Raw genomic sequence first — 133309 nt, forward strand, 5'->3', positions numbered from 1 at the left:
GGCCGAACGAGCTCAAATACAGCACGTTTGACCGGGAGCTCCTCGGTCTACACCTGGCCGTCCGCCATTTCCGCCACCTCCTGGAGGGCCGACCTTTCACGGCGTCCGTCGACCACAAGCCGTTGGTTTACGCCATGGCCAAGGTCACGGAGCCGTGGTCGGCCCGCCAACAGCGCCACCTCTCCGCCGTGTCGGAGTTTACCACGGACATCCGGCACGTCGCTGGCAAAAACAACGCTGTGGCCGACTGTCTTTCCCGGGCCAGCGCGAACGCGGTCCACCTGGGCGTGGACTTTGCGCTTATGGCGGCGGACCAAACCACCGACACCACGGTGCAAGCCCTCCGGGCGGTGGACACGGGCCTCCGCCTGGCCGACATCCCCTTCGCGGACACTGTCCTGCTCTGCGACGTCTCCCAAGGCCAGCCTCGCCCCATCGTGCCCGTCACCTGGCAACGCCGCATCTTCGCCTCCCTCCACGGCCTTTCCCACCACCCGGGCCGGAAAGCTTCCCAGAAGCTGGTGTCGGCGCGATTCGTCTGGCACGGCCTTCGTCGGGACGTCCGCGATTGGACCAGCACCTGCACGGCCTGCCAACGGGCCAAGGTCCACCGACACACCCAGGCCCCGCTGGCACCTTTCACCGTGCCCGAACGACGTTTCGACCACGTCAACGTGGATCTGGTGGGCCCCCTCCCCCCATCACGGGGGTTCACACACCTGCTCACCATGGTGGACAGGACCACCAGGTGGCCAGAGGCCGTTCCCCTCGTCTCCACCACCACCGCCGACGTGGCGCAGGCTTTCATCGCCACCTGGGTCGCCCGCTTCGGCGCACCGGCGGACATCTCGTCAGACCGCGGACCACAGTTCACCTCCGAGCTGTGGGGCGCGGTCGCCCGCAACCTGGGGGTCAAGCCCCACCATACTACGGCCTACCACCACCAAGCAAACGGGTTGTGCGAGCGATTCCACCGCTCTATGAAGGCCGCGCTCATGGCCGGCCTTCAAGACGGCAGTTGGGCCAACCGGCTGCCGTGGGTCCTTTTGGGCCTCCGCACGGCCCCCAAGGAGGACCTCCAGGCATCCACCGCCGAGCTTGTCTATGGCCAGGCGCTACGCGTCCCGGGCGAATTCGTGCCCGACGCTACCAATCCCTGGTCCGCAGCTCACCAGCGCTCGGACCTCCAGGAGGCCGCCCGACGGTTTGCCCCCGTGCCAACATCCCACCACGGTGACCCCCAGTCCTACGTCCCCCCAGCACTTCGCACAGCGGAGTATGTTTTTGTGCATCACGACGCACATCGGGGGCCACTCCGGCCGCCGTACAACGGGCCCTTCCGGGTGCTGCGACGGGACGACAAGTCGTTCGTCATCGACATCGGCGGCAGGTCGGACCGGATTGCGGTGGACCGCCTCAAGCCGGCGCACGTGGACGTCGACCACCCACCACGAGTGGCCCTTCCGCCGCGGCGAGGCCGCCCCCCGTCCACGGTGCCCCCCACTCGACCGCCCACCACCACACCGGACCCCCTCCCACGACCCGCCAGGGGTCGCTTCGGCCGGGTCATCAGGACCCCCCTCAAATTGACCCTGCCGGTGCAAGTCGATTCTGGGGGGACGTGTGTAGCGGCTACCGCTGGGTTTTCACAATCGCCTTGCACCTATCAAGGACGCGGAGCGATCACCATGCCGGGCTCGTCCAGGACGCCCGGGCAGGCCCGCGCTCAACTTGCCAGGCCTCGGTCGGGACGCCCGGGCATGCCCGGGCATGCTCGCTCTCAACTTGCCAGGCCGCAGCCAGGACGCTGGGCCACGCCCCCTCTCGCCTTTCCTGGGCAAACGCTCTGGGATAATATGTATATATATTGCTGCCCGATAAACGGGCTTTTCAGAGTGCCTGAGTGTTTGGTTTGATTAAAGCAACTCGGATGAATTCCAGCTTTTTGTCGCGTCCATTCTTCCGATCGACGTGGGAGCCCCAGCTCCTTCAATATATATATATATATATATATATATATATATATATATATATATAATATATATATATATAAAATCGGGAGGTTAAATCAGACGCGGACGTAGCTTCAGGAAGTCGATCTTTAATTTGACAAGCTTTCGACCAACAAAGGTCTTCTTCTTCGTCGCCCCCAAGTTCAACGGAAGACAAAGTTGAACTTGGCGACGACTAAGAAGAAGACCTTTGTTGGTCGAAAGCTTGTCAAATTAAAGATCGACGTCCTGAAGCTCCGTCCACGTCTGATTTAACCTCCCGATTATTTATTTAATGCAAATGAGACGCCCTGCTAGTACTGTGGAGTTTCTACTATTTCTCACAGTTTTATTTATATATATATATATATATATATATATATATATATATATATATATATATATATATATATAATAATAATTCATTTATTTTGTATAGCGCTTTTCATGAAGCCCAAAGGCGCTTAATGGGTGGAAAGGGGTGGGGTGGAAAGGAAGGGGAAGGGGGGAAAGGGAGGGGCATGGGGGAAAGGGAGGGGGAGGGGGAGGGGAGGGGGAGAGGAGGGGAAACGGGAGTGGGGAAGGGGAGAGGGTAGGGTGGAGGGAGAAGGGAGTGGGAAGGGTAGGGGGAGGGGTAGGGGGGAAAGGGAGGGGGAGCGGGAGAAGGGAAGGGGAGGGGGAGGGGGAGGGGTGAGGAAGGGGAGGTCTGATATATATATATATATATATATATGTCGGATTGAGACTTAGAACTTGGGACTCAGAAGACTCAGAGGAAAGGAGCAACGGATATATTTATTAGAACTCGAGTACACAAGCTTGAGGACAGCAAAAGTTGTATTGAAACTCACAAGAAATGACCAACAGTACAACAAGATGCTCTGAAATGAATCAATTAAACCTTGCTTTATATAAGGAATATCAGGGGTGGGGTTAGCTCACAAGATACAGAGACAGAATGGGCTCATTGGTCCCAGAATGGGCTCATTGGTCCTCCCACCATAGTCCCATCCTGTTGTTCAGTTAGTTAGAGGAAGCTCATCAAGGCCACTCATAGGTTAACTCAGATAAGAAGATGGTCAGCCATATGTGGCAACATGTTTACAACTTTCTGTAAAGAAACTTTGTTTGAGAAAGAACAAAGGGAGGGGATACTCATAAAACTGTCAACTTACAGGATATTGGCAAAGTCTAGAGGGAGGCAAAGAGATAACAGCTATAGCCAAGGTTAAGGAGAGGAGAACTGAGAGATTGTGCCCACGCAGGCCAAGAGCATACAGGAAAGAACTCCTTATTAGGATATTACACATCCTCAATGCACAAGAAAGGATTTAAAGTATTATAAAGAGTCCAGCAATAAGGCAAAACAGAACATATAATTGGTTATACTTGGTAATTGGTAAAGCAGCATAATAACAAAGGGGGAGGGGCATAATAGCTCCCTACATACCGCCCTTTTGGATCTAAGATACAAAGTTATCTACGAGCCAATCAAAGGCCTTTATTTCAAAAAGCAGAAACAAAGTAATCAAAAATCATTCAACATATCACGCGAAGGCAGCCCCGTAAGCATGTCCCGTACCAAAGCACCACACACACTCAGTAGGATGATTCGCGTCTGTATGTGAGTATGCCCTGTAAGGCCGTAGAAGCAGGGTGAACAAATGGCATAAAGGAAAAACCTCCAAAAGAGGTGAGACAGACAGTGTAAAAGATTCACTAAACATACCGCACGGATGCCGCCCAGTGAGCATGTCCCGTACCCCGTACCGCACATCGCACTCAGCAGGAAGATCCGTGGGCGTCTGGGTGTAAGTGGGTGTTAGTGGATGTATGATGTAAGTCAGGTGTAGATGGGTGTATGAGGTGAGACCGTAGAGACATGAAGATCGAATAGCGTGTCAGATCCCCAACGAAGACCTCTGGTTCCACCGGGGTCCACACCCAGGAAGATCTCCGACCCACCCTTCGTCCACAGAGGTGCAGCCGGACTCCTCCCCAACTGGAGCTCGCCCAGGCTCCCCCAGGTGAAATCCTTGGAGATCGTCAGCGCTCAATCGATATTCATGTCCATGAGGTCTCTTACATGCTGGTGATCTGGGGAAGACACAACATCGTCAGTATCAGGTGGCTCAAACCTATGGCCATGAAATAAAGCATAACGGTCCAAAGGTGGGAGAGAAACTTCCTTTGGGTCAAAGTCGAGATCGTCCGAGGCGATGCTGCTTGCATCGCTGTTATCCACGGGCGTATCTCCAAAACAATCAGATTCGGAACTCAGAGTATCTCCACGATCGAGTTCCTCTCCATCCGGGCTTGGGTTAGCAGCTGGGTCCAAATCCCGGATTGAGTCAGTGGCGTTTGACTTACTGTGGGCTTGTGAGACATAAAGGTGAGCTCGTGAAACATGGAGAGGCAAAGCCTGCATTGAAATATAAACATCAGTCGGGGACCCTCGCAAGTGGCCCACATCATCATTGGTAACATCATCAGTAACATTATTCTTAGGTGGCGTAGGCCTGCGGCGTGGACGGCCACCAATATTCACGGCCTGGCACATCGAGAAGAAACGAGAGGAGTCCTTCAGGAACTCGTCGATTTCTTCATGCGACGTGTTGGGGCCCAGTTTAAACGGCCTCCTGGCAGCCTGAAATGCTTCGAGGTCCGCATAAGTGTACTCGACATCATTATCGGTAACATCAACAATGGAAGAACAATCTTCGGAAGCGGAGATCTCATTGTCGCGGCCCAGTGTCTCGTTCGGGTCATCGTTCCAGGATCCGCGGTCTGCAATTACGTCGACGGCCCGTGTGTCATCTGGACCCGCGGTCAGTTTTTCGAGCATCACCATGGCCTTTTCTGTTGTCGTCTTCAATGTCCATCCTGTGGAAAACTTTCTCACACACGCAAGGACTAAAGCCTTGACTATTACACAACTGACCACGATTCCAAGGACTATTGCCAAGGCGGTCAGTACCCACTTTACAATAGTGCCTGTCCACCCTTTGAACCAGTCGGTAAGCCACTGGTGGGAGGCTTCCCGATCCATTCGATCCCTTGTCAATGTATGAGCGCTTTCCCTTAACCTTATAATAGCAGCACTGACGCCCTGTGAGGGGTCAGGAATAAAAGTGCAACATCTACCCTCAATTATCCCACATACCCCCCCTCGTTCTGCCAATAGCATATCTAAAGCAACCCTATTTTGCATAACCATTGTACGCAGGTGGACGACTGTGTCCAACATTTCATCGTGTGCTGTAGCGGTGGCGTTGGCCACAGTTTCTAAGATTAACGCAATTTTGTCAATGCGGTAACTGCTCATGACCGTCCCAGCCCATGGGAAAAAGAAACTAACGGCCTTTTCCCAACCAGCGCCATGTAAGGTGGTGGTGCCGTCGTCGTTCCAATAGGTGCTTCGCGGTGTCCTTATGAGTGCAGGGGTATTATACAAGTGTGGTCGCATTTCCATTTCTGGGAAAACTGATCCTAAATAGCAACTTCCTCCCCAATTATCAGGTAAATACGGGTAAGCTTTGTTCCCGCATACAAACATGGTTCCATGTGGAGCCACTAAATGAGTGGTCATGCAAGTGCGAAGGTCTGCGATAGTGTTCGTTCCGTTTACCCCTTCCCATGCCAACTGGAGGTGTGTGAGATTATGTAAGGGCGAACTTGTAACATTAACTAACAGCATGTGTTTCCCTTCCCTAGGGTCCGCGAGGAGGGTATCTCTACACACAGATTTGCCTACCGTTATTTGGCCCTTTCCTTCTAAGCAGAGGGCCCCCATAGCCGGCTTAACCCAAACCGGCGCCGGACGTTCCTCAAAATGTCGGGACTGGATGGGGGGCGAGTACTGGAAAACTCGTTTACACGCGGTTCCGTCAGAACCTTGGCTTGTCAGGGTTGTACTAAGGCATTTGGTGTCTAGTGGCTTTGAGCACAAATCATTGAGTGATAGGGGTAACGCTACCATTGGTATTCCTGCTGTGCTGGTGCGGGGAAGGTGCATGCACATCCAACACCGTGTCCTATTCTGTAATGTGGCCATATGCCGTGCGACCTTCCAGTATGTGTTCTCCTCTGGTTTTCTTCTTACTTCCTGGGCAGGCGGGGTTTTAATGACGCAAGCGGCGCAACTAGGTCGTAAGTAGGGTGCAGTTCCATTTGGGATTGTCGTGCGAGGGGGCCATATTCCACATTCAAGTATCATTGTTGTATCCGGACCAATGGGGGTATAATGCAACATGAGGGTAGTATTCTCAATGCCCTTGCCCCATCCATATCCTGGGGCATATCGGCTGCTTATGTTCCCATATGTTCCATTTTCCACTTTCCTAACCTTAGTCAGGACTAGGCGTGTACTTGTCATGCGTGCCTGTGGTGTGTTATTGTGTACCACTATAGCTTCCACCCATCTTACAGATAACCACTTAAAGCTTGTTTCCAGGTTACAGCAATTCACCGCTATTTTGTCTCCCCAGCGAGCCGTTATATACTTGACGGGGTAGGGGGGAAATGCTGAATAGTTGTCGGGTCCTGGGTACTTGGGGAGGTCCTTTCTCGATAGTTCGAAGTTCAAGAGCCTATCTCCGGCAGGGGGTTTGAGGCAGCTACCCAGAGTTCCCATCATCATGACCGTCATCGCCGCCCTTAGGAGACTGTGGTGTCCTAGACGATGCATTGTCTTCAGCAGTGTGAGGTGCGGTGTCTTGTGTGACTTGTGGTGCGGGAATGGACAACTTACAATGGGTGGCGTGGATCCACGAAGGTTTACCCTCGCAGAAGACTGCCGTTGGTGTGACCAGTAGCACCTGGAATGGTCCCTTCCACCGTGGCTCCAAAGCAGCCTTGCGGGTGAAGTGCTTTACGAGCACCCAGTCGCCGGCCTGGAAGTCGTGGATGGCGTGGCCTATTGGTTCAGGCAGCGCCTCTCGTACTCGAGCATGAATGCTGCGTGCCACATTGGACAAGCCTATGCAAAATCTCAAAAGCATGTCATCCATTACTGGCAAAGCAAGGGTGGACATGTCTGTTGGTGCTGAAACGGGCAAGCTCATAGGTCGTCCCATTAATATTTCGTGGGGGGAAAGGCCCGTAGTGCGACCCGGGGTGGAACGAATGCTCATCAATGCAAGCGGAAGAGCCTCTGGCCACCTCAAGCCCGTGTCTGCGCAAAGTTTCGCTAGTTTATTCTTTAGAGTCTTGTTCGTTCGTTCCACAAGTCCCGATGACTGTGGGTGGTAAACGCAATGGAAGGATTGTTTAACGCCCAACGCCTTCAGGATGCCCTTAACCACCTGCGCCGTGAAATGGCCCCCTTGATCTGACGAAATTATCTGGGGAATGCCAAATCTGCACATAAAATCCCGCACGAGGCGCTTCACTACTGTCGGAGCATCGGACTTGATGCATGGGTATGCTTCGACCCATTTGGTGAACGTATCTATGATCACCAACACATAACGAAACGACATACTTGGTTCCAATTCTGTAAAATCGAACTCGATAGTTGCGAACGGCCCATTAGGCGGGGGCCGTCCCCCATCATGTGCATGTCTCGGCGGCGCCCCTCTATTGTGTTGCTGGCAGACCACGCACGATCGGCACACTTCGGATACAATCCGTGGCAGTCCTGGCGCTGCCCAAGTGTAGTCTATCTGTCCCATCACCCCCCTCTGGCACACATGACCATTCTGATGAGCCATGCGTGCCAGCCAAGGCAGTAAAGCCTGGGGTGCTATAGGTTTTTCATCAAGGGTCCACATTTCCCCTGGCCCAGGGCGTATCGCTCCTCGTTTGAGCCAGACCTTGTGTTCGGCCGTCGGTGCAGCATTTTGCAAATTTATGATATCGTCCTTAGTTGGTGTGGCGGGTGGTCCCGCAGTCGGTATGTCAGCAATCTGTGCGGCTGTCTTCTGTGCTCGTGTCACCATCGGCATGTTGCGTTCTATCTGTTGGTTGGCGGCCTTTCCTGCCGCCTCGTCCGCCCTTGCATTGCCCCGGGCAACGTCAGTGTCCGCCCTTTGGTGGCCACGACACTTAATTACCGCGATAGCGCGGGGAAGTAAAATGCTTCGGAGGAGCTCTTCTACCAACGCGCCGTTCTTTATCACTGAACCGGCAGATGTGAGAAAACCTCTCATCTTCCAGATGGCTCCTTTATCGTGGACTACGCCGTGAGCGTAGGCCGAATCTGTGTAAATGTTGGCGGCAAGGCCTTCCGCCAAGCTGCACGCTCGGGTCAAGGCGCACAGCTCCGCCTGCTGTGCGGAAAATGTAGGAGGAAGACGCCCGCTTTCTACTGTTTCGCTATCCGAGCACACGGCGTACCCGGACAACAGGGACCCGTCCCATGCGCGCCTAGCTGATCCATCGACATAATATGTACAGTCGGGATATTCTAAGGGATTGTCCTTTAAATCCGATCGCACCGTGGAGACTAGCTGCACAACGTCGGCGCACACATGGGGTTCGCCCTCCTCAGGAGTGGGCAACAGGGAGGCTGGGTTGAGTGTCGTGCAACGTTCGATCGTGATGTTGGCTGCAGTGATCAGTGCGGATTCGTATTGCATTAATCTAGTGTTAGACAAATGCTGTGTGCTTCGCTGCAACAACAGTGAAGTGACGCAATGCGGTACCCGTAGCTTTACTGGGTGTCCCATAACGATGTCCGCTGTCCTTTCTACTGCATACCTGGCCGCTGCCACGGCTTGCAGGCACACCGGAAACCCTCGTTCGACCGGGTCTAACCTTTTACTGAAGTAGGCCACCGGCCGCTCCTTATCCCTGTGAGTCTGTGTCAAAACTGACTGGGCGAAACCCCCCACGGCGTGAGTGTAAAGGGTAAATGGTTTCGCATAATCCGGGAGTCCTAATGACGGGGCCGTGACCAACGCCTGTTTTAGCCCGTCAAAACATCGCCTCAATTCTGGTGTCCATACCAATTCGTCCGAAGCGGTTGATCTGGTCGCCTCGTATAGTGGCTTAGCCAGCAGCGCAAAATCAAGTATACAAGTGCGGCAATATCCCGTCATACCTAGGAAGCGCAGCAGTTGCCGTTGCGAACGAGGGCGAGGCAGCTCCATAATAGCGGTCACTCGTCCAGCATCCAACTCTCGTTTTCCGTGCGAAATGGCGTGTCCCAAGTAAGTTACAACCTGCCGCACAAACTGAAGTTTTGGTCTGCCTACTTTGTGGCCTTTGGCCGCCAAGGCCTTTAATAGGGCCAAGGAATCCATTTCGCACGCCTCCTTTGAAGGGGAGCAAATCAACAAATCGTCAACGTATTGCAGCAACACTGACCCTCCCTTCAATTCCACATCCGCCAGGTCGCGGTGCAGCGCCCGGGAAAACAGAGTGGGGCTATCTGAAAACCCCTGAGGTAGTACTGTCCAAGTATACTGGCGCCCCCTATGGGTGAAAGCGAACAAGTATTGTGACTCAGGCGCGATGGGCACAGAGAAAAACGCAGAACAAAGGTCGATGACCGTGAAGTATGTTGCGTCCGGCGGAATTGACATCATGAGGGTTTCTCCGTTTGGAACTAGTGGGTGTATGCCCTGTATCACCTTGTTCACCTCCCTTAAATCCTGTACAAACCTCCATTTGTCCTTTAACGGCTTTTTCACTGGCAAAATTGGGGTATTACATGGGCTGTTAGTTTCCACAATAATTTTCTGTTCCACTAGGGATTGAATTACTGGTGCTATGCCTACGTCGGCCTCAGGTCGTAGCTTATACTGTTTTACATTTGGCAAGCGCATCCCCGGCTGCACTGCTATCACTAGAGGTTCGGCGTCTCGCATCCGTCCAACCTCACCGTCGCTTTTGGGCCATAAATTGTCTGGCACCTCCGCTAGGAGGTAATCTGACTCACCCGGATCCGTCAGCACTGTCCTCATGGCATAGGTGCCCTTAGGAGGCAACTCTGTTGCTTCGAACACTCCATCCCTCCGTTGTGTCTTGAAGTCAATTGAGAACCCTTCGCCATTTTGGAGCCGTTTCAAAGTCCAGCGGCCTTTCTTACTCCGATAACCTTGTAAGGGAACTTCTCGTAACCTCCCTACCATCCAACCTACACTTTCCGGCGGCCACCCCTTGGCAGTGGTGAGGGTAACATGGGCTGTTACTCCTTCGGGGTATTGGGTCAACGCACGCTGACTCGAGGTTAGGACTGCCTCGATTCCTATTCCCTCACGGCCGATCCACATCCGTGATAAATGTATAGGCGTGCGCTCGCCCAGCTTTTCCTTAACCTTCTCTCGATAATTCTCGTCGTCGCCCGTTGCATCATAGTACGCAGTGCAATGGGGTGGATTGTCCTTTAAGGTTTTTATCGAAATTTGGTGCAGTTGTAGCCAATCTCGCAGAACTGAATTGTCCAAGCACACATTATCTATGATATGCGTCCACGTAGCCAGAGCCCCTTCATCCATGCGCCACCAATACACGGTGGGGCCGGGCCGAGACAATGCCGTCATTACCAAGTCGCGCTTAGATTCCGCGACGTCTACGAAAACTCCCTCCTCTGTACATGAAATTTGACAGCCCAAGCGGCACAATAAATCCCGTCCCAACAAATTGGTCGGGGCGGTAGTGGTCATCAAGAAAGCATGTTTAGCCTCCAGCGGGCCGCATGTTACTCGCACTTCCTCCGAAATAGGAAGCGCTTGGGGTAAACCCGAAACACCCAGTATTTGAACGTTCCTGGCCGTAGGGCACAAAGAGGGCAATTGCCCCTTGTTAATTGTGCTGCGAGTCGCACCCGTATCTACGAGAAATTCTAATTGTCTTCCCTCCACGTCCAACATCATGGTTGGTTCCTCTGCCGGTGTCATGGTCAAGAGAGGACACTCCTTGGGCGACCCGCCAGCGTCCCGTCAATAGGCCCCTCTATTGTATTGGGGCGAAAACCCCTAACGAGCAGCACTTGGGCAATTACTTCTCCAGTGTCCCAGTTGCTTGCAATAAAAGCACGGTTCCTGTGGAACCGGTGGTGCGGAGGGCATAGGTCGTCCCCCTACAGCTCCCCTTCCGCCCAGCCGGCGTTCTGGCGCTCCCCACTGTGACTGGTTTACTGGTTGCCATTGCGGCGGACCGCGAGGCGGGGCCCAGTTCCCCCTGGGTCCATTCTGCATCCCACTATTGGGGGGTGGTCCAGGGGTTTGGAGAAGGGGTCTTGGTGGGTACCAATTTTGGGGAGGGGGCCCTTGCGCAGTCCAGGTTTGAGGGTTTTGAGGAGGAGGGGGAAGAGGAGGTGGTATTGTCCATTGTTGTTTTACCTCGTTCATATTAATTAGTCCAAAGTCTTCCTCAGTACAACCGTCGCAGTTTTCATTTTCGTTGTGGATCCACTCTCCGTTGGGGAATTGGCCCTTATAGAAAAGAGGATAACAACTCCTCCTATGTTCCTCTAAACCTCGAACAGGTCCCCACTTCTGGCACTGTTCGCGTATGTAGTCCTGACTCTGATCCCCCTTCTTATTTTGATTAAACTGAGCCCGTTTCTCCTGAACATACATTTGCAATATCTCCTCCTTAATATCCTTCTTCTCCTCTAGGGAGGAGCCCGGGCATTGTTCCAGTTTGTCGCATAATTCGTTAGTTGTCATTCCCTTCCAGCCGAAGAGGACGGACTGCACCTGTTTCTTTAATATCGGCCGAAGCCCCTCGATTAGATATTGATTTACCAATGGTTGAGGTAGCCCTACCAGCTGCATCGGACCCAGTCCTCCCCAGCGCGCGATGGCCTTTTCCAACCTTTCTCGGTACTCTCCAATTGGTTCTCCTGGTTTTTGTTTTATGGCCCCGATTTTTCCCCAATCCGGACCCCCTGCTGGCAACAGCGCATGTTCGATGGCACCCAGCAGCCGGACCTTCAGTGCCTCCCATTGCACTAGTGTTATCTGGGGGTTTGCACCCGCCGCCCTTGGGTCGTCGTGCGGCCAGTGTGCTCTTTGTCTAGCCCTTTCCCATACTTTGGGTGGGAGCACGGATACTCCCATATGAGTTATGTCTCGATAGTCGCACTCGCCAGCTAAAAACCAATTCGTCATGGTTGGCACTACCTGCCGTGGATCCTCAATAAGCAAATGTTGAATCCTTTCCCGCATTACCGTTAAGGAGGATTCTTTCCATGGTACCCTTTCTCGAACCCCATGACCTGCTGCGTCAACTCCGATAACTTGTAGGGGGCACAATGTTTTCCTTCCCTCTATTTCCTGACATTCCAATGGGGTAGTTTGTGGGGTCTCTTTCCCATTACAGCCTACCAGTGAGGGGTATAACCCATCCGGTCCTATCGGTGGCGGGAACCCTGCGATGTCAGTCCCGTCATCTATTCCGTTAGCCCCAAGTTGTGCAAACGGTCTTCCCTGGCTCGGGTGGTTCTGGGGTATCTGGGGCGCGATGGTAGCGGGGTTATAGGGAGGTGGTGGCGGGGGCGCAGAAAGGATAGGTGGTGCCTGAAACCCCGGGACAGGGTTTAGGTCTGGGGCTGGGGAGGGTAGATTGGTCGCTACCTCCCCTACCGCGGGGGCTGGGTTTTCAACGAGCGACATCAGTCGCGCGTTGGCCTGCTTTTCTATTTCCTTAAGCGCTTCATCCTGCTCTTTATTCGCCTGTTTCCTCAGGCCCTTGAGTTTTGTTACCTCACCAGCCAAGCTGGCCTGTTTTGACTTTGCGTGTCGCTTCATCGCTTCTTCCTTCCACCAGCCAAAGACTTTCCAATAGTCCGGCGGGAAGTGTTTCGTGGTCTGTTCAAACTTGTCTAATGTCTCATACAACACGTCCAATTTTTCCAGCGCAAAAGACCCTCCTTCGGGCCACGGTTCTCCTAAATCCTTCGTCAGCGCAACCCATGACTTCCCTGGTCTCACAGCATCATAGCCATGCCTCCGAAACATAAAAAATGCTGGGGTATGTCTAAGCGGTTCACCTGCCTTTACTGTCTTATTACCCATACTGTTACCCATCCTAAGAAACCTTAGTTTACCGACGTAGCCTTGTACTCGTGAGGATCTCCCGCCTCGCGGCACGGCTGTCTACCTAACTCGCGGCCTTGTACTCGTGAGGATCGTCCGCCTCGCGGTACGGCTGCGCTACCTAACTCTCCTGAGAGGCTCGTCCGCCTACACAGCCGTCTAACTTAACCTTACTGTACTCTCCTGGCATCCTACGCCCATGTAATACCTCTAGTCTTACTTATAATTTCAAAAAACCTTAGGCGCCCAACGTGAGGCACTTTCCCTTACGTAACGTTACCCTGACGAGTCCATAAACAATCAGCTGCTCCAGGACCCAAGCGGTCCGTAATTAAATTTAGGTTCGTGGAACAGGTATGAGCAGGGAACGGAACAAACGGCAACCGAGCAAGAGAGAGTGGGTTACAATTTGGACTGACCCCCAGGCTAAAAAGGAAAAACAAAAGAAAACCACAGCTCACCTGACCCGGATCAATTGCCAGCTGGTCTCTCACCACTCACTTGCCTGGGACCGCGTCCCGGACTGCACAGACTGATCCCACCGCTGCCACCAGTTGTCGGATTGAGACTTAGAACTTGGGACTCAGAAGACTCAGAGGAAAGGAGCAACGGATATATTTATTAGAACTCGAGTACACAAGCTTGAGGACAGCAAAAGTTGTATTGAAACTCACAAGAAATGACCAACAGTACAACAAGATGCTCTGAAATGAATCAATTAAACCTTGCTTTATATAAGGAATATCAGGGGTGGGGTTAGCTCACAAGATACAGAGACAGAATGGGCTCATTGGTCCCAGAATGGGCTCATTGGTCCTCCCACCATAGTCCCATCCTGTTGTTCAGTTAGTTAGAGGAAGCTCATCAAGGCCACTCATAGGTTAACTCAGATAAGAAGATGGTCAGCCATATGTGGCAACATGTTTACAACTTTCTGTAAAGAAACTTTGTTTGAGAAAGAACAAAGGGAGGGGATACTCATAAAACTGTCAACTTACAGGATATTGGCAAAGTCTAGAGGGAGGCAAAGAGATAACAGCTATAGCCAAGGTTAAGGAGAGGAGAACTGAGAGATTGTGCCCACGCAGGCCAAGAGCATACAGGAAAGAACTCCTTATTAGGATATTACACATCCTCAATGCACAAGAAAGGATTTAAAGTATTATAAAGAGTCCAGCAATAAGGCAAAACAGAACATATAATTGGTTATACTTGGTAATTGGTAAAGCAGCATAATAACAAAGGGGGAGGGGCATAATAGCTCCCTACATATATATATATATATATATATATATATATATATATATATATATATATATATATATATATATATATATATACATATATATACAGTGGAACCTTGACTTACGAGTTTAATTCGTTCTGTGACCGAGCTCGTAACTCAAATTGCTCGTTTCTCAAATCAAATTTCCCCATTAAAATGCATTGAAATGCTATTAATCCGTTCCAGCCCGCCAAAAACCACACCAATTTTTTAAAAAATATACAGTATATATAAAAATATCTCGCGCTTTATATTTCACCTGTATGCAGCATACAAGTTGGCAGGATGGCCTGGACTGGAGGTACGCACACTTGACTCTAAAGTCTAAACTGTCCAGCCTGGGTTTGAATCCCGACCCAGCTATAACCTGTCATGGGTGAATCACAGGCAGGGTGATTCATCAATGTGTGTACCGCTAAACTGGGCGCCCCGTTTGCGTCCCATTAGTTGTTGGATGTTAAGGATCTCACCGTGTTTTCCACAAAGAGAAGGCGAGCTATCGCCGGCACTCTGAACAAGTTGTGGCCTGGCATGGCATGAACATGAAAACATGAACATGAACATGAAATGTTCGACATGAACATGAAATTTTCCAAAATAACCAAAATGCGAAAACAAAAATGCAGCGCTATACGACAGAGATACTGTACGTGCACGGCAAGATAACCACGTGACCGGAACCCACCTGGCGGCGTAAACTCAAAATAACCAACATGCGAAAACAAAAATGCAGCGCTATACGACAGAAATACTGTACGTGCACGGCAAGATAACCACGTGACCGGAACCCACCTGGCGGCGTAAACTCAAAATAACCAACATGCGAAAACAAAAATGCAGCGCTATACGACAGAGATACTGTACGTGCACGGCAAGATAACCACGTGACCGGAACCCACCTGGCGGCGTAAACTCAAAATAACCAACATGCGAAAACAGAAATGCAGCGCTATACGACAGAGATACTGTACGTGCACGGCAAGATAACCACGTGACCGGAACCCACCTGGCGGCGTCAACTCAAAATAACCAACATGCGAAAACAAAAACGCAGCGCTATACGACAGAGATACTGTACGTGCACGGCAAGATAACCACGTGACCGGGTGGCGAAAGCTCGTAACTCAGATCTCGGCTCGCATCTCAAAGCAATAAACCGCCCGAGCGACGGCTCGTATCTCGAAAAACTCGTAAGTTGGGGCACTCGTAAGTCAAGGTTCCACTGTATATATATATATATATATATATATATATATATATATATATATATATATATATATATATATATATATATATATATATATATATATATATATATATATATATATATATATATACGTATATATATATATATTATATATATACGTATATATATATATATATATATATATATATATATATTATATAATATATAATATATAATATATAATATATTAATATATGATATATATATACAGTATATATATATATATATATATATATATATATATATATATATATATATATATATATATATATATTGTTACTGACGTGGCTTAGATGTTATTTACCGAGCGGTTTGGTATGACCACGTCTGCACAAGTTACCCGATTATACCCGAACGTTGACTAATCGCGCTACGCTAGATCAATGAAGGAAAAGACACACGGCTGGGATTAAAATGACGCGACACCAGGGATACGGTTCTCAAGACCGCCGGAGGAGGTTATATTGTTACGGAAGGTTAGATTACAACTACAAGAGGGACAGCATAGTAAGATAAGCACTTAGACACACTCTTATATTATTCCCAACAGACGACAGATAAACGGGACAAAAGGCTGACTCACACGGGGTTTGATGGCTAGGAAAGGCAGGATCGATGGCTCCAGGTGCACCTGGGCTCAAAGGTCAGAATCGACTCGGTCCGGTCCAGAGATGCGGGGAGGTATTCAGCGCTCGTACGTGGCAACTTCTCTCTCCAGGCTGGGGGCGCATCTGACCTCACATCCGGTGAGTCGCTTCGTATCTCCGGCGGGGAGTGACACGCCCTCGGCTCGTTAGCTCCGCCCCAGATGGAATCGGCACGTCGCCTCTCATTGGGTGCGTGCGGGGGGGGGTTACCGGCTCCGCCCTTGACGGGGGACTGACAAGGAGCCCCTTCGTGGTAACCCCGTGGAGCGCATGGTCCGGCGCGCATTGTCAATGGCGGCTAACCGAGCCGGTGTGATGACGCACACTCCCCCCGCGCAGCGTCGTTGTTGTTGTAATTGTTGTTGTAGTTGTAGTTGTTGTTTGGGGAAGAAGATGGAAGGAGGTATGGGAAAGGTCCTAAACTCACTACTGGTGCCATATAATCACATTCTGGTGCAACGAAGAGTCAGAATTAATGGAAAGGAGTCCTTAACTGACATAGACTAAGAATAACTAGCAAGATGTCCGAAAGTTGTCTACGTGAGATGCGGTGGACCTGGGCACGACATTTAATGGGGGAAAAAGGGGAAGGTCGGCTCTACTGATTGTTGTTTACAGACAATGGGACTAGGGAATGGGGGATTGGGGATAGTTGGGGAGTATTGGGGAAATAGGGGAATATTTACAAGCGGATATGGAGGCCAAATTCCATATTCGCAACATTGCACCCTTCTCTACCCTCGGGGCGTCCCGACCCGATAAATTTTTACCTACTTTAGTGTGGCACGCAATGTAGTTCCCTCTACTATTAACTCTACCCTGAGTGCGACAGTTTTACAGATATTCACAAATGAGTAAATATGTCCCCCTGCGACGTTGCACCCTTCTCCTCACAGAAACACACCCACAGGATAACCGAATCCGGAAAGAATCCTCAAACTAAACATACAGCCGGTAGGGAGCATTATTTACACAAGACTACGCTGATATTTACACTACGATCCAGGACCTGTTTTTGGAGGAACACATGCAGATGTTATGCATAGAGAGAGCACGCATGCTAGCATCGATACACCAACCCACGAGTGCTCTGTGGCCTACGGCCTTTAATAATGTGCAGAGCACCCCTTCCAAGCATCAAGCACCACCCCATCACACAGTGAGCACCATCCGGTGCACCAATAAAGTGTCTATAAATCATTGTGTGGTGTCGCAGCCGGCCGATGTTCTGCCGCTGGTCTTGCCTTCGTGTGGTGCACTTGGCCTTCTTGCCTCTTTCAAAAAATAAAGAAAGGCGCCAACCGCGTCCATTTCTATATTGTGGCCTTCAGTGGTGTCAACTAAAAGTGGTTCACCTGCATGGCATAGGTGCCACGTTGACCCATAGGTCCATCCACGGGTGGTGCTTGGCCGCAAAAGAGCTGCGGTCCATGGTGGGTGGCCACAAACATTGCGGTCCATATGGTGTATCGATCCAGGCAGCAAACAGCGACAGTGCAGGCCCACAACTGCGAAGCCAGCACCTCTCTCTCCTCTCTCTCTACCCCAAAGCCAGATCCTCGGAGGTGGGAGACAAAAGAAGCAGACAAGTGAGTAAGGTGGTAAGGGCGCAAAAGTGCACGCAATGTAAGGTAATGCACACTGGGGGCACATGGGAACCAGGTGAGGCAGGTACGTTCCTACCGTACGCCCCCCCCCCCCACCAGGTAACCTACATGGCCCCTCCCTTACCCCTTACTGTATCCACAAAACACAACACGTTCCTACCGTACGCCCCCCCCCCCACCAGGTAACCTACATGGCCCCTCCCTTACCCCTTACTGTATCCACAAAACACAACACTACCCATAAGCATCTACTTTACACATCAACAAACATCCCTACTGTCTTCCCCGTTCCTCCCATAAACCAAATTCGTCTTCTCTCCCTCCTAACCAATCAAATTTGCCATTTTCAACTCTCATCAAAATTTGCCATCTCCAACTGAACATCAAAATTTGCCATTACCAATTCATCATCAGTCCCTCCTAGGGAGGGAGAGATGGAATCACCCCAATGTCTCATCCACGTCGTGATGCGTCTCACAAATCCACAGCAATCTCATTTCCTGCACAAAACAAAGAAAACACAGGTGTGGAGTCATCATCATCACCACAGGTAAGTGGCTGCGTATGGTGCGACAGGTTCATCAATCCTAACTATTTCCTAAATGACTTTAACAACTTTACACTACCCGGGGTCTTTCTCCGGCCAAACCATTGGCCCTCTTACACTATGGGTTCTAAAAACCAATTCCCATTGGCCAAACTGTGGTGCTTTTCAATTTGGGGTCTCACTCCCCCGATTCATCTCCCGGTGCCCTCGCACAATTTCTGGGCTGCGACGTGAAGCTCTCCTAGCCGGTCTACCCACCTGCACACCTCCACCACTGCAGTTGCCTCCGAGCTTACCTGCTCCTTACCCTAACCTAACTACCTGGGGAAGGCCCTCTGGCGCTCTCCCCACTCGGTGCCCTCTCTGGCACTGGGCTACCCGGGTCCGTCCTCCGGATCCTCGGGCCCCATCCACAACTAACGGCTCCCAGAGCCCACCTGCGGCCTCACCTGGCCGACATCCTCACAGTGGTGGAGTGCCCAACCAACTACACACACTAACAGGCTACACGCCCAGCCATTTCCACAACACTAATGCACCCATCCACAATACCATTCTGTCACCCGCACCACAGATGCCAATATCCAACCACAATTTACCTGTACCCTCTACCTAACACTTACACTACCCGCCCCGGGTACTCGTGAAAGGGGTCCACTCTTCCCCCATCCACACCTTCGCACCATGCACACCACTCCGTACCACTTACTCCAACTCTCTCCACACACCTGTACCTGCACACCTGTGCTCTCACACCTGGTGCCACCTGCACCCTTCTCTCCCCAAGCGCATTCGCGCTGATCCACAACACTCATTACTCACACACTGCTCCACACACCTGTCCAGTTGCACACCTGTGCAATCACACCTGTCCAGTTGCACACCTGTGCAATCACACCTGTTCAATTCTCACACACACGGCATCATCTCAGCTAACTACTCCCCTCTGAAACTTGCGCTTCCCAGTCGTCCCTTTAAACTATTGCGCTCCTACGTCATTATCATCCATACTAATCTACCTGCGTCCCCACTACAGGTATCAGTCACTAACTAAACTTAACGTTACCTAATGTCAATCTCTTCTAGATCCCTACAATATAACCTAACCCACCCGGGCTAGTTTTCACTGCCATACACCCCATAATCTAGTGCTCCTTTGCCCCCACATGGGAAGGATGGTGGATTTGCCATCCCACCACATCGGGGGTCTCTCACTACCAATTTCGCTCGTCCAAATCCAACAATTCAAAAATTTTCCATTTACTGCCAATTCTATTCACTTTTCTAAATTTCGTTTTAAATCACTATCACTATCACCATCACCCGTCTACTTATTACATCCTCTCGGTGCGCCAATTTCCTTCGAAAGCTCGGCTTCGTACAGCCGAGCCATGAACGCGGGTTCTTTTGTGCCAGCGGCTGGATACGTCCCGCATTCGTGGCAGGGATGGGGGCTTACCCGGGCCGAGATCCCACGCACCACCTCGGCGTGGAGCCATCCAATGTCCCGATCTCGACCTGCCGGCACGTCTCAATAGAAAGTGGTCGCCATGACGACCCTTCCTATTGGGCTGCCAGCTCCGCCTAGTGGAGCACGGACGCGGCCGTTCAAAGCGAGGCCCAGCACGCACCGAGGGCCCGATTCGGCTAAAAGTCGACCTAACCTCTAACCCGTTTAATGTCGATGCTTCACCTGCATGCTTACACCCCGAAGCCCGTTCCTTGCTCACACATCCAGCCGTGCTCATGCTCCTCGTACCTTTCCTTACACACCCAGGTACCCTCATTCCACTCACAGCCTTGGTCACACACCTGACCACCGAACACTTTGGCACACATTCGTTGGTCGCACACCTCACCAAAACACCTCTTCGCGCCCCCTCCTCAGTCACCTCCTCTGTGACAATCACAGGTGTGCTCTCATTCGCACACCCAACCACGTGCCTCACCACCAACTCCAGCGTGCATTCCCACTCACGCTCTACCATTCCAGGTGTGCATCCTTCCATCCCAGGTGTACATCCTCGCTCACCTGTCACAACCAACTCACTCTCCTTGTCACTCTCAATACTCTCACCTCCATTCTTGACAGCGCACTCACCCTTACTCTTGACAGCGCACTCTTTCCTCGTGCACCTGTCCGTCACACACCTTTCTCGCGCACACTCTCCCGTTACACCCTCTGTAACACTCACCACAGGTGGACACTCTTCCTTACTTCTGACAGCGCACTCTTTCCTCATGCACCTGTCCGTCACACACCTTTCTCGCGCACACCTTTCTCGCGCACACTCTCCCGTCACACCCTCTGTAACACTTACCACACCGCGCTTCCATGTGCTCCCTCGCACACACGCTACGACCGACTCACTCTCGCCAGCACCCTCACTCCTTGGCACGCACTTTTTCCTCACACACCCCAGAGTCGGACTTTCTCGCACACCTCCTCTTTCGCACACCAGACCTGTCGCACACTTCACCAACGGCCTCTCACGAACACCCGGGTCTATCTCGACCCCCAAGCTTCTTAAATCCCCTGGCGCATCATACGCACGACCATATTGGTCACCACTTACACCGGGTCCTCTTCCTCTTCGCTTCTCCTCCATCACCTGCGAATCCCTCATCCGGTTAATGAGCACATCATCACGATCCAAACACAGACTTTGGACCAATTCTTTTATCTCCTCTTTTATCTCTTTCTTATCCCCTCTCCGTCGCTTCTTAATTTCGCTCATCCCTTCTTCCACTTCTTCTAATTTGTGCTTCACCTCTTTTATTCCCCGGTACGTCTCCTCAAGCTCATCCTCTAAGGCTACCTTGACCGTTTCCAGGTGCGTCCTCACCTGCCGGTCCTTCGTCTCCATTACCTCTATCACCTCGTCCAGCCTCGTTGTCAGTCCCTCACGTACCATCTGACATTCCCTCTTCGTCGCTACCAAGTCATTTTTTAAGTCATTTTGTGTCGCTTTTAACCCTCCTATTACCGCTGTGTTCTTCTTTACCTGGTCCGTTAGTTCTTTTTGTCCCTCCGTCAGCTGTTCTACTTCCTGCGTCAGGTCCTCTATGCCCCCTTGTAACTTTACAGTCCCCTTTCTCACCTCCTTCTCCATGTGCTCCTTACAGTGCCTCACCTCCTCCGACCTCCTCACTCACTCCTCCTCTGATCTCCTCTCCCATCACTTGCATCTCCTGCCCAGATGCCACCCTCATCTGCTCCATTTCCTCCCTGTGAGCATCCAGTTTAGTTTCTACCCCCATTCTGACCCCCTCTATCTGCTGCCCCATTTGGTTAACTTCCCTTTCCGCTTGGTCCCTCATGTCCCTCAATTTGCCTTCCATGGTGTTTTCTAACCCCTCTAACCCTTTTTTCATCCCTTCCATTTGATTCTCTTGAGCGGCCATTCTGTTTTCTACCCCCGTTAACCCCTCCTGTATTTCCCCTAACCTATTGTCTAATCCCTCTATTCTACTCCCTAACCCTCCGATCTGGGCCCCCATGTCCTCCCTCAATTTCTCGCTATTGGACCCCATCTTTTGTTCTAACCGTTCGCTATTCTGGGCCATAAGGGCCTTCATTTGTATGAAAAACAAGTTCCAATCCACCGGGGGCGCTGCCACGGTCGCGGGCGCGGTGACCAGCGAGGCGCCATTTTGTGCGTTTGCTACCCTCGCTGCTTCGCTCTCCTCGCGTCCCTCAATTTGGTCCTGGACCGACCCTGCCTCACTCTCCCCTACCGGACCCCAGCTGTCTTGATCCGCCATAGTGCGACTTTCAAAATTCGGGTTTTTATTTTCGTATAACAAAATCAAATTTCGCCGTTATAATTTCGCGCGGGAAACGCGCTCCGAATCGATTCTAATTGTTACAAATTTGGGCCTAATAAATTTAGTCCCGGGTCCGAATCCCACTCCTGACACCAATTGTTACTGACGTGGCTTAGATGTTATTTACCGAGCGGTTTGGTATGACCACGTCTGCACAAGTTACCCGATTATACCCGAACGTTGACTAATCGCGCCACGCTAGATCAATGAAGGAAAAGACACACGGCTGGGATTAAAATGACGCGACACCAGGGATACGGTTCTCAAGACCTCCGGAGGAGGTTATATTGTTACGGAAGGTTAGATTACAACTACAAGAGGGACAGCATAGTAAGATAAGCACTTAGACACACTCTTATATTATTCCCAACAGACGACAGATAAACGGGACAAAAGGCTGACTCACACGGGGTTTGATGGCTAGGAAAGGCAGGATCGATGGCTCCAGGTGCACCTGGGCTCAAAGGTCAGAATCGACTCGGTCCGGTCCAGAGATGCGGGGAGGTATTCAGCGCTCGTACGTGGCAACTTCTCTCTCCAGGCTGGGGGCGCATCTGACCTCACATCCGGTGAGTCGCTTCGTATCTCCGGCGGGGAGTGACACGCCCTCGGCTCGTTAGCTCCGCCCCAGATGGAATCGGCACGTCGCCTCTCATTGGGTGCGTGCGGGGGGGGTTACCGGCTCCGCCCTTGACGGGGGACTGACAAGGAGCCCCTTCGTGGTAACCCCGTGGAGCGCATGGTCCGGCGCGCATTGTCAATGGCGGCTAACCGAGCCGGTGTGATGACGCACACTCCCCCCGCGCAGCGTCGTTGTTGTTGTAATTGTTGTTGTAGTTGTAGTTGTTGTTTGGGGAAGAAGATGGAAGGAGGTATGGGAAAGGTCCTAAACTCACTACTGGTGCCATATAATCACATTCTGGTGCAACGAAGAGTCAGAATTAATGGAAAGGAGTCCTTAACTGACATAGACTAAGAATAACTAGCAAGATGTCCGAAAGTTGTCTACGTGAGATGCGGTGGACCTGGGCACGACATTTAATGGGGGAATAAGGGGAAGGTCGGCTCTACTGATTGTTGTTTACAGACAATGGGACTAGGGAATGGGGGATTGGGGATAGTTGGGGAGTATTGGGGAAATAGGGGAATATTTACAAGCGGATATGGAGGCCAAATTCCATATTCGCAACATTGCACCCTTCTCTACCCTCGGGGCGTCCCGACCCGATAAATTTTTACCTACTTTAGTGTGGCACGCAATGTAGTTCCCTCTACTATTAACTCTACCCTGAGTGCGACAGTTTTACAGATATTCACAAATGAGTAAATATGTCCCCCTGCGACGTTGCACCCTTCTCCTCACAGAAACACACCCACAGGATAACCGAATCCGGAAAGAATCCTCAAACTAAACATACAGCCGGTAGGGAGCATTATTTACACAAGACTACGCTGATATTTACACTACGATCCAGGACCTGTTTTTGGAGGAACACATGCAGATGTTATGCATAGAGAGAGCACGCATGCTAGCATCGATACACCAACCCACGAGTGCTCTGTGGCCTACGGCCTTTAATAATGTGCAGAGCACCCCTTCCAAGCATCAAGCACCACCCCATCACACAGTGAGCACCATCCGGTGCACCAATAAAGTGTCTATAAATCATTGTGTGGTGTCGCAGCCGGCCGATGTTCTGCCGCTGGTCTTGCCTTCGTGTGGTGCACTTGGCCTTCTTGCCTCTTTCAAAAAATAAAGAAAGGCGCCAACCGCGTCCATTTCTATATTGTGGCCTTCAGTGGTGTCAACTAAAAGTGGTTCACCTGCATGGCATAGGTGCCACGTTGACCCATAGGTCCATCCACGGGTGGTGCTTGGCCGCAAAAGAGCTGCGGTCCATGGTGGGTGGCCACAAACATTGCGGTCCATATGGTGTATCGATCCAGGCAGCAAACAGCGACAGTGCAGGCCCACAACTGCGAAGCCAGCACCTCTCTCTCCTCTCTCTCTACCCCAAAGCCAGATCCTCGGAGGTGGGAGACAAAAGAAGCAGACAAGTGAGTAAGGTGGTAAGGGCGCAAAAGTGCACGCAATGTAAGGTAATGCACACTGGGGGCACATGGGAACCAGGTGAGACAGGTACGTTCCTACCGTACGCCCCCCCCCCACCAGGTAACCTACATGGCCCCTCCCTTACCCCTTACTGTATCCACAAAACACAACACGTTCCTACCGTACGCCCCCCCCCCACCAGGTAACCTACATGGCCCCTCCCTTACCCCTTACTGTATCCACAAAACACAACACTACCCATAAGCATCTACTTTACACATCAACAAACATCCCTACTGTCTTCCCCGTTCCTCCCATAAACCAAATTCGTCTTCTCTCCCTCCTAACCAATCAAATTTGCCATTTTCAACTCTCATCAAAATTTGCCATCTCCAACTGAACATCAAAATTTGCCATTACCAATTCATCATCAGTCCCTCCTAGGGAGGGAGAGATGGAATCACCGCAATGTCTCATCCACGTCGTGATGCGTCTCACAAATCCACAGCAATCTCATTTCCTGCACAAAACAAAGAAAACACAGGTGTGGAGTCATCATCATCACCACAGGTAAGTGGCTGCGTATGGTGCGACAGGTTCATCAATCCTAACTATTTCCTAAATGACTTTAACAACTTTACACTACCCGGGGTCTTTCTCCGGCCAAACCATTGGCCCTCTTACACTATGGGTTCTAAAAACCAATTCCCATTGGCCAAACTGTGGTGCTTTTCAATTTGGGGTCTCACTCCCCCGATTCATCTCCCGGTGCCCTCACACAATTTCTGGGCTGCGACGTGAAGCTCTCCTAGCCGGTCTACCCACCTGCACACCTCCACCACTGCAGTTGCCTCCGAGCTTACCTGCTCCTTACCCTAACCTAACTACCTGGGGAAGGCCCTCTGGCGCTCTCCCCACTCGGTGCCCTCTCTGGCACTGGACTACCCGGGTCCGTCCTCCGGATCCTCGGGCCCCATCCACAACTAACGGCTCCCAGAGCCCACCTGCGGCCTCACCTGGCCGACATCCTCACAGTGGTGGAGTGCCCAACCAACTACACACACTAACAGGCTACACGCCCAGCCATTTCCACAACACTAATGCACCCATCCACAATACCATTCTGTCACCCGCACCACAGATGCCAATATCCAACCACAATTTACCTGTACCCTCTACCTAACACTTACACTACCCGCCCCGGGTACTCGTGAAAGGGGTCCACTCTTCCCCCATCCACACCTTCGCACCATGCACACCACTCCGTACCACTTACTCCAACTCTCTCCACACACCTGTACCTGCACACCTGTGCTCTCACACCTGGTGCCACCTGCACCCTTCTCTCCCCAAGCGCATTCGCGCTGATCCACAACACTCATTACTCACACACTGCTCCACACACCTGTCCAGTTGCACACCTGTGCAATCACACCTGTCCAGTTGCACACCTGTGCAATCACACCTGTTCAATTCTCACACACACGGCATCATCTCAGCTAACTACTCCCCTCTGAAACTTGCGCTTCCCAGTCGTCCCTTTAAACTATTGCGCTCCTACGTCATTATCATCCATACTAATCTACCTGCGTCCCCACTACAGGTATCAGTCACTAACTAAACTTAACGTTACCTAATGTCAATCTCTTCTAGATCCCTACAATATAACCTAACCCACCCGGGCTAGTTTTCACTGCCATACACCCCATAATCTAGTGCTCCTTTGCCCCCACATGGGAAGGATGGTGGATTTGCCATCCCACCACATCGGGGGTCTCTCACTACCAATTTCGCTCGTCCAAATCCAACAATTCAAAAATTTTCCATTTACTGCCAATTCTATTCACTTTTCTAAATTTCGTTTTAAATCACTATCACTATCACCATCACCCGTCTACTTATTACATCCTCTCGGTGCGCCAATTTCCTTCGAAAGCTCGGCTTCGTACAGCCGAGCCATGAACGCGGGTTCTTTTGTGCCAGCGGCTGGATACGTCCCGCATTCGTGGCAGGGATGGGGGCTTACCCGGGCCGAGATCCCACGCACCACCTCGGCGTGGAGCCATCCAATGTCCCGATCTCGACCTGCCGGCACGTCTCAATAGAAAGTGGTCGCCATGACGACCCTTCCTATTGGGCTGCCAGCTCCGCCTAGTGGAGCACGGACGCGGCCGTTCAAAGCGAGGCCCAGCACGCACCGAGGGCCCGATTCGGCTAAAAGTCGACCTAACCTCTAACCCGTTTAATGTCGATGCTTCACCTGCATGCTTACACCCCGAAGCCCGTTCCTTGCTCACACATCCAGCCGTGCTCATGCTCCTCGTACCTTTCCTTACACACCCAGGTACCCTCATTCCACTCACAGCCTTGGTCACACACCTGACCACCGAACACTTTGGCACACATTCGTTGGTCGCACACCTCACCAAAACACCTCTTCGCGCCCCCTCCTCAGTCACCTCCTCTGTGACAATCACAGGTGTGCTCTCATTCGCACACCCAACCACGTGCCTCACCACCAACTCCAGCGTGCATTCCCACTCACGCTCTACCATTCCAGGTGTGCATCCTTCCATCCCAGGTGTACATCCTCGCTCACCTGTCACAACCAACTCACTCTCCTTGTCACTCTCAATACTCTCACCTCCATTCTTGACAGCGCACTCACCCTTACTCTTGACAGCGCACTCTTTCCTCGTGCACCTGTCCGTCACACACCTTTCTCGCGCACACTCTCCCGTTACACCCTCTGTAACACTCACCACAGGTGGACACTCTTCCTTACTTCTGACAGCGCACTCTTTCCTCATGCACCTGTCCGTCACACACCTTTCTCGCGCACACCTTTCTCGCGCACACTCTCCCGTCACACCCTCTGTAACACTTACCACACCGCGCTTCCATGTGCTCCCTCGCACACACGCTACGACCGACTCACTCTCGCCAGCACCCTCACTCCTTGGCACGCACTTTTTCCTCACACACCCCAGAGTCGGACTTTCCCGCACACCTCCTCTTTCGCACACCAGACCTGTCGCACACTTCACCAACGGCCTCTCACGAACACCCGGGTCTATCTCGACCCCCAAGCTTCTTAAATCCCCTGGCGCATCATACGCACGACCATATTGGTCACCACTTACACCGGGTCCTCTTCCTCTTCGCTTCTCCTCCATCACCTGCGAATCCCTCATCCGGTTAATGAGCACATCATCACGATCCAAACACAGACTTTGGACCAATTCTTTTATCTCCTCTTTTATCTCTTTCTTATCCCCTCTCCGTCGCTTCTTAATTTCGCTCATCCCTTCTTCCACTTCTTCTAATTTGTGCTTCACCTCTTTTATTCCCCGGTACGTCTCCTCAAGCTCATCCTCTAAGGCTACCTTGACCGTTTCCAGGTGCGTCCTCACCTGCCGGTCCTTCGTCTCCATTACCTCTATCACCTCGTCCAGCCTCGTTGTCAGTCCCTCACGTACCATCTGACATTCCCTCTTCGTCGCTACCAAGTCATTTTTTAAGTCATTTTGTGTCGCTTTTAACCCTCCTATTACCGCTGTGTTCTTCTTTACCTGGTCCGTTAGTTCTTTTTGTCCCTCCGTCAGCTGTTCTACTTCCTGCGTCAGGTCCTCTATGCCCCCTTGTAACTTTACAGTCCCCTTTCTCACCTCCTTCTCCATGTGCTCCTTACAGTGCCTCACCTCCTCGCGCACTCCTCCGACCTCCTCACTCACTCCTCCTCTGATCTCCTCTCCCATCACTTGCATCTCCTGCCCAGATGCCACCCTCATCTGCTCCATTTCCTCCCTGTGAGCATCCAGTTTAGTTTCTACCCCCATTCTGACCCCCTCTATCTGCTGCCCCATTTGGTTAACTTCCCTTTCCGCTTGGTCCCTCATGTCCCTCAATTTGCCTTCCATGGTGTTTTCTAACCCCTCTAACCCTTTTTTCATCCCTTCCATTTGATTCTCTTGAGCGGCCATTCTGTTTTCTACCCCCGTTAACCCCTCCTGTATTTCCCCTAACCTATTGTCTAATCCCTCTATTCTACTCCCTAACCCTCCGATCTGGGCCCCCATGTCCTCCCTCAATTTCTCGCTATTGGACCCCATCTTTTGTTCTAACCGTTCGCTATTCTGGGCCATAAGGGCCTTCATTTGTATGAAAAACAAGTTCCAATCCACCGGGGGCGCTGCCACGGTCGCGGGCGCGGTGACCAGCGAGGCGCCATTTTGTGCGTTTGCTACCCTCGCTGCTTCGCTCTCCTCGCGTCCCTCAATTTGGTCCTGGACCGACCCTGCCTCACTCTCCCCTACCGGACCCCAGCTGTCTTGATCCGCCATAGTGCGACTTTCAAAATTCGGGTTTTTATTTTCGTATAACAAAATCAAATTTCGCCGTTATAATTTCGCGTGGGAAACGCGCTCCGAATCGATTCTAATTGTTACAAATTTGGGCCTAATAAATTTAGTCCCGGGTCCGAATCCCACTCCTGACACCAATTGTTACTGACGTGGCTTAGATGTTATTTACCGAGCGGTTTGGTATGACCACGTCTGCACAAGTTACCCGATTATACCCGAACGTTGACTAATCGCGCTACGCTAGATCAATGAAGGAAAAGACACACGGCTGGGATTAAAATGACGCGACACCAGGGATACGGTTCTCAAGACCTCCGGAGGAGGTTATATTGTTACGGAAGGTTAGATTACAACTACAAGAGGGACAGCATAGTAAGATAAGCACTTAGACACACTCTTATATTATTCCCAACAGACGACAGATAAACGGGACAAAAGGCTGACTCACACGGGGTTTGATGGCTAGGAAAGGCAGGATCGATGGCTCCAGGTGCACCTGGGCTCAAAGGTCAGAATCGACTCGGTCCGGTCCAGAGATGCGGGGAGGTATTCAGCGCTCGTACGTGGCAACTTCTCTCTCCAGGCTGGGGGCGCATCTGACCTCACATCCGGTGAGTCGCTTCGTATCTCCGGCGGGGAGTGACACGCCCTCGGCTCGTTAGCTCCGCCCCAGATGGAATCGGCACGTCGCCTCTCATTGGGTGCGTGCGGGGGGGGGGGGGTTACCGGCTCCGCCCTTGACGGGGGACTGACAAGGAGCCCCTTCGTGGTAACCCCGTGGAGCGCATGGTCCGGCGCGCATTGTCAATGGCGGCTAACCGAGCCGGTGTGATGACGCACACTCCCCCCGCGCAGCGTCGTTGTTGTTGTAATTGTTGTTGTAGTTGTAGTTGTTGTTTGGGGAAGAAGATGGAAGGAGGTATGGGAAAGGTCCTAAACTCACTACTGGTGCCATATAATCACATTCTGGTGCAACGAAGAGTCAGAATTAATGGAAAGGAGTCCTTAACTGACATAGACTAAGAATAACTAGCAAGATGTCCGAAAGTTGTCTACGTGAGATGCGGTGGACCTGGGCACGACATTTAATGGGGGAAAAAGGGGAAGGTCGGCTCTACTGATTGTTGTTTACAGACAATGGGACTAGGGAATGGGGGATTGGGGATAGTTGGGGAGTATTGGGGAAATAGGGGAATATTTACAAGCGGATATGGAGGCCAAATTCCATATTCGCAACAATATATATATATATATATATATATATATATATATATATATATATATATATATATATATATATATATATATCGTTGTTAGCCCTATCAATAGTAAAAAAACAAAATCACTTTAAAAATTATTTTTACGACGTAGCCCATCGGGCAGAGCCGTCTAGAACAGTGTTTGTCCGTCTGTATGTATGTATGTATGTATGTATGTCCCCTCAAACGTGTACCAATCAGAGCTGAGAATCTGGTCACATGACAGGGTGATGTGATTACGTCTGATGTCATTACAGCGGTGCTGCAGCTGACTCTCCACACTCCGCCATTTTGATTTATAGGCCGATGCCGTTCATGCCGAACATATCATCGAACCTGTCATATATCACAATCGCCATGCTCTACCTTTACGTTTTTCAATCAGTGTGAAACACAAACATACCGATTGTTAAAATGACCATCAAATATCGAAAGCATCGGCCTTACTGGCTCTTCAAACAATACGTACGTACCGTATAGGCCTTAGCCCAATCTAAGGCCTTAGTCGCTTAGGCGTTTTGACTCACCGTCTGTTTCGGACAAATTAAAGCCAGGTTTCTTAATCCAGTGGTATCGTTTCATTAGTATCGTTTTCATAATAATAATAATAATACTAGTACCCGACTGCAAAGCCACAATGAGCCGGCGAAGCCAAAGCCTGTTGCCACTATTTTACCCATCACTGTGGCATCAGTAGGTTAGGTAGTTGGTAGTAGGTAGGTGTAGTAGGTACCATACCTAGTTCAAAATGACACCATTTGCATTCTGGATGAGATTAAAATCGATAAAATTTCCTTCTTGATTAATTCGGTGAATTCGGTCTCAACTTCGGATATTTCCGGCCGTGAAAAACTATCCCCTACGGTGAGTAGGAAAATAAGGGAAAAACTATCCCTTATTTCTAAAAAGTAATTCTTCGTCAATTTTAGAATATTTGACGCCGTTTTCACCCTCCGAAACGTGTAATAAGCTTTTTTGAAATAATTTTTGAAATGCTCGAATCTCATTGGTTCCGGTGTTTGGTGACGATTTTCGTTGAAGATAACGAGGTTGGTTTTAAAGTATTTTAATTACACATTAGAGGTGCATCATATTGTGAATCAAACAAAGACGGGTGAAACAAACTCCTATTGAACGTTTTCTCAATTTTTTTATGCATACTTCCGCATCCGCAAGATGGCGGCCTCCATTGAGTGATTTGGTTTTTGAAATATTTTTTCAAATGCTCGAATCTCATTGGTTCCGGTGTTTGGTGACGATTTTCATTGGAGATAACCAGGCCCGGGGAACGAGGTTGGTCTTAAAGTATTTTAATTACAAATTAGAGGTGCATAAGATTGTGAAGCAAACAAAGACGGGTGAAACAAACTCCTATTGAACGTTTTTCAATTTGTTATGCATACTTCCGCATCCGCAAGATGGCGGCCTCCATTGAGCGATTTGGTGCGTCACAGCTTCGGAATTCTTAAGCCAAGGGATCCAGCATAATCTGGTTTTCCACATAATACGTACGCGTTTATTCACAACACCGGCTTCGCCGGCTATTTAATATCCTAAATATAACCATAACACTTTAATTCCAATGTCGTGAATGGAAAATTGTTGGATTGAAGCGGTGTAACCGCGGAAGTCAGGAATTCACCTCGGTTTTTTTTTTAATAATAAAATTTTCGGAATAATAACGTAACGTTATTATTATAGTAAATACAATCGTAACACTAATGCCTTTGTTGTGACTGCACACGTACTGGAGGTTCAATATACATCTCATCTTATATATATTAATAAAGTAGCGGAAGTTTTGTGTGCGGCCGTCTATCATGATACGTCATTACGGTTTGAACGCAATCCTCTTTGGGGTATATAGATTACAGTCGATCTATGGCACAGTGTTCTATAAATAAAGAAGAATGCGCACCTATCACGTGACCCTGTGCCGTTTGGAAGAGTGAGCCGCCATTACCGAAGAGGGCAAATCAGCGCTGTTTACGTCAGCCGGCCGCGACATTCAAAACACCGCAAAGGTTCATTTTTGTTGATGTTTTACCGCATGTGATGTACTGAAGCTGCAAGAATATTGCTGCCAAAACGCCACATTCCTGTGCCGTTTGGCGTTGTTACAACAGAAGAAAAGTGGGGATAAATATTTCTTACCACAACACAAGTATTTCGAATATTTTTTAGTGAAAATTGATTTCGTTTCGAGACTTTTCAGCACATAGTCGGTAGCGCAATGTAAGTCAAATGCACATCATGATGCATAAGCTTAGGCCTACTTCAGTCACGTCAGTCCGACACTCGGCAGGTAGTGATGACAAATAAACCTTTCACAATGTTTTTGTCAAAGTTATTTCCTCGAAAAGTGACAGACTTTACTCTGAGCAAGCTTAGAATGATAAATTTATAGTGAGCAAGAACATGAAGAACGGCAATGATTATGAATATGATTGAATGCATGAATGAATGAATGCAGGAATGAATGATGAATGAATGCGAGAATGAATGCAGGAATGAATGCAGGAATGAATGCTGGAATGAATGCTGGAATGAATGAATGCAGGAATGAATGAATGCAGGAATGAATGAATGAATGCGAGAATGAATGCTGGAATGAATGCTGGAATGAATACAGGAATGAATGCTGGAATGAATGCAGGAATGAATGCTGGAATGAATGCTGGAATGAATGCAGGAATGAATGAATGCAGGGAATGAATGCTGGAATGAATGCTGGAATGAATGCTGGAATGAATGCAAGAATGAATGCAAGAATGAATGAATGCATGTCATGACACAACTGAATTCATGTTCGTTTAGCTAGGACTTTAACTAAACTTACTTTTATGTCCCCAACTTCAGTCCATGCATGCAAGAAATCTAATTGATCTATCATAGCACGCCTGGAGGTAGATTGGTAGAGATTACAAAATATTATAGGCCTAGCCCGAGACCAAATATAAGGCTATTATTACATGATTAACCCCTTACACTCTCACACTTGTGCCAAATGTACCACGGAAGCAAGGCCGACAGTGGAAGGAGAGCGAGGGGATCGTGTAGGCATAATTGTGAGGTTTGGGTGAAGTTTTTCAACAGCATGAAAATCTAGTCGGAAAAAATAAACTGGGATAGGGCCTAGGCCCTATGGCTATGCCTAGCCTCTAGCTAGGCCTGATGATACTAGTACTAGTAAGTAGTGATAGAACTACTACCATGACATATATGTTTTTAGGGCCAAGATTGATACGTAGGCCTTGGAACCGAGACTACACTACCGACAGCTTATTAAGCAAAATGTCTAAACTTTGATGCCTTCAATTGTGACTGGACTACTAAGACTATCGGCCTGGGCCTACTAGGCATGAAGGTGGACCCATGAGGGCATCCTCCTATCTGTTGAAGTCGGTTCAGTTCGAAGTCCTGAATACCGTGCAGGGTTCTGTCTTCTCAGATCTGAATGAACACTGCCTTGACCAATACTTGATGGAAGAAGATGATCATGTCACTCGGCTTATAAAGAAAATCAGCTCCTTATTCATTAGGACTATTCTTCATCATCATGGCAGAACGTTTTGTTAATGAAAGGAAGCCACCAAGGAGACACCAACTGACAAAAACTATTTTGTTTTTAGGACAATAAATGATATCACTGTTGTGATGCTCTCCTGGGTGCGGTACATCTTGAAGTGCCTGAAGATTGTGTGTATCGGCAGAATGTGGCTGCGGATTTTACTAGATGCCTATTGCCCATGACGGATGTATTGCTACAATAAATGGAACTGAGGAACATTTGGAAATATGCATGAACTTGAATCATGTGCATTGAATAGGCCGACACTCATGACACTGAATCCCTCAGGCTACACCAAAGTTACAGCATGACGGCAATCTCACGATGGACTTTTCACACTAACTCAAGTTCAGAATTGAGGGATCATTATGCTGTACTTTGTTGGATGTTGGATTTGAACCAACCCTTGAACTTATTTTGTTTCCATTTTAGAATGATCGTTATAGTGTTACCCCGGATTGTTGCATGGAACAGACTGTATTAGCTTACGAAGTTGAAGCTTAATTCACTGCATTATAACTGTGCATATCGCTGAAGGGAAAGGTGTATGCGGCATGTGTGAGAAGTGTCATGATTTATGGGAGCGAGACATGGGTCATGAATGTAGAGCAGCAACGAAGGCTGGAAAGGGTGGAAATGCGAATGGTTCGGTGGATGTGCGGCGTATCGTTAACAGAGAGGAAGACAAATGATGAATTGCGAAAGATGATGGGAATAGAGCCTGTGATTGATGCTGTGAAGAGGAACAGCTTGAGATGGTTTTGGTCATGTGTTGAGGAAGGATGAAAGTGACTGGTTGAGAAGAGTGATGGAAATGAATGTAGAAGGAAGTAGAGGACGGGGAAGACCGAGAAAGACTTGGCTAAAGATGGTGGAAGAAGAAATGCGGGCAAGGGGGTTAACAAGGAGAGATGTAGAAAATAGGGCAAGATGGAGAAGATTGTCATGGGGACCGCAAGGCTAACCCCCGCTCTAGCAGGGAAAATGGCCTTTAAAATGCATGTTGTGTGTGTTGTATATCGCCGATACAAATGACTTCTGTTCAAAGCTGTACATCGGCATTCAGCCCTAAATTGTCAATTTAAGGTAAGAAAATACACTCTTTTATCAAATGCATTTGTAGGAAATACTTTTTTCTCATTTATTTCCATAACTTGGCTAAGATAAAGCTACGTACGGTTTCGTTCACGAGTGACAGTTTTACGTATTGTTTACATTCAAACACGTACGCCAATGCATGTACATCCGGGTTATCTGAGCAATTTTTACCCTCTTTGGTAATGGCGGACGTGCCCTCATTTGCGCACACGATCGTAACGTTAGCGGTATCGGAACTGCGCACTCTTTTTTTTTTTTTTTTGTATACAAGATCGAGGCTCGTGAAAGAGCTAACATTCATCACACAAAAAGTCAAACCGACACACAAAACACAAAATAAGGGGAGCGGTAGACAAGATGGGGAGAGAGGGGGAAGGACGGACACAAGCACAACATTTGAGAGCAAGGACATCGAGAGAACTGTGGGAGGGAGAGAGCTTGGGGGGACGTGGGAGAGGTATAAAACATATGCACACGGCATGGACTTCCAGGAAAGAAGTTGGAATTTCAAAAGAGTGTATCTGGGGTGAAAATTAGCGGGGGGAGAAAAGATCAAGGTTTTGGATGGGGGAAGATAAGAGATGGTGGCGAACAGCTGTTCTAAAGACCTGGAGGGAGGAGTGGGATCGAAGGGAGTGGGGGAGTTTGTTCCAGAGGCGGGAGAAAAGGCTAATGAAAAAGTGAAGGTGAGCAGAGAGCCTAGATTTTGGCAGTTTAAAGATAACAGGGTTGCTGGCAGATCTTGTGCGACCTGTAGGAATATTTGGGGGACAGAGCACAGAGAGAGCTGGGGGAGCAAGGCCGGAGAGGACTCGGTAGAAGACAGAAAGACCACCAACCTGCCTGCGGTGGGTGACTGAAAGGCCCTCGGAGTTACCTTCATCGCAGGAGATTCCAATGATTCTGAAAGCTTTGGTTTCAACAGCGTGAAGCCGGGCTAGGTGTGAGGAGGCTAAGTGAGGCAGGAGCACCGGCCCAGAGGGGGGAACAGTATTCCATTGAGCTGCGGATGAAAGCCTTGTATGTGGTGAGGAGCTCAGGTGTGCCAAGGAAAGACTTCGCACGACGGAGGATGCCGAGTCGGCGACTGGCTTTGGAGGCCGGCTTGGAAATGTGGTTTTCCTAGGAAATATCATGGCAGATAGTGAGACACAAAAGCTTGAGCGACAGAACTTCTTGGAGAGGATTGTTGAGAAAGTGGATGGGAGGGTTTTCCAGTCGGTTTTTTCGGAGAGACATAGTAAGAGTGTGAGATTTGTCAGGATTGAAAGACATGTTCCACTTGTTTGCCCAGTCTGTGATTTTGTCCAGGTCTGCAGAGAGTGAGGAGGCTGCAGACTGCCGATCTGAGGGATGAAGAATGGAGCGACAGAGAGTAGAGTCATCAGCAAAGAGATACAGAGGATTTTCAAGAGAGTCAGAGAGATCATTGATGAAGACCAGAAAAATTGATGAAGACCATGTCCGACATGTCTGAGAAATTTAAAGTTGTAGTCATAGATGGCATGGCCCTCGTTAACTCCATCTCCAAGACAGACAAAATGAAAACATGCAGTGATTTTGCCATGTCATTTCTTGAAAAGCTTATCAGGATTGCAGCTAACTACGACGAAGTAAGACTGGTATTTGACAGATACGTCGAAAGTTCTCTGAAAGAGCAAATGAGAAAAAAGAGAACAAAGGGAAACTCGACCTACTATCACATCCAAGATAGTACACTGATCCAGAATATTTCCTTGAAGGACTTCCTTTCAAGTGTCAAAACCAAGGCAGAACTTGTAGAGTATTTAGCTGCAAAGACTCTGGATCACAGCAACAGCTCTGCCAACAAATTGAAGAAGTTCATGGTAACCTTCGGCACTGAGACAAAAGGCAATGTAAGTGTGCCTGATGAATTGGTAAAACACGGTCATGAAGAAGCGGATACGTTACTCTTGCTCCATGCCCTAACAGTTAACGGTGATGTAGAACTTGTAATAGACTCTCCAGATACCGATGTCTTCTTGCTGATGATCCACATGTATCCACAGCTACCTGCTGAGACATATTTCCTTACCAGAAAACGGAAAAGGAAAACTGAATAGGAAAATTGCAGTCAAACCTATCTTTGAAAAGTTAGGAGTTAACCGCGCCTCAGCTATTCTCGGGTTTCATTCTTTCACAGGATCAGATATGTGTGGCAGGTTCGCCGGCAGGACAAAGGACTGGTGTATGAAGGTGTTCATGTCCTGCGATGATATGATACTGGATTCACTTGCTTCACTTGGCAAATCTGCTGCGACACCCTCTCCAAACGCAATTGACCAACTGGAAAGGTTCGTTTGCTTGTTGTACAGATCCAAAACACACACCAAAGTAAATGCACTACGTAAATTGTGAAATTAACAAAGTAAATTCTTGTACTCAAATCGACAGGCCGAGGGAGAGAGTCTGCCTCCAACCTCTGGATCATTGACACCACACATTCTGCGAGCACATTATATTGCAATGATATGGATGCAGGCATGCGAAAGTCAACCGTCCCTTCCTTCTCCCACTGACTACGGATGGAAGTCAGAGGAAAATAGATTTCTTCCGGTGATGTGTTTGAACCCTCCAGCACCAGAGGCCGTGACTAAGCTGGTAAAATGTGGCTGCAAATCAGCATGCAAAGGAAACTCCTGTAGTTGCCGCAGCAATAAACTCCCATGCACAGAGGTCTGTAGCTGTTTGAACTACGGCTGTAGCAACAATGAACAATCAGCTCAGAACATTGTGGGAGATGAACACGAGGACTTGTAAGGTAAAACGGATGATTGTGAGACAGGAATATTTAAATATGGTCAAACAGGAAATTACATTACGCTATCATTGTTATAGCAATGTGGACCTTTGTGTAAAACAGTGGTAGCCATATTGGATTTTCTCACTATTTCTCACTATGGCTGGCATCCACCGATTTCAACGAATCAGTAACATGTTTCCCCAACGGCCTAGCATTACTTATATTATGTGGGCATTACCACCAAAATGGACCTATTTCATCATTCACAATTTGTGTTATCAAGAACATTAAGTTTTTGTACTGTGGTTATTTAAGAAGTGGCGGCCATCTTGGATTTTGATTTTGATTTTGAACTCCTTGGTATTGAAATTATGGGTATTATCATTAATTTGGACCTCATACTGTGTTCAGAATACCAGTTTTAATGGAATTTATATATTTTGGCGGCCATCTTGGATTTGACACCCTTAATCCGTTTTAAAAAATTAACAACCTATTTTTTCGAACATGTGACACCCCAAAGACAAGGAATCAAGTGGAATTTTGCTTTTAACAAAAAAAAAACACGAAATGACATACCAGCCTACACTATCCAGCCAGAACAGGCATGGGAGATGAGAGAAATCCATTCAGGGCCACACGTTGACTACGACCAGAGAGGAAGTCTGCAAGCCATGCGAGGACATTTCCATGGATACCATAGGAGGAGAGTTTGGTGAACAGAGCTGGGTGGCAGACTGTATCGAAGGCACGTGATATGTCAAGGGAGACAGCTCTGATTTCCTGTTTGGCATTGAGGACCTCCATCCATTGTTGAGACAGCAGAAGCAACATGTCCAGAGTAGAATGACCTGGTCTGAATCCAAATTGATGATCGGAGATCAAGCCATTGGAGAAGAGGAAGGATTTGATATCCGAAGCAATGATGGATTCCATGACTTTGCTGATAATTGGGAGCAGGCTGATTGGTTTGTAGTTGCAAGGATCTGTTTTTGCACCTTTTTGTGTAAAGCGGTAATGTTTGCTGATTTCCAAGCTGATGGCAGATGACCTTGAGCAAAAGAGAGGGTGAAAAGCACAGAGAGAGGGTGAGATGGAGTGGCAGAGCAGGATTTTAGGACCCGTGGGCTGATGCCGTCTGGTCCAGTTGCAGAATCAGAGTCGAGCTTTGACAGAAACTTCTCCACCTTGTCAGGAGAGAAGGACACAGAGTCCTGGACCAGCTGGGTTCGACTGGGAAAGGTGGTTACAGAGAGAGATGGGTTCGGGACATAAGATTTTGAGGCAAACACAGAGTTGAGGCATTCGGCTTTGTCACGTGCGGTGTCAACTGTGTAGCCATTTGAGGTAAGGCAGGGGATGGCAGGGGAACCAACACCAGAAACGGATTTGACCAGATGCCACCAGGATTTGGGGGAAGGAGACAGGTTTGAGAGTTCATTCTTGAGTGTGGAGAGATAGTGCTTCCTGGCACTCCTGAGGGTAGACAGACAGTTGTTCCGAGCTTGGTGGAAGGAACTGAGATTGCCTTCAGCTGGATTTGCCTTCCAAGAGGCAAAGGCAAGTTGTTTCAGGGCAACTGCCTCACCACAAGATTCAGTGTACCATGGACGGGAGGAAGGGTAAGACAACTGAAGACGAGATGGGATAAATCTGTGCATGAGAGAGAGCAGTTTGCTTTGGAAGAATTCCCAGGAAGAATTAATGTCAGAGGCAGTAGAGATGGGAGACCAGTCCAGATGATTGATGGCTGCTTGCAGACCGTGCCAGTCAGCCTGAGTGAAATGCCATACTCGTCGGCGCTGAGGAGGCTCTCTGAGAATGGCCAGAGAGATGTCCACTTTAACAAGCACATGATCAGATGAACCGATTATTATAGGTCTTTTTTTTTGTATACAAGATCGAGGCTCGTGAAAGAGCTAACATTAATCACACAGAAAGACAAACCGACACATTGTTTATTTATAGAACTCTGTCATCTATGGTCGGGTCTCAAGAACATTGGGTGTGTGTTCATTTACCAAGTTTCTTGTGGAGAGATCGCCAAGTGGTAAGCATTCGAGCAAGCACTCCATTCACAACCGTTGAACGGTAAGCGCTCAGATAACCCGGTAAGCGCTAGCTAGCTGCTTAGTAAATGAGCACACCTCCAACCTTGTGGGGCATTTTGATTACAGTATATCTTCGCTCAGTTCTGTAAGTAAATCTTACCTCATGGATGTCTGGATTCCTCCAAATTTCTTTCTTTAGTGTTATAAACAGCATTAGCGACTGTTTAAAAAGCTAATCATGTGTTTGTGGTTTATAATATTTTACAAGTCCGGCTACGCCGCTGTTAGACTTTTGGTCTTGTTTTAAATTCTTGTATCAGGATGGAGATCCGGATCTGCACCAAAATCGAATCAATTCGTCTTTGACATACACCCAACAAGTTTCACCCGAATCTGTCCACAACCTTTTGAGATATCGTGCTATTATCGCTTTTGGCTCCATCTCTCAATGGTGAAGAAATATTTAGATAAATTAGAAAAAATTCTCATATCCGGATCGGGATCCAGATCTTCACCAAAATTGAATCAGTTTGTCCCTGACACACACCCAACCTGTCCACCAGGTTTAGTCCAAATCGATGCATAACATTTTGAGATATCGTGGTCACAGAAAGACAGACAGACAAACAAAGACAGATAGGTGAAAACATAACCTCCGTCCACCTCTGGATGTACAGGTAACAATGTTTTTTGTTATAATAATATATTTATTCATATTTTAATTATTACTGTTTATTTTTTAAACTCTTCTTTTATCTAGATTTGTCCAAAAGATTACTCGTTTTAGGTTATTGTATTAATTGGGTATATTACAATGCTAACGAAGGGGGTTTGTTTTATTATTACGTATGCAAATAAGTTGGAATTTCAATACATCCTCCTCCCTCCGGCCTCCCAACCAATCCGAAGCCGTCCTCTCTCTAAATACACTAAGTTAACACCACACTGCAAAGAAATTGTCTGTATTTACTAAAGTTTCAGCCAAACAGAGCATTTGTTTGCAATAAGAACGCAGTATGACTGGGAGGCTGAGAAATACATACAATGAACAAAACACAAGTTTTATTTCATAAATATTAACAATCGCACAGGTATAGTATGGAAATGTTAGCACTACCCAAAAATAATTAAACATTTAAATACAAACAGTGTTTAATGTGCGCACCTGCCCGACTAAGCATCCCACCGCCATCCTCTCTATGTACATAAATGTACAGCCCCTACTCATTTTGGCCGAGTGATTTTTAATCCCCTGGGAATATCCATTTTCATATGTCATATGGTGCAAGTTTCTATTTTTGTCCTGCATCCCCTCTGGAATAGCGAGGTAATTCCAATGGAGGAGTTTGATCGAGGGTGGAAGGCTTGGTTGGAGGGATGTCTGTTGTTATGTAAGAGCCCAAGTTGTTTTCATTGCCCAGGTGCCCCTAGGTGTGTCTCCTCCCATAGCAATGCCTGAAGATACTATTTATCCCAGAAACAGCAGTCATCACTTACGTTAATAGCTTGGCCTATGGGCAATGAAGGTAGGCCTATCAGATACTCCGAGAACGTGACAACTTTGCCACCTCAGTGGAATATTCCATTGCCATTCTGCCTCAGCTGGAGAGGCTTGTTTTCTTCATGAAACAAAAGGGAACTTTAAAAACACGGACTGTTTTGCTGAAGTTACAGAATTATACTGTGAAATTGCTTCAACATATCCGCCGATGTGCAAGGACGTTACCACGGCCTGGTGAACGCAGATAAGAGAGGTAGTCAAAAAGTTCAGAAGAAGTGATAATACCATGAAAAAAAGGAATTCACTTAATGTTTTATCGCCCTGTAGAGTCACCATGAAACCTCAAAGCAAATTCCATTTGCCTTTTATTAAATCATCACTTTGCATGAAATAAAATTATTCTGCTCGGCATTCAAAACATGGTGATGCAAAACTTTTTTTTTGTATACATGGTCGAGGCACCTGGAAGACCTAGAGCAGAATGGAAGGGAACAAAATGGAAAGGGGGAAACACCAACAGCAGAGTGGAGGTGAGAGTGAGATCAAGGTGAGAAGGACCCATGGGGTGAACGAGCTTCACACAAGCTGAATGAAACGTGGCAAGAAGAGAAAGAGGAAGACGAGGATGAAGCAGAAAAGGCACAAATCAAGGGACAACTAACAAATGAAAGGAGGTCTTGGGATCACAACAACCTTGAAAAGAGAGTGCTTTGGAATGGGGTCATTTGGGGTCGAAGAGATCATGAGTATGGATGAGGGATGACCTGAGGTAGTGGTGAACAGCTAACTTGAAGCCGTGGATTGAATAATGCAACTGAATAGACTGGGGAAGTTGATTCTACAGGTGAGAGAAAAGAGGAACAAACGAGTGCAGGTGAACAGTGAACACTTTTCAATGATCCATCTGACGCCAAGGAGATGAGGCCTGAGATGTCCGAAGGAATAACCTCCTTGAGTGGGGTCACAGGTATAGTTCAGATATACATTGGATTTTGTGCACCATTGAAGTGTGTATGAAATCATGATCACGTGTTGTTGTTGTTGTTTCAGTGTAAATGACTGACAGGTCCCACATGCGTGACAAGTGCGATCAAAGGTTCTCGGAATGAGATGCTCACAATGCAGTCCAAGAAACTCCAAACGACCGAAACTCACCATTATACTCTCCTTTTGCCCCAATTATATCTTCCCAGTGAGAGTGGTTCACCTGTCTATGGAGCCAGTGATGATCAAGGGCAACCATTACGTGGCAGCTCATTGACCTATATGTAGCCGAGATGTTACCACTTGGGAAGCAAAAGTCAGGGAAATGTTTAAATACTGGAGCCATGATGGCGACCTCGGACAGCTCACCCAAGAAACCTTCAGAAGTTACTGCTGAAGGTACGGGTCAGGTTATAGAGGTGTAGATTCAAGATTCAACACTTTATTACCACATCAACTTGACAGTTGTTAGGAATTTGAAGTAGTGTGATCTTAAAGACAAAAAAACCCATACATTAATGGGACATGGAAAACCTCCAAACATTCAGTGGGCATAGTATACATTATAAGGTGCGTATAAGAGCATTTAAAATGGCCTGTAGCTAAAGTGCCAAGTGCATTATAAGCTCATGAGTAGTTAATAGTTATAGGAGTGGTACTGTGCATTCAGAATGTGGATGGCAGTAGCATAGGTACCGTTCCTGAACCTAAAGGTTCTGACCTTGAGGGCTCCGAGTATTTTCCCTGAGGGTCGGAGTTCGAACAGGGGGTTGGTTGGATGAGAAGCATCCTTAAGGATATTCAGGCCAACCCTCTGCATTCAGGACTCATGGATATAGGAGAGAGAGGGCAGGTCAGTTCCAATGATTTTGGAGGCTATACGTATGACTTTGTCCAGCTCCTTTTTTTTCCTGGGCTCTGATACTGCTGAACCAAACAGTTATTGAGAAGGTAAGTGTGGATTCCATGACAGCGCGACAAAACTGGAGCATGCCCTCCCTTGACACCCTGAACTTCCTGAGTTGCCTCAGAAAGAATAGTCTCTGGTAGGCGCTTTTTATGATAGAGATGGTGTTATCCTCCCACTTCAGAGAGGAGGAAATGGTGCTGCCGAGAAACTTAAAGTTGCACACCTGCTCCACCACCTGGCCATTGATGACCAGAGGCGAAAGCTCCATCCCGTCCCTCCTGAAGTCTACAACCATCTCTTTGGTTTTTCTGATGGACAGCTGTAGATTGTTGTTGTGACACCAGTTGACCATGAGGGGAGATTTTGGCACGGAAGGCTGATTCATCACCAGAGGAGATGAGGCCCACAGCTGTCCTGTCATCTGCGAACTTGAACATTCTGACAGAGTCCTGATGGGAGATGCAGTAATTTGTATACATAGAGTACAGGAGAGGAGACAGCACACATCCTTGAGGTGCTCCTTTGCTAATATTTAGGGGTTTAGAGTATCTGTTATTGATTTTAACCACCTGATTTCTATTCTGTTAGAAGTCAAGGACCCAAAAGGCCAGAGATTGATTAACATCTAGGTTGAGGAGGCAGTCGAACAATCCAGAAGGCAGAATACAGTTGAAAGCAGAGCTATAATTAACAAACAGAACACGTGCTTAGGTAGCAGGAGCCTCAAGGTGCTGTTGGATGTTATGTAGGCAAGGGGAGACAGCATCATCAACAGACCTACCAGCTCTGTATGCGAACTGGTAGGGGTCCAATACAACATTAGGCAGGTGGTTACATATCAGCCGCTCAAATATCTTCATAATGGCAGAGGTCAGTGCAACAGGCCTATACTCATTAAAACAGCACACATTGGATTTCTTAGGTACCGGGATTAGCACTGCAGATTTGAAACATACAGGAACCCTACAGAGCCTCAGAGACCAGTTGAAAATGTCAGTTAAGACAGGTGCCAGCTCGTTAGCACACTCTTTCAAGGGTGGCTGAGGAGCCTGTCTGTTGCTTCAGGAGACCACTGTCTAACAGTCTTAACCGTCGGCTTGACAGACTTCAGTTTCTGGCGGTACTTAGGTAGCAGTAGAATTACTTTATGGTTTGACTGACCTAAGGGGGCCCAAGCCACAAAATGAAAAGCATCAGGAATGGCACAGTAACATTGGTCGAGGACTTTATCCTTGACCTTGTTCAATGAGTGGCTGCTCCATGACTTCAGGTTACTCCCGAGTCATTTATGTCAGAGAATTGCCTTATTTCATATCGTAGAATGATTGCCATATGCTAAATAGACCGGGGGCAGCAAGGTTTGCAGTGGTAATTGAGGAAGGGATTCAGGCATTTTCAGCCTATAGGAGGGAGGAGAAGCTATATTGAGGAAGGAAATGATGATGTAATCGTGATTGGTAAAGCCAGGCAAGAAACTATGATTTCAACAAGGGAAAAGTTTAACATATTCTATAGTCTATACCAATGCCAGTAGTTTAAATAATAAGATGGAAGAGCTTGAGTCCAAAGTAGATAACGAGGAATAGGATATAATTGCAGTATGTGAGACATGGTTTAATAAAGAGAGTAATTGGAGGACAGGATTAGAAGGCTACAAGGTGTGTCGGTGTGATAGGAAGGAGAAAATAGGAGGAGATGAAGCAATCTGGGTAAAGGACAGCATTACATCGAGAAAAAGAGGTGACATTAATGTGGGAATGTGGAGGATTCTGTATGGATAGAGATCAGAGATTGTAAAAACAGTAGGACACTGGTATGATGTTTTTATAGGACTCCTAGTGTGAAGGAAGAGGAGGAAGGAGGAGTACATGAAGAATTCAGAATGGCATGTAGCAAGAGAAGAGTATTGATTATTGGGGATTTTAACTTGCCAGATATAGATTGAGTCCAGGAACAGGGAAAGGGCAGAGTAGATGAGGAATTCCTAGATATAGTCCAGGACTGATGTTTAACTCAGTTTGTAGATAGGCCCCACGAGGGGGAGTGCAGTGTTATACCTCCTTTTCAATAATGATCCCAATATGGTGGAGGAGGTAGAGGTAGTGGAGCATTTAGGATCAAGTGACCATAACATAGTATGTGCAAGGACTCTGTTAAGAGTTATAGTTCAGGATAGTAGATTAAGGCAATTGGATTCAGGAAAGCAAACCTTGAGGGTATGATGAGAGAGTTGGGTGATGTAGATTGGGATTGGCTAACAAGAGGCCAATCAGTATCAGAGAAATGGGAAACCTTCAATGAGCAATTGTGTAGAGTGCCGAGTAAGTACATACCAATGAGATATAAAACAAGTACAGATACATTCAAAGTACACCGCTACCATGCCAAATAAATAAATAACATCCTCCAGCGTGGCATTGCCGGGGCGCTATCGGCGCCCGGCGATAGCGCCATGCAGCACATAGAGATGGTATTGGGAGGGAGAGGCGTACAATAATAAATTGATTAATTGCATAACTAGAATGGCACGCAGTAGAGAGCATACCTCCGCCAGGTGAACAGTTTACGTTTTGTATCTCAAAGTAGACCAGAAAATCACAATACAGAATCGCATTTAACCAAAATCATCCGTCCAAAACTTTTTCAGATATCCTGCTATATATCGTTTTTGTCCCTATCTCCCAATGGTGAAGAATCACTTTAAAAAATTCTACTAGCTGGATCCGGATCCGGATCTTCACCAAAATCTAATAATTTCGTCCATATCAAATACATTACATCTCTGCCAAATTTCGTCCGAATCCGTCCACAACTTTTTGAGATATCTTGTTCACAAACAAACAGACAGACAGGGGTGAAAACATAACCTCCATCCAACTTTGGTGGCGGAGGTAATTAAAATCAACAAATAGTAATTGTGAAATAATGAATTTCTTATTCAATTGGCTAGTAGCATACCTCAACCACCAGAGTTTCATCGGAAGCTGTAACTTTTTGAAAATTAATTCGAGAAGTCATTAATCGAAAAAAAGAAAGAATTGATTAATCAATAAATAATAAATCGATTAATAGATTAATCAATCAATCACAAATATTCTTCATAGCCACATCACTTGGTCACTGTCAAGTCCGAATGTCAGCTTCCTCGCTCAAAAGGTGAGGAAGCCAATGCCCTGAAAAGCCAATGCCCTGAATTCACAAGAAGCCAATGCCCTGAATTAAACAAGAAGCCATTGCCCTGAATTAAACAAGAAGCCAATGCCCTGAATTAACAAGAAGCCAATGCCCTGAATTAACAAGAAGTCTATGCCCTGAATTAACAAGAAGCCATTGCCCCGAATTAACAAGAAGTCTATGCCCTGAATTAACAAGAAGCATATGCCCCGAATTAACAAGAAGCATATGCCCCGAATTAACAAGAAGTCTATGCCCTGAATTTACAAGAAGCATATGCCCTGAATTAAACAAGAAGCCATTCCCCTTAATTAACGAGCTCGTTATGACGAGCCTCGATGTTGTATACAAAAAAAAACACAAAAAAAAAACAAAAAAAAAAACAAGAAGCCAGCACCAACAGATACAGATGACATGTTACTGAAGAAACATTTACCTTTAAAAATGCTGCACCCGTCATGTTCTACATTCTCAGAAATATGAGTTTCCTGCAGTAAGATTCCATCAACTTCCTTTCATCGGAATAAACGATTAACTTGAATCTGGCGGATCTGATTAGCAGCACCACAATTTATATTGGGTGTTCCAAGAGTGAATATTTTCACTGATTGGTTATCAATTTTGCCTGATACTGAGAATACTCAGACTTTGCTTTTGTTATGACTTTCTTTAGTCGATGAAACTGTGATTTTGTGAAAGTAAATTCATCCGACTAACGTTGAAGCCTGAATAAAGGGAACCAAATCGGGAATGTGATCGAAAAATTACAACAATCTGTTGTCTTTACATTTCGTTAAGAAATGAGAGAACAAGATGGTGAGGAACTTGGGGCTGATCAGGCATTGACTGTGACAACACAGACACATGCAGCTCCACCTCCTCTGCTGATTTTGGTAAATCAGACATTGCCCCAGTAAATCAGACATTGCCCCAATAAATCAGATATTGCCCCAATAAATCAGACATTGCCTCAATAAATCAGACATTGCCCCAATAAATCATTTTTAATCATTGAAACAGTGTTATTTCCACTCTGTTATCACTTTATGCACTTGTGTTAGTGTTGCAAAACCACTTGTCACACTTGTGCTCGTGTTGAAAACCACTTTCCACACTTGTACTAGTGTTGGAAACCATTATTCGCATTTGTGTTAGTGTTGTAAAAACCAATTTCGGCACTCGTACTGGCGTTGAAAAGCACTTATCGCACCTGTGTTAGTGTTGCAAAACCACTTTTCACACTTGTGTCGGTGTTGCAAAACCACTTTTCGCACTTGCGCGGGTGTTGAAAACGACATTTTGCGCTCCTTTTAGTGTTCAAACCACTTTTTGCACTTGTGTTAGTGTTGCAAAACCATTTGTCTCACTTGTGTTAGTGTTGCAAAACGACTTTTCGCATTTGTGCTGGTGTTGAAAACCACTCTCCGCACTTGAGCTAGTGTTGCAAAACCACTTTCCACACTTGTGCTGGCATTGAAAACCACTTTCCACACTTGCGATCGTGTTGAAAACCACGGTCTACACTTGTGCCTGTGTTGCAAAACCACTTTCCGCAATTGTGCGAGTGTTGAAAACAACGTTTCCCACTTTGGTTTGTGTTGAAAACCACTTTTTGCAATTGTGTTAGTGTTGAAAACCACTTTTCGAACTTGTGTTAGTGTTGCAAAACCACTTTTCGCACTGGCGCTGGTGTTGAAAACCACTTTCCTCACTCGCGCTGGTGTTGTAAACCATTATTCGCATTTGTTAGTGTTGCAAAAACCAATTTCGGCACTCGTACTGGTGTTGAAAACCACTTTTCGCAATTGGGTTAGTGTTGCAAAACCATTTTACGCACTCGTGCAAGTGTTGAAAACCACTTATCGCACCTGTGTTCATGTTGCAAAACCACGTTCGCACTTGTGTTGTTGATGCAAAACCACTTTTCGCACTTGTGCGAGTGTTGAAAACAACTTTTCGCACTTTGGTTTGTGTTGAAAACCACTTTTTGCAATTGTGTTAATGTTGAAAACCACTTTTCGAACTTGTGTTAGTGTTGCAAATCCACTTTTCGCACTTGCACTGGTGTTGGAAACTACAATTTGCATTTGTCTTCGTGTTGCAAGACCAATTTCCACACTTGTGCTGGCATTGAAAACCACTTTCCACACTCATGCTGATGTTGGAAACTACAATTTGCATTTGTCTTCGTGTTGCAAGACCAATTTCCACACTTGTGCTGGCATTGAAAACCACTTTCCACACTTGTGCTGATGTTGAAAACCACTTTTCGCATTTGGGTTGGTGTTGCAAAACCACTTGTCGCACTTGTGCTCATGTTGAAAACCACTTTGCACACTTGTGTTGGTGTTGCAAACTACTTTCCGCACTCGTGCTCATGTTGAAATCCACTTTTCGCAATTGGGTTAGTGTTGCAAAACCACTTTGCACACTCGTGCTGATGTTGAAAACCACTTTTCACACTTGTGTAGGTGATGCAAAACCACTTTTCGTACTTGCGCTAGTGTTGAAAACCACTTCTCACACTTGCGCTTGAGTTGAAAACCACAATTCGCAATTGGGTTAGTGTTGCAAAACCACTTTATGCACTTGTGTTAGTGTTGCAAAACCACTTTTCGCAATTGGATTGGTGTTGCAAAACCACTTGTCGCACTTGTGCTCATGTTGAAAACCACTTTCCACACTTGTGTTGGTGTTGCAAACCACTTCCCGCACTCGCGCTGGTGCTGTAAACCATTATTCGCATTTGTGTTAGTGTTGCAAAAACCAATTTCGGCACTCGTACTGGTGTTGAAAACCACTTTTCGCAATTGGGTTGGTGTTGCAAAACCATTTTACGCACTCGTGCGAGTGTTGAAAACCACTTATCGCACCTGTGTTGGTGTTGCAAAACCACGTTCGCACTTGTGTTGGTGATGCAAAACCACTTTTCGCACTTGCGTTTTTGTTGCAAATCCACTTATTGCACTTGCGCTAGTGTTGAAAACAACAATTCGCATTTGTCTTCGTGTTGCAAAACCACTTTTCGCACTTCTGCTGGTGTTGAAAACCACCCTTTGCGCTCCTGTTAGTGTTCAAAACCACTTTTTGCACTTGTGTTAGTGTTGCAAAACCATTTGTCTCAGTTGTGTTAGTGTTGCAAAACCACTTTTCGCATTTGTGCTGGCATTGAAAACCACATTCCACACTTGCGATCATGTTGAAAACCACGTTCTGCACTTGTGCCTGTGTTGCAAAACCACTTTCCGCAATTGTGCGAGTGTTGAAAATAACTTTTCGCACTTTGGTTTGTGTTGAAAACAACTTTCCACACCTGTGTTATTGTTGCAAAAACCACTTTCCGTGCTCATGATCGTGTTGAAAACCACTTTTCGCACTTGTGGTTTTTGTTGTGGTTAGTGTTGTGGTTAGTGTTGCAAATCCACTTTTCGCACTTGTGTTATTGTTGCAAAAACCACTTTCCGCACTCATACTGGCATTGACAACCAGTTATCCCACCTGTGTTAGTGTTGCAAAACCACTTTCGCACTTGTGTTGGTGTTGCAAAACCACTTTTCGCACTTGTGTTTGTGTTGCAAATCCACTTTTTGCACTTGCGCTAGTGCTGAAAACCACAATTCGCATTTGTCTTCGTGTTGCAAAACCACTTTTCGCACTTCCGCTGGTGTTGAAAACCACCCTTTGCACCCCTGTGTTATTGTTGCAAAAACCACTTTCTGTGCTCGTGATCGTGTTGAAAACCACTTTTCGCACTTGTGTTAGTGTTGCAAATCCACTTTTCGCACTTGTGTTATTGTTGCAAAAACCACTTTCCGCACTCATACTGGCATTGAAAACCAGTTATCCCACCTGTGTTAGTGTTGCAAAACCACTTTCGCACTTGTGTTGGTGTTGCAAAACCACTTTTCGCACTTGTGTTTGTGTTGCAAATCCACTTTTCGCACTTGCGTTAGTGTTGAAAACCACTTCGCACACTTGCGCTTGTGTTTGAAACCACAATTCGCAATTGAGTTAGTGTTGCAAAACCACTTTACGCTCCTATGTTAGTGTTGCAAAACCACTTTTCGCACTTGTGTTAGTGATGCAAAACCATTTTCCGCACTCGTGCTAGTGTTGAAAACCACTTTTCGCAATTGGGTTGGTGTTGCAAAACCACTTATTGCACTTGCGCTAGTGTTGAAAACCACAATTCGCATTTGTCTTAGTGTTGCAAAACAACTCTTCGCACTTGTGGAGGTGTTGCAAAACCACTTTTCGCACTTCCGCTGGTGTTGAAAACCACTTTTTGCACTTGTGTTAGTGTTGCAAAACCATTTGTCTCACTTGTGTTAGTGTTGCAAAACCACTTTTCGCATTTGTGCTGGCATTGAAAACCACTTTCTACACTTGCGATCGTGTTGAAAACCACGTTCTACACTTGTGCCTGTGTTGCAAAACCACTTTCCGCAATTGTGCGAGTGTTGAAAACAACTTTTCGCACTTTGGTTTGTGTTGAAAACAACTTTCCACACTTGTGTTATTGTTGCAAAAACCACTTTCCGCACTCATGCTGGCATTGAAAACCAGTTATCGCACCTGTGTTAGTGTTGCAAAACCACTTTCGCACTTGTGTTGGTGTTGCAAAACCACTTTTCGCACTTGTGTTGGTGTTGCAAAACCACCTTTTGCACTTGCGCTATTGTTGAAAACCACTTCGCACACTTGCGCTTGTGTTTGAAACCACAATTCGCAATTGGGTTAGTGTTGCAAAACCACTTTACGCACTTGTGTTAGTGTTGCAAAACCACTTTTCGCACTTGTGTTAGTGATGCAAAACCATTTTCCGCACTCGTGCTAGTGTTGAAAACCACTTTTCGCAATTGGGTTGGTGTTGCAAAACCACTTGTCGCACTTGTGCTCATGTTGCAAACCACTTTCCGCACTCGTGCTGGTGTTGTAAACTATTATTCGCATTTGTGTTAGTGTTGCAAAAACCAATTTCGCCACTCGTACTGGTGTTGAAAATCACTTATAGCACCTGTGTTAGTGTTGCAAAACCACTTTCGCACTTGTGTTGGTGTTGCACAAATGCGAATAATGGTTTACAACACTAGCACGAGGGCGGAGAGTGGTTTTCAACACGAACACAAGTGTGGAAAGTGGTTTTAAACACGAGCACAAGTGCATTAAGTGGTTTTGCAACACCAACCCAATTGCGACAAGTCGTTTTCAACACCAGCATGCGTGCGGAGAAGTGGTTTTCAACACCAGCACAAGTGTGGAAATTGGTTTTGCAACAATAACACAAGTGCAAAAAGTGGTTTTCAACACCAGCACAAGTGCGGAAAATGGTTTTGCAACACTAACACAAGTGCCAAAGTGGTTTTGCAACACTAACCCAATTGCGACAAGTCGTTTTCAACACTAGCACACGTGCGGAAAGTAGTTTTCAACGCCAGCATATGTGTGGAAATTGGTTTTGCTACAATAACACAAGTGCAAAAAGTGCTTTTCAATGCCAGCACAAGTGCGAAAAGTGGTTCTGCAACACCAGCTCAAGTGCAGAAAGTGGTTTTCAATGCCAGCACAAGTGCAGAAGGTAGTTCTGCAACACCAGCACAAGTGCGAAAAGTGGTTTTGCAACAATAACACAAGTGCGATAAGTGGTTTTCAACGCCAGTACGAGTGCAGAAAGTGGTTTTTGCAACAATAACACGAGAGTGAAAAGTGGTTTTGCAACACTAACACAAGTGCGATAAGTGGTTTTCAACACGAGCACGGAAAGTGGTTTTTGCAACAATAACACGAGTGTGAAAAGTGGTTTTGCAACACTAACACAAGTGCGATAAGTGGTTTTCAACACGAGCATGGAAAGTGGTTCTGCAACACCAGCTCAAGTGCAGAAAGTGGTTTTCAACACGAGCACAAGTGCGACAAGTGGTTTTTCAACACTAGCGCAAGTGTGAAAAGTGGTTTTGCAACACTACCTCATGTGCGAAAAGTGGTTTTCAACACTACCACAAGTGCGAAAAGTGGTTCTAAACACTACCACAAGTGCGAAAAGTGGTGTTCAACACAAACCAAAGTGCGAAAAGTTGTTTTCAACAATAGCACAATTGTGGAAAGTGGTTTTGCAACACTAGCTCAAGTGCAGAGAGTGGTTTTCAACACCAGCACAAATGCGAAAAGTGATTTTGCAACACTAACACAAGTGAGACAAATGGTATTGCAACACTAACACAAGTGCAAAAAGTGATTTTGAACACCAACAGGAGCACGAAAAGTGTTTTTCAACACCAGCAGAAGTGCAAAAAGTTGTTTTCAACGCCAGCACAAGTGCGGAAAGTGGTTTTGCAATGCTAGCACATGTGTGAAAAGTGGGTTTTAATGCCAGCACAAGTGTGGAAATTGGTTTTGCAACACCAACACAAGTGCAAAAAGTGGTTTTCAATGCCAGCACAAGTGTGAAAAGTGGTTCTGCAACATTAGCTCAAGTGCAGAAAGTGGTTTTCAATGCCAACACAAGTGCGAAAAGTGGTTCTGCAACACCAGCTCAAGTGTGGAAAGTGGTTTTCAACACCAGTACAAGTGTGGAAAATAGTTTTGCAACACTAACACAAGGGCAGAAAGTGGTTTTCAACACCAACACTTGTGTGTAAAGTGGTTTTCAATGCCAGCACGAGTGCGAAAAGTGGTTTTGCAATGCTAAACCAAATGTGAAAAGTGGTTTTCAACACTAGAACGAGTGCATAAAGTGGTTTTCAATGCCAGCACAAGTGTGGAAATTGGTTTTGCAACACTAAGACAAATGCGAATTGTGGTTTTCAACACTAGCGCAAGTGCGAAAAGTGGTTTTGCCACACTAACACAAGTGCGAAAGTGGTTTTCAACACTAACACAATTGCAAAAGGTTGTTTTCAACACAAACCAAAGTGCGAAATGTTGTTTTCAACACTAGCACAATTGCGAAAAGTGGTTTTCAACATTAGCACGCGTGCGGAAAGTGGTTTTTAATGCCAGCACAAGTGTGGAGATTGGTTTTGCAACACTAAGACAAATGTGATTTGTGGTTTTCAACACCAGCGCAAGTGCGAAAAATGCTTTTGCAACACTAACACAAGTGCGAAAAGTGGTTTTGAACACAAATACAATTGCAAAAATTGGTTTTCAACACAAACCAAAGTGCGAAAAGTTGTTTTCAACACTAGCACAATTGTGGAAAGTGGTTTTGCAACACAGGCAGAAAGGTAGAACGTGGTTTTCAACACGATTGCGAGTGCGGAAAATGGTTTTGCAACACTAACACAAGTGTGGAAAGTGGTTTTCAACACGACCACGAGTGCTGAAAGTGGTTTTCAACGTCAGCATAAGTGTGGAAATTGGTTTTTGCAACACTAACACAAATGCGAATAATGGTTTTCAACATGAGCACGAGTGCGGAAAGTGGTTTGCAACACTAACACAAGTGTGGAAAGTGGTTTTCAACAGGAGCACAAGTGCAATGTGGTTTTGCAACACTAACCCAATTGCGAATTGTGGTTTTCAACACTAGCGCAAGTGAGAAAAGTGGTTTTCAATACTAGCGCAAGTGCAAAAAGTGGTTTTGCAACACCTACACAAGTGTGAAAAGTGGTTTTGCAACACTAAGACAAATGCAAATTGTGGTTTTCAACACTAGCGCAAGTGCAAAAAGTGGATTTGCAACACAAACACAAGTGCAAAAAGTGGTTTTGCAACACCAACATAAGTGCGAAAGTGGTTTTGCCACACTAACACAGGTGGGATAACTGGTTTTCAATGCTAGTATGAGTGCGAAAAGTGGTTTTTGCAACAATAACACAAGTGCGAAAAGTGGTTTTGCAACACGAGCATTAGTGCGAAAAGTGGTTTTGCAACACTAACACAAGTGTGATAAGTGGTTTTGTTTCGCCAACACTTCTATTTATGATAAGTGTTGTTCAACACTGATAAATGATATATATCAACACTAATAAATGTATCACTAACACTTATCACTTGATAAGTGTTTCACACTTTTAAATCACTAACATTTAATTATGATAAAGTGTTATTTCGATTGAATCGAGTCATTAACATCGGGAGCTCGTCGTTTACTCGTCGTCGCCGATTTGGACTCCATAATCATATCATCACATTGCTGAGGTGGAGTAATAACATTAGTGGTTGAACTGCTGGTTTCCTCCTCATTGGGAACGTTCAGTGGTGGAGTAACAGTAACTTCCTCCTGACACACCTGCTTTGCCACACCTGACACCACACCACACAGGCATTGGGACAGAAACTTTTCAAATGTCTAAACGCTCCACGCTGAAAACACGTTAAGGTGACGGACGATGCATTGAGCTGGTAATTACTGTCCTCAAAACGGATTTTAAACCAGATGTTGAGGCCCACATTGTCCCCATCATCTGGTCGGACCGCATAAACCTGTCTTTGAAAACTCATCACATGCTTAACGCATTCATTTGGACACCCGAGGCAAATCATGAAAATCCTGGATAACATTTAGCCATAACGTGATAACACGGCCATAATCTTATCATTTCATATGAACGGCGGAACATTTGAGATTACAATTCTCGTCGCGGGAGTTTGCATGGGAACGACATCCTAAAGTGACCACTTTCTGTGGTTATTCCGGCACTTACAACATCATGGACGAGTTCGTCGTTGGAAAGGAATGCACCCACTTTCTGGTTCATATGAGATGCAGCGCGAATATTTCCATCACCAATGATATTCCCGACGGCGAGGATAATGTCCTCGGCAGGATCTCTTCCAGAAGGCATGCACAGAAACAAATGCTTCCTGGACAAACCCTCAAACGCCGCACGAGAGCATGCGTTTGCCATGTCAGCGACATTATCACCGAACCAGACAAGAATGTGTCAAACATAAATAAATCAAACTAAAATAACAAAGGTGCAATATCAGAAAAAAACAACCTTACAAAGCATCATCATAGTGGGTAGGCCACACCCAATAGGCCAACTCTCACTCTTTCTCTCTCGAGTCTTGAAGACAAAATAGTAAAGACAAAACAAAACCAAAACATCAAAAAACACGGTAGGATGGAAAAGGAAAGATGGAGGGCGAGAGGAGAAACCACACTGACAACTCACCACAGCACAGGAAGATTGCACACACCATGCGCAAAACACAAACGATCACAAGGGGAGCAGAGAGAGGGAGAGAGAGAGGAGAGAAGGAAGAAGTGGGAAAGATGAGGGGTGGGAAAGAGTGGAGAGAATAGTGGGGTTGAGGGAACAGAGGAGGAGAGAGAAATATGGGATAGGAGGAGGATACAGAAGGTGTAGAGAAAGAGGGGATATGAGGACACAGAAGGTGTAGAAAAAGAGGGGATAGGAGGAGGATGCAGAAGGTGTAGAGAAAGAGGGGATAGGAGGAGGATACAGAAGGTGTAGAGAAAGAGGGGATAGGAGGAGGATACAGAAGGTGTGGGGAAAGAGGGGATAGGAGGAGGATACAGAAGGTGTGGAGAAAGAGGGGATAGGAGGAGGCTGCAGAAGGTGTGGAGAAAGAGGGGATAGGAGGAGGATACAGAAGGTGTAGAGAGAGAGGGGATAGGAGGAGGATACAGAAGGTGTGGAGAAAGAGGGGATAGGAGGAGGATACAGAAGGTGTAGAAAAAGATGGGATAGGAGGAGGATACAGAAGGTGTAGAGAAAGAGGGGATAGGAGGAGGATACAGAAGGTGTGGAGAAAGAGGGGATAGGAGGAGGATACAGAAGGTGTAGAGAAAGCGATAGGAGGAGGATACAGAAGGTGTAGAGAAAGAGGGGAAGGAGGAGGATGCACAAGGTGTAGAGAAAGAGGGGATCGGAGGAGGATGCAGAAGGTGTAGAGAAAGAGGGGATAGGAGGAGGATACAGAAGGTGTAGAGAAAGAGGGGATAGGGGGAGGATACAGAAGGTGTAGAGAAAGAGGGGATAGGAGGAGGATACAGAAGGTGTAGAGAAAGAGGGGATAGGAGGAGCATGCAGAAGGTGTAGAGAAAGAGGGGATAGGAGGAGGATACAGAAGGTGTAGAGAAAGAGATAGGAGGAGGATACAGAAGGTGTAGAGAAAGAGGGGAAGGAGGAGGATACAGAAGGTGTGGAGAAAGAGGGGATAGGAGGAGGATACAGAAGGTATAGAGAAAGAGGGGATAGGAGGAGGATACAGAAGGTGTAGAGAAAGAGGGGATAGGAGGAGGATACAGAAGGTGTAGAGAAAGAGGAGATAGGAGGAGGATGCAGAAGGTGTAGAGAAATAGGGGATAGGAGGAGGATACAGAAGGTGTAGAGAAAGAGGGGATAGGAGGAGGATACAGAAGGTGTAGAGAAATAGGGGATAGGAGGAGGATACAGAAGGTGTCGAGAAATAGGGGATAGGAGGAGGATACAGAAGGTGCAGAGAAAGAGGGGATAGGAGGAGGATACAGAAGGTGTCGAGAAATAGGGGATAGGAGGAGGATACAGAAGGTGTCGAGAAATAGGGGATAGGAGGAGGATACAGAAGGTGTAGAGAAAGAGGGGATAGGAGAAGGATACAGAAGGTGTAGAGAAATAGGGGATAGGACGAGGATACAGAAGGTGTCGAGAAAGAGGGGATAGGAGGATACAGAAGGTGAAGAGAAAGAGGGGATAGGAGGAGGATACAGAAGGTGTAGAGAAAGAGGGGATAGGAGGAGGATACAGAAGGTGTGGAGAAAGAGGGGATAGGAGGAGGATACAGAAGGTGTGGAGAAAGAGGGGATAGGAGGAGGCTGCAGAAGGTGTGGAGAAAGAGGGGATAGGAGGAGGATATAGAAGGTGTAGAGAAAGGGGGGATAGGAGGAGGATACAGAAGGTGTAGAGAGAGAGGGGATAGGAGGAGGATACAGAAGGTGTGGAGAAAGAGGGGATAGGAGGAGGATACAGAAGGTGTAGAAAAAGATGGGATAGGAGGAGGATACAGAAGGTGTAGAGAAAGAGGGGATAGGCGGAGGATACAGAAGGTGTGGAGAAAGAGGGGATAGGAGGAGGATACAGAAGGTGTAGAGAAAGAGATAGGAGGAGGATACAGAAGGTGTAGAGAAAGAGGGGAAGGAGGAGGATGCAGAAGGTGTAGAGAAAGAGGGGATAGGAGGAGGATACAGAAGGTGTAGAGAAAGAGGGGATAGGAGGAGGATGCAGAAGGTGTAGAGAAAGAGGGGATAGGAGGAGGATACAGAAGGTGTAGAGAAAGAGATAGGAGGAGGATACAGAAGGTGTCGAGAAATAGGGGATAGGAGGAGGATACAGAATGTGTCGAGAAATAGGGGATAGGAGGAGGATACAGAAGGTGCAGAGAAAGAGGGGATAGGAGGATACAGAAGGTGTCGAGAAATAGGGGATAGGAGGAGGATACAGAAGGTGTCGAGAAATAGGGGATAGGAGGAGGATACAGAAGGTGTCGAGAAATAGGGGATAGGAGGAGGATACAGAAGGTGTCGAGAAAGAGGGGATAGGAGGAGGATACAGAAGGTGTCGAGAAATAGGGGATAGGAGGAGGATACAGAAGGTGTAGAGAAATAGGGGATAGGAGGAGGATACAGAAGGTGTCGAGAAGGAGGGGATAGGAGGAGGATACAGAAGGTGTCGAGAAATAGGGGATAGGAGGAGGATACAGAAGGTGTCGAGAAATAGGGGATAGGAGGAGGATACAGAAGGTGTCGAGAAAGAGGGGATAGGAGGAGGATACAGAAGGTGTCGAGAAATAGGGGATAGGAGGAGGATACAGAAGGTGTCGAGAAAGAGGGGATGGAGGAGGATACAGAAGGTGTTGAGAAATAGGGGATAGGAGGAGGATCCAGAAGGTGTCGAGAAAGAGGGGATAGGAGGAGGATACAGAAGGTGGAGAGAAAGAGGGGATAGGAGGAGGATACAGAAGGTGTCGAGAAAGAGGGGATTCGGAGGAGGATACAGAAGGTGGAGAGAAAGAGGGGATTCGGAGGAGGATACAGAAGGTGGAGAGAAAGAGGGGATAGGAGGAGGATACAGAAGGTGGAGAGAAAGAGGGGATAGGAGGAGGATACAGAAGGTGGAGAGAAAGAGGGGTGTTAATTCAACGGTCTGACAGGGGTTCAAACCCAGGACCCTAACATCTCAAGCAAGCCATCTTAACCGTTAAGCGAACCCCAAGCTTATCAGATTCAGTAAAGTCCTTGCAGATACTTTCATCGAGAAGATTGGCAAATGTAGTTTAACATACAGAGATGCGAGATGCTGGGGATGAGTAAGAATAATGAAAATAGAGATCACATAATACAAGGGATAACCTTGGAGCATTCCACACAGGAGGATCTGGGGGTGGTAATAGATACTGGGGGAGGGTATAAGCAGCCAGCACACTGCCAGGTAAATCTGTATTATAAAAGGAGCCGTGTCTGTCTGTCTGTCTGCTGTGTTATAACTTGAGAACGGATTAACTGATTTCAATAAATACAACTACGGTGGATTCGGGTAACTCCCAGGAATGTTTGTGCCCCCCCCCCCCTCAATTTTTTTCAATTAATTTTTTTATGGTTACATGGACACGCGTATCAAAAGTGCAAATGCTAACACTATCCCTGCACGGAGAGCAGGCTCTCCCAGGAATCCTTTTTTTTTGTATCTTCCCCCATCGATTAGCCATCGCAGCAAAGATTGGTATTTCCATCAGCGAAGCGACTTATATCGTAGTAAAGGTAAAACAGACAAGGTTGTCGGTTGTATTTGTAGAGGGATAAGTTATAAATCCACCCACAACCCTTCCTCTTCCTCCTCCACCTCATGCCCCCAGCATGGTGTGGATGTAGAACAGTCTTGATGGGCCAAACGGCCTTCTCGTGCCCCCAGGGTTCCTAATTGTGCATCTGATCTCCGCTACGTACCAGATGGTCTCTTTACCGTAGACGTATCTATTGTGCTGTTGGAGTAAAAGGAAATGATGATTGTCGCGCAGACTCCGCTCCAGGAATTAGTTTGGAAACCTCACTGGAGGCGGAGTTTCTCCTGTTCACCTTTTTCTCGAAACGATCCCCAACTACTTCATTGCGAAGCATTCCTTGCGTGAGTCTTTAAAGAGGTGAGTGTGTGCGTCGAGTTAACCCTAAACTCTTCTAGGATTTGTTTGTATCGAACCGGCAATGAATTCGTTTATGTGACGTTGAAATCGGTCACGACTTTCTAACCCACTGATTTCACAAAGTTCACATACAACACTTTAAAATATGGCTCAACGTTCAAATCGGTCCACTGTGACGTCCGCTTGAGCAGGTGACTGACATTCGATTGACCAAATGACTGACGTTTGCGATTTTCACTTGAACAAGTGACTGTGAGGACATTCGCTTGAACAAGTGACGATCTGTGACGTTCACTTCATCAAATGAATGTGACGTTCGCGCGAAAAAGTGACGGTGTCTGTGACGTTCGCTTGAACAAGTGACTGAGCCTGTGATGATGTGGTACTGGTAGTGGTAGTAGTCATAGTAGTAGTAGTAATAGTAGTGGTAGTACTAGTAGTAGTAGTAGTAATAGTAGTAGTAGTAATAGTAGTAATAGTAGTAGTAGTAATAGTAGTAGTAATTGTAGTAGTAGTAGTCGTCGTAATAGCAGTGGTAGTAGTAATAATAGTAGTTGTAGTCGTAATAGTAGTAGTATAGTAGTAGTGGTAGCAGGAATAGTAGTAGTAGTAGTAATTGTAGTAGTATTAGTCATAATAGCAGTGGTAGTAGTAATAATAGTAGTTGTAGTCGTAATAGTAGTAGTAGGGTAGTAGTAAAAGTAGTCGTAGTAGCAGTGGTAGTAGTAATAATAGTAGTTGTGGTTGTAATAGTAGGAGTAGTAGTAGTCCTAGTGGTGATACTAGTATTAGTAGTAGTAGTAGTGAGAGTAGTAGTAGTAATAATAGTAGTAGTAGTAGTCGTAATAGTAGTAGTAATAGTAGTAGTCGTAATAGTAGCGGTAATAGTAATAGTAGTGGTAGTAGTAGTAGTAGTAGTAGTGGTAGTAGTAGTAGTAGTAGTGGTAGTAGTAGTAGTCGTAATAGTAGTGGTAGTAGTAGTAGTAGTAGTAATAGTAGCGGTAGTAGTAATAATAGTGGTAGTAGTAGTGGTAGTAGTAGTCGTAAGAGTAGTAGTAGTAGTAGTAGTGGTGGTAGTAGTAGTAGTCGTAATAGTAGCGGTAATAGTAATAGTAGTGGTAGTAGTAGTAGTAATAGTAGTGGTAGTAGTAGTAGTAGTAGTAGTAGTAGTAGTCGTAATAGTAGCGGTAGTAGTAATAATAGTGGTAGTAGTAATAGTCGTCGTAATAGTAGCGGTAGTAGTCATAGTTGTCGTAGTAATAGTAGTTCATTGCCACCTACGCCACTTCACCAATGGCCTGTGGATGTTTTATCGGAGGAATGAAAAACCGATACCTCCGATCCCACAAATTATACAAACGGCGAATGAGAACTTGAAGTGACACTTTGGCAAAAGGTCAAGCAGAACCTTCGCTTTGCAAGGAGGAAATTATTTCATATTTGTGTAAAATACCGATTTGGAGAAGCGAGAGACACGAGGTTTCTTGTGAAGCTCCTGCCGAGGTAACCATGTCTGATTTAATACCTGAGCCCTCCGAGATGTACAAGTTGAGGTCGAGGATGATTCATTTATTGTTGTAAAACTTTGACTAACCGCCTCGTGTTCCCTTTTCTTTGTTGTTGAACAGAATTGATGGGTTAACATGTGGGCAACACTGATTTATAGAGGGGTATGTATGGGTTAGCATGTGGGCAACACTGATTTATAGAGGGGCATGCATGGGTTAACATGTGGGCAACACTGATTGAAAGAGGGGTATGTATGGGTTAGCATGTGGGCAACAGTGATTTATAGAGGGATATGCATGGGTTAGCATGTGGGCAACAGTGATTCATCGAGGGATATGTATGGGTTAGCATGTGGGCAACAGTGATTTATCGAGGGATATGTATGGGTTAGCATGTGGGCAACAGTGATTTATAGAGGGATATGCATGGGTTAGCATGTGGGCTACACTGATTCATCGAGGGATATGTTTGGGTTAGCACGTCGGTAACATCGATTTATAGAAGGGTATGTATGGGTTAGTACGTGGGCAACACTGATTTATAGAGGGGTATGTATGGGTTAGCATGTGGGCAACACTGATTTATAGAGGGGCATGCATGGGTTAACATGTGGGCAACACTGATTGAAAGAGGGGTATGTATGGGTTAGCATGTGGGCAACAGTGATTTATAGAGGGGTATGTATGGGTTAGCATGTGGGCAACAGTGATTTATAGAGGGATATGCATGGGTTAGCATGTGGGCTACACTGATTCATCGAGGGATATGTATGGGTTAGCATGTGGGCAACAGTGATTTATCGAGGGATATGTATGGGTTAGCATGTGGGCAACAGTGATTTATAGAGGGATATGCATGGGTTAGCATGTGGGCTACACTGATTCATCGAGGGATATGTTTGGGTTAGCACGTCGGTAACATCGATTTATAGAAGGGTATGTATGGGTTAGTACGTGGGCAACACTGATTTATAGAGGGGTATGTATGGGTTAGTATGTGGGCAACACTGATTTATAGAGGGGTATGTATGGGTTAGTATGTGGGTAACACTGATTTATAGAGGGGTATGTATTATCGGCTTGGTCTTCTGATAAATTTTCTGAAAAAAAATTATTGGTCGCTTTGGCCCCTTTCTGGTTGTGGGCGTGGTGTCGAGGCGCCATGGCGCCAAAGTAAACCAGCCAGTGTTGATGAATAGTCTTCAGCTTGTTTTAAATACTGTACCCCTGGTCTCATGTAATTGGCAATGTAAAACCATTTACATTCCTAAATTTGAAAAATGATAACAAATAATGACGTGATTTACCAAACATGTTGAAAAATTATTTACATTCGTAATTTATAGGAAAGGTTATTCCACAAAGTAATTCAAAGAATATGCACAAAACAGACAATTATTATTATTAATTTTGATAATTAATTTTGATAATTGATAATTAATATTCATGACCCTGGGAGTACTGGAGGCATATGTTGTGTCAGGGTGGAACTGTGCTTTTATTGTTCCTCTATTGTTCTGACTGGTAATATTGCGAACTACCGTAGTTGATTGAGCTTCGTCTTGCACTCCAAATCGACTTATCTATAAATGAAGCCAAGAAAAAAGGGAAATTATCCAATTCGATTTGTACTCCACATCAAACAATAGGCCAAAAATACGTACGTCTGCAGTGCCTTCACAAGGTATTCACACCCCTTGACATTTTTCACATTTTGTTGTGTTGCAGCCTGAATTAAAAATGGCTTATATTGAGATGTTTTTGTGAAACAACTGTTATTTTTCAACCTCATCTCCATTGCGTCCAACGCATTTTTCCCAGCGCTTTACTAAGGCCTGGATTCCTCCAGAAAAAAATATATTTTGGCTGCTTGTGTAGTCATTCGTGCACCGCCGCTTGGACCTCTTCCTCAAATCGAAAGTGGTTCCACCAAACGCCTTTTTAAGTGGCCCAAAGATGTGGTAATCCGAAGGGTGAGGTCTGGCGAGTAGGGTGGATGAGGAACACTCAAAATGCAGGTCCTAGATTGTTGCAGCTGCAGCGTGGGCAGTATGGGGCCAGGTATTATCATGCTGCAGCAAAACACAGGTAATGAGTAGGCCACTACGTTTTGATCTGATTGCTAGTTTAAGTTGTTATACTTATTGTAAGTAGAGTTATTATAAGTTATTGTTATAAGTAGTAGTGTGGCCAGACAGAAGCCAAACAGTTCAATCTTGGTTTCATCAGACCACAGAATCTTGTTTCTCACAGTCCGAGAGCCCTTTGGGTGTTTTTTTGCAAACTCCAAGCGGGCTTTCATGTGTCTTTCATTGAGGAGAGGCTTCCGTCTGGCCACTCTGTCATAAAGCCCAGATCGTTGGAGAGTTGCAGTGATGGTTGTCCTTCTGGAAGTTTCTCCCATCTCCACACAGGATCCCTGGAGCTCAGCCAGAGTGACCATCGGGTTCTTGGTCACCTCTGTTACCAAGGCCCTTCTCCCCCGATTGATCAGTTTGGCCGGGCGGCCAGCTCTAGGAAGAGTCCTTGTTGTTCCAAACTTCTTCCATTTAAGTATTATGGAGGCCACTGTGCTCTTGGGAACCTTCAATGCAGCAGACAATTTTTTTGTAGGCTTCCCCAGGTCTGTGCCTCGACACAATCCTGTCTCTGAGCTCTGCAGGCAGTTCCTTCGACCTCATGGCTTGGTTTTTGCTCTGATATGCATTGTCAGCTCTGAGACCTTATATAGACAGGTGTGTGCCTTTCCAAATCATGTCCAATCAATTGAATTTACCACAGGTGGGCTCCAATCAAGGTGTAGAAACATCTCAAAGATGATCAAGATAAATGGGAGGCACCTGAGCGAAATTTCAAGTGTCATAGCAAAAGGGTCTGAATACCTATGTAAATGTGATATTTCAGTTTTTTTTATTTTTAATAAATTTGCAAAACTTTCTAAAATCCTGATTTCTGTTTGTCATTATGGGGTATTGAGTGTAGATTGATGAGGGAAAAAATGAATTTAAACTATTTCAACATAAGGCTGCAACATAACAAAATGTGAAAAAAGAGAAGGGGTCTGAATACTTTCTGAATGCACTGTATATATGATGTGCTGAACCACTTCATCCAGTATAATGCGACGGGTTTCCCTTAGCACGTGCTCAACTCCTGCAACCATTTCTGGTGTGTTGGTTGTGTGAGGCCGGCCCAAGCGAGCAGCGTCTGCCACACTGGATACTCCACTTTTAAACTTCCTGTCCTAGTCATACACCTGCTGCAGCGATAAACCTGCATCACCATATTGCATCTTCATTCTGTGATGGATTTCACTGGGATTCACGCCCTCACTTCCCAAGAGACGGATGACAGAATGTTGCTGCTCCCTTGTGCAAGCTTCTAAGGGAGCCGCCATCTTGGAACTGCTCTACTTACGTCATACTCAATATTGCCAAATCTAAAACAGGCAAAACATGGCTCTTAACCATAGCTATAACATATGTCGTCTACAACTACACACATTACATTCTCGAATTTATATCGCCATTTTAAGGTTACTTATGGCCCTCATATATGCATGTATATATATATATATATATAGATATATGCATACCTATTTACTATATTACTATATAATGTTCTCTTTCTCACTCTTTCTCTCGAGAATAACTATCTACAAACTTTTAAAAATTAACTAAACTGTTGTTTAGATTGCACTAAACACTCTAATAGAATGTTTTATTACGTCATTGGGATTACAGGCTAACTGAAGCATGTATGATGTTCTTGTGTGCCAATTTGGATTGCAATCCCAGGAATGTTTTAGTGTGTTTATTGTCGTTTGTGAGAACTTTCCTGACATTTCAATACAATGGGATGTTTTTACATATAAAAGTCCTTGCTATGATAAATTTAGTCAAGTATCATTCCTGCTAACTGAACCAGAAAAGGGGAATTATGTTGCCCAACCCTCTTCAATGTTGCCAAAAAAATATCCTGGGGTTTCAGGCACATGAATGAATGATCGTTTTAAGGCCATTTTCCCCGCTAGAGCGGAGGTTAGCCTTGCGGGCCCCATGACAATCATGGTTCCCTGTTTGAGGCAATGTTTTTATGGCCGGATGCCCTTCCTGACGCCAACCCTTGGTCACGCTCTTACGATGCGCAGGGATAGTGTACCTATTCTAAATCGGGGTACACACCGTGATCCCGGTGTGATCATTCATCCCAGCACACCGAGTGTCACCGAGTAAAAGGCACATCGAGTAAAAAATGCGAATCAATCTTTTCTTTTTTTTAAATTCCCCTTCTTTCTGTGTGTGACCTGGCAGAGGTCAACCCAAAGCGAAAAAGAGGCATGGAAGACAAAAATCACCCTGGGTTAATTTTTTTTTGCATACATAGTCGAGGCTCAGGTGAAGGCCTCCATCCTCCATTGAGGGCCTCCATCCATCAGAACAGCTAATACAGTGAACGGATCAGGACGTAGGAGACAAAAACAGGATGCAAAAAAACATGCATGCATCGGGAAACTAAATGGATACAGAAGGAAACTCCCAGGATGGAAAACTGCAAAATTGGAAGGGAAAGGGATTTGGGTGGGGCTAATAACGGTAGAAGATTATAGTTTTGGATTGGGAATGATCTGAGATGGTGGTGAACAGCTGATTTGAAGACCTGGAGGGAAGAGTGAAATTGAAGAGGATGTGAAATTTCATTCCATTGGCTGCAAATAAAAGAGGAAAAACTGAGGGGCACACAGTGATCCTAGATTTATGTAGTTTCATCAGAAGGGGGTTGATGGTGGATCATGTGAGCTCTGCAGAAACCCGGGGGAGGGATTTTCTTGAGAGTCAGAGAGATCATTGATGAAGATCAGTAATAGGACTGGGCCCAGAACAATGCCTTGGGGTACTCCAGCCTTGACAGGGAGAGGAGATAAAAAGATTCTGTTGAGAGCCACATGTTGGCTATGAGAGTGGAGGGAGTCAGTAAGTCGTGTGTAGAGTTTCCCATTGATGCCATAGGCAGAAAGTTTGGAAAGTAAGGCAGGATGCCAGACTGTATCAAAAGCTTGAGATATGTCTGACATTGAGGGCCTCCATCCATTGCTGGGAAAGCAGAAGCATCATGTCTAAGATAGAGTGACTTGGTCTGAATCCAAATTGCTGATCTGAGGTGCGGTTGTTGGAGAAAAGGAAGGATTTTCATATAAACTTTGATGATGGATTCCATGACCTTGCTGATGATTGGAAGTAAGCTGATATTTCTGTAGTTAATGGGATAAGTTTTTGCCCCTTTTTATGTTGTGCAGTGATGTTGGTGGATTTTCAAGCAGACGGAAGATGACCAAGCACAAATGATATGGTGAAAAGTGCAAAGAGAAGATGTGCAAGAGCAGCAGAACAGGTTTTTAGGACACGTAAGCTGATGTCGTCTGGCCGAAAGAACCTTCTGTATCTTCTCATGTGCAAAGGACACACCGTCCAGGAGCAGTAGATTATGACAGAGAATGATGGGTATCGAGAGTGAGGTGTTTGGGAAACGAGATTTGGAAGCAATCACAGAATTGAGGCATTCAGCCTTCTCACGAGTGAAGTCGGCTGTGGGCCATTTAAAGTGAGGGAAGGGATGGAGGGGAAGCATAATCATGAGATAGAATTTAACTAGAAAGGCACTCGGTAGAACACATACCTCCGCCAGGCTGAAGAGTTTGCGATTTCTATCCCACTGATAGGCCAGATCTGGATTCGCACCTGAGCCAAAATCTAATCGTTTGTTATTGTCACCTACCTAACTCCTTCAGCAAGTTTTGTCATAATCCGTCCACAACTTTTTGAAATATAATGCTTCATATCGTTTTTGTTATATCACTCAATGGTGAAGAATAGCCTGGTGTTGGCTTAGCGGTTAGGGTGCCGGCTTGGGGTCCTAGGATCCTGGGTTCGAATCCCGGTCGATCGCTAAATTAACGCCAGGGGGGTTGACTCAGCCTGTCATCCTTCCGAGATCGGCAAATTGAGTACCAGCTTGCTGGGACGAATGATCCCGGTGTGTACCCCGGTTTAGAATAGGTACGCCGTATCCCTGCGCATCGTAAGAGGCGACCAAGGCTTGGCGTCAGGAAGGGCATCCGGCCATAAAAACATTGTCTCAAACAGGGAACCATGATTGTTATGGGGCCCGCAAGGCTAACCCCCGCTCTAGCGGGGAAAATGGCCTTAAAACGATCATTCATTCATTCATATAGTATTGAGGAAATAGAAATAGGATGTTTGGGAATATACCCAGGACTAAAGATAAAGCAGGGCACAATTACCTATCCGATGAAGGCCTTGAAAAACGCTGGTTAGGCCTTCCCAAATTCTCACAAATTAACAATATGAAATGAATAGCATGAAACAACGACGATTTGACAAGACGTTGAGGGATGTTGACAAACGACTTTGAAGGACAAAATAGAGGGGGAGTTGGACAAATGAGGAATGTGGGGAAGAATATATATATATTGTATACTCGATCGAGGCTCGTGTAAGAGCTAACATCAATCACCCCAAAAAAAAAAACTGACAAAATATACAATAAAAGGAGCGGGAGGCAAGATTGGAGGAGAGAGAGGGAAGTACACAAGTACAACTGCAGAGAACAGGGACAACGGAAGATCTGTGGGAGGGAGAGGGCTTGGGGGGAGGAGGCATTGGAAGGCCGGGGGGTGGGGGGAGGAGAGGTATAAAACACATGGACACTGCTTTTTTTTGTTGACGGTATGATGGACGCATTGAATAAACAATATCATATTAGATGCTCCCATCACATGTATGACCGTGCCTTGGAAGAGGTCATCTCATTCGACTCATAATGAAGAGCTTTCGAGAAAAAAATATCATGAGCCCCAAACCCATTTTTGGAAAGTTCTCAACAAGGGTACGTGAAGAGTTTGAGAAAAAATAATATCATGAGCCTCAAACTCATTTTGGGCAAGTTCTCAACAAGGGTATGTGAAGAGTTTGAGGAAAAAAATATCATGAGCCTCACTCATTTTGGGCAAGTTCTCAACAAGGGTACGTGAAGAGTTTGAGGAAAAAAAATATCATGAGCCTCAAACTCATTTTGGGCAAGTTCTCAACAAGGGTATGTGAAGAGTTTGAGGAAAAAAAATATCATGAGCCTCAAACTCATTTTGGGCAAGTTCTCAACAAGGGTACGTGAAGAGTTTGAGGAAAAAAATATATCATGAGCCTCAAACTCATTTTGGGCAAGTTCTCAACAAGGGTACGTGAAGAGTTTGAGGAAAAAAATATATCATGAGCCTCAAACTCATTTTGGGCAAGTTCTCAACAAGGGTACGTGAAGAGTTTGAGGAAAAAAAATATCATGAGCCTCAAACTCATTTTGGGCAAGTTCTCAACAAGGGTACGTGAAGAGTTTGAGGAAAAAAAATATCATGAGCCTCAAACTCATTTTGGGCAAGTTCTCAACAAGGGTACGTGAAGAGTTTGAGGAAAAAAAATATCATGAGCCTCAAACTCATTTTGGGCAAGTTCTCAACAAGGGTACGTGAAGAGTTTGAGGAAAAAAATATCATGAGCCTCACTCATTTTGGGCAAGTTCTCAACAAGGGTATGTGAAGAGTTTGAGGAAAAAAATATCATGAGCCTCACTCATTTTGGGCAAGTTCTCAACAAGGGTACGTGAAGAGTTTGAGGAAAAAAAATATCATGAGCCTCAAACTCATTTTGGGCAAGTTCTCAACAAGGGTATGTGAAGAGTTTGAGGAAAAAAAATATCATGAGCCTCAAACTCATTTTGGGCAAGTTCTCAACAAGGGTACGTGAAGAGTTTGAGGAAAAAAATATATCATGAGCCTCAAACTCATTTTGGGCAAGTTCTCAACAAGGGTACGTGAAGAGTTTGAGGAAAAAAATATATCATGAGCCTCAAACTCATTTTGGGCAAGTTCTCAACAAGGGTACGTGAAGAGTTTGAGGAAAAAAAATATCATGAGCCTCAAACTCATTTTGGGCAAGTTCTCAACAAGGGTACGTGAAGAGTTTGAGGAAAAAAAATATCATGAGCCTCAAACTCATTTTGGGCAAGTTCTCAACAAGGGTACGTGAAGAGTTTGAGGAAAAAAAATATCATGAGCCTCAAACTCATTTTGGGCAAGTTCTCAACAAGGGTACGTGAAGAGTTTGAGAAAAAAAAATATCATGAGCCCCAAACTCATTTTGGGCAAGTTCTCAACAAGGGTACGTGAAGAGTTTGAGGAAAAAAATATCATGACGCCAAACCCATTTTTGGCAAGTTCTCAACAAGGGTACGTGAAGAGTTTGAGGAAAAAAATATCATGAGCCCCAAACTCATTTTGGGCAAGTTCTCAACAAGGGTACGTGAAGAGTTTGAGAAAAAAAATATCATGAGCCTCAAACTCATTTTGGGCAAGTTCTCAACAAGGGTACGTGAAGAGTTTGAGAAAAAAAATATCATGAGCCCCAAACTCATTTTGGGCAAGTTCTCAACAAGGGTACGTGAAGAGTTTGAGAAAAAAAATATCATGACGCCAAACCCATTTTTGGCAAGTTCTCAACAAGGGTACGTGAAGAGTTTGAGGAAAAAAAAAAAATGATGAGCCCCAAATTCATTTTGGCAAGTTCTCAACAAGGGTACGTGAAGAGTTTGAAAAAAAAAATATCATGAGCCTCAAACTCATTTTGGGCAAGTTCTCAACAAGGGTACGTGAAGAGTTTGAGAAAAAAAAAATATGAGCCTCAAACTCATTTTGGGCAAGTTCTCAACAAGGGTACGTGAAGAGTTTGAAAAAAAAAATATCATGAGCCCCAAACCCATTTTTGGCAAGTTCTCAACAAGGGTATGTGAAGAGTTTGAGAAAAAAAAAAATATCATGAGCCCCAAACTCATTTTGGCAAGTTCTCAACAAGGGGTGAGTGACAAGTTTTATTTGACATTCAGCCCAAACATTTACCTTGTATTGGATGCATCTCCTAAAATGTTCTTATTGCTTTTTAACCATAGGGAACCCTATCCAAATTACAAATTCATGCCTAAACCAGCTCCCGGTTTGTGAAGACTTGGGCCAACTTTTCCTGGCCAGCCACACAGAAGGTGGGTTTAATTGGGTTGGTAAAATAAGTTGTAGCCGAGCCTCCTTTTGAAGGACAAAAATGTATCTGTTCAGCCTTAAAATCAACAAAACATTATCGCAACTCGTCCCCTCCCCCAATTCATGTGAGAATTTCTGCTAATTCTGTCACGTTGATGAGATATGTAGGGGTTGCAATCAGTTGTCAATCCAGATTCTCCAATGGGTGCCCAATTAGATTCCCATCCTAGCTTTAGGAAGCCCAGGGAAAATGTTTGAATGCCTTCTTTCCTCTGCCAGAGCACGGTCACACAAGAGGTGTGGCAATATGGGCCTCAAATCTGAGTTTGTACTTTGGTATAATGGTGAATGATCTTGAAATTGTGAATGTACACCAGAAATAATTATGAGGTTCATGAACAAACAGCAGGTTTGTCTGTCATCAGGGCAAATATCTCCCCATGCCATAACACGACTATGGGCTGAAGACTTGGGCACCACAGCCGACTCTGCTCTAAAGAAGGCCGAATGCTTCAATTCCGTGTTTGTTTCCAAATCTTGTGTCCCCAACTCCTCACTCTCAGAACCCATCATTCCTTGTCCTGGACTCTGCCTCTTTTGCACCTGAGAAGGTGGAGAAGGTTCATTCAACCCTAAACTGACTCTGCTACTGCACCGGAAAGTATCAGCTCACACTTCATGAAAAAACCAGCTCTGCTGCTCTTTCACATCCTCTCTCTGCCTTTTTCACCTTGTAATTTGTGCCACGTCGACTCTTCCACGAGCCTCGACTATGTATACAAAAAAATAAAAATAAAGGTATTTGGGTAGGTCTTATTTACCCATTCCCAGGTGTGAATTCTTCTCCAAACCACCATGACCTGACGATCTGCCAGGCATGTGGAAGCTTTTCATCCTCACTGGTCGGGACAGGCTTGTTGAGTGCAGTTACACATCCTCTGTCGCTAAGTCTTTGGACAAGTCGTTTGACAATTCTTTGACTTCTTGTTATTGTGTCTTTGGCTCATATGGGTAATGTCAGCAATATAATTTCATTGTGGTTGCAGAATTGGTAGCAACACTGGCGAATAAGACCTTCACTAGTAACACCATGAAAGACCAGTAGTGACATATTCCTTGGTGAACCTCAGATGACCTCAAGTTTCAGGTGATACTAACCCCCTTATGGTGAAACTCCCAAAATACAGAATGACTGCTCACCTCCAAACATTCTTTTTTCCCTACCTGGGGAAACCAACTTCCTTCGCCTCTTCACTATCATTCTTCCCTCCAGGGTTTCAAAACAGCTGTTTATCATCATTTCATCATATCCCCCAATCCTCAACCTTGATCTTGTATAAACGAACTTCCCCAAGTCCACCTCTTTCCAAGATTCCAGTTTTTTCTTCCTGAGAGTTTCCGGATGCATCCATCTTGTTCACCCCATACGTCCTCCCCTACTCATCATTCTCGACATTCATTATTCCTACAAGTTTTCTGTTATGTCCTGATCTCACAAATCTGACAAATTACATCACAGTTATCTCACAAATGGCATTACAGGTATGTCACAAAATACATCACAGGTATCTATCTCACAAATGACATCGCAGGTATCTCAAAAATGTCATCATAGGTATCTCTCAAATTACATCACAGGTATGTCACAAATGGCATCACAGGTATGTCACAAATTACATCACAAGTATGTCACAAATTACATCACAGGTATCTCACAAATGGCATCATCGGTATCTCACAAATTACATCACAGGCATCTCACAAATTACGTCACATGTATCTCAAAAATGACATCATAGGTATCTCACAAATTATATCACAGATATCTCAAAAATGGCATCATATGTACACTGCATGGCCAAAAGTATGTGGACACCCAAACATCACACTGGTATGTGCTCGTCGAACATCTCATTCCAAAATTATGGGCATTAATATGGAGTTGGTCCAACCTTTGCTGCTATAACAGCCTCCACTCTTCTGGGAAGGCTTTCCACTAGATGTTACAACATTGCTGCGGAGATTTGCTTCCATTCAGTCACAAGAGCATTAGTGAGGTTGGGCACTAATGTTGGGCGATTAGGCATGGCTCACAGTCGGTGTTCCAATTCATCCCCTCGGTGTTCGATGGGGTTGAGGTCAGGGCTCTGTGCAGGCCAGTCAAGATCTTCCACGCCGATCTCGACAAACCATTTCTGTATGGACCTCGCTTTGTGCACAGGGGCACTGTCATGCTGAAACAGGAAAGGGCCTTCCCCAAACTGTTGCCACAAAGCTGGAAGCACACAATCGTCTAGAATGTCATTGTATGCTGTAGCGTTAAGATTTCCCTTCCTGGAACTAAGGGGCCTAGCCCGAACCATGAAAAACAGCTCCATGCCATTATTGCTCCTCCACCAAACTTTATAGTTGGCACTATGCATTTGAGCAGGTAGCGTTGTCCTGGCATCCGCCAAACCCAGATTTATCTGTCGGACTGCCAGATGGTGAAGCATGATTCATCACTCCAGAGAACGCGCTTCACTGCTCCAGAGTCCAATGGTGGCGAGCTTTACACCACTCCAGCTGACACCTGACATTGCGCATGGTGATCTTAGGCTTGTGTGCGGCTGCTCAGCCATGGAAGCCCATTTCATGAAGCTCCCGACGAACAGTTATTGTGCTGCCGTTGCTTCCAGAGGCAGTTTGGGACTTGGTAGTGTGTGTTGCAACTGAGGACAGACGATTTTTACACACTACACACTTCAACACTCAGCGGTCCCTTTCTGTGAGCTTTTGTGGCCTACCACTTCACGGCTGAGCTGTTGTTTCTCGTCGACGTTTCCACTTTACAATAACAGAACTTGCAGTTGACCGGGCCAGCTCTAGCAGGACAGCAATTTGACGAACTGACTTGTTGGAAAGGTGCCACCCTATGACGGTGCCACATTGAAAGTCATAAAGCTCTTCAGTACGGCCCATTATACTGCCAATGTTTGTCTATGGAGATTGCATGGCTGTGTGCTTGATTATACATACCTGTCAGCAATGGGTGTGGCTGAAACAGCCGGATCCGCTAATTAGAAGGGGTGTCCGCATTAATTTGGCCATGTAGTGTATTTCACAGGTTACAGCACAAGTATCTCACAAATTATATCACAGGTGTGTCACAAATACAGCACAGGTATCTAACAAATTATATCAGAGGTATCTCAAAAATTGCATCGTAGGTATCTCACAAATTACATCACAGGTATATTGGGAGGGGTGGGGCGGTTAGTTACCATAGTTTCTGAGAATATTTCATATAAAGTACCTGAATTTGATGTGACCCCACCCCCCTCCTCCCCTCATATATCCCCTTTTACCTGCTTTATAGGGGGTGCAGCTGCTGTTCCATCAGACCTTGCTGTCCTGATGCATCGTACCAAATTTGGTCCATATCGGTCAGGTAGTTTGTAAGATGTTTTAGTCAAATGTTAACAGACGTAAGTATGAATGCTGGACACCGGGAGATGAATGTCGGAATGTCGGAAATGAATGTCGGAGAAATAACCTAAAAATGGTATCTGTAGTTTAATTTGATGACCAAATGTGCATCTGAGGATAGTGTTATATTCTTATTTCAAACTGCATGCTATTTCAAGTTATTTAGCTCAAAGCAAAATCAAATGTTAAGTCTGAAATACCTGCATAAAGTGTCCATTCGTCATTAAATATAAAGCATTTGCAAGAGTGTCCAATATATGATAGAAAGCTGAGTTTTCATCAACACCATTCATTTTATGGCCTTTCAGCAGACAAGTATTAAATGTTGATTGTGAACTCCAGATAGTTACCTCCACCACCAAAGGTGGATGGAGGTTATGTTTTCACCCCTGTCTGTCCGTTTGTGAACAAAATATCTCAAAAAGTTGCGGACGGATTCCGACGAAATTCGGCAGAGATGTAGCGTATGTGACAAGGACGAAATGATTAGATTTTTGTGAAGATCCGCATTTGGCTACTATAATTTTAAAAAGTGATTCTTCACCATTGGGAGATAGGGCCAAAAACGATACATAGCAGGATATCTCAAAAAGTTGTGGATGGATTTGGACAAAACTTGGTGGACCGGTTGGGAGTCTGACAAGGACGATTCGATTCGATTTTGGTGAAGATCTGAATATGGATTCGGATATGAGAATTATTTACTTTTTTAAGTGATTCTTCACTTTTGAGAGATATGGCCAACCAGGCGGAGGTATGCTCTCTACTGAGTGCTGTTCTAGTGAAGAATGTTATTGAGCACATCCACACATTAGAGGATTAGTAATATCGTTATGTCCTGATGAACTTCCTCCTCAATCCCCCCACTCAGGTCCTTGGCCCTGTCGTGCTCTGTTTGGACAATACTGCACACCTTCAATCCTCAGGATACTGCAAACCTAAGACGCTTTTGGAGCAAGATCTTCGGTTGAATGAAATGGCAGCCAACGGTAGCAACAGCAGTGGATGCGACCTCAATGACTCGTACAAGTATCCGATATACTCGGCCATCTACAGCGTCGTCTTCATCATCGGATTGGGGGCGAATTCCGTCGCTCTCTTCGTGTTCTTCCGCCTCATGAACCGCAGAAAAGAGAGCACAGTCTACTTGACGAACCTAGCCCTGGCAGACCTCTTCTTCGTTCTTACACTCCCATTTCGTAGTATCTACTACATGCGTGGTGCAGATTGGCCATTTGGTGACATCATGTGTCGCATCACCTCGTATGCCTTCTATGTCAATCTATACTGCAGTATATTCTTCCTCACTGGATTAAGTGTCTTCCGGTACCTGGCAATCGTGCACCCTATCCGCTCACGGAACGCGGTGACTCCACGATGTGCAGCTTACACCAGTGGTGGCATCTGGGTCTTTGTGGCGCTGATCTCCTTGCCCTTCCTCTTATCCGGAACTAACACAAAAAATGGCAGACAGCGCTGCTTTGAGCCCTCTAAGAAAGCATCATTTCAGATGCTAGAAGCGATGAACTACATGGCACTAGTCGTAGGCCTCATGGTTCCTTTTGCAATAATCATCTACTGCTACATATGCATCTTTTCCGTACTGAACAAGATGGAGTCACGGAAAAAAAAGGACATTTTGACCCGCCAAAAGGCAATGCGTATGATCATCATCGTGCTGGTGGTATTCGGGGTCTGCTTTATCCCTTACCACGTTCAGCGTACGGTATACATTCACATATCATTCTACCACTACAGCAAATGCCAGCTGCGCCTCGCCATTCAGAAGAGTGTCGTTGCTAGCATCTGCTTCACAACCATCAACAGCTGCCTCGATCCTGTAATCTACTTCTTCTTGGGAGAAAACTTCCGTGAGAAGCTCTTCAAATTCGTTCGGAAGTGAGTGTTAAAACGTAACACGTGAGTGGGGCTTCAGTATGAAAGTGTGCGGCTGAGAAATGTCTGCAAATTAAGTCACCTAGATTAAGAAATTTCAATTCCAGATTTGAATCCCCTAGGGATAGGATCCCATGAAACATTTGGGCTAACATTACAAGCTCTATGAAACAACGAACCCAAACTAATAGGACTTCAGGCTCTTCAAATATATTCTTAAACTATCATCTAGGCTTCCTGCACAAAATATTCCAGGATAAGTAAAGACATCTATATTATTCCAGATATGTAAAGATATTCCAGGATAGGTCCATATTTTTGTTTTCACAGGATATGTAATGAACAAAGGAAAATAGAGTATCAGGTTATCTTCCAGTAGGAATGTGGTCAGGATACAGTAAACAATGGATATTCATCTTTAAAGATAGCACAGGATCTTTCACATAAAGGTAGATGGGACGCACAAAGGGCGGATAGCGTATATCGAAAAGATAGCGTACTCTGCGTACAAGCTTAAGTTTAATCAAATCGGACTCATCAGACATCAAAAGCAGACAAGACAAGATTCCATTGCAGACCAAAAAAAATTCTAAATAGAGTAAATGTTCACACAAAAAATATATTCAAAATGAAGGATTCAGTCGACCGTTACCATTTTGAATAGGTTCTTCTGTTGACTATCATCTCCTATTTGAATGCCAGCATTTCAACTTGGCCTTTATCCAACTTGACCCCGGAGTTTGATGTACAGATTCCTGTACATCAAACAATAGTATTACGCAATTTCAACACATCGAAGGGAGACTACAGGTGGATGTGATCAAAATGAAAGGTCGTTTTGAGACAATAGACAAGACTTTTGAGCGGTTTTGATTTTTCTTTTCCTTCAACAGTCCCTCAAACCCACTAGAATTACCCTTTAGAATTACCCCTTAGAATTACCTGCTATAATTATTCTTTAGAACCCTTTACAATTATCCTTTAGAAGTCTTTAGAATTAACCTTTAGAACCCTTTAAAACAATTTAGAATTACCCTTTAGAATTACCGTTTACAATTCCCGTGGAGAATTACCCTGTAGAACTCTTTAAAACCATTTAGAATTACTCTTTAGAATTACCGTTTATTATTATCCTGTAGAATTACCCTTTAGAATTACGGTCTAGAACCCTTTAAAACCCTTTAGAATTACCCACTACAATTATCCTTTAAAACCCTTTAGAATTACCATCTAGAACCCTTTGGAACCCTTTAGAATTACCGTCTAGATCCCTTTGAAACACTTTAGAATTACCCGCTATAATTATTCTTTAGAACCCTTTAGAATTACCACTTAGAATTATCCTATACTAGGACGTGCCCGTACGTGGGTGCCCGTTCCTTGCCAAAAAAAAAAAAAAAAAAAAAAAAAAAAGTCTTCGCCCATGCATGCATGGGCGTGCCCATGGGCCCATGGGCGTGCCCGTAAGTGCGTGATGTGACCGTACAATGAATGTATCGTCCCGACGCCGCAGCTCGGATGGCACTGCAGTTAATCGGGCCTGTATCGGCAGAGTTATTATAAACGTGTACTACAATCGATCGTACCTTACAACAATCAACACAGATTGCAACGTCAAATAAATGAATACGCTCTCAAATGTGCCGTCCGAGGCAGCGTCTGCTCGCCACGTTCAGCATCAGTACGTCGTCACTATGACTATCCGTAAGTCCGGAAGTGACGTCCTCATTTGACTGTCCGGAAGGTCGCATATCGCAGTTACGATGAATCGCAAATTAGTTTTAATTAGTTTTAAAACATAGTTTAACGCCAACATAGCGCCAACATAGTTTGCCAACGTGAAATAAATGAATACGCTCTCAAATGTGCCGTCCGAGGCAGAGTCTGTTCGCCACGTTCGGCACACGTGATAGCTCGCTGCTCTCTGATTGGTTGAATCGTTTTTTGGACATAGCTCGGTAACTACTTCTCCGATTAATATGAAACCTTGAAAAGGCACATCCTCAGGTCCCCAGCAATATATCTGGCAAGTTTCAAGTATATCGGACCCGTGGTTGTCGAGAAACAGCAGTCACAGACAAACACACAGACAAACACACAGACATACAGAGATTACTGGAATTATAGATAGATAATTACCCACTAGAATTACCCTTTAGAATTGCCCTTTGTAATTACTGTTTACATTACTCTGTAGAATTACCCTTTAGAACCCTTTATAATTAGTCTCGAACCCTTTAAACCCCTTTAGAATACCTGCTCGAATTATCCTTTAGAATGACCCTTTAAAACGCTTTAGAATTACTGTCTAGAACTAGAACTTTAGAATTACCCTTTAGAGTTACCATCTAGAACCCTTTAAAATCCTATAGAAATACTCGCTAGAATTATTCTTTGGAATTACTCTGTAAAATTACCCTTTAGAATTAGCCTTTAGAATTACCCTTTAGAATTACTGACTATAACCCTTAAAACCCTTTAAAACCCACTAGAATTACCTGCTAGAATTCTTGACAACCCTTTCAAATGATCCGTTAGAACCCTTTAAGACCCTCTAAGTAACCTTTAGAACTCTTTAAAACCATGTCGAATTACCCTTTAAAACCATTTAGAATTACCCTTTAGAATTACCATTTAGAATTTCCCGATAGAATTACCCCTTAAAATTACTGTCTAGAACCCTTTAAACCCCTTTCAAATTACCCTTTAAAATGACCCGGTTAGAATTCTTTTTTAGAACACTTTAGATTATCCTTAAGATCCCTTTAAGATCCCTTCGAATTACCCTTTAGAATTACCCGCTAGAATTATCCTTGAGAACCCTTTAAAACCCTTTCAAATTACCCTTTAGAAATACCCGTTAGAATTCTTTTTTAGAAGCCTTTACATTATCCTTTAGAACACCTTATGATCCCTTCGAATTACCCTTTAGAATTACCCGCGAGAATTATTTGTTAGAACCCTTTAGAATGATCATTTAGAACCCTTTAAAACCCCTTCAAATTACCCTTTAGAATAACCCCATAGAATCCTCTTTTAGAACCCTTTCGAATATCCTTTAGATCCCTTCGAATTACTCTTTAGAATTACCCGCTATAATTATTCTTTAGAACCCTTTAAAACCCTGTAGAATTACACGCTAGAATTATTCTTGAGAATTAACCTATAAAATTACCATTTAGAATTAACCTTTAGCATTAACCTATAGAATTACCGTTTAGAATTAACCTTTAGAATTAACCTTCAGAATTAACCTTTTGAATTAACCTTCACAATTACCCTTTACAATTACCCTTTACAATTACCCTGGAGAATCACCCTTTAGAATTACCCTTTTGAATCACCCTTTTCAATCACCCTTTAGAATTACCATTTAGAACCATTTAAAATTACCCTTTGGAATTACCCTTTGGAACCCCATAGAATTACCCAGTAGAATTACCCTTCAGAATTACTCTGTAGAATTACCCTTTAGAACCCTTTAAAATTACCCTTTAGAACCCTTTAAAATTACCCTTTAGAACTATCGAGAATTACTCTGTAGAATTACCCTTTATAATTACGCTTTAGAATTACGCTTTGGAATTACGCTTTAGAATTACGCTTTATAATTACGCTTTAGAATTACGCTTTAGAATTACGCTTTAGAATTACGCTTTAGAATTACGCTTTAGAATTACGCTTTAGAATTACGCTTTAGAATTACGCTTTAGAATTACGCTTTAGAATTACGCTTTAGAATTACGCTTTAGAATTACGCTTTAGAATTACGCTTTAGAATTACGCTTTAGAATTACGCTTTAGAATTACTCTGTAGAATTACCCTTTATAATTACTCTGTAGAATTACCCTTTATAATTACTCTGTAGAATTACCCTTTATAATTACTCTGTAGAATTACCCTTTAGAACCCTTTAAAATTACCCTGAAGAATTACCCTTTAGAACTATTGAGAATTACCCTTTAGAATTACCCTTTAGAATTACCCTTTCGAATTACTCTAGAATTACCCTTTCAAATTACTCTGTAGAATTACCCTTTATAATTACTCTGTAGAATTACCCTTTACAATGACCCTTTTGAACCCCATATAATTAACATATAGAATTACCGTTTAGAATTACCGTTTAGAATTACCCTTTAGAATTACCGTTTAGAATTACCGTTTAGAATTACCCTTTAGAATTACCCTTTAGAATTACCCTTTAGAATTACCCTTTAGAATTACCCTTTAGAATTACCCTTTAGAATTACCCTTTAGAATTACCCTTTAGAATTACCCTTTAGAATTACCCTTTAGAATTACCCTTTAGAATTACCCTTTAGAATTACCCTTTAGAATTAACCTTTAGAATTACCCTTTAGAATTACCCTTTAGAATTACCCTTTAGAATTACCCTTTAGAATTACCCTTTAGAATTACCCTTTAGAATTACCCTTTAGAATTACCCTTTAGAATTACCCTTTAGAATTACCCTTTAGAATTACCCTTTAGAATTAACCTTTAGAATTAACCTTTAGAATTACCGTGTAGAATTTATTTTTAGAATTACCCTGTAGAATTACAGTTTGGAATTACCATTTGGAATATACTTTTAGAATTACCCTGTGGAATTAACCTGTAGAATTACCGTTTAGAATTACCGTTTAGAATTACCGTTTAGAATTACCGTTTAGAATTACCGTTTAGAATTACCGTTTAGAATTACCGTTTGGAATTACCGTTTGGAATTACCGTTTGGAATTACCGTTTGGAATTACCGTTTGGAATTACCGTTTGGAATTACCGTTTGGAATTACCGTTTGGAATTACCGTTTGGAATTACCGTTTGGAATTACCGTTTGGAATTACCGTTTAGAATTACCCTTTAGAATTACCCTTTAGAATTACCCTTTAGAATTACCCTTTAGAATTACCCTTTAGAATTACCCTTTAGAATTACCCTTTAGAATTACCCTTTAGAATTACCCTTTAGAATTACCCTTTAGAATTACCCTTCAGAATTACCCTTTAGAATTACCCTTTAGAATTACCCTTTAGAATTACCCTTTAGAATTACCCTTTGGAATTACCCTTTGGAATTACCCTTTGGAATTACCCTTTGGAATTACCCTTTGGAATTACCCTTTGGAATTACCCTTTGGAATTTCCCTTTGGAATTACCCTTTGGAATTACCCTTTGGAATTACCCTTTGGAATTACCCTTTTGAATTACCCTTTGGAATTACCCTTTGGAATTACCCTTTGGAATTACCCAGTAGAATTACCCAGTAGAATTACCCAGTAGAATTACCATGTGGAATAAATTACCCTTTAGAATTACCCTACTTTATATTATTTCCCTCATGCAGGGTAATGAAGTGGTTGGTCCATCATAGACTGACGTTTGTAGACACAGACAGAAGTGAACCTGTTGCTTGAAGTGAACCTTTCCACCACGCGTGTGGGGTAATTTGCAAGAACACACCTTGTGAAGAAATAACATGACGTCAGAGGGAAGGTGCTTTCAAATGGAAAGTTAAACATTACAGTCCTGCGTACACCACTACGTTAAACAAGAATGTAGTAAGACTCATTCATTTGGAATTCACTGGGGAAGGGGTTTAATTTGTCCACATCATCTGCGTGTGACTAATACAGACATTGTCTTTCATTGTTGGTTCAGACGTTGTCGGTTCAGCACAACCATGAAGGACAATGTATGTGCGGCGAAGAAAAATCTGTATAACAATTTCTTCAGCTTTGTCGTTTCTCCTTATATTATACTAAGAGTCCCAGGCAGAGGTGAGATGGATATTTACTGTATAAAGCTCTCCCATCCACAGGTGCAAGTAACCAACCAACAAGAGGAGAGCCAAGGGCATGTTTGTAAACTGGGTTTCATTGTTTTAAGATAATATATACTTCATGTGATTCCTATCAACAACGAGTGAACAGTTAACTCAAAGGTAAAGTTCATGGCTGATGGTTTATTTCAACATGCATGACGCACCTTGAATGGAACCCCACATAATATCAAAACATCCCACACTTTCACTTTTGACATCGGAAATCAACGGGTGTTTGATAAGTGAATACAAGGAGCCAATCTACAAACTCCGCATAAACTCTTGGCATAAGTCGGCATGATGAGTCCGGCATGATGAAAGTGATGTGCATGATGTAGATGATGCACATAATAATCCAAGCATGGTGTGCACGATTAAAATGATGTGCATGATGAAAATGATGCACATAATGAGCCAAGCATGATGTGCATGATGAGTCCGGCATGATGTAAATGATGCACATGCACATGATGAAATGCATAAATGCATGTGCATAAATGATGCACATGATGAAAGTGATGTGCATGATGTAGATGATGCACATAATAAGCCAAGCATGATGTGCATGATGAAAATGATGTGCATGATGAAAATTGTAAATGATGCACATAAGTCAAGCATGATGTGCATGATGTAAATGATGTGCATGATGAAAATGATGTGCATGATGTAAATGATGCACATAATAAGCCAAGCATGATGTGCACGATGTAAATGATGCACATAATAACCCGAGCATGATGTGCATGATGAAAATGATGCACATAATAAGCCAAGCATGATGTAAATGATGTACATAATAAGCCAAGCATGATGTGCACGATGTAAATGATGCACATAAAAAGCCGAGCATGATGTGCATGACGTAAATGATGCACATAATAAGCCAAGCATGATGTGCATGATGTGCATGATGTAAATGATACACATAACTAGCCGAGCATGATATGCACGATGTAAATGATGCACATAATAAGCCGAGCATGATGTGCATGATGAAAACGATGTGGATGATGTAAATGATGCACATAATAAGCCAAGCATGATGTGCACGATGTAAATGATGCACATAATAAGCCAAGCATGATGTGCACGATATAAATGATGCACATAATAAGCGGAGCATGATGTGCACGATGTAAATGATGCACATAATAAGTCGAGCATGATGAAAATGATGTGCATGATGTAAATGATGCACATAATAAGCCAAGCATGATGTGCATGATGGAAATGATGTGCAAAATGAAAATGATGTGCATGATGTAAATGATGCAAATAAGCCGAGCATGATGTGCATGATGAAAATGATGTGCACGATGTAAATGATGCACATAATTAGCCCAGCATGATATGTATGATGAAAATGATGTGCATGATGTAAATGATACACATCATAAGCTGAGCATGATGAAAATGATGTGCATGATGTAAATGATGTGCATGACGTAAATGATGTGCATGATGTAAATAATGTGCATAATTAGCCGAGCATGACGTGCATGATGAAAATAATGTGCATGATGAAAATGATGCACATGAGCCGAGCATGATGAAAATGATGTGCACGATGTAAATGATGCACATAATGAGCCGAGCATGATGTGCACAATGAAAATGATGTGCATGATGTAAATGATGCACATCATAAGCCGAGCATGATGTGCATGATGTAAATGATGCACAATAAGCCGAGCATGATGTGCATGAAATAAATGATGCACATAATAGGCCAATCATGATGTGCATGACGAAAATGATGTGCATGATGCACATAAGCCGAGCATGATGTGCATGATGTAAATGATGTGCATGATGTAAATGATGTGCATGATGAACATAATGAGCCCAGCATGATATGCATGATGAAAATGATGTGCATGATGTAAATTATGCACATCATAAGCTGAGCATGATGAAAATGATGTGCATGATGTAAATGATGTGCATGACGTAAATGATGTGCATGATGTAAATGATGTGCATAATTAGCCGAGCATGATGAAAATGATGTGCATGATGAAAATGATGTGCACGATGTAAATGATGCACATAATGAGCCGAGCATGATGTGCATGATGTAAATGATGCACATAATAAGCCGAGCATGACGTGCACAATGTAAATGATGCATATAATAAGCCGAGCATGATGTGCACGATGTAAATGATGTGCATGATGTGCATGATGTAAATGATGCACCTAAGCCGAGCATGATGTGCATGATGTAAATGATGCACATAATAAGCCGAGCATGATGTGCACGATGTAAATGTGCATGATGTAAATGACGTGCATGATGTGCATAATAATCCGAGCATGATGTGCATGATGAAAATGATGTGCATGAAATAAATGATGCACATAATAAGCCAATCATGATGTGCATGATGTGGATGATGCACATAAGCCGAGCATGATGTGCATGATGTAAATTATGTGCATGATGCACACAAGCCGAGCATGATGTGGATGATGAAAATGATGTGCATGATGAAAATGATGTAAATGATGCACATAATGAGCCGAGCATGATGTGCACGATGTAAATGATGTGTATGATGAAAATGATGTGCATAATGTAAATGATGCACATAATAAGCCGAGCATGATGTGCATGATGAAAATGATGTGCATGACGAAAATGATGTAAATGATGCACATAATGAGCCGAGCATGATGTGCATAATGTAAATGATGTGCATGATGAAAATGGTGTGCATGATGTATGATGCACATAAAAAGCCGAGCATGGTATGCATGGTGTAAATGATGCACATAATAAGCCGAGCATGATGTGCATGATGAAAATGGTGTGCATGATGTAAATGATGCACATAATAAGCCTAGCATAATGTGCATGATGAAAATGATGTGCATGGTGTAAATGATGTGCATGATGTAAATGATGCACATAATAAGCCGAGCATGATGTGCACGATGTAAACGATGCACATAATAAGCCAAGCATGATGTGCACGATGTAAATGATGCACATAATAAGGGAAGCATGATGTGCACGATGTAATGATGCACCTGATAAGCCAAGCATGATGTGCACGATGTAAATGATGCACATAATAAGCCGAGCATGATGTCCATGATGTTACTGGTATGCTGAGGCTAGTATGTTGAGTCCGGCATGCTGTGCATGATGTACATGATGAGGCTATCATGTTAAGTCCGGCATGCTGTGTACATGATAAGACCAGCATGTTAAGTCCGACATGGTGTGCATGATGAGGTTAGCATGTTAAGTCCGGCATGGTGTGCATGATGAGGCTAGCATGTTAAGTCCGGCATGGTGTGCATGATGAGGCTAGCATGTTAAGCTTGGCATGCTGTGTATTATGTACATGATAAGACCAGCATGTTAAGTCCGGCATGGTGTGCATGATGAGGCTAGCATGTTAAGTCTGGCATGGTGTACATGATGTACATGATGAGTGAGAATGATGCTCCCAGCATGATGCACATGATGAGGCTAGCATGTTCAGTCTGGCATGCTGTCCACACAAAACCTAACACTTGATAAGAGGGTAAGCAGAGTTGTTACCACTTCTCTTATCAGGGAACGTATGCACATACCCTCAACATCACATACTCATGTCTGCCAAAGTCATCACGGTTGTTGTCGGTTCTTTTTAAGCAATCGTTGCTGTTTTAAAATAAATACCATAATAATGCAAATTTTATTTTTTTACTGTTGTTGGTTTATCTGCAGCTACCGTCAAGGCAGCTCATTTCGGTCAAGATCCTCCTTGCAATCACGACAAGACTCGAGCGGCAGCCGGAATAGTGGCGGTGATGTTCAGCTCCAGGGCACAGGTGGCTCAAAAGACAAAAATACCTCCAAGCATGAGGTCTCGAATTCTGTGGAACAGCAGAGCCTGTCGAGCTCTGCTGGACATACTTCACCGGTCCTCGTTACTGGCGGTGATTGTTAAATAGGAAAAGAACACCATTCAGGTGTTACGAGTGATAATAGGAAAGAGGAGTCGTGATCACTACCAAACGAACCAGGTGCATATTTCGGATTGGCATGACATTTTTTGAGTAATTGTGTCTGCACGTGATAATGACAAAGATTCGCAAACACATGGGTACATTACCAACAATCCTTTGGGGCCGGTGCTCCTTTGTGTCCCGCCTTGGAGCGAGGCGTCCAACCCAAAAATCATTCTCATTATGATACAAGCATAAAACTTGGCAACAATGTTCCCATATGGACACTTTAAAATCGGTCGATTAGCCAATTCGAAAATTCAACATGGCGTCCATCGTTTTCAAAAAGGCCGCCAAAATTGCTAAAATGTGCCATAAAGTTTTTTAAATATTGAATTTCGGATGTATGACGATCAATACCAAATCACAGAACTACATATGTATGAGGTCGTTAAATTTTTCAATTTTTAAACTAACTTACAGATATGTAGTTCTGTGATTTGGTATTCATACTCTTACATCCTAAATTCAATATTTAAAAGTTTATGGCATGTTTTAGCAATTTTGGCGGCCATTTTAAAAAAACCATGGACGCCATGTTGAATTTTCAAATTGGCTTATCGACTGTTTTTAAACAGTATCTATATGGGAACATTGATGTTCAAGTTTCATGCTTGCATCGCAATTTAAACGATTCACCCTGATAATGGGTGTTTGCTGCCTAGTTATTGTGAATATCTCAGCTTTTACAAACATACAACACTTTATATCCTCGCCAAGAATGTATAAAAAAGACCGGAAGTCTAACAGCGGCGTAGCCGTCTTGTAAAATATTATAAACCACAAACACACATGATTAGCTTTTAAAACAGTCGCTAATGCTGTTTATAACATTAAACAGAAATTTGGAGGAATCCCGACATCCGTGAGGTAAGTTTTACTTACAGAACTGAGGGAAAATCTACTGTAATCTAGCTTATACCCCACAAGGTTTGGGTACGTACTGTTTTGTTGGAAGAGAAGTAACGCCGATGCTTTCGATATTTGATGGTCATTTTAATAATCGGTTTGTTTGTGTTTCACACTAAATGAAAAACGAAAAGGTAGAGTGTGGCGATTGTGAAATATAGGTTCGACGATATGTTTGGCATGAACGGCATATAAATCAAAATGGCGGCGTGTGGAGAGTCGTTGTGCCCCGTAATGACATCAGATGTAATCACATTACCCTGTCATGTGACCCGATCCTAAGCTCTGATTGGTATACGTTTGAGGGGACATACATACATACAGACGGACAGACAAACACTGTTCGACGGCTTTGCCCCATGGGCTACGCCATAAAAAGGAACACATACACATAAAATCATGTTTGGCTTAATTAGTGGATATTGCTTCACTTAACACTTAATAATTGTTCTTTTTTTTGAATAAATAACTTGGAAGGAAGAGATCGGTGATTTTTGGTGTCCTTTTAAGCTCGTTGGCCCCGCCCCCCAAAACCGGAGATTTGATTATACCCGTGTGACCCACCGTCACCTCAAGAATAGTTTTGCTCTCAGTAATTTTTAATAATATTTTGACTATCAGAGGATTCTTGATCAGAAAAATCTTCGTCAAATTCACTTTCTGACGAGTCTGAACTGAAGCGAGTTGTGCGGCCATTATCCATTGCGTTGGATAATGGCCGCACGACAACCTTTCCCTTGATTACGTCATGCCGATGACGTCATGACCATCGCTATTTTTAGGGGATGTACCACAAAAATATTGGTTAAAAACCACATTCATTTCTTTGTTTACTGCTTTAAAATGAATATAATCACATTAAAAAAAACTTCTGTGTCTGTGGGCCTTCAAGTAATAATTAATCATCGAATTACTAAACATTGGATTTTACTTTGTGTAAAAAATATTTGAGGGAATACATGGTGAGACAGAGACTTTGTTGATGGAGGTTCTCGACCATAATGTGGAGTGAACCAGGATTAATTGCAGACTTGAATTCATCACTGGTGCTTGTTTCTCAGTGCTGTTTTGTATTTCTAAGGTTTTTGTAAAAATGTTGCAACTTGTCATAAACAATCATATTACCACTACCAATTGGAAATGTGTTTTTTCACTCCTTACGGTCATCAAAGGTTGATGAAAGGCCTCAAGACCTTGCATTTTTTTATACACTGGGAATGACTCATGGAAGAGCAAGAGAAAGGTTTTTCAACAGGTGGTCCACAAACACCTGGGGTGGTGTTCAGTTACCAAGTTTCTTGTAGAGAGCTCGCCAAGTGGCTTAAGCATTCAAGCAAGCACTCCATTGGCAACCGCTGATAAGGAACGGCTGGCTTGGCGAGCGATATCTAGCTGCTTGGTAAGTGAACATACCCCTGAGGATCCATGGCCACGTCAATGGAGTCTGTGAAGTAAGTTCAACATGTATTATTTTACATACAATGTCGAGGCCCAGGGAAGAGCTGTAACACAAAACAGAATGGAGGAAAATGTGGGAAAACGCATCGTGAGAATGAAAAAGCAAAGGACAAAATAAAGATGGGTGGACAGACCTGCAAAAGAAGGTATGGCCTTTGGGTGTTTCGGGGAAATAATGTATTTTTTTTTTTAAACAAGATCATGAATTTGGATTGAGAATGGCCTCATGTGATTGTGAACATCCATCTTGAAGCCTTGGAGGTAAAAACGAGATTGAACAGACAAAGGAAGTTGTTGTTATTGTATAGCCCCGGACAGTTCTCCTGAACAGGCCACTGAGACAGCCGACCGATCTCTCAGGAGCGACCGAGAGACCCCCCACATCTAGGATGGTGTACCCCCACATCGGGCCCATGACAGCGTTAGAGAGAGAGAGAGAGAGAGAGAGAGAGAGAGAGAGAGAGAGAAAGAGAGGGGGAGAAAGAGGGGGAGAAAGAGGGGGAGAAAGAGGGGGAGAAAGAGAGGGGGAGAAAGAGAGGGGGAGAAAGAGAGGGGGAGAAAGAGAGGGGGAGAAAGAGAGGGGGAAAAAGAGAGGGGGAGAAAGAGAGGGGGAGAAAGAGAGGGGGGAGAAAGAGAGGGGGAGAAAGAGAGGGGGAGAAAGAGAGGGGGAGAAAGAGAGGGGGAGAAAGAGGGGGAGAAAGAGAGGGGGAGAAAGAGGGGGAGAAAGAGAGGGGGAGAAAGAGAGGGGGAGAAAGAGAGGGGGAGAAAGAGAAAAAGAGAAAGAGAAAGAGAGAGATGGTCCATGGAGCCCCATCGGCACTCTGACCGTGACTGCGCTGCCCTGACAAATCCAGGCAGCAGGGAAGAATGGGGAAGATTTGGACCCGAACTTGCATTGGGGGTGGTGGGGACAGAGGTACAACCACCACGAAGGGGCATCCCCAATAGTTGTACCAAGGAAGTTGGTTCCACTGGTGAGAGAGGAGAGGAACAAATTTGTGGAGGTGAGCAGTGAGTTTAGATTTTGGGAGTTTCATCAGAAGTGTGATAGTAGCACACCACGTGCACCATAAATAAAGCTGAGAGGAACAGAGCATGGAAAGGGCAGACCATGCAAAACCAGAAAGGTGGTAGTAAAAGACAGAGATCCACCGACCTGTTTGCAATGCAGGAGTAACAACTACGCACATTCAGCTTCACCTGGAAGTGGAAGCAGTTTCCACGACGTCAACAAGTGCAGGGTGTGTGTTACGGCCTGAAGCCCACCAAACCAAGCCTTCAATCACAGTCTTTATTTATTTATTTATTATCACACGAAAATCTCTTCCTACACATAAAACAAAGAAGGGAGAATAGAGGGAAAAACCCGAATAGGCCAGTCAAGAGTAGGCAGGTCCAAGAGTAGGCCGGTCCAAGAGTAGGCCGGTCCAAGAGTAGGCCGGTCCAAGAGTAGGCAGGTCCAAGAGTAGGCAGGTCCAAGAGTAGGCAGGTCCAAGAGTAGGCAGGTCCAAGAGTAGGCCGGTCCAAGAATAGGCCGGTCCAAGAGTAGGCCGGTCCCAGAGTAGGCCGGTCCAAGAGTAGGCCGGTCCAAGAGTAGGCCGGTCCAAGAGTAGGCCGGTCCAAGAGTCGGCCGGTCCAAGAGTCGGCCGGTCCAACAGTCGGCCGGTCCAAGATTCGGCCGGTCCAAGAGTCGGCCGGTCCAAGAGTCGGCCGGTCCAAGAGTCGGCCAGTCCAAGAGTAGGCCGAACAGTAGGCCCCAGGGCAGGCCCCGTAGTAGGCCCCAAGGCAGGCCCAACAGTAGGCCCCAAGGCAGGCCCAACAGTAGGCCCCAAGGCAGGCCCAACAGTAGGCCCCAGCGCAGGCCCAACAGTAGGCCCAACAGTAGGCCCCAGGGCAGGCCCAACAGTAGGCCCCAGGGCAGGCCCAGTGGTAGGCCCCAGTGCAGGCCCAGCACGAGAGGGTAGGAGTAGGCAAGTTCACGAGTAGGACCCAAGGCAGGCCCAGCAGTAGGCCCCAGTGCAGGCCCAGCGGTAGGCCCCAGTGCAGGCCCAGCACAAGAGGGTAGGAGTAGACAGGTCCAAGAGTAGGCCCCAAGGCAGGCCCAGCAGTAGGCCCCAGTGCAGGCAGAGTTTAATCCAAGTCCACCGTCAGGTGCAGAGGTGGCCGCAGGGGTTGATCCGACACAAGTCAACCTTCAGTTACAGAGGTTTCTGCTGACAACTTGACGAGCACACGAAAAGGCACTCCGCCATGAGGTCTCTTCCAAAATGGCCCCCTCTCCCCTCTGAATCACCTTCCTGGCCCCACAGCCAATCATAGGCTTTATACCCATGGACCAAACCACTTGGTCTAACTCACAGGGGGGGTGTGGGGGAAGGAAGAAGAAAAAGGTCACAAACCGTAACAGTGTGACGCAGGGGCTCCAGACCAAAGGAGGGAGAAACACTCCATCAAGCTGTGTCGATTAAGGCCTTGCAGGAGTTGACGTGGTCCAAGGAAGGCCTCCATACGATGGGGGATCACAAGTCGGCGGTTGGCTTTGGAGGCCTACTTGTTTATGGCGTTTGCTCAAGAGAGGTCATGCCCAATGGTAAGGACAAATGAAAAACATGTGATTTGTGTTCTGCAGTGTTCAAGTATATAATTCAATTGAAACAAAATAATGATTTTAAAGGTTGTAGATTTTTTTTTTCGTTTAGTTTACCGATGTTGATGCAGCATCTTTTACACAACTTTATTTAACACATCACATGAATTATTTGTGCCCGTAGTTTGCGTCCTTTATGACGTTTTTAAATAATAAGTTTCCTGTTTGGAATGATTTTCAATTTTGTTTCATTGTCAGACACACAGACAGTGCAAAAATTATCTCAACTCCTCTTTGCACATGGGAGATTGCTGCAAATTCAGAGCCAAAGTACTGTTAAACTGCAGGTTTGTTTACCGATTCATATTGGGATTTGTGTTCAAAATATAACATTAAATTGAAATTAAGTTGTCCCTCGATCATAAACTCACATTTGTAGACAGACGGACAGACAGACAGAAGTGACCCAATTGCTTAACCCCGCTTTTCACTTCGCGTGCGAGGAGTTATGACACACGTGACGTCTGATAAACCAGAAATTTGTGGATTGTGTCAGAAATGAGAAGACAAAGATCTATGATAATGAAGAAGTTGAACAAGATCGACGCTAGATATCAAAGCAGCTGCGAAAAGCAGGTAAAAAAAAAATCATATCAAAAGGTGATCAGTGAGACATTTCCTTCTGATAAAGGACATCACCTGGCCAAAATATCTGCTCGAGGTTTCATGTCCTGAGATATTTCCAATGGCCACACCTTGCATTTCCATCATGATTTTATCCTCCACATACCGTTTCCGACGGTTCGGAAAACCCGGCCGAGTCGATGTCACATCGCATCAGACTGTGATAAGGACAAACGGCTGTACAAGCAGATGTCAGCTACAGATCCAATTAAAATGGCAGATACTGCACCTTGTGTTTCAACACGCCTGGGGTGTCGGGCATGTCATGAAGACAATTACATTTGAGTAATTGCTCCAACTCATGAGATATGTCTATCGTCAGGCAGGACCGAGTCTGACTCCTCCACCCTCACCCACTCCCCTTTCAATTTCATTTCACTCTGGCTCACCATTTGCGGAGGAATAAGATGCGAAAGTATAATTAACCAAACACTACGTGGATACAATAGTGCCCGACATGTTTGTTTACTTTTAATGAGGAAAAGGACTGGCAAGTGGAAATACTTTACAAACTTTTATAATTACTGCAAAATTACCTTCCATTCACCAAGATGTTTTGTCGAGTCTCAATGGCCAGTTATGGTGTCCACGTCATCAAGACACTCACAACCAAGCCCTAAACTAATCAAGACACTCACAACCAACCCCCAAACGAATCAAGACAATCACAACCAACCCTCAAACTAATCAAGACAATCACAACCAAGCCTCAAACTAATCAAGACACTCACAACCAACCCCAAAACTAATCAAGACAATCACAACCAACCCTCAAACTAATCAAGACACTCACAACCAACCCCAAAACTAATCAAGACACTCACAACCAACCCTCAAACTAATCAAATCACAACCAACCCTCAAACTAATCATGACAATCACAACCAACCCTCAAACTAATCAAGACACTCACAATCAACCCCCAAACTAATCAAGACAATCACAACCAACCCCCAAACTAATCAAGACAATCACAACCAACCCTCAAACTAATCATGACAATCACAACCAACCCCCAAACTAATCAAGACAATCACAACCAACCCTCAAACTAATCATGACAATCACAACCAACCCTCAAACTAATCAAGACACTCACAATCAACCCCCAAACTAATCAAGACAATCACAACCAACCCCAAAACTAATCAAGACAATCACAACCAACCCTCAAACTAATCAAGACACTCATAACCAACCCCAAAACTAATCAAGACACTCACAACCAACCCCAAAACTAATCAAGACACTCACAACCAACCCTCAAACTAATCAAATCACAACCAACCCTCAAACTAATCATGACAATCACAACCAACCCTCAAACTAATCAAGACACTCACAATCAACCCCCAAACTAATCAAGACAATCACAACCAACCCCCAAACTAATCAAGACACTCACAACCAACCCTCAAACTAATCAAGACACTCACAACCAACCCCCAAACTAATCAAGACAATCACAACCAACCCTCAAACTAATCATGACAATCACAACCAACCCTCAAACTAATCAAGACAATCACAACCAACCCCAAAACTAATCAAAACACTCACATCCAATCCCAAACTAATCAAATCACAACCAACCCTCAAACTAATCATGACAATCACAACCAACCCTCAAACTAATCAAGACACTCACAATCAACCCCCACACTAATCAAGACAATCACAACCAACCCCCAAACTAATCAAGACACTCACAACCAACCCTCAAACTAATCAAGACATTCACAACCAACCCCCAAACTAATCAAGACAATCACAACCAACCCTCAAACTAATCATGACAATCACAACCAACCCTCAAACTAATCAAGACAATCACAACCAACCCCAAAACGAATCAAAACGCTCACATCCAATCCCAAACTAATCAAGACACTCACATCCAATCCCAAAATAATCAAGACAATCACAACCAATCCCAAACTAATCAAGACACTCACATTCAATCCCAAACTAATCAAGACACTCACATCCAATCCCAAACTAATCAAGACACTCACATCCAATCCCAAACTAATCAAGACAATCACAACCAATCCCAAACTAATCAAGACAATCACAACCAATCCCAAACTAATCAAGACACTCACATCCAATCCCAAACTAATCAAGACAATCACAACCAACCCTCAAACTAATCATGACAATCACAACCAACCCTCAAACTAATCAAGACCTGACGGCATCAGTCCCTGACGGCATGGACCTGACGGCATCAGCCCACGGGTCCTAAAATCCTGTTCTTCCGCTCTTTCACTCCCTCTCTCTGTTCTCTTCACCCTCTCTTTTGCTCAAGGTCATCTTCCATCTGCTTGGAAATCTGCCAACATCACCGCTTTGCACAAAAAAGGTGCAAAAACAGATCCCAGCAACTACAGACCAATCAGCCTTCTCACAATTATCAGCAAAGTCATGGAATCCATCATTGCTTCAGATGTGAAATCTTTCCTCTTCTCCAATGGCTTGATCTCTGATCATCAATTTGGTTTCAGACCTGGACACTCTACTCTGGACATGCTGCTTCTGCTTTCTCAACAATGGAGGGAGGTCCTCAATGCCAAACAGGAAATTAGAGCAGTCTCCCTTGACATATCACGTCCCTTCGATACGGTCTGGCACCCCGCTCTGCTCACCAAACTCTCCTCTTTTGGTATCCATGGAAATCTCCACGCATGGCTGGCGGACTTCCTCTCTAGTCATCGTCAACGTGTGGCCCTGAATGGGTTTCTCTCATCTCCTCTTCCTGTTCAGGCTGGAGTTCCACAAGGCAGTGTTCTGGGCCCTGTGCTTTTTCTGGTCTTCATCAATGATCTCTCTGACTCTCTTGAAAATCCTCTGTATCTCTTTGCTGATGACTCTACTCTCTGTCGCTCCATTCTTCATCCCTCAGATCGGCAGTCTGCAGCCTCCTCACTCTCTGCAGACCTGGACAAAATCACAGACTGGGCAAACAAGTGGAACATGTCTTTCAATCCTGACAAATCTCACACTCTTACGATGTCTCTCCGAAAAGACCGACTGGACAACCCTCCCATCCACTTTCTGAATAATCCTCTCCAAGAAGTTCTGTCACTCAAGCTTTTGGGTCTCACTATCTGCCATGATCTTTCCTGGGAAAACCACATTTCAAATCTGGCCTCCAAAGCCAGTCGCCGACTGGGCATCCTCCATCGTGCGAAGTCCTTCCTTGGCACACCTGAGCTCCTCACCACATACAAGGCTTTCATCCGCAGCTCAATGGAATACTGCTCTCCCCTCTGGGCTGGTGCTCCTGCCTCACACCTAGCTCGTCTTCACGCTGTTGAAACCAAAGCATTCAGAATCATTGGAATCTCCCGCGATGAAGCTAACTCCAAGGGCCTCTCACTCACTCACCGCAGGCAGGTTGGTGGTCTTTCCGTCTTCTACCGACTCCTCTCTGGCCTTGCCCCCCCAGCTCTCTCTGGGCTCTGTCCCGCAAATATTCCTACAGGTCGCACAAGATCTGCCTGCAACCCTCTTATGGTCAAACTGCCAAAATCAAGACTCTCTGCTCACCTTCACTCTTTCATTCCTCTTTTCTCCCGCCTCTGGAACAAACTCCCTCACTCTCTTCAAACCCACTCCACCCTCCAGGTCTTTAAAACAGCTGTTCACCACCATCTCTTATCTTCCCCCATCCAAAACCTTGATCTTTTCTACCCCCGCTAATTTCACCCCAATTCCACTTTTTTGAAATACCAACTTCTGTCCTGGAAGTCCTTGGTGTCCTTGTGTTTTATACTTCTCCCTCCCCCCCCCACCCTTCCCACGCCTCCTCCCCCTAAGCCCTCTCCCTTCCACACATCTCCCTGCTCTCAAATGTTGTGCATGTGTGCTTCCCCTTCTCTCCCCATCTTGTTTTCCGCTCCCTCTTTTTATATATTTTGTTTGTCTGGTTGATTTGTTTGTGAAGTAAATGTTAGCTCTTTCACGAGCCTCGATTCAGTATACCAAAAAAAAAGAAAAAAAAGAAAAAAGAAAAGACAATCACAACCAACCCCCAAACTAATCAAAACACTCACATCCAACCCCCAAACTAATCAAAATACTCACATCCAATCCCAAACTAATCAAGACACTCACAATGAACCCCCAAACTAATCAAGACAATCGCAACCAATCCCCAAACTAATCAAGACAATCACAACCAATGCCCAAACTAATCAAAACACTCACAACCAACCCCCAAATTAATCAAGACAATCAAAACCAACCCTCAAACTAATCAAGACAATCACAACCAACCCCCAATCTAATCAAGACAATCACAACCAACCCCCAAACTAATCAAAACACTCACATCCAATCCCAAACTAATCAGGACACTCACAATGAACCCCCAAACTAAACAAGACACTCACAACCAACCCCCAAACTAATCAACACACTCACAATGAACCCCCAAACTAATCAAGACAATCACAACCAATCCCCAAACTAATCAAAACACTCACAACCAACCCTCAAACTAATCATGACAATCACAACCAACCCTCAAACTAATCAAGACAATCACAACCAACCCTCAAACTAATCAAGACAATCACAACCAACCCTCAAACTAATCATGACAATAACAACCAACCCTCAAACTAATCAAGACAATCACAACCAACCCTCAAACTAATCATGACAATCACAACCAAGCCCCAAACTAATCAAGACAATCACAGCCAACCCTCAAACTAATCAAGACAATCACAACCAACCCTCAAACTAATCATGACAATCACAACCAACCCTCAAACTAATCAAGACAATCACAACCAACCCTCAAACTAATCAAGACAATCACAACCAACCCTCAAACTAATCAAGACAATCACAACCAACCCTCAAACTAATCATGACAATCACAACCAACCCTCAAACTAATCAAGACAATCACAACCAACCCCCAAACTAATCAAGACAATCAAAACCAACACCCAAACTAATCAAGACAATCACAACCAACCCCCAAACTAATCAAGACAATCAAAACCAACCCCCAAACTAATCCATACAATCATAACCAATCCCCAAACTAATCAAGACAATCACAACCAACCCCCAAACTAATCAAGACAATCACAACCTATCCCCAAACTAATCAAGACACTCACAACCAACCACCAAACTAATCAAGACAATCACAACGAACCCCCAAACTAATCAAGACAATCACAACCAACCCCCAAACTAATCAAGACATTCACAACCAACCCCCAAACTAATCAAGACACTCACAACCAACCCTCAAACTAATCAACACACTCACAATGAACCCCCAAACTAATCAAGACAATCACAACCAACCCTCAAACTAATCATGACAATCACAACCAACCCCCAAACTAATCAAGACAATCACAACCAACCCCCAAACTAATCAAGACAATCACAACCTATCCCCAAACTAATCATGACAATCACAACCAAGCCCCAAACTAATCAAGACAATCACAACCAACCCTCAAACTAATCAAGACAATCACAACCAACCCTCAAACTAATCATGACAATCACAACCAACCCTCAAACTAATCAAGACAATCACAACCAACCCTCAAACTAATCAAGACAATCACAACCAACCCTCAAACTAATCAAGACAATCACAACCAACCCTCAAACTAATCATGACAATCACAACCAACCCTCAAACTAATCAAGACAATCACAACCAACCCCCAAACTAATCAAGACAATCAAAACCAACCCCCAAACTAATCAAGACAATCACAACCATCCCCCAAACTAATCAAGACAATCAAAACCAACCCCCAAACTAATCCAGACAATCATAACCAACCCCCAAACTAATCAAGACAATCACAACCAACCCCCAAACTAATCAAGACAATCACAACCTATCCCCAAACTAATCAAGACACTCACAACCAACCACCAAACTAATCAAGACAATCACAACGAACCCCCAAACTAATCAAGACAATCACAACCAACCCCCAAACTAATCAAGACATTCACAACCAACCCCCAAACTAATCAAGACACTCACAACCAACCCTCAAACTAATCAACACACTCACAATGAACCCCCAAACTAATCAAGACAATCACAACCAATCCCCAAACTAATCAAAACACTCACAACCAACCCCCAAACTAATAAAGACACTCACAACCAATTCTCAAACTAATCAACACACTCACAACCAATGCCAAACTAATCAAGACACTCATAGCCCTTCCCCAAACTAATCAAGACACTCACAACCAATCCCCAAACTAATCAACACACTCACAGCCCTTCCCCAAACTAATCAAAACACTGAACAACCAATCCCAAACTAATCAAGACACTCGCAACCAATCCCCAAACTAATCAACACACTCACAACCAATCCCAAACTAATCAAGACACTCACAACCAATCCCAAACTAATCAAGACACTCACAACCAATCCCCAAACTAATCAAGACACTCACAACCAATCCCAAACTAATCACCACACTCACAACCAATCCCCAAACTAATCAAGACACTCACAACCAATCCCCAAACTAATCAACACACTCACAACCGATCCCAAACTAATCAAGACACTCACAACCAATCCCCAAACTAATCAAGACACTCACAACCAATCCCAAACTAATCAAGGCACTCACAACCAATCACAAACTAATCAAAGCACTCACAACCAATCCCAAACCAATTAAAACACTGAACAACCAATCCCCAAACTAATCAAGTATGGCGGAATTAATTACCTCCATCACAGAAGGTGAATGGGGGTTATGTTTTCACCCCTGTTTGTCTGTCTGTTTGTGAACAGGATATCTCAAAAGGTTGTCGACGGATTCGGACGACATTTGGTGGTCAGGTTGTGTGCATAACAATGACTTATCGATTCGATTTTGGTGAACATTAGAATCCGGATCCAGATCAGGGAATTTTAAAGTGATTTTTCACCATTGACTGAGAGGGATAAAACTGATATATACAGTCACGTGAAAAAGTAAGTACACCCCATGTAAAGTTTTGACTTTTTCAACATATTTCAACATACAGCTATTTGATCTTCATTTCAACAATATTGATAGATAAAGGTGATATAATATAACAAATATCATGAAACATTTACATTTTGTAGTCCATTGTAGAATTTAAATAAACATAAATGCAAATTTCGCATGTGGAAAAAGTAAGTACACCCCTACATTTATCACTACTTCAAATACCTAAAATTAGAATCAGGTGCACCAGCTCAGGTGCAAATGATTAGAACATCATTAGAGAGGATCTTGGAGGAACCTTTCTTATTTAAACCTCAGACATTTAGTTTGGTTTGCTCTTTGTTGTTGAAGTGTGCGGCGTCACCATGCCTAGATCAAAAAATCTCTCTGATACCTTCAGAAAGAAGGTTATAGATGCCTACGAGTCTGGGAAGGGATTTAAAAAGATCTCCAAACAATTTGAAATCAATCATTCGACTGTCCGAAAGACCATCGGCAAGTGGAGAAGATTCCAAACAACTGCCAACTTGTTCAGGCCAGGCCGCCCCAGCAAGTTCAGCCCGAGAGCAGACCGCAAGATGCTGAAAGAAGTCTCGAAGAACCCCAGAATGTCATCACGGGACCTACAGCTAGCTCTTGCCACTGTTGATGTCAAAGTGCACGAGTCTACCATTAGAAAGAGGCAGCACAAATTTGATCTACATGGGAGGTGTGCCAGGAGGAAACCTTTGCTGTCCAGAAAGAACATCAGGGCAAGACTAAAGTTTGCCAATGAACACCTAGGCAAAGACCAGCACTTCTGGAACAATGTGCTGTGGACAAATGAGTCAAAGGTAGAGCTATTTGGCCACAGTACCAGAAGACATGTTTGGCGAAAACCAAAGACTGCATTTGACCACAAGAGCCTGATTTTTTTCTTTTTTTTTTTCTTGTATATTCAAAATTGGGGAATTGGGGTGAAATTAGCGGGGGTAGAAAAGATCAAGGTTTTGGATGGGGGAAGATAAGAGATGGTGGTGAACAGCTGTTTTAAAGACTTGGAGGGTGGAGTGGGATTGAAGAGAGTGAGGGAGTTTGTTCCAGAGGCGGGAGAAAAGAGGAATGAAGGAGTGAAGGTGAGCAGAGAGTCTTGATTTTGGCAGTTTAACCAAAAGAGGGTTGCAGGCAGATCTTGTGCGACCTGTAGCAAATCTCCTCATCTCCTGGAAAGCAAATCCAACGGAAGGAAATCTCATTTCCTTTCACAAAGCCCGAAACAAGTGTGTGTCCACCCTCAGGAGAGCCAGGAAACAATATCTCTCCGTCCTCAGGGCCGAACTCTCTTATCTGTCTCCCTCTTCCAAATCCTGGTGGCGTCTGGTAAAATCTGTTTCTGGTGTTTGTTCCCCCTCCATCCCCTCCCTCACCTTAAATGGCCACACGGCTGACTCCGCACGTGAAAAAGCTGAATGCCTCAACTCTGTGTTTGCCTCTAAATCTTGTGTCCCAAACCCATCCCTCTCTGTACCCACCGTACCCAGTCGTACGCCGCTGCTCCTGGACTCTGTGTCCTTTCCTCCTGACAAGGTGGAAAAGTTTCTCTCCGTCCTCAATTGAAAAGTTGAGGTTGATACCAACTGAAAAGCATGGTGGTGGAAATATTATGGTTTGGGGCAGCTTTGCTGCATCAGGGCCTGGGCAGCTCACCATCATATAATCTACTATGAATTCTTCATTGTACCAGAGGGTGCTTGAGGATAATGTGAGGCCATCTGTCGAAAAGTGGAAGCTCAACCGAAGGTGGACCTTGCAAAATGACAATGACCCTAAACATACCAGTAAATCCACCAAGGAATGGCTGAAAAGAAAGAAATGGAGGGTTCTGGAATGGCCAAGTCAAAGCCCGGATCTAAATCCCATCGAGATGTTGTGGGGGGATTTGAAATGAGCTGTGCATGCAATTTTTGTTGAATAAATTATTGCAAAGTCAATTTTTCATTGTTTTTTGTTCAATTAGATCGCCTTTATCTACAGATACTTTTAAAATGACGATCAAATATTGATATGTCCACATATGTTAAAAAGATAAAAAAACATTTCATGGGGTGTACTTACTTTTTCCACATGCGAAATATGCATTTATATTTATTTAAATTGTACAATGGACTACAAAATGTAAATGTTTTATGATATTTGTTATATTATATCACCTTTATCTATCAATATTGTTGAAATGAAGATCAAATAGCTGTATGTTGAAATATGTTGAAAAAGTCAAAACTTTACATGGGGTGTACTTACTTTTTCACGTGACTGTAGAAAGATATCTCAAAAAGTTCTGGACAGATTCGAATGGAACTTGGTGGAAAGGTTGGGTGTGTGACAAGGACAAATCAATTCGATTTTGGTGAAGATCCGAATGTGGGTGGATATGAATACGAGAATTAAATATTTTTTAAAACCTGATTCTTCACCATTGAGTGATATGGCCAAAAACGATATGTAGCATTATATTTTAAAATGTTGTGGACGACTTTTGACAAAACATGGTGAATGAGTTTGTTAGATGACAAGAAAAACCTGATTTGATTTTGGTTCAAGTCGGAATCCAGATCCGGTCTATCAGTGGGATACAAAACGTAAACTGTTCAGCCTGGCAGACTGCGGAGGTGTGTGCTCTTACGAGTGCCATGCTAGGTAATACTGCTACAGTCACTGGATCCTCCCAGTTACCTGGTCTGAGTCCCGACGAACCATCAAAGCAGTCACGCCGTACAATTGACCCGGGCACCCCGCTTGTGTTCCCGGGCCTGTTTGCTGTGTTACCGTATTCAGTGGAATGCCAGAGTCAGTCGGGAGACACGCTGATCAGTACCGTGCGCCCGGTCATCCAAATTAGTGATGTGAGCAGAGATCGCTCGGAGACGGGTATGTTTTCATAGTGGGCCAATTAGTCCTTTCGAGGACGTATATAGCCAATATAAGTCGCAATGGGGAATACTTGAATCACTCAGAGACCTAGTGATTTTATTATGGTGTATACACATGCAAAAATGGCAGGAATACAAAGAAGCAATGCAATGAATGATTATTTACAAATAATCTTTACAAGATTATTGAAATTATTATTGACAAGATTATTATATATATATATATATATATATATATATATATATATATATATATATATATATATATATATATATATATATATATATATTATAATATATATAGTGAATTATTTATGCACTTAAGGATTCAGACATTCCACAAAATAAGGACCGGCAGACAGACAAGACTGAAATACCAAAGGCTACGCATGACAGGACGCAGTGAATTCCAGGTGGAGACACAGCCCTGGCGGAAACACATTTCGTGTGTCCAGCAGTGGGCGCAGCTATGGTTAACACCACCCCTTTTATCTGTTATGCCCTCATCCTCATCCATGACATCACTCGTCCCACCCTGCTTGGCTGTCATTGGCCTGGGGACCAGTTTGTGGGTGGGGCAACCCACCCTGACTTCTCACCCACTTTTATGGCGGATTTGGTTGTCATGGTGGCCTTTCCTGCCTATACTCCTACTGATGGCCTGTGGGATCATATAAAAGCACATTTAGGACAGATAACAGAGGGATAAAACATGAAAAAGGTGTCAAGGCAAAGCGTTTTTAGACACACAAATGTGGGGAAGATTGACAGTGACTTTCCAGATGTATAATGACACATAATTAAATATTACAATTAAATTACCCAACGGTTATGCTAATACCCGGTGTGTACCCCGGTTTAGAATAGATACACCGTATCCCTGCGTGTCGTAAGAGGCGACTAAAAGGGTTGGCATCAGGAAAGGCATCCGGCCATAAAAACATTGCCTCAAAAAGAGAACCATGACAATTACAACTACATATGGGCAGGGTACAGCCCGAAGTGGAGATCGGTTTCTGAGGTTTGGGACATGGAATGTAGGGACAATGACAGGGAGATCAGGAGAAGTGGTGGAAGTATTGGTCAGAAGAAGTGTGGACATATGTTGTGTGCAGGAGATGAGATGGAAGGGAAGTGGTGTGAGAATGGTGAATGGTAGGCAGGGACAGAAATACAAGTTTGTGTGGCAAGGGTGCCCAGAAGGCGTGAATGGTGTTGGTGTCCTGTTTTCTGAGGAGTTTGTAGTCAGTGTGGTGAGTGTGACTAGAGTGAGTGAAAGGTTGATGATGGTGAAAATGATGATTGGAAAGCAGGAAAATGAAAACGTTCTCCGAACATGCAGGAAAATGTTCGGAGAAAGCTTGGATTTGGAAGAGGGTCAGACAGCGGTATTCATGATTGCAAAGCAGATAGCGAAAGAGAGGTGTGATGTGATGGTGGTGAGTTGCTTGAAGGATGAAGTGGGACAAATCGTTGTGGACCCAGATGGGATTAAAGGAAGATGGAAGAGATATATGGAAATACTGTTGAATGCAGAGAATGAATGGGATGGCAACATTGAGAGTAACCCAGTTTTAGGACCGGCAGAGATAACCGAGAAGGAAGTTGCGGAAGCGATAAAAGCAATGAAGAGTAGAAAAGCGGGAGGGCCGACGGGAGTTGTGGGAGATATGTTTAAGGCAGCGGGAAATTGGGGTGTGAAGAGAATGACAGAGATCTGCAATCTGGTGGTGAAAGAAGGCCGCATTCCAGTGGATTGGGAACTGACTACCCTCGTCCCTCTATACAAGGGGAAAGGTGACCCTATGGACTGTGGCTCGTATCGAGCGATAAAGTTATTTGAGCATGGAATGAAGGTATTGGAAAGGGTGTTGGAGAGGAGGATAAGGAAGAAAGTGAAGATTGACGAAATGCAGTTTGAATTTATGCCAGGAAGAGGAACGACAGATGCACTTTTTATTGTGAGGCAGTTGCAGGAGAAGTACATGGAGAAGAGGAAGAAGTTGTTTCTTGGGTTTGTTGATCTGGAGAAAGCATTCGATAGGGTTCCACGTGAAGTAGTGACATGTGCATTGAGGAAGTTACGAGTGGAGGAATGGTTGATCAGAGTTGTGATGGCAATGTACAAAAGAGCGCGCACAGCTGTAAGGACGAAACGATGGGAACAGTGGTGAGTTTGAGGGGTGGGAGTGCATCAGGGGTCGGTACTAAGTCCACTACTATTTGTAGTTGTGATGGAGGTGCTGGCTCGGAACGTAAAGGAGGGTTTACCATGGGAGTTGTTGTATGCAGATGATCTGGTGTTGATTGCAGAAAGTATGGATGGACTGAAGGAGAAGATGAACAAGTGGAAGGAATGTATGAAGCCAAAAGGTCTAAAGGTGAATATCGGAAAAACGAAGGTGATGGCAAGTGGTAAAGCATGTGGTGAGGTGGAAAGAACTGGGAAGTGGCCGTGTGCTGTGTGCAGGAAGTGTGTCGGAGTGAATTCCATTCAATGTACAATGTGCGCTGAGTGGGTTCATCAAAAATGTAGTGGTTTGAGAGGGTCATTAACCAGTGTGGCAGCTACATTCAAGTGTGAGGTGTTTAATGAAATTGTATCTAAGTTGATCCCAGGTGTTATGCTCTCTCCAACCACTGAGAGGCGTCTATAAGAACTCAGACGAACATCGCTCCGAATCTTTCCTGTGACATATAATCTGTGTGACATTGTATACTCGAATGGTGCGTATATCTAGATGTTCCAGGCTTGCTTGCATTGATTTATAATTGCATGATTATGTAATCCTGATACATGGCTTGATTATATCTTACAGGTGTTGCCAGAGATCGAATTTGAATTAAACCTACCATTAGGACAATGTTGTGGATTTGACTTTTTACAACACTTAATTCAAATTCGTCTCTTCGTCCCAAACGATGTGCTTATCTCCGAGCCCGCGGTATCAACGGCGCACGGCACGCCTCGCCCGACTTTGATGGGGATCGCCCCTCTCCGTGGGCCCCGAGCTGAGAGCTCGACCTTGATGAGACTCGCCGCGCCGACTAAACAAGTGTCGCAATCACTTCAGTACGCGGAGCGACCGTCCTTGACAGGCATTCTTCCGACACACTGCCAACTTCCGGGATCGGCCACCCGATCGCTGAATGCTGGCTTCGAAACTCCGTGCGTGGCACGAGCGCCCTCCGGAGGCGGCACGAATGACCTACAAGCTACTTTAACGGCACGAAAGCTGGGAACTTCACGTGTGGCTCGAGCGCCCTCTGGAGGCGGCACGACTGGCCTACAAGCGACTTCAACGGCATGAAAGACTGTAGCTGGCATTGGATCCACATGCAAGTCTCAAGCGCCTCCCCTCGATGACTCGATAACTACAGGGCCACCTGGCCTGTCTCGTGCTATAATCCCACTCATGATTGAAGGAATTTTTGCAAATGCTTTAATCGACACGGGATCCACGGATAGTTATGTGGATCTTCGGCTTGTGCAGAAACATGGATGGCGGATTCTTGGGGCAAGACGCAGAATCTTTATGGCCTCTCATGGGCTATGGCTTAGCAAAAAAGGGGAATGTCGACTGAAGCTTGTGATTAAGGGTCGAATGTTTCCGGATGTGCATTTAATGGTCTTACCAGCATTATGTGCAGAAGCGACATGGACGTTTGGAAATGGAATTTGATGGTACTGATACTCTTGCTGTGTGTGCTCTTGCAGGGATGGAAATTGAGCCACTGTCGCTGTTCCCCAATATGTCCATGGACTGTGCACCTGTCATGGTTAAATCGCAATGCTACTCACGAGCTGACGCGCAATTCATTGTGGAAGAAACGGCACAGCTACTAAAGGAAGGTATCATAGAACCTAGTCGGTCACCATGGCGGGCACAAGTTCTGGTGGTACGAAGCAAATCGCATCGCAAATGCATGGTAATCGACTATTCGCAGACAGATAATCGGTTTACTCAGCTGGACGCCTAACCACTCCCGGGAATGGACTCCCTGGTTCGACAGGTGGCACAGTATTTGGTCTATAGCACTCTCGATCTATGTAGTGCGTATCATCAGATCCCCATCTCTGAGGCAGATCGCATCTATACTGCGTTTGAATCAGGTCAGAGGTTATACCAGTTCACCTGGCTACCTTTCGGGGTCACGAACGGGGGCACGTGTTTTCAGAGGGCTACGGACGACCTCATCGCTAAGGAGAACTTGACCGATGTCTTCGTTGATCTGTTTAATCTCACGGTTTGCGGGTATGACCAGGAACATCATGATGCTAATCAGAAGCGCTTACACGAGGTCGTGCAGAGGTATCGCTTGACTATGAATGAGGCTAAATGTCGCTACTCTGCTTGCACGATAGATCTCCTGGGGTACACCGTGACCCACGGCTCTGTCGCTCCGGATAAGGAGCGTCTGTGACCCTTGCTCGACATGGCCCCACCCTGCGATCATGCTTCGTTGAAGCGTGTTCTCGGGCTGTTCGCTTATTATTCCAAGTGGGTTCAAAATTTCTCCACGAAGCTCCGACCACTTGTACTATGGGAATGCTGGTCTGAGCCACTAGGCCGTGGAAGAGATTGGCGATGGATTTCAAAGGACCACCGCCGGCGTCACCGGCTTCGAGTAACTCCCGTTATCTACTCACGATCGTTGATGAGTTCTCAAGATTCCCTTTTGCTTTCCCGTGCATAGATATGACAGCCGCAATGGTTATCCGATGCCTGCAGAACTTGTTTTCTATGTTTGGGAATCCGGCTTATGTGCATACCGATCGAGGCGCGGTGTTCCTGTCCCAGGAAGTGAGGAACTTCTTACTCCAGCATAATGTCGCTTCTAGCTATAATACTCCGTATAGGCCGCAGGCGAATGGACAGGTCAAACGCTTCAATGGTATTATATGGAGAGCCGTTACGCTGAGTCTTAAGTCCCTCAGCCAAGGCCTAGACAAATGGGCTTGGTCGCTACCCGTGGCACTGAACTCGATCAGGACTTTATTGTGTACGGCTACCAATCAAACTCCCCACGAATGGATGTTTCATCACCCGAGGAGTTCGGGTAGTACCCGATCTTTACCTAGTTGGCTTGCTGAGCCGGGACCGGCTTTCCTCAAACATGCAGTTTGCATGAGTAAGTATGACCCATTAGTGGATAAGGTGCAGGTACTCCAAGCTAATCCCGAGCACGCTCGTGTGTTGATGTCTGATGGACGCAAGTCAACAGTCTCCGTACGCCACCTGGCCCCTTGCGGGGAAGTTGACGAACCAGTTTACGAGTCCATGGACTCTCCCGTTGATCCGCCTGTGGAGTATCTGCCGGCATCCTCACCGCTAAACGCTCCCTAACCTGTAGGCCCTGTGGTGCCACCTCCGTCACCTGACTTAGGTGGCTACTCTGATGCAGAGGACTCCGGTCTTGGGGATGTAGTACCCGGTAGATTCCGGACCCGTGCCGGTAGGGAGATTCGCCGCCCCGACCGCTATGGTTGGACCAACTGACATGGACGGACAACTGCTGCTCACTGCTATTATTCTGCTGCTATATGCTGCTAGCTTGATTCCTGCCTTAGCGGAAATATAGTTTTAGCGGCAGGAAGAATGCAATGAAATTGTATCTAAGTTGAACCCAGGAACCCAGGAACCCAGGAACAACGAATTCGTCATGCTCTCTCCAACCACTGAGAGGCGTCTATAAGAACTCGGATGAACATCGCTCCAAATCATTCCTGTGACATATAATCTGTGTGACAGCGTATACTCGAATGGTGCGTATGTCAAGATGTTCCAGGCTTGCTTGCATTGATTTCTAATTGCATGATTATGTAATCCTGATACATGGCTTGATTATATCTTACAGGTGTTGCCAGAGATCGAATTTGAATTAAACCTACCATTAGGACAATGTTGTGAATTTGACTTTTTAAAACAAGGTGTGCACAGAGGTAGCTGCAGATGGAGGAAATGTTGAGTTGGATCTTGGAGACGGCATGAAGCTGGAAGGTGTGAAAACATTTTGTTACCTAGGAGACATGCTGAATGGAGAAGGTGGATCAGACTCGGCAACGGTTGCTCGAGTGAGATGTGCATGGAAGAAGTTTCGGGAACTGAGTGGCGTGCTGATGATGAGGGGAGTGTCGTTGAAGCTGAAGGGAAAGGTGTATGCTGCATGTGTGAGAAGTGTTATGATTTATGGGAGCAAGACATCGGTAATGAACGTAGACCAGCAACAAAGGCTGGAAAGGGTGGAAATGCGAATGGTTCGGTGGATGTGTGGAGTTTCATTGAGAGAGAGGAAGACAAATGATGAATTGTGAAAGATGATGGGAATAGATCATGTGATGGATGCTGTGAAGAGAAACAGTTTGAGATGGTTTGGTCATGTGTTGAGGAAGGATGAAAGTGACTGGTTGAGAAGAGTGATGGAAATGAATGTAGAAGGAAGTAGAGGATGGGGAAGACCGAGAAAGGCTTGGCTAAAGATGGTGGAAGAAGAAATGCGGGCAAGGGGGTTAACAAGGGGAGATGCAGAAAATAGGGCAAAATGGAGAAGATTGTCATGGGGACCGCAAGGCTAACCCCCGCTCTTGCAGGGAAAATGGCCTTAAAATGCCTGTTGTTGTTGTTGGTTATGCTAATAAATGCACTAAGGGAAACAATTATTGTTATAAAGTACTAAGAAAATAACTGTCATTATACTGCCCACTCAAAGGCATTCCCACAACAATACGTTCCAATACGTAATTAATAGATGTACTCACGTTCCAACAGTACGTAATTAGTAGACATATTCACATTGCAATGCTATGTAATTAAGACAGAATCACATCTCAGTAGTACGTAATTAATAGACATGCTCATACTCCATGTGAACTGACAAACAAATGGACCCAAATGCATTACCATCTCCTCTGGTGAGGGTAACTAAACATTTATCTGAACCTTTAAAATAAATAATTCGGATTCAAGTTGGAGATACTCAAACAAGGAACAATATAGAGTGAATAATCTTGTGTATTAAATTTTAAAAAATATTGCAAATGGATTCCTTGTTATTGGCTCATAACCACCTTTATTACAGATAACCCTTTCATCACATACACCTGGTAAAGAAGTTTGGCTCGAGTCCATATATGAGTCCAAATTATCCCTGAAATTCTTCCCTTGAATTGCTTTGGTCCAGGACTGGAAGTGAGTTTTCATGGACCTGGGTGTCTCTGTATCTCACGTCGTGCGGATCGGTAGCAGGGGTCTTGGAACGCCTTAGGTTCAACCTGAAAATTGAATGAGGAATTGAATATTTTGTTATCAAATTGTCCAGAGAGATCACGCAATACACAGTAATATCTAAGGTAGTGGTGGGAAACCCACACAGGTCATGGGATGCTTGTGGCACCCTATGCACCTACCTGAAAAGAGGGGGTGGGTATGGGGGAATGTAGAACCAGTAGCCAGAAGGAAATTCAATAGAAATTAGAATAGTTATGTCGTGAAATATAACGTTTTTTTGTTTGTTTGTTTGTCCAGATTTTTTGAAACGAGGAGAGGAAATAGAATTAGGATAGGATAGTGTTGAGGAAATAGAAGCGAGTACACGGGAATACACCCAGGACTATTGAGCGAAAGCAGCGCACACTTTCTATCCGAGAAAAGCATTGAAAAAGGACGTTTAGGCCTTGACAACACGAAATGAATAGCGAAGGGAAAATTATATAACATTTTCCTTTCAGCTTCATGTTTTTCATCCAACATTGTGCTATATTGTCATAATCAATAACATGTTTCATACAAACTTAATCAATGTAGTTTTTAGGTTATCGACAAGTCTTCAGATTTCCATTTTCATCTCATGTCTTGTCTAAATTTGTTTTTGGACCACAGAAAGAATACCCATGTAGATGAGATTCTCCAGGTATCCCAGTTATGGACATTTATTTCCTGACAAATGTTGGTTCACGAGTTATCAAGTGACCACTATATTCGTCATGTGTGTGCGTCTGTCTGTGTGTGTGTCTGTCTGCCCGCAGCATAACTACCCGATGATATCATCCGTTCTTGATGAAACTTGGGTGGGAGGTTGATATCATGAGCTAGTTGTGTCTTGCCTAGAGTGGGCGTATTGCGCCCATTGTGGGCGGAGCCACGCCCGAAAAGATGTCTTTTTAGGGGGTAATCGAGTTCAAGCTACATCTTCTCCGAGGGGTTTGGTGGAATCTGACAGGGGTTTCGATATTTGGTTCGGCCAATGTCATGTGTCCAGCCCCACGGAGCTCGATTCTTAATTATTTTTTTTTCATTTGTATTTTCATTTTTTTTTTCATTTCATTTTTCACAGAATTTTCGGTATTGTGTAGCTAACTAACCTCATAACTGATTATACATTATTTTCTATCTCATTTCAAGGTCAGCCTGGTGTTGGCTTAGCGGTTAGGGTGCTGGCTTGGGATCCTAGGTTCCTGAGTTCAGAATCCCAGTCGATCACTGAATTAATGCCAGGGGGGTTGACTCAGACCTGTCATCCTTCCGAGGTCGAGCAAATTGAGTACCAGCTTGCTGGGATGAATGATCCTGGTGTGTACCCAGGTTTAGAATAGGTACACTGTATCCCTGCACATCGTAAGAGCATGACCAAAGGTTGGCATCAGGAAGGGCATCCGGCCATAAAAACATTCCCTCAAACAGGGAACCATGATTGACATGGGGCCCGCAAGGCTAACCCCCGCTCTAGTGGGGAAAATGGCCTTAAAACGATCATTTATTTCAAGATCAGTAACCTTTGTTTTGACCTGTCCGGGCCTGTTTCGGCTATAGTCCGTCCTTTGTCATTGAATACCGCTCACTCGTGAACCATCGTCGTCTCCTGACTTGTTTTTGTCTGTCATCACCTCTTGCACCAACTTTATTTGCTTTAGGTTCTCCTGTATTTTTTAAAAACAAATTAACACTTTTAGTTCCACATACTTGAGCCCCTCTTTGTATAACTCTATTAGTTTTACTTATAACAAACTAGCAAAAGTACCCATCTCTAGTGATGGGAAAAGTTTAAGTTAATCTATCAATTTAAATTATTTAATGGACATTATTTTAAAAGGTTAATTGTATTGCACCAAAAAAAATTGGACTTTTCAATTTGAGGCCAATTGGTCCTGTTTGCCAAAAATTGTTATATTGGTCACTTTAGCCTCAATTTGCAGCCTCCAAAGGGCCTCTGACACCGTAGCCACATAGCCTATGTTACTTCCCACACAGAGTTGCATCCATACCCTGAGTCTGGAGTTTGTAGCTTCAAAAATATGGCCGTGCATAATAAACGGAGGGGGAGAGAGGGAGAGAGGGAGAGAGGGAGAGAGGGAGAGAGGGAGAGAGACAGAGAGAGACAGAGAGAGACAGAGAGAGACAGAGACAGAGAGAGTGAGAGAGAGAGAGAGAGAGAGAGGGGGGGGAGAGAGAGAGAGAGAGAGAGAGAGATTCACATATATATAATCGTTAGATTAAATTAGACGCGGACGTAGCTTCAGGACGTCGATCTTTAATTGTCGACAAGCTTTCGACCAACAAAGGTCTTCTTCTGAGTCGGCCCCAAGACTCAGAAGAAGACCTTTGTTGGTCGAAAGCTTGTCGACAATTAAAGATCGACGTCCTGAAGCTACGTCCGCGTCTTATTTAATCTAACGATTATCTATCTATAATTCCAGTAATCTCTGTGTGTATGTGTGTGTGTCTGTGTGTGTGTGTGTTTGTCTGTGACCGCTGTTTCTCGACAACCACGGGTCCGATCTAATTGAAACTTGCCAGATATATTGCTGGGGACCCGAGGATGTGCCTTTTCAAGGTTTGAAATTAATCGGACAAGTGGTTCCCAAGGTATGGTCACCGTACTCGCAAGCCGTTCGCTTTGGCTTTGCGAATGGACCAAACCATTTCATGTAAATAGAGGGGGGGGGGGGGGTTCTGTGGTCGTTACTGCCACGTGGTTTCAAAGTTGCCAATGGACCAAACCATTTCATGTAAATAGAGGGGGGGGGGGGGGTTCTGTGGTCGTTACTGCCACGTGGTTTCAAAGTTTTTTTTTGTTGTTGTTGTTTGCACGCATGTTTTTTTGCACGCACGTACGGGACCAAACCCGTATGGACCAAACCATTTAATGTAAATAGAGGGGGGGGATATAATTTTAGATATATATATAGTACGGGCACGCCCTAGTCTATCTATAATTCCAGTAATCTCTGTGTGTCTGTGTGTGTGTGTGTTTGTCTGTGACCGCTGTTTCTCGACAACCACGGGTCCGATCTAATTGAAACTTGCCAGATATATTGCTGGGGACCCGAGGATGTGCCTTTTCAAGGTTTCATATTAATCGGAGAAGTAGTTACCGAGCTATGGTCACCGTACTCGCAAGCCGTTCGCTTTGGCTTTGCGAATGGACCAAACCATTTCATGTAAATAGAGGGGGGGGGGGGGGGGTTCTGTGGTCGTTACTGCCACGTGGTTTCAAAGTTGCCAATGGACCAAACCATTTCATGTAAATAGAGGGGGGGGGGGGGTTCTGTGGTCGTTACTGCCACGTGGTTTCAAAGTTTTTTTTTTGTTGTTGTTGTTTGCACGCATGTTTTTTTGCACGCACGTGCATGCAAGCACGTACGTGCGGGCACGCCCTAGTTTATTCAATGCAAATGAGACGCCCTGCTCGTACTGTAGAGTTTCTACTATTTCTTACAGTTATATATATATATATATATATATATATATATATATATATATATATATATATATATATATACACTACCGGTCAAAAGTTTTAGAACGCCTCAATTTTTCCAGTTTTTATTGAAATTTACGCAGTTTAATGTCTCAATGTTCTCTGAAATTAAGCATAGAACAAATAAACAATTGGAGATAAAAAAAGAAATCATAGAATCATTTTGTTTAACAAAATGTAATTAAAATTTTTGACTCAGCAAAGTAGCCACCTTTTGCAGAAAAAACTGCCGAACACACTCGTGGCATTCTTTCTACAATTGAAATGAAATATTGTTCGGGAATTTCTTCCCAACACTGTTGCAGAAGTTCCACAAATGTGTTGCACTTGTAGGTTGCTTTGCTTTCACCCTTCTGTCCAGTTCATCCCAAACCAGCTCGATGGGGTTTAAGTCTGGAGACTGTGCTGGCCATTCCATGATTTGAAGCCTACCGTTTTGTTCTTTTCCTCGAAGGTAGTTTTGACATAGCCTGGAGGTGTCTTTAGGGTCATTATCAAGATAACAGCATTATCTTGCTGTGGGATGAACCCCTGACCAACTAGGCATATACCAGAGGGTATTGCATGGTGCTGCAAAATGTTTTGGTAGCCCTTTTGGTTCAGGGTGCCAGTCACTCTGTGCAAGTCGCCGACTCTGGATCCAGCAAAAGAGCCCCAGACCATCACGCTTCCTCCTCCATGTTTGACAGTTGGTGTCACACACTGAGGAACCATCCTTTCGCCTACTCGACGGCGTACAAAAACCCTGCGTGATGAACCAAAGATTTCAAATTTTGATTCATTGGTCCATAAGACCTTCTTCCATCTTCCAGTCTTCAGTGGTCCACTGGCAGTGCTTCATGGCCCAGGCAAGCCTCTTTTTCTTATTTTGCCATCTTAGCAAGGGCTTTCTTATTGCCACTCGACCTGTCAAACCTGCAGCTCGTAGTCTTCTCTTCACAGTTGAAACTGAGACTTGCTTACTTCGACCAGTGATAAGCTGTGCTTGAAGCTGTTGTCCTGTGAGCCACCTATCACGCAAGCTGTTGACTCTCATAAACTTGTCTTCTGATTCTGTTGTGGCTTTGAGTCTGCCAGACCTCTTCCTGTCAGAGTTTCCTCCAGTTTCCAATATACTACTTCCTGCAGTCAATATTGTCAAAATAATGCTCCAGAGGGTGTAATAACCATCTGTTCCAGTACTGCTTTTATACAGACAGGGGGTTTGTAATCAAGTAATCGGCAGAGGTTGGGACACCTGTAGGAATTGTTTGCATCAACTTTCAAGGATCAATTTACTTCCATTGCTGCAGAACAGCTGTAAGTTGTTAACCCATTACTTGTTCCCTGAAGAAGGCCTTTTTTTTCATTATTTTCCCGATTTTGTAAACCTAAACTTTTTTTTAACCTCGAGCAGTTTACTGCTTACCTTTGTACCATTTCAGGTTGTTCACTGGACATTAAACTGCGTAAATTTCAATAAAAACTGGAAAAATTGAGGTGTTCTAAAACTTTTGACCGGTAGTGTATATATATATATATATATATATATATATATATATATATCTATATTATAATAGCCGTAGATGATTCTGTCTGTCTGTCTGTCTGTCTATCTGTTGGGTGTCTGTCCGGGGTGTGGCTTACTCGGTTTGCAGAGTAGCTCCACCCATAGCTCCACCCATTCTGGGAGTGGCTATAAACAAATATCCACCATTTTATTAACTCGCATAGCTTTGAGTCCTGTTTTGTAGGCCCGTGGTGTCTTGCTCTCCCCCAGTTTTATTTCAAATCAAATTCGATAAATCATTTCATTTTTCACAGTCGCTAACATAGTTTTAGACTCGGTTGAAAAAAAACGGGAAGAAAATCCGATGAAAGTTGCCGTTTATAGAACGAAATGAATTCTCAAAGGCCTGTAACTTCAAGGCCATTGAGTCTCTCTCACGCCTTTATCTCCAATCTAACTCACCATATGATTTCATTTTTATCGATGGTTTTACTTTTAGACTCGGTGTCAGCAATAATTGAGAACAATCCACACACGCGGGAAAATGCAGAGATATATTTTTTAAAATCGCGTCATGGTGTATCATACACCGCCCAACATGACACCGCCGGCAATGTGTCGATATATATTAAAAATTCGCTTTTGCTTTTCCGTTATGATATATTACTATTTCGTTTGATGATAGTCGTCACAAAAACGTCAACAATGATGCCGACATATATTTCTTCGTTTTTATTTCATTCAACATATTAGCCGGAAGTAAAATATGTTTCAGGAAATTACTGAGAGATATTTCTTCGTTTTTTTTATTAGTTATGTGCGCATACAGTTTAAATAGGTTTATTTGAAATCTTTAATTTTCCACAAACATTCCACACACGCGGGAAAATGCAGAGATATATTTTTTAAAATCGCGTCATGGTGTATCATACACCGCCCAACATGACACCGACGGCAATGTGTCGATATCTATTTTAAATTCGATATATCATTTCATTTTTCACAGTCGCTAACATAGTTTTAGACTCGGTTGAAAAAAAACGAGAAGAAAATCCGATGAAAGTTGCCGTTTATAGAACGAAATGAATTCTCAAATGCCTGTAACTTCAAGGCCATTGAGTCTCTCTCACGCCTTTATCTCCAATCTAACTCACCATATGATTTCATTTTTATCGATGGTTTTAGAGTCGGTGTCAGCAATAATTGAGAACATTCCACACACGCGGGAAAATGCAGAGATATATTTTTAAAAATCGCGTCATGGTGTATCATACACCGCCCAACATGACACCGACGGCAACGTGTCGATATATATTAAAAATTCGCTTTTGCTTTTCCGTTAAGATATATTACTTTTTCGTTTGATGACAGTCGTCACAAAAACGTCAACAATGATGCCGACATATATTTCTTCGTTTTTATTTAATTCAACATTATTAGCCGGAAGTAAAATATGTTTCAGGAAATTACCGAGAGATATTTCTTCGTTTTTTAAAATTAGTTATGTGCGAATACACTTTAAATAGGTTTATTTGAAATCTTTAATTTTCCACAATATAATTTACTTGCCATTTATCATTTGATGATTACGAGACAAATTCCTCTTGAGGATCGTGACAATTCATGCGCTGCGTGGAAACTTCTATTTCCAAAATGAATGAGACGATCGATGAAGAACGCAGACTTGAACAGGATGCAGCAAGAAAACGAATGAGACGGGCGAACGAGTCCATCGACGAACGTCAATGCAAACTTGCGGGGTCACCCGTGGGAATCCCACGGGCATGGATGTGTGTGACATTTCGACATATTGAGTTAGATGCTGCACATTCATTTTTACAAAATGGTTACTGGCAAGTCATCAGATCCAGAAATGGTGTAAAAACCACCGTTTAGAGGCCATTTTTCCCCGCAAAGCGGGGGTTGGCCTTTTCGGGGACCGTGGTAGTTGTTGTTTTTTTGTCCCCTTTTTGAAGCAATGTTTTACGGCCGGATGCCCTTCCTGACGCCAACCCTTTTTGCCGCCTTCAACGACAAACAGGGAATTACCAGTGAACTGGTACTCAATTAGCCGACCTCGGAAGGATGACAGGCTGAGTCAACCCCCCTGGCATTAATTCGGCGATCGACCGAGATTCGAACCCAGGATCCTAAGCCGGCACCCTAGCCGCTAGCCCAACACCAGAAATGGTGTCATGAACACAATTTATTTACGCACAAGCACAAAAGCAAGACGGGCCGATTTCCGATTCCGACGGGCCGACGGGCGAGACGGGCCGATTTCCGATTCCGACGGGCCGATTTGGAGCAAGAAAAAGAACGAGACGGGAGAAAAAGGAGAGAAACGAGACGGGGAAAGCCGATTGGAGAGGCGAGTGAGGCGCGATTGGAGAGGAGTGTGAGGCGCGATTGGAGAGGAGTGTGAGGCACGATTGGAGAGGAGTGTGAGGCGTGATTGGAGAGGAGTGTGAGGCACGATTGGAGAGGAGTGATTGGAGGGGAGTGTGAGGCACGATTGGAGAGGAGTGTGAGGCACGATTGGAGAGGAGTGTGAGGCGCGATTGGAGAGGAGTGTGAGGCGCGATTGGAGAGGAGTGTGAGGCGCGATTGGAGAGGCGTGTGAAGGATTGCAGAGGAGAGGAGTGTGAGGGATTGGAGAGGTGAGGGATTGGAAAGGAGAGGGATGTGAGGGTTTGGAGAGGAGAGGAGTGCTAGGTGGAGAGAGGAGAGTGTCAGGTGGAGACAGGAGAGTGTCAGGTGGAGACAGGAGAGTGTCAGGTGGAGAGGAGTGAGGGGTCACATATTATGTGAAATAACTAAATTCACACCATTTCTGGATCTGATGACTTGCCAGTAACCATTTTGTAAAAATGAATGTGCAGCATATAACTCAATATGTCGAAATGTCACACACATCCATGCCCGTGGGATTCCCACGGGTGACCCCGCTAGTATATATATGTTAGCCATTAGGGTTTAAACCCCATGACTCAATTGATCATAACATCTGAAATTATATATCGTGCTTCTGAAAACTGATTTGAACTCAGCTGCAGGCAGAGGCGGGGGGACAAAATGTGGTTTCGAGACTCGAGGTACAGGGTGGATCCTTAGCCCAATAAACAAGTCCTTGAATGTATGTGCCAGACAGTAGATAATATGCTCACCGCCCACGTACAGGGAAAACATGTTGCCAAACGCCTTCTTCACAAAGGGGATAATTAATTATATATCTTTGTAGTTTCTAGTATGTCTCCTAAATCAAGGACGTAACCAACCTTGGAAAGAAATATAGACATTACACATCCTTTGATTGTTGTGTATTCAGCATGTGTGTTCAATCATTATCCTATGCTTACATCTTTTTGTCTAAGTTTGGCCTTCTTCAGGAAGGAACGATGGAAGGTGGGCCTTTACGGCTCAGTTTTGCTTTGTCTTTAGCGCAGATTCTTGTCTGATATTTTGCTATATATGAAATGCCTTTTTGCTTATTTTGTAGCGAGTGCCTTGAGAAATTGCCCGCTGCATGTCAGGCGGTGCATTCTCGAGCCTGGCTCCACACTGTGTTTGTAATCGATTTTATTAAACATTGTTGCTCTGATCTTCTTCTTCTTCCTTCCCTTGAGGTCTTCGACCGACATATATATATATATATATATATATATATATATATATATATATATATATATATGTATATGTACAGTGGCCTGCAAAAGTATTCACCCCTCTAAAGTTTTCACAATTTGATACCACCTGAGCTTATTTCATGATGCTTTCAAATCAAACTGATACAGGAGTGCCCCGGAAGTAGAGCACTGGTACGGTTTTCCAGAGGACCTGGGTTCCATTCCTGGTCTGGACATGTAATTTTCCCACATATATCAATTTAATTATCTACGGAGATTTGAGATGCAACTCACCCTGGTCAACCAAAAGCAAACATTAAGACCAAGGAGCTTTCCAAATAAGTCAGATATAAAGTGGTGGAGAAGCACTGTTCAGGAGAGGGTTATAAGAAGATTTCAAAGTCACTAGTTATTCCTTTGAGTACCGTGAAATCCATCATTATGAAGTCGAAGACATGTCATTCCACCCAGACTCTACCTAGATCAGGTCTCCAATCCAAACACATTAGCCGAGCAAGCTGAAAACCTGTTCCGGGTGTCACTGTAAATCCAGCAATGACTTTGAAAGATCTGCAAGACTCCATGTCCGAGATAGAGGTCAGTGTTCATCAATCAACAATATCCTGTTCCCTTGACAAAGCTTGTCTCTATGGACAGGTGGCAAGAAAGAAGCCATTGCTGAAAAAGACGCATCTAAAAGCTTGTATGGTGTTTGTGAAAAAGTGTATTGATAATACTGCAGGCATGTGGAGAAACGTTTTGTGGTCACACGAGACATTAATTGAACAGTGTGGCATAAATTCAAAGCGTTACATCTGGCACAAGCCTAACACTGCACACCACCCAGTGAAAACCATCCCTACTGTCATTGAGCATGGTGCTGGCAGAATCATGTAATTGGGCTGTTTTTCATCAGCAGGGCAAGCTTATCAAGATAGAAGAGATAATGGACAGTGCAAAGTACAGGAGAATTCTTGATGAAAACCTGCTTGATTCAACCTAAATCTGAAAATGGGTATGAAATAAACATTACAACAGGACAATAAATCCGAAGCACAAAGCTAAAGCCACATGGGAGTGGCTGAATAATAATTTAAAAAATGTTATTGAATGGCCCAATCAAAGTCCTGACTTCAACCCAATTGAACATTTACAGTGCTTTCAGAAAGTATTCCCTTGACTTTTTCACATTTTTTGTGTTACAACCTGAATATAAAATGGATTAAATTGAGATTTTTTGTCACTGATCTCCATGTAATACCCCATAATGTCAAAGTGGAATTTATTTTTCATAATTTTTACAAGTTAATTAAAAACGAAACGTTGAAATGTCTTGAGTCAATATGTATTCAACCCCTTTGCTATGATACTGAAAATTGAGCTTAGATGCATCCAATTTCTTTTGATCATCCTTCAAATTAATCTACCATTTGAGTGGAGTTCACGTGTGGCCAATTAATTTGATTGAACATGATTTAGAAAGAAGCACACCTTTCTATACAAGGTCGAGTAGTTGACAGTGCATGTCAGAGCAGAAACTCTTATCATTAAGTCCAATGAACTGTCCGTAGAACTTCGAGATATAATTGCGAGGAGGCATAGATCTGGGGAAGGGTATCAAACAATTTCTAGAGTTAGTCACGTTCGAATCGATCGAATTGGTCGAATGGTCGAATGGTCGATCGAAGCGATTGGTCGAATGGTCGAATTGGTCGAATGGGTCGAATGGAATTGGTCGATTGGTCGAATTGGTCGAATTGGTCGAATCGAATTGGTCGGAATTGGCAAATGTAAACATTGATTTTCAGATTTTCCATGTAATAACCTTTCCAAAAATGTATAGGTTTGCTAATCTACCATGATTTTGAACGAAATATAATTTATTGACAAAGTGAACCTGACTAAGTGTTGAAAGTTTCCAAGAGCACATTGAACTCCATCATTAGGAAATGGAAAGGATATGGAACTACCCAGACTCTTACAAGAGCTGGCTGTCCGACCAAACTGAACAATCAGGCAAAAAGGACCTTGGTCAGGGAGGTGATTAAGAACCCAACGACCACTATGACGGACATACAAATTTCCTTGGCTGAGATGGGAGAACCTACCGGAAGGCAAACAGTCTCTGCAGTACTCCACAAATCTAAGCTATATGGGAGAGTGGCCAAACAGAAGCCACTCCTGAGAAAAGGCACATGACAGCACAGCTGGAGTTTGCAAAAAGGCACATGAAAGATTCTGAGAGCATGAGGCAAAATATTCTGTGGTCTGGTGAGATGAAAATATAATTATTTGGCCTGAATGCAAAACGCTACATCTGGCGGAAACCGAGCACAGCTCATCACCCATCTAACACCATCCCTAACGTGAAGCTTGGTGGTGGCAGCATCATGCAATGGGGAAGCTTTTCAGCAGCAGGGACAGGGAGGCTTGTAAGGATAGAGGGAACCATGAATGGAGCCAAATACAGGTAAATCCTTGAGGAGAACCTACTTCAGAGTCAAAACCTCAGACTGTGGTGAAGATTTACATTCCAACAGGACTTTGACCCCAAGCATAAAGCCAAAGCAACACTGGAATAGCTTCAGAACAAGAATGTGAAAGTCCTTGAGTGGCCCAGCCAAAGCCCAGTCTTGAATCCCATTGAGAAACTGTGGAAAGACTTGAAGATTGCTGTTCACTGACACTCCCCATCCAACTTGACAGAGCTTGAGCAAATCTGTAAGGAAGAATGGAAGAAACTCCCCAAATCCAGATGTGCAAAGCTGATACAGACATACCCAAGAGGACTCAAAGCTGTAATTGCTGCCAAAGGTGCTTCAACGAAGTATTGATCCAGGGGGTTGAATACTTATGTCAACTAGAACGGCACTCCGTAGAGAGCATACCTCCGCCTGGTTTGCCATATCACTCAATGGTGAAGAATCACTTAAAAAATTCTACTAGCTGCATCCAGATCCGGATCTTCACTAAAATTGAATCAATTCTTCCTCATCACACACACAACCTGTCCAACAAGTTTCGTCCAAATCCATCCATAACCTTTTGAGATATCCTGCTATGTATCGTTTTTGGCCCTATCTCCCAATGGTGAAGAATCACTGAAAAATTAAATAATTCTCATATCCGAATCCATATTCAGATCTTCACCAAAATCGAATCGAATCATCCTTGTCAGGGGTTGACACCCAACCGGTCCACCAAGTTTCGTCCAAATTCTTCCACAACTTTTTGAGATATTTTGTTCACAAACAAACGGACAGACAAACAGACAGGGGTGAAAACATAACCTCCATCCACCTTTGGTGGTGGAGGTAATTATATATTTCTGTATTTAATTTTTTAATTATTTTGTAAATATTTCTAAAAAAAAAATTCCACTTTGGCATTATGGGCTGTAATGAGTCGATTAGTGACAAAAAAATATCAATTCAATCCATTTGAAATTCAGGCTGCAACACAACAAAATGTGAAAAAGTCTCAGTGTGTGAATACTTTCTGAAGGTATTGTATGGCAAGACTTTAAGATAGCAGTCTGTCGATGATTCCCATCAAACTTGGCAGAATTAGGCTGAATACTTTTGCATGTATTTTTGATTTGATTTGTTTTTGTTTTGATTTGATTTGATTGGAGAAATTTTGATTTGTACATGTTTTCTTACAGGTATTCCTAACATGTTACCGCATTCAACTACAACGGTGTTTCGTTTGATCTCTCTAGTTATGAATAAAAAAGTTAATTTGGAAAAATTGTTTCTGCATAATTCGTAATACATCTAAATGTGTCATTATTGGTAAGTGGTGAATACTTTTGCAGGCCACTGTAGATAGAAGGTAGATGAGATGTTTTTAGTTTCAGCTTTCCTTTTACAGTTAAGACAATCTATTGTAATCCTTTTTGAAATTTTAAGACTTACTAAAAGGAAAAATTCGTTTCGATTTTTGTATCACAGTTTGTAGTAGAGCCTTTTTTTTTTTTGTGTACAAGATCGAGGCTCGTGTGATAAGATCATAGAGGATTTGAACCCACAACTTCACAAGTCAAGCTATAACCTTCCCAATAAAGCATAAGCCTCAGCTAATGCAGAAAAAGTAATCCGGGATTGTTATTAAAGCATGGTTATTAATTTAATAACTTTCTAACCATATTATAGGAATGACATCACTTTCAGGAACTGATACAAACATATACAAACTGATGTTCTCACTTGTGAAGGACATCGAAAAACCTATTGCGGAACTTTTCTGACGCAAAGAAGTAGATAAAGGGGTCGAGACAGCTGTTGAAAGCCGCGAAGCTGACCGTGGCCACGACACCCTTCTGCATTGTGAGTTGCAGCTCGCAATCATTTGGGTAGTCGGACGATATGTGGACGTAGAGCGTGCGCTGTATGTGGTATGGGATGAAGCAGATCGCAAAGACCACCAGTATGATGGCAATCATGCGCAAAGTGCTTTGGCATATGGCGAGGTGTTTCTTCCTCCTCCGCAGTACTTTAACTATGGAGACGTAGCAAAAAACGATGGTGACAAACGGTAAAAACAGGCCGACAATAACAGCCAGGTAGTTGAGAATCAACATAATGTGCAATTCATCCTTTCCATCAGCTTCGAAGCAGCGCGTGGCGTTATTTAACTGGTACTCCCCCAGTTTAAGGAAGGGCGAGGATATCAGGACCACGAATAACCAAATGGTGGCACAGGAGATGATGGCCCTTCTTGAGGTGGTCGAGTTTCTCGAGCGAATGGGGTGGACGATCGCCAGGTAGCGAAAAACGCTGAGACCCGTGAGAAAAAAGATGCTGCAGTACATGTTGACGTAGAACATGGAGTAGGTAATGCGGCAGAGAACGTCACCAAAGATCCAGTTGTGGGTCGTGTAATAGTAGATCCTGAGTGGGAGTAGGATGACGAAACACAGATCGGAGATGGCTAGGTTAATAAGGTAGATGGTGGTCACTGTCCTTCGAGGTGTCAGGCGCACAAACTCAAAGAGGGCTATCAAGTTCAAAATGAGACCGATGACAAACACCAGGCTGTAAACAACGGCATATACGTCGAACTTGTAGTCGTCGTGCTCGTGCAAGACACAGGTGCTGTTCGATCCATTGGTTTCCATGGCCCTCAAAAAGATACTCGCACTTCACGGGAGCTTGAGGAAAAGTTCTTCAAGGTTTGGAAGCGCACATCTGTCAGAAAGATAGGGTCGGTCTTATTGCGGATTCCACCAATGACTAACTTCTTCATTTCGTTATTTTTGGATTATGTCAGAGAGGAGAAGTAAAACAAGGCAAGACACGACCGGGCGTGGCCCCAACATGGAAAGCTGGGTAACTTGTTTGCCGAGTTTCACACAAGTAAAACTTTGCTGTAGAGTTATGCAAATTCCTTGAATCTGAATTAATCACGGGTTGTCTCGGAGATTAATCAGAAAATTCTGCAATTTCCTTAAAGCTGAGTTTGTCACAGGTTAGTTCAGGGAAATACCCACAACCCTGGTGTGTTATCTCCTTTCCATCCCTTTAATCACCTAGAACAAGTGATGTGTTTCACTCCTGTTCATCAGTTAATCTTTGTAAGATATCATGGATTAAGAAAGGTGATAAAATTGCCTTTTTGTAATTCTTGAAATGCAACGTTCTGGAATGAACGAACTTCTGGAACGAAGTTCAGAGGAGCTCATGCAATGGCGCGTCGTCAGTCAGACAGTCAGACAGTCAGACAGTCAGACAGTCAGACAGTCGGACAGTCGGACAGTCCGTCAGTCAGTCAGTCAGACAGTCAGTCAGTCAATGACTATGTCTGTCCGTCAGTCAGTCAGTACATCCACCCGTCAGTCAGTCAGGCAGTCAGACTGGCTGTCCCTCCGTTCGTCCATCAGACAGTCCCTCAGACAGTCAGACAGTCAGTCCGGCCGTCCACCAGTCAGGCAGTCAGACAGTCAGTCAGTCCATCCGTCCGTCCATCCATCCATCCGTCAGTCCGTCCATCAGTCAGTCAGTCAGACAGTCAGTCCATCCAGCCGTCCATCTGTCCTTTGTCCATCTGTCAGTCAGACAGTCAGTCTGTCCGTCCATCAGTCAGTCAGTCAGTCAGTCCATCAGTCCGTCCGTCAGTTAGTCAGACAGTCAGTCCATCCATCTGTCAGTCCGTCAGCCAGCCAGCCAGCCAGTCAGTCAGTCAGTCCGTCTGTCCATCAGTCAGTCCGTCCGGCTGTATATCAGTCAGTCAGTCCGTGTCCATCCATCAGTCAGTCAGTCAGTCAGTCAGTTCGTCCGTCCATCTGTCCGTCTGTCCGCCAGTCCGTCCGTCCATCAGTCAGTCAGACAGTCAGTCCATCCATCAGTCAGTCCGTCAGCCAGTCCGTCCGTCCGTCCATCAGTCAGTCCGTCTGTCTGTCTATCAGGCAGTCAGTCCGTGTCCATCCGTCAGTCAGTCAGTCAGTCCATCCACCAGTCAGTCAGGCAGTCAGTCCATCCACCAGTCAGTCAGGCAGTCAGTCAGTCCGTCAGTCCGTCAGTCAGTCCACAAACACTTGAAACTTCTTCTCCGAAACCGCTGATGGGATTGCGACCAAATTTGGCACAAATGATATTTGTTGTGTTGTGACTAAAGTTTGTTCACGGCATTAAAAATAATCTGGATCTAAGGGCGTTTACCGGGGTCAAAGTGGGGCCAGGTTTGAGCCCCCAAAATAGGAATTTGCTTTTTCCTCTGAAACTACACACACGATTTCAATGAAAGTTCACCACAACCTTCATGACCGGTGATGTACCGAATTTTGTTCGCGGCATCAAGAAAATCGGGCCCTGAAGGGGTGTATGGGGGGGGGGGTGGGGGTGGGGGAGTTGTCTCCCACAATAGGTATTTTCATTTTTCTCAGAATATACATACGCAATTCTGATGAAACTTGACCACAACCTTAATCACCCGTGTTGTACCAAAATTTGTTCACGGCATTAAAAAATAATCTGCCTCTTTGGGGGACTACAGGGGGTCAAATTGGGTCCAGGTTTGACCCCCCCAAAATAGATATTTGCTTTCTTCTCTGAAACTACACACACTATTTCGATGAAACTTCACCAAAACCTTCACCACCCATGATGTACCAAAGTTTGTTCACGGCATTTTAAAAATCTGCCCCATGTGGGAGCCTATTGGGGGGGGGGGGGGGGGGGGTTGCCCCACAAAATCAGTGTTTGCTTTCTTCCCATAAACTACACATGCCATTCCGATGAAACTGAACCACAATATTCATCATCCGTGATGTACCAACGTTTGTTCACGACATTTAAAAAATCTGCCCCTTTGGGGATCTATGGGGGGGAGGGGTTGCCCCCCAAAATAGGTATTTGCTTTTTTCTCAGAACCTCCACACACATTTTGATGAAACGTCACCACAATCTTCATCATCCGTGATGTACCAATGTTTGTTCAAGGCATTGGAACAATTGAGGTCTGAGGAGGTACACGAGGTGGGAGGGGGGGGGGGGGCAAAATAGGTATTTTTTTGTTTGTTTAAAGTCGTATGATTATGTTAGTATGATTCTTCATACTGCCCTGTCTTCTAGCAACCATTGAAATTGGTTTAAAATACCTATAGTCAGTGCAGTATACTGTTTATTCTACCAGGTGAGCACCATGGGTATTGCCTCTATGTTTTTGTAACGTTCTCCTTGATGCATAAAGCTGTTGGGAATATTGGGCAAGAAAAAACAGCAGATGCTTCTCAACAGCGATTCTCATCGAGAAAGTCCCTTATTACACAAAAGTGAATCAATGGCAGAATTTAAAAAAAAATCAAAACCTGCCAATGGGTGTACAAACAAGACCAGTTATCACTCTCCGTTGGTAAACGGTTGCTTTTTTTACCATTCACTGTCCATCTCGGCTTCTCAGGGTACGGTGCGGAGCAGGTTCAGTGGGTTCAATGGATCTTCTCACATGTCAGGTATAGCTTTAGCTTTACAGTGTTTAGTTACACCTGGGTAGTTTTACAGTATTTATTTTGATTCAATCTCAGCATTTCCTAAGAGGTACGTTCAAAATGTTCTTGGAACGAGATACTCCCAACAATCCAGCAAACGACACCTTCGAAAGCTGTCTACCATATAAAAGACAATGTCGGTTTGTGTGTTTGTGTTTGTACAGATGTCTGTCCCCCTTCACAAGAGTACGTTTTAAAGGCCAATCTATTAACACAAATGTGTGTTCACTACGGTCTATTTTTGAGGATAAAACCAACTCGACAAACATTTTCCATAAAAGAGTAATTATGTGTCATTCTATATATATATATATATTTTTTGTTTTGTATACTAGATCGAGGCTCGTGTAAGAGCTAACATTAATCACAAAAAAGCAAACGGACACATAAAAAAACATATAAAAAAGGGAGTGGGAGACAATATGGGGAGAGAGAGAGAGGGAAGCACACAAGAACAACAGCAGAGATCAGGGAAATCGGGAGATCTGTGGGAGGGAGAGGGCTTGGGGGGAGGAGGCACGGGAAGGGGGTTGTGGGGTGGGAGAGGTATAAAACACATGGACACTGCGAGGACTTCAAGGAAAGAAGTCGGTATTTCAAAAAAGTGGATCTGGGGTGAATTAGCAGCGGTAGAAGAGATCAAGGTTTTGGATGGGGGAAGATAAGAGATGGTGGTGAACAGCTGTTTTAAAGACCTGGGCGGAGGATTGGGATTGAAGAGAGTGAGGGAGGTTATTCCAGAGGCGGGAGAAAAGAGGAATGAAAGAGTGAAGGTGAGCAGAGAGTCTTGATTTTCGCAGTTTAACCAGAAGAGGGTTGCTGGCAGATCTTGTGCGACCTGAAGGAATATTTGGGGGACAGAGAACAGACAGAACAGGGGGAGCTAGGCCGGAGAGGAGTTGGTAGAAGACAGAAAGTCCACCAACCTGCCTGTGGTGAGTGAGTGAAAGGCCCTTGGAGTTAGCTTCATGGCGGGAGATTCCAATGATTCTGAAAGCTTTGGTTTCAACAGCGTGAAGCCGAGCTAGGTGTGAGGCAGGAGCACCAGCTCAGAGGGGAGAACAGTATTCCATTGAGCTGCGGATGAAAGCCTTGTATGTGGTGAGGAGCTCAGGTGTGCCAAGGAAGGACTTCGCACGACGGAGGATGCCCAGTTGGCGACTGGCTTTGGAGGCCAGATTTGAAATGTGGATTTTCCAGGAAAGATCATGGCAGATAGTGAGACCCAAAAGATTGAGTGACAGAACTTCTTGGAGAGGATTGTTGAGAAAGTAGATGTGAGGTTGTCCAGTTGGTCTTTTCGGAGAGACATTGTGAGAGTGTGAGATTTGTCAGGATTGAAAGACATGTTCCACTTGTTTAACCAGTCTGTGATTTTGTCCAGGTCTGCAGAGAGTGAGGACGCTGCAAACTGCCGATCTGAGGGATGAAGTATGGAGCGGCAGAGAGTGGAGTCATCAGCAAAGAGGGTTTTCCAGAGAGTTTCCAGATAGTCCAGAGAGGCGGTTTTCTATTAGAATTGCAGACGGTGGCTTGCAAACTGAGCCTCAAGGGCGGTGTACAGAAATGTTTTTTTCAAATCTTACTATAATTCACCAAATGTCCGTCCGTCTGTCTGTCTGTCTGTCCATTCGAAGGTACCGTAAAAACTGCTGAACCGATCGCAACGATATTTTTGTTGGGTAATCCTGGGATCTCCAGGAGTAAAATAGGCTATTTAGTTTTCCCAATTTCAGCTTTGGTCTCCAGCATTCTTAGGTTTGAACTCCCGCATAACATTCGCGTTCGCATAACGTTCATTGTGACGATGTTTTCATTGTGACGATGTTGTTTTCCCGGGTGCCGCACAAACGACCGCACCGATCGCTGCACGGCTGCTCCGATCGAACTCGGTGACCTCAGATAAAGACCTTTCATGAGGACATGGGTTGAATCCCTGCTTGAGAGAATAATTCCAAACCCCTCCCCGCCATCACGGCCATCTCTCCAACTTACAATCCCATGACATATGCGGAAAGGATGACCCAAAACCAATATAAACATCATTAAACATCATTCTATATAAACATCATTAAAAGTAAATAATGACCTCAGCCAAAGTTCAAACGCCGTTTAATCCCTACATGAGAGAATTCCACATAGCTATTTGGGTGGTGAATACGCTAGCAGATCGCTGTCTCCATCGATCTTGCCAAGGCCGTAACAGCTATCAGCTCAAAATCCTTTTAACTGTTGATTTGGTAGTTCTTACAATGCAGGAAACATTAACAATGTTGTTAAAAGTTTATTTTGTGATTAATTGGAGTTATGTTGTTTGGAATTTAAAAAAGAGATATCGAGTTCAAGTGAATGACGACATGCCGTGATGGTTTCTCCATTCTGAATGTGAACTTCACGGATCGCCATACGCAGATTCACCACGGACCCACGATCGATGTTTCGATACGTGAACGTACCCGTTTGTTTGCGAACGGGTACATTTTTCATGGAAGTCCTTCACGAACTTGCTGTCCATGTCTGAAGTGCGACTGAAGGTGCTACAGGAATGTGGAATTTATTGGTTTCATGCTTTAGCATTCGCCGTATCTGCATTGCCCGTTTGCTTCTGGCCTCCCACCCGTGCATAGCATAGCACGGGTATCTACCTAGTAACAATAAATACAGGGTGACACAAAAGTAACCACCAGATTTGAAATAGCTGTATTTTGTGTTATATAATTTAAATTATTTTTCTTTTTATTGCAGATATTAAATGAAACCCTTGAAGGTAATAATGAGCCGGTATACACCTCAGCAACGTGCAGCAATAGTTGAATTTTATTTCAAAAACAATTGTTCAAATATTTAAACTCGGAGAGAATTTCGGCGAGTTTTTGCAAATCGTTCCGCTGACTTATCGCCCCCAGACTACTTTTTGTGGGGCTATCTTAAAGAACACGTGTATGTAAATAATCCATTCACTGTAAATAATCCATCCACATTTAAAAAATAACATTGTCCAATAAATCAACGATTTATCACCAGACGTTTTGACGAGGGTGATGGAAAAAACCGTCGAAAATGCTCGGATTTGTGAATGTGAAGCAGGCGGTCATTTACAGGACGTAATTTTTCACGTCTGATGTAATATAATCTTAATGGATTCAAGAATTGTTTGTCGTTGTGTTTTTATTTCATTTTCCAAAAGTTATCGGCAAAATAAATCAGGTCGTTACTTTTGTGCCACCCTGTACAAGGCGCAGGAAGGTAAAATTCGCTGCACATGATGTGCAAAGTGCGCAGAGTAAAAACATTTACATCCACATGGTGTCTAATAAATAAATAAGATATAAGTACAGCTGACGCAAGGCCGAGGCTTCAGACTTTGGCACGCTTATGAGGCTGCACCATTGAATTTTTGCACCAGCCACTTTTGACATACGAGTTAGGAAATAATTACCGTGCGCTCGCGAAGCGAAAAGCAGGGTTAGGCAATCAGTACGTGCGTATGTGTCTGCATTTTAAAAATTCATTTCTTGGCAACCATTGGTCCGATTGACAGGAAATTTCATTATAGGAGCGTTTACGCGAGTCGAATTTTTTTATTCATAATTATGACGTCATAGGTCACGGGGAACAGAAGCCATCTTGGAAAAACGTCACATCTCTATATCTCCCAAAACGCTCAATGGAAAAAGTTGAAACAAGACGAATTGTCAAGTACTCCCATGGGGAATAAGATATGTTGATGATGATGTCATCAGTGCCTTCATAATGATGTCACAATTTGACAAGTACAACGCTTGATCTGATCAGTATGATTTTTTTTCTCGGCAACTGTTAGTCCGATGGATGCAAAATTTTCACAATCGGAGCGCCTCCTCCAGTGGAATGTTTTAATAATTATGACGTCTTACTTCATGTGGCACAGGTGACATCTTGGAAAAACCCGAAAAAAGTTGCACATCTCTGTCTCCGAAGCCGCTCCATGGAAAAAAATGAAACATGTTACGTTGTGAAGTACTCCCCATGGGGAATAAGATATGTTAATGATGATGTCATTGGCACCTTCATTATGACATTACTAGGGCATGCCCGTACTATATATATATCTAAAATTATATCCCCCCCCTCTATTTACATGAAATGGTTTGGTCCAAAGCGAACGGCTTGCGAGTGGTGACAATCCCCCCCCTCTATTTACATGAAATGGTTCGGTCCAAAGCGAACGGCTTCCGGAGTTTGGTAAAGAAATCGCCATCGCGTGCACAAACGCGCAGGAAAGCGAATGAATCGCAAATTCGTTGTTATTAGTTGTAAAACATAGTTTAACGCCAACATAGTTTGCAAACGTGAAATAAATGAATACGCTCTCAAATGTGCCATCCGAGGCAGAGTGTGCCCGCCACGTTCGGCACACGCGATCGTTCGCTGCTCTCTGATTGGTTGAATCGTTTTTTGGACATAGCTCGGTAAGTAATTGTCCGATTAATATGAAACCTTGAAAAGGCACATCCTCGGGTCCCCAGCAATATACCTGGCAAGTTAAAAGTATATCGGACCCGTGGTTGTCGAGAAACAGCGGTCACAGACAAACAAACGTACAGACAGACAGACAGACAGAGATTACTGGAATTATAGATAGATAATGCGACAAGTACAATGCTTGATCTGATTGGTATGAATTTTTTTCTCGGCAACTGTTGGTCCTAGTCAGGTTCACTATGTTTTTTCGTTCAAAATCATGGTAGATTAGCAAACCTATACATTTTTGGAAACGTTATTACATGGAAAATCTGAAAATCAATGTTTACATTTGCCAATTCCGACCAATTCGATTCGACCAATTCGACCAATTCCACCATTCGACCAATCGCTTCGATCGACCATTCGACCATTCGACCAATTCGATTCGATTCGATTCATCGAATTCGATTCGATCGACCATTCGACCAATTCGATTTGCCAATCAATTTGACCGACCTTTGCTTGTGTGGAACGGACTGTGAAAACGATGCGGACTATATTGTCGGATACGACACACAGGACAGTGATGACGAACTCTAAATGGCATATTCTGTAATCGTGTATGTTTGATGCCATTGACTGCCTGTGTATATATTGTCATTGACTGCCTGTGTAGATGTGAAGTTATACTGACTGCATGTGTATATATGATTTTGCTGACTGCCTGTGTATGTTTGGTGATATGAATTATTGTGACACATTTTGATGTTATTAACTGCCTGTACAAAATGATAACATGTATTTGATTATGCAACTTATCGCGAATATAAAGACAGTATTTTGCAATTCAAAACCTTTGATTCGTGTCTTACCATTCCCCATAGCGCTAATTTTATACTTTCATTGGATTCCTTGTCCCTGAAAATATAGGTTTAGTATATTTTTAAAAGTTTTTAGGGTAATTAGAGGCAGAAATAGAACAAAATATGTATTTTACAGTGGCCATTTTGAAAATCCAAAATGGCCGCCATACAGGTATCTCTCCAAATGTAAACATTGATTTTTAGTTTCCTTATGCTATAACCTTTCCAAAAATGTATAGGTTTGCTAATCTACCATGATTTTGAACGAAATATAATTTATTGACATAGTGAACCTGACTATCCGATGGACACAACATTTTCACCATAGGAGTGCATCCTCCTGTATTATTTTTTCATGACAATATTGACGTCACCGGTGTCGTGGTATAGGCGCTATCTTGGAAAAACTGAAAAACTTTGTACCTCTATATCTCCAAATCCGCTCCATGAAAAAATTGAAACATAGCTCATTAGAACGAACTCCGCATGGGTATAAGTGTTGTTAACAATGACGTCATTGGTGCCGTCATAATTCGACAAGTACAATGCTTAGTCTGATCAGTTTGAAATTTCATGAGTGTGATTTACGGAACAATTATATTGGAGAATGTAAATTTATGATGTCATCGCTCAAGTGGTCTGGCAGCCATATTGGATCATATTTTTAAAAACTTCAAAAACAGAAGAGTTGGCTCACATCAAGTTAACTGTGCAAGGTAAGTATTCTGTGAACATAACCACCTTTGGAGGTCATTTTTCAGAGCAGAGCAGGGGTTGGCCTTTTTTGGGCACCTTGGCCCACTTTTTGAGGGGATGCACCTTCCTACCACCAACCCTGTTGGTCGCCACCTTCCTACCACCAACCCTGTTGGTCGCCTGTTGGTCACCTCTTGCGACACAGAGAATTACCAGTGAACTGGTACTCAATTTGCCGACCTTGGAGGAATGTACAGGCTGAGTCAGCCCCCCTGGCGTTAATTCAGCGATCGACCGGGATTTGAACCGCACGATCCATGGGATCCCAAGCTGGCAGCCTAACCGCTAAGCCAGCACCAGGCTTAGTATTCTATGAAATGAAATATCTATTATATTTATTAAGTCTTTATTGAAGGGAGTTGAATGGAGTTGAACTATAAAATACCTGTAAGAGTACAATGTTTCTTCCAGTAATCTCTTCCTGGTTAATCCTACTATTAATTTGCTCTTGGTCACTGGCTTTGAGACCAATACAAATTTTCATTATGGACCCAAGGCATGGAAAATATACATATATCGAACAGTTTCAAATGGAGCACCGCCATTCGAGCATTAAATTGCATCAGACGTGGCAATAAATGGGAATTGTTTCTCCCAGCTTAACGGCTCGATGAATGAAGACGCCATTTGCGTTTTTGCCGCCTTCATCCCTACCCCGTTTAGAATCCCATGTGGTCACGGGCAACTTGCTAGTCTCCCAAATTTCAGCTGTACTACACACCTCAACTCCTTTACTGCAATTATCAGGGATGCCTCTTCGTGGTGGTTGTACCTCCCCCCTCCCACCCCAAAGCAAACCAGTGGCCAAATCTTCCCCATTCTTCCCTGCCACTCGGATTCGTCACGGCAACGCGATCATGGTCAGAGTGCCCATCGATCACTAACTCTGTCGTGGCCCTAACTTTGTGAAGCAGATGTGGTGCATCTCTTGGTCGCTCCTGGGAGATTGATCAGCCATGACCGTGCTGTGAGCTTGCTCGAGAGACCTGTCCGAGGCTATACAACAACAACAACAACAACAACAAAAAGAACAACAACAACTCTTTTACTTTTATTTTATCCAATCTGTTGAACTTTCTTTTGGAGGAGGTTCAATCCCACTCTTCCCACCAGCACTTCAATTAAGCAGTGCACCACTATCTTCTAGCCAACCCTTCCCTACCCATGACCTTTTATATCTTTATTAACCCCGAATCCAACCCTCTTACTTGCAGGTTACTCTGTTTCCTCTCCTCTTCTCCTTACTGTTTTCCTGTTGTTTCATCTCCTTCCTTGTTGTGACAACTGTGACCTCACGGCCAGTATGTTTCCTTCTTACCATCTGTCCCCACTCTTCCATGAGCCGAGCTTTTGTACAGAAAAAGTGTCAAAGCCCGTTATCTATCCAGAGCACCATGCAAAGTTTAAGTGTGATCCATTCAATTGGCAACACACATCACACAATCGCGGATAAGCAGCAACTGTCTTCCCTGATATGGGTTTGGAGTTGCTGCAGCAAACACAGCATGTTCACGCGACCGGTACAAAACGATTATCCCATTGGATGGTTTCATAAACAAACTGCTTTGAGGCAAACACGTATACGAGTGTCACCTGGACTCACAACAGAAACAAAACTCTCAGGGGCACAAATTAGGCACCTGCGTTTTGTGAACCTGAGCAGGAGACCAAGGGAACAATTGTAATCTTTACCCTGCATTCGCGAAGCAAAAAGCAGGGTTAGGCGATCGGGTAAGTGCGTACGTCTGGCGTACGCAGATGGGTCTGCATTTTTCACATTTATTTTCTCGGCAACAATTGGATCGATTTACACGAAATTTTCACCATGGAAGCGCCTCTGCCTGTATAATTTTTCATTCATAATTATGACATCATATTCATAAGTCACGTAGTACGGACGCAATTTTGGAAAAACGATGCACCTCCATATCTCCGAAACAGCTCAATGGAAAATAAATAAACAAACATAGTTCATTGTCAAGTATTCCCCATGGGGAATAAGATGTTAATTATGATGTCATTTGTGCTTTCATTATGACGTCATAATTCGACAAGTACGTTTGATCCGATCAGTATGAAAAAAAAAAATTCTCTGCAATTGTTGGTCCAAAGGACAGGAAGTTTTCACCATAGGAGCGCCTCCTCCTGTAGAATATTTTAATGATAATTATGACGTCATAGGTCACGTGGAACAGGCGCCATCTTGAAAAAACAGAAAAACGTTGCACCTCTATATCTCCAAAATCGCTCCATGGAAAAAACTGAAATGTGGTTAATTGTAAAGAACTCCACCTGGGGAATAAGTATTGTCGCGTGACTACCCTTGGTGAACACCGTAGGGTAACACGGATGACCGATTGCGAGACTTTACACTCCCGAGGCGAAAACTCAATGGCGGATTCAAGCTCAACACAAAGTTAAACGCGCGGGAGGCCAGACGCAACGAGCTCCACAGCCTTATCTATTAAAATGAAACACCCAGGAAACTGCGTTCAAATATGTACAGAAAATAATATAAGGATTTATTATTGAAAAGTAATAACAGTGAAAAAAACACGCGCCGGTAATACTAATAACTAAATCGGGACGTCCCCACACGACTGATATCAAACACAAAACGAGGGAGATTAATTACGAAAAGAACACGTCACGTCGTTCAAAATGTACGCGGATTCGGGCTTATCTGGTCTTTCGTCGTCTTTGTGGCTGCCGTCCAACACCGCTCCTTTCGGCCCGATCGCACACCTCGCTCCAAGTTCCACGGCCCTCTGCGTCCGCCTCCAAGCGCCACCAGGCCTCGTCGGTCCAACGGCCCACACACACCACGAGCTCCTTTGCTCCAACGGTCCACCGCAGGGCTGCACGAAGCAACCAAAACCAAGTGCCAACTGCCAACTGCAACGAGCTGTGGTCACGAATGTTCAACGAACCGTGTCCTGTGCCAACTCCGACGAACTGTGCAACGAACCGTGTCCTGTGCCAACTGCCACGAACTCTGGTACGGAACTGTAACAACGAACTCTGCGACTCAACTCTCTCAACTCTGGACTCCACTCGAACTCCCGAAAT

General features: G+C 44.6%; 2 protein-coding genes across 4 annotated transcripts; one reads left to right on the plus strand and one right to left on the minus strand.

The window, feature by feature from the left end:
- The first annotated feature begins 58750 nt into the window (after positions 1-58750).
- LOC137438982 (cysteinyl leukotriene receptor 1) lies at positions 58751-86805 on the plus strand. Of its 3 annotated transcripts, none has more exons than XM_068134510.2 (3): positions 58751-58957; positions 73908-74935; positions 84486-86805. In XM_068134510.2, exons 2-3 carry the CDS (start codon positions 74013-74015, stop codon positions 84706-84708), a joined length of 1146 nt encoding a protein of 381 aa, XP_067990611.2. In that variant the 5' UTR covers positions 58751-58957; positions 73908-74012; the 3' UTR covers positions 84709-86805. The 3 variants fall into 3 exon arrangements, with proteins under 3 accessions (XP_067990611.2, XP_078623726.1, XP_067990608.2); XM_078767600.1 differs by lacking the exon at positions 58751-58957 and adding an exon at positions 72488-73035; XM_068134507.2 differs by lacking the exon at positions 58751-58957 and having other exon boundaries at positions 72488-74935.
- A 13588-nt stretch (positions 86806-100393) lies between these two features.
- Positions 100394-121454, minus strand: LOC137438983 (cysteinyl leukotriene receptor 1-like). The gene is made up of 2 exons (XM_068134511.2): positions 120397-121454; positions 100394-107588 (listed from the first exon to the last, which is right to left on the minus strand). The coding sequence occupies exons 1-2, from the start codon at positions 121305-121307 to the stop codon at positions 107459-107461; spliced, it is 1041 nt and encodes a 346-aa protein (XP_067990612.2). The 5' UTR covers positions 121308-121454; the 3' UTR covers positions 100394-107458.
- Between the last annotated feature and the right edge of the window lie 11855 nt (positions 121455-133309).

This window comes from Myxine glutinosa, chromosome 13, assembly GCF_964187855.1.
Source record: "Myxine glutinosa chromosome 13, kmMyxGlut1.1, whole genome shotgun sequence".
Taxonomy (NCBI): Eukaryota; Metazoa; Chordata; class Myxini; order Myxiniformes; family Myxinidae; genus Myxine; species Myxine glutinosa.

Bases quoted from the DNA above. Each gene is read 5' to 3' on its own strand.
- LOC137438982 (XM_068134507.2), top strand. From the start codon at position 73,878: ATGAACTTCCTCCTCAATCCCCCCACTCAGGTCCTTGGCCCTGTCGTG. The intron at 74,936-84,485 runs GTGAGTGTTAAA...GTTTATCTGCAG, and splicing joins CTCTTCAAATTCGTTCGGAA to CTACCGTCAAGGCAGCTCAT.
- LOC137438983 (XM_068134511.2), bottom strand. From the start codon at position 121,307: ATGGAAACCAATGGATCGAACAGCACCTGTGTCTTGCACGAGCACGAC. The intron at 107,589-120,396 runs GTGAGAACATCA...TTCAATTTTCAG, and splicing joins TTTTTCGATGTCCTTCACAA to GTTGAACCTAAGGCGTTCCA.